At 41.3% G+C, this 122,792-nt stretch overlaps 2 protein-coding genes and 1 pseudogene across 3 annotated transcripts; 1 reads left to right on the top strand and 2 right to left on the bottom strand.

Annotated features, from left to right (window-relative positions):
* Positions 1–5,114: 5,114 nt before the first annotated feature.
* Positions 5,115–38,013, bottom strand: Glud1 (glutamate dehydrogenase 1). Its single transcript, XM_052190176.1, has 13 exons — positions 37,487–38,013; positions 27,989–28,069; positions 26,341–26,396; positions 23,904–23,967; positions 19,998–20,092; positions 14,873–15,052; positions 13,533–13,670; positions 12,774–12,911; positions 12,444–12,524; positions 10,274–10,397; positions 9,442–9,533; positions 7,771–7,833; positions 5,115–6,415 (listed from the first exon to the last, which is right to left on the bottom strand). Exons 1-13 carry the CDS (start codon positions 37,929–37,931, stop codon positions 6,296–6,298), a joined length of 1,677 nt encoding a protein of 558 aa, XP_052046136.1. The 5' UTR covers positions 37,932–38,013; the 3' UTR covers positions 5,115–6,295.
* A 472-nt stretch (positions 38,014–38,485) lies between these two features.
* On the top strand, positions 38,486–118,517 carry Shld2 (shieldin complex subunit 2). 2 transcript variants are annotated; one of them, XM_052190175.1, is made up of 11 exons: positions 38,486–38,631; positions 39,701–39,755; positions 47,380–47,505; positions 80,816–82,318; positions 90,497–90,604; positions 102,994–103,188; positions 103,346–103,480; positions 107,621–107,827; positions 110,053–110,281; positions 116,603–116,718; positions 117,969–118,517. In XM_052190175.1, exons 4-11 carry the CDS (start codon positions 80,821–80,823, stop codon positions 118,205–118,207), a joined length of 2,727 nt encoding a protein of 908 aa, XP_052046135.1. In that variant the 5' UTR covers positions 38,486–38,631; positions 39,701–39,755; positions 47,380–47,505; positions 80,816–80,820; the 3' UTR covers positions 118,208–118,517. The 2 variants fall into 2 exon arrangements, with proteins under 2 accessions (XP_052046135.1, XP_052046134.1); XM_052190174.1 differs by lacking the exon at positions 47,380–47,505.
* On the bottom strand, positions 67,699–68,153 carry LOC127690633 (40S ribosomal protein S10-like; annotated as a pseudogene).
* Positions 118,518–122,792: the final 4,275 nt, after the last annotated feature.

The raw sequence follows: 122,792 nt of genomic DNA, 5'->3' as shown, positions 1-122,792 counted from the left end.
TCAAGCTGGAAGGAATGGTGAACCGCAGGTGCAACGAGAGACGGTGGCACAGCTATCAAGGTGAAGTGTGCCGTGGGGGAAGACACCACGACACCAGCCTCTGGTCTCCTCAGGGCATGGGCTAGTGCACCTGCACACGCTCATGCAACACGCGTGACACACACGGGTGATTGCACAGTTTTGGGGGGGGAGCATAGATTAAGAGAAATTGTGTGTAAAACTATGATTTTGATTTATCGTGCTGGAAGCTATTTGCTTTTAGCAGAAATGATGGGAATGAGGAGAAAAGATGTTTTGGTTAAAGACCAGTGGCTGTTTTTTCAAGATGGGGTCTCTCTGTGTAGCCTTGGCTGTCCTGGAACTCACTCTGTAGACCAGGCTGGCCTCATGGACATCTGCCAGCCTCTGCCTCCCCAGTGCTGGGATTAAAGGTGTGTACTCCGTTTCCTCATCCCTGCCCCGCCTGGGGGGATGGCTAAATAGGTTTCTTAGTTCTAAACCTGTCTCACAGATTTCTACAAAGCTCAGGAATATCTAAAGGATCAACTCTGGAAATTGTACACTGTCTAGCTCGTGTCGTACTTATCTTGGTTTGGCTCGTGAAGACTTCTGAATTTCCCCAGTCCAAACCCAAGCTTGGAGGGCTAAGGGCGGTCTGAGGGGAGACACAAATCAGAAAGGTACCAAAGGGGCAAGCACGCACTATAGCGTGCGCATGGCAGCCAGAGGAAAACATCTGGGAACCAGACACCTATCCAGGCTACTGAACTGCAAGCTCCTCAGCCTGGAAAACGGGGTCTGTGCCTGGAAGGCTACCAACCATCCTTAGCTAAAAATAACGCCTGTACAGGAAATGGAACATTCCACGTGGCTATAGAGGAGGCAGGGCTGGGGATGTAGCCCACTGGTACAGTGCTTGCCTAAGACAGGCAAGGCTCGCCCCAGGCTTGAAAGGACAACGAGGGGAATGTAAATATATTATGTCAACGAAGCAAGTCCCTAAATACATATGCAGAGCAAGTTCAGTTTTCATAAGACAAATGACATATAAGAAAAGCATAAAAACTTGAGAGCTCATACTCAGCAATATTAGCAATAGTCCTGTCTGTGGGAACATGAGCGATTCTTTAGCAATGTATGTTTCTCTGATGTTTGATTTTAACAGGGAACCAATGCAGCTGTTTTAAAATGCAGCTGTGGAGGGCAATACTAGCTTATTCCAGATTGTTCCCCAGTGCAGCACCGCTGAGCGGTCACCACCTGGGAAGAGTGACTGAGCAGCATTTGGGAGCACAGCACTGCTTCCATCCTGGACACCCAGCGTGGACGCCATGCAGGACATCTGCCTGACAGGCTCCAGGGGCCAGCTTGCGCGTGTGAACTTGCACGGCAAATCTCACGTGAACCAGACCACATGCCGCCAGTTAGATAAACAGTGAGATTGTTCTATCTTAGGCTGGTGAGATGGCTCAGTGGATAAAATGCTCGCCAAGCAAGCCTGATGACCTGAATTCAATCCCTGGAACCCACGTAAAAGCACGGGGACAGAACCAACTCCGCAAAGGTGTCCTCTGACCTCTGCAAGCACACCAGGGCGTCATTGTGTTCCCTTACCCCACAGGAACAACCAATTATTACAAAAAATGGTTTCATCTTCAAAAGCAGTCCAAGTGCTGCCTACACCTTAATTTGCCCCCACACCGCCATTTCCTAGATAAGCACCTTTCCTGTCTTTCATTGTCTCCTATGTGTAGTTGGCAATGTGGGGGCGTGAAGTCAGTGTTGTCAAAATAATGGTGGTGTCAGCAAAACCAGTGTGGCACCGTGTGTCCAGCTTGTCTCATTCTGGCTCACCCCCTGTTTCCGTGGTTCCACCGCAGCCTGGAAACCGGTGGAGGGCTATTACAGTGAACACCAACAGTCCCGAACTTCCTACACTAGAAAAGTTGCAAGTACAATTCCCAGAATTTCAAGGCTAGACTGGGCCGTAAGAGTCAAGACCCTGACTCAGAAAGGCTAAACAGCCTACCAGCCCCTGAAAAGACAGAATGTAGTTGGGAGTTCTTTGAAGACCTCATTTAGCTAGGCATGGGGACATACATCTTAAATTCCTACCCTCAGGATAGAGGCCAGAGGATCATGAGTTTGTGGCTAGCCTGAGCTACGCAGTGGTAGAGTACCTGTTAGCATGTGCTAGGCCCTGGGTTCCATTTAGAGCACCACAGAACACAAGCAGATCCCTCCACTAGAGACTTGCCATTTTCTGGCCGGGTCACATGCAATACGAAGGAACACCACTGTCAGGTTGTCTACATTTCTCTAGATGAGCAGCTCATTTTACACTAAACGTCTTCATTGGGGGCAGCTGTCACAAATACTCAGCTGTCATCCTCTAAGCTGGTGGCTGCTAACTGTTTGGAGAAGCAAGAAGAGGAGCTTTAGTGGGAAAACTGGGAAATGATAGGTATGCAGGGTTGGCACGCTGCAGCTTATTTCTGGGATCGAGAGATCCCCTGTGCGGAACTGTGCACAGACTAGGGACAGACCCGAGAAAACCCAGGTCTTACCTCTGACAGGCCTAATGGCTGAATGAAGATGATCTTCAGCCTATTCACAGCACTCCTTGGCAATGAATCCTTACCAGCCCTAGACTGAAGAAATCTCTCTAACGGCTGACCACCAAGCTGAGTAAGTAGAAACCTCAGTGACAACGTACAACAGGCTTCAGGATCAGTCAGGAAGGTCATTAAACAAGGGTATGGAAGGGGACAGTCTTACTGAACTGGCTGCTGGTCCCCAACTGCATGTTATCAGTACTAATTATCCCAGGTGGGGTGCAGTTCAGAACCAGGGTCCTCACAAGCACACTGCCAGCCACTGTTCTGAGAACTTACTGCTGTTTTTGCCTGTATGTGTGTACATCATGAGTGTGCCTGGTATCCCTGGAGGCCAGAGACGTGGGAGTTAAAGCAGTTGTAAGTCACCACACAGGTGCTGGAATTGAACCTGGGTCCTCTGAAGAACAGCCAGTGCTCTTAACCACGGAGCCATGTCTGTAGCCTGTTCTTTTAATTCCCAGCTCCACAATATTTGCCTCCTTCACCTCACAGGAGTAAGTTACTATAGCATTTAGGGTTCTTTAAACCTGTTGGCCACTCAGCAAGCCGTGAGGCCACTGGAACACACGATCCTAATCTTTAGAGGAAAAGGTCTCCGTGGCCTGATGTAGCAGCAGGTCACGTTCTTCTGCTGGCCACAGGATTGGATGGCAGCTGTGAGCCTGGGGATTCCCTGGGTTTTCTGAGCCTTGGTTGGTGACCTAGACAGTGCTTATTTGACAGCTGTTTCACTCTGGATCCAGTGCTTGGAGCATGCTACTCTGTGGGTTTCTGGCATCACCTCAACCATGTTTTGTGAATCACTGAACTAGAAAGCTGAGAATTTAAGTTTTTCCAAAGACACAACAGGAGACATTCAGGGTCAGCTAGACTCAAGTTCGATTCCTTCCCCATTCTCTATGCCCTGAACCTTCATGAGCATCGTTCTTTAATCCTTAGTCACTCCTGACCACGCCCAGGAGTATGATCAACATGACCTAGGAAGGGAGAACTGAAAGACCTCTGCAGTCACCTGCCTGGTGTGGGTTTGAGGCAATCATTCTATAGTCTGTTCTCTGGCCTCCTAATTCATACACCCACAGTGATGAACAAAGGTGTTTAATTACCTTTGTTCATTACCTCCGGATCCTCGGTGGCACTGTTACTATCACTGGCATGCGCCTGGAAACACCTAGCTTCTCTGGCTATTGAGCTGTCTCTCTCCTTCCTAACTTAGTGCGTAGACTAAACCTATTTATTTGGTCACATAAAAGCCTCTGAGAGTAATGTGTAAACACAAACGTCCATGAAGAAGTAGTTAGGCGGCTGGAGAGGTGGCTCAGGGGTTAAGAACACTGTCTGCTCTTCCAGAGGTTATGAGTTCAGTTCCCAGCAACCACATGGTGGCTCACAACCATCTGTAATTGGATCTGATGACCTCTTCTGGTGCATCAGCAACAGTGTACTCACATACATAAAGTAAACATAAGTAGTAGTTAGGTAAGTAGCTGTGGCACAACTGAGGATGGCTGTGAACTCCTGATTCTCCTGCCCCACCCCCTATGCTAAGATTAAGGTGTGTGCGGCACTGAGCCCTACCATCCCCTCATGGAATACATTCTTTTCTGTACCATCTCCTCTTTCTCTGACAAGGTGTCACATTAGGCTATGGTGGCTGTGTAGCTGAGGGTGACCTTGACTTCCTACTTCCACAGCCCAAGTGCTAGAATTAGAACACTGCTGTTCTTAGTGTGTAAGTAATGGGCTTCGCTCTAACCTCCCTCATCCCATCCTCGGCCCGTCCGCCTGGTTCCACCCTGCTCTCACTTCGTGTCCAACACACCAGCTTAGAAAACGCTACTCACCTTCTTCTCATCCTACATGTTCCCCCTTCTTTCATGTCATTTACACATGCATGTGCATGCATATATATATATAATATAGAACTATAAATCAGTACAGAAGTGTTTTTAAATAAAAAAATACAACTACTGTATGATCCACTCTAGGAACATACTCAAGGAGGTCTAAGTGGACACCACAGAGACACTTGCACGTCCACAGCCATCCCACATAGTAGTTCTACTTGTAATCTGAGAAACTTCTATTTTTTTTAAAAACATATTATCTAAGTAGCTGTTAAATTCTGTATCTAAACTGTATCAAACAAAACTTTATTTCTAAGATACCAGAAAAAGGCACTCTGGAGCAAGAAGCAGGAGGATCAGGAGGAGTTCAAGGGTAGCCCAGCTAATAGCAACTTTGAAGGCAGCCTGGGCTATGTTTCAAACCTGTTTCAAACAAAAAGTACCAGAAATCACACTAGTATATTAGCTTTAGACACTACAGCCTCTTCCCCAAGAAGATAAAAAGTAAAATAAAAATAATCCAGGAATAAAATTTGAGGAGCTCATAACAGAAGACAGTAACATACAATTATGAAAATTTCTGAATCTCAATTACTGTTTTATATTTACTGAGAGATTATCAAATATAAAAACACGGAAAAGAAACAAATTTTGGAAAAGGTAGACTTTTAATAACTGCTTTTATCACCAAGTTAATCATGCAGTTACAAAGTAGTTAGAAATTTCTGAAAGGGTACTGTTAAAAAAAAGCGCTCATTCTTATATAAATAATGTCTGGTACTTCTGTGGACCATTCCTGCTCAAAAGCCCTGGCTGATAACTCCCCAAACAAAAGCCCAGCCCAGGCAGTGCCCAGCCGCGGCTAGTGAAGTGGTGTGCGGAATGCAAAGTCCTGGAGGGGACACACAGGTTGAGCCTGGCCACTGGCTGAGCTCGAAGCCTGCCAGACTCCAAACAGGGAGCCCAAGTCTTTTTTTCTGGGACACTCTATTTGAATTATGGTTCAATTACTCAACATAATAGATCTGCAAATGGGAAGAACAAGTAGTTTTCATGGTAAAGTGGTTACTGCACTCTCTGGATTGTGTTACAAGTTCCAAGAGTCCCCTGTCACTTGCAGGTCTGAGGAGAATGCCCCATAGTGCTACTTCATTTCTGCTGGTCAATGATGCAGGGCCAATAAGCTACAAATGATACTGTTTTATGTTACAAAAAACTAGCTTCTTCCATTTCTTACATTTTAGGCGTTAACTGCTTGAGTAAAAGTTAGGCTTAAATGGTTGAAGGCAATTTTATTACAGCAGCATGTACTGGTTTATTCTGAAAGAATAAAATACATGAGAAATAGCTTTTATTTTTGTTTGCAACTTAGAAAACTGAGTTATTTTGTTGATGTAAAACAGCAATAACTCATTTGAGGACCATGCCACCTTTGAAAAATGCCACACACCTACTTCTTATATGTGTCAGAGTCCTGGACTTGTCATGAAGTGACTGACTGCTCTTGATCCTTCCCTGGCAACAGCACTGACCCTGTGGGAAGAGCCCAGAGCGAGGCAGCACAGCCAGGAGCAGAGACTTTACCTAAAAGCAAAACACCTAACCGGTTGGCCTGGATACGCGTGATTCCTACTTTTACACCATCAGCTTGAACATGATCCTCTGACATAATCTCTTTCTCTTACGGGGCTGATTCCAGCTGACTTGTTGAGAGCAGTGTCCACTAACTAAGGAGTCACAAGAACAGATTTCTATGGTTACATGTAAACTTGTGACAGGTCTGCAGAAATGATAGGTAAAGAGGTGGTAAAGAAGTCAGCTGTGAGCCGTCTATGTGAAGGTCACGCCTGCTTCGTTGTACACCTTGAAGACTTTCTCGATCGCATTGACATAGGCAGCGGTTCTCAGGTCCAATCCCAGGTTATACTTCATGGCCGTGCGCATAATTTGCTGGAACAAAGGGGAAAAGGCAGTGAGACCACCTGACTGAGTAGCAGGATATGAACACAACGGCACATGTGAGGCTTGGTACCAGACACCTGCCCATGACCAGGTATAGATAAGGTGCAGACATCCAAAGACAAAAGACCACAACAGCAGCAATGTTTCTAGCAGGAAGAACTAGTTCTCTGGAATTAATGCAAGTTGCTACTGTCCATGGAACAGAAGAAACTTCCTCCTCAGAACTACAGATGTGAATGGTTTCTCTGCCGTTAACTATTCTGGAATAGTTTAGATCACATACTTATGGCTGTTTAAAATAACCAGGAATAGGGAGATGGGAACATTCTACAACTTCCATGATGACATCTACACAGCCTTATGAATGTGCTACTGGCTGATAAACTTGATACCAATGTGCTTGTGGATGAGACAGTTGGTTCTTTCCTTCCTCTATGTGAGTCCCTAGGGCTGAACTTAGTCAGACTTGGTGGCAAGTGTCTTTATCCACAGAGCCATCTTGCCAGCTCATTATAGTATTGTATTATATCAACTAAACAAACAAACAAAAACCCCCAAACTAAAACCCAAACCCCTCAGAAAAAATAAAAAAATCAAGCATACTGGCACACACTGCTAATGCTAGCAGCAGGTAGGTGGAGGAGCCAGGATAAGGAGCCCAATCACATCCTCAGATACTTAGTGAGTTCAAAACCAGCCTTGGACACATGAGATCCTGTTTTAAAATAAACCAAACAAACATCCACTAACAAGTGTCACCTTCTTCAGTAGAATCTGTCTATGCTGCTTCAACCTGGAAATCCAAGTGCACAGAATTTGATCAAGAAGAAACCAGTCTTTAATTCTAGCCCTTGGGAAGGCAAAGAGATCTCTTTGTGTTCAGACCAGCCTGGTCTACATTCGGAGCTCTAGAACAGCCAAGGCTACATAGAGAGACTCTGTCTCATATAAAGAAAGAAAGAAACAAACAAACAAACAAAACTGTATTCAAACTGTTACAGTTAAGGCCCTGATGTAAGAAAGTTCAAATGGTAAAAAACCAGATTCTATATTAAGGCCAGATTTTGGGCTGAAACACTGATAGACTGAGCAGCATTTTAGGTTGGCTAACTACCTTTTTGGTAACAGTAAACTGCCTCACTCAGCATGATTTCTTCCTAAAGCTTGGTAAATGCTTAAGATGGAGTGACAATAATCATCACCTTGGCTGAAAAGGAACAGCTCTCCTGTACACATGGGACCAGGTAACACAGTACCACAACATGCAATCTGCCTGCCAACATAACACAGTGATCTGTGCTTCCTGTTATTAACACAAAGGCAGCTACCATCTGTACACATACCCTGGCAGATCTCTCCATTGTGTAGGCCAAGCCAGAGTGCACGATGTCTTTCTCAGATGCACCCTGTAGGAAAAAGAACATTAACTTAAAAACACATTTAAGATATGCTTGTGTCTCTAGAATAGAATAGTCTCTAGGATCAGGCTGATAAGCATCAATCCAGAAAAGCCATAATTTCTGTACTATACCAATGCATACTAGCAAGCTAAACAAAACGCATTCTTCAAAAACAATTTAGTTTTAATGATACTGGACAATCGCAAAACCAGTCAGAGCACAATGAAAACAACCACAGAGAAGAAGCCAGAGGGCAGAAGTAGTCAAGATTAGCACGCTCCACTCCAGATGCTATCCAAGTGTGCTCACCACTTCTGCAGTGAGCAGGGCCAGGCACAGCAAGGGGTATGGTAAAGCTGATAGCAGCTCTGGGAAGACGTTGCCTGTGGACGCACTAGCAGCTTTAAAGCTGGAGGAGCTAAGATCTTTTTGCTGTTACAAATGCTATCCAATTGGTTTCTTGGGGAAGAATTACTTAGAAAATTAAGTTACTATCGCTATACAGTGTGTGTGTGTGTATATATGTGTGTGTGTGTGTGTGTGTATCCCAAGGTGCCAGATGAAAACTTGAAGTAGGTTACCAAAAGAGTGGACTGCTCTGGCTTGGTGTGTAGTACATGCCTGTGAGTCCAGAACTTGGGACGTGGGGGAGGAAGAACAGGAGCCTTGGCCACCTGCTGCAAATAACCAGTTGTTTACACTGAACATCTTACAATTCATATTTCTACAACACTTGCGTCATACTTTGTTTTGATTCATAAAATTAGGGAGATGAAACAAACTTGGTAACAACATAACAGTGCTGTTGCTCTTACTCATTCATCAAACACTTGAGCGGAAAATACCGTGTTCTGGATATGTTTAGACATTAGGGACACAGCAATGAAAAAGAAGAATCCTGTGTTGTTAAAAAGTGTGTACTGGATGTATGTGTGCACATACATGCAACATATATATACAGACTTGGAACTAGGATGCTAAACAGATGTGCAACTTGTGGCCTTTTTTTTTTTTTGAGAGGGGGGTCTCAGTAGCCCAGGCTGGCCTCAAATTCATATCAACCCTCTTATTTGTGCCTCCAGAGTTCTAGGATTACAGATAAGTTTTCTTTGTAATGTGTACACACTATTGATTCACACTTTGAAGAATTGGTTATCTTTTATAATCCTTTAAAACTGTGTGTCCATATAATTACCTTGTATTTTCACAGAATTTTGTCTCAGGCCTACTTTTCAATCCTTCCTGATAGTGTTAAGCCACCTGCTGTACTGCAGAAGGCACCAGAGACAGAATTACTTATTGACATCTCCTTTAGAATGGAATGAATGGTAAGCCGGGCGGTGGTGGCGCAGGCCTTTAATCTCAGCACTTGGGGCAGAGGCAGGCAGATTTCTGAGTTCGAGGCAAGCCTGGTCTACAGAGTGAGTTCCAGGACAGCCGGGGCTACAAAGAGAAACCCTGTCTGGGAGGAGGGGGAGGGGAAGAATGGTGAGGTGTCATCACATGATACCATTATGGCTAACATCCTGATAATACTCCATTTAATCCACCCAGCCTGCCTGAAAGACAGGGCTGGAGCATGGGTAAAGGGCACTCTAGGGTTCCCACACTCACCGATATCCTGTCCTGGAACTCTGCTGTGGGGACCACAGGAATAGTTCCGCCATGCTTTCCAAACTTTCTCTCTAGACTCTCTTGAACAGACACTGTAAAAACCCAGGAAATCAAGGTAAGATACTGTTAATAGAAGAGGGAAGAAATAAAGGTATATATGTGTGACCCCCAAACCGGTGTACCCCTAATGGCATACAATCATTAAATACCCAGCAAGGAAAACCTTGCCAAATTCCTATAGAAATGTGAATTAGGTCACTGCCCTGTTTCCATAACACCCGTCACTAGGGTTTTCTTCCTCTGGCTTTTTAAAAAAGAAATGTTGAGGGAAGAGAAAGAACAGAGAGGAACATTCTCAGAATGGCAGAGTACTGGGACACAGTTGGAGGTCTTGGCTTTATCTCAGCTGGATGACAAATTCTAACAGCCGAGTTTAATGTGGTCAAATAAAAAGTATTACCAGAGGACTCAAAAAAGGGTTTCTACACACGGTAGATCTTCTGTAATTAGTGTAGAAAGAACTGGTCTCATTAGCATTTGTGGGGGAGTTCATGTCTGATAAGACTTTTTACAGTACCACTAATTTATAGATGTGGGGAAAACATTATAAAAGTTTGACTATAAACATTTGAGACCTAATAATATGTGGACCATGTATTAGAAAATGTGTATTTCTGCTCTATGACCCAGGAGACAGAACAACTGTTTCTGTTCTTAGGTAACGTCTGTAGGATTATCAGGAACAGATTTGCTAAGTGTGTATGTTTTCCCAGTTCTTTCTTTGGCCCAAAGGACAATGCTTGGAGACATAGGCAGGATTTTACAAACTCACTGAGCAGGTGGTAGTTAGAGTCCCTTTCATATTTGAAGGTCAATCGGCCGTAGCTGACATGATTTAGATTCTTCAACCACTCAAAGTAAGACACTGTCACTCCTCCAGCATTTAAGTAGAGATCCTATACACAAAATGTGACACAGGAAAGAAAATATATATAAAAGGATGACTAATAAAGAGTTCTTAGAAATCAATGAATTCACATACACAAGTGTGTGAGTGTGTATGTGTCAGGTGCACACATGGAGGTTGGAAGACAGCTTCTGAGATTCAGTTATCTCTTTCCACCATGTGGATCTCAGGGACAGAATGCTGGACAGACTCAGTGCTTAGTACCTTTAGCTTCTTAGCCATCTTGTCAGGCTTAGGAACTCAATTTCAATACCAAGGTGGACTAAACAGCTGCACCATGCCAACGTGACCCAAGCAAACGCCATCTGAGAGGAGGCAAGCTCAATTAAGACACTGCCTTCATAAAATGCAACCACGGCCAGTCTGTAGAGCAGTGTCTCAGCCTGCCCAACACTGCGACCCGTTAATGCAGCTGCTCAGGTTGTGGTGACTCCCAACCCCCCAAAATTATTTTTGTTGCTACTTCATAACTGTAATTTTGCTACTGTTATGATTTGTAATGTAAATACTTTTGGAGACAGATATTTGTCAAAGAGACCCACAGGTTGGGAAACACTGCTATGGAAGGGACCAGTCCATTGAACGTGGTGCCACCCTGGGTTGGTGGTCCTGGGTTCCATAGGAAAGTAGGCTGAGCAAGCCATGGGCCAGTACACAGCATCTTCCCAGGCTCTGCTCCTGCCCTTCTTTTGAGGATGAACAGCCTCTGGAAATGCTGCTTTGGTTACTGTGTTTCACCACAGCAGTAGTAATTTTAAGTAAGATCAAACAGCACAAATGTATCTTAGAGAGCACTGGATGATGGTGGTGAGAGCTGGCTTATTTTTACCATGATCTCACACTAAACTATTGTTCACCAGCCAGTGGGTTCATGGGGCCTCACCAGAAGACAGCATTACCTTTGCCACTCCCTGAGGTAGCCTATTTCAGTTAAGTGAGATTTCTTTCTTTTTTCAGTTGCTAACTGCAAAGAGCACTCTTCAGGGTCTACATTCAGTCCCAATAACCTCTGTTTCAGCCCAAACTCTGAACACATCTTACTTGCAGTAGCAAATTAAGAAAGAAAAAAGAAATGCTTATGTGTGGGTATGTGAGTGCGGGTGCCATAGATCTAGGCCAGAAGAGGGGTCGGGCTGGAGGGACAGGCAGGTCGTGATCTACCCATTGTTGGAGCTCTGAACTTGCAAGAGCACTACAGGTTTTAACTGCTGTGCCATCCTATCTCTCTAATCTTAAGTTTTCCTTTCTTCTTTTCTCCCCCAGCAAAACAGGAAGAGACATTTAAAATACATAGTTAGAAACTGAGTGACAAAACTTAAGAATATAATGTAGGGGGGGCTGGAGAGATGGCTCAGCGGTTCAGAGACTGATCTTCCAGAGGTCCTGAGTTCAACTCCCAGCGACCACATGGTGGCTCACAACCATCTGTAATGGGAGTCTGATGCCCTCTTCTGGTGTGTCTGAAGACATTTATAGTGTACTCATATAAATAAATAAAAAATTCTAAAAAAAAAAGAATGTAACAGAATTGTATTTTAGCACAGTATACATTTGACATAACTAGATTTTCAGAGGTTTTCATCCTCAGGTTACTGCCGGAAGCTAGAGAAAGTGTTCAAGACTCCAAGAGAAGTGGCTGGCATCTTAGACTAACCATGCTTCTAATCCTCCCTCTCTCTTTTCTGGAGGTGCTGGGCACGGAGCCTTGGACTTCATGTATGCTTAGGCAAGAACCCTACCACTGAGACCTGGCCTTGGTCCTGTTACCATTTCATTTTTTAAAAATATATGAAGAAAGTAGGCGGATCTTGGTCAGTTCCAGTGAGCATGGTTTACACAGAGCCTAACCCTGGAACCCTAACCCTGAGATCCAGGACGGCCAGAGCTATACAGAGAAACCCTTTCTCGAAAGACAAAACAAAAACAACACAAAAAAGAATTTACCATAACTTGTGACTCATTTTCCTGTCAGCTTCTAGCAAAATAAATTATGAATCCCAGAACATATGAAACCTGAAGAACATAGGTGACTTACTGGAATAACCATGATGTTTCTTTCCAGGAAAATCTTATCAGCCTCTGGAGTGGTTGGCCCATTGGCACCTTCAGCGATGATCTGCGGGGGAATTGGGGACATGCACAGATGTAGGAGAAGACTCATAGGAAAGACACGGGCAAACAACTAAAAGACCATCATTTCGGTTAAAATTAAATCGCTCTACCAAGTGTATGTCAATACCTTGTATTTGTCTGCTTCTCTAATGTTCTTACCCATGGTTTAAACCGATGATGGTGGTAGAGAGCACTGCTAAGACTGTCACAGTCCCCCTGAGGCCTCCCACAGATACTGCCCACTGGTTTTCACCTTGGCTTTGACTCTGGGCGCATTGGATTTGGTCAACTGCTTCTCGCTGGCTGCAGGAATCAGAATGTCACAGTCAGCCTCCAAGATGCTTCCTTCATAGACCTTGGCTTTGGGGAAGCCCAGAATTGATCCATGTTGCTGTAATTAATTAGGAATCAGAATTAATGGCTGCTGACAGAGTTTAAATGTTAACTTTAGTGTCTACTATTCACACCTGCTCTTTGAGAACTGGTTGTCACCACTGTCATGTCCCTGTATTAGTACGGAGTGCGCTCTGAGTTTGAAACCAGGCTGGGCTGCCCAGGGAGTACGAGGCTAACAAAGCGTACATGGCAAGAGCACATCTCAGAAATTCCTACTAATGCATGGAAGATAGAGGCTAACTGACCAACCTAAGCTTGAATTCAAACAAAACAGAACACCCATCCCCACCACCCAAAGATAAAACCAAAAGGGAGAAGAAATAAGATGTGAGGTCTCTGCCACCAAGCCTGAGGATGGAGTTCAGCCACCCAGGAGCCCCGCAGCAGGAGGACAACTCCTGCAGGCTGTCCTATGACCCTCACATGTATATGGTGGCACTATATATATATTTTTTAGGGTGAGATGGCTCGGGGCTTGGCATCAGGCAGCTGCCTGAATTGAAGCCCTGGGACCCATATGGTGGAAGGAGGGAACAGACTCCTGCAGGTCTGACCTGCAGCTGGGTCTAACCTCGAACTGTAAGCCACGGCACACGACTATATCAGAATAACATACCAACTTGAAATCTTCCAGTTCTTTTGGGTCAATACCATCTGGATTCCATATACTCCCATCAGATTCTCCAACACCAACACATTTAGCACCAAAACGATGTAAATATCTCATAGAGTGCAGGCCCACGTTACCAAATCCCTGTGAAGAACAATTAAAGCACAACACTGACTTAGTACAGACAGTGTGAGTCATTCTGACCAACATAAATCTATACTCTGCTAGTTTAGAAGCAGTCTCAAATCCTTTTGCTAAGAAGCAATGTTCTAGGACAGTAGATGGCTTAGATGGTACAGATACTTGCCACCAAGTATATTCTATTCCAAGGACCCATACAGTGAGAGGAGAGAAACAACGATCATAAGCTGTCCTCTGGGGCAGTGGTGGTGCACGTCTTTAATCCCAGCACTTGGAACGCAGAGGCAGGAGGATTTCTGAGTTCGAGGCCAGCCTGGTCTACAGAGTGAGTTCCAGGACAGCCAGGGCTACACAGAGAAATCCTGACTCAAAAAAAAAACCACCAACAACAACAACATCAAAAAAAGCTGTCCTCTGGCCTCTGTGTGCTATGGCACACAACTTTTTAAAAGTTTGTTTGTTTCAAAGTAATACACCGAGCAGCTTTTTCAATAACAAATTTCTATGGTCAAAAATCTGAAACCCAACTTTCTGCTACCTATGAGACTAAGTTCTGGAGTAGTTTAGTGTGGATCTTTCTTGCTTATAAAAAAATGGCATTAGGACAACCCGTAAACACACAGCCCAGTGGTCTTATGACTGTATGCATAAAGGTATAGTACTATTTTAAGGTAATGCTAAACCTAAACTTCTAAGTGAAATACATGCTAACAAGAGACAGATTTAGGTCAATGTAAGAATATGTCTGTATGCTTACTTGAAGCCTTTTCCCCTTCTGAATGCAATTTTATGCTTAAATGAGGATCAAAAGAAGTTGGTGACAGTCATGTATTTAATAACTCCTATTAAGACACATTAAATTGGGTCTAATTCTATGAATCATATCAAAGTTAACAAAAAAAGTTTTGCTTTGAAAACAACCATTCTAAAAATGTAACAAATTCTCAAAGAGTCCAATGTTAGTACTGTAAACTGAAAACTCTTTAAAACTGCAATGCGTATCAGTTATTGTGACAACAACCTGGGGCCGGTGCGAGGATGAGTAGATACGAGCATATGTGCTCAAGCCCAGGCCCTGAACTGAGCCCTGGGATTCACATGGTGGAGACCTGAGCTGTTCTGACCCCCAATGCCCCTGCAGCATGTGTCTTCCCACATAAACTAATGTACACAGCAGAACAAAACAAAGCCCCACACTGTTTTACCTGAACAACAAATGTCTTATCGCCAAATCCTGGTGTCATTCCTAAAATGCTCATGTAAGAAGCTTCATTGATGAAGTTTTCAATTCCATGGAAAACACCCCGGCCAGTAGCGGAGATGCGCCCGTGGATGCCTCCTTGACTGATGGGTTTACCAGTAACACAGGCATGTGCATTGATATCCTGTAAGAGAGGGCTAGAGATGTAGCTCACAAGTACAGTGCTTGTTTTTCTGAGTAAGGCTTGAGGTTCAACCCTGGTGCTAGGTTAAAAACAAAACAAAACAAATAAACAAACAAAAAAAACCCCAAACCAAAACAAACCCAAATCCTGTGAGAGTAAAGAATCATCATTTAAAGGAAGACCTTCGATCTCTTCTGGGACAGATCACTGATCTTGAGCTTGTGATCTTGTCTCAGCCTCCTGAGTGCTGGGATTATAGGCAAGTGCCACCAGAGCCAAGGCTAAGCACTGTTTCTATGATCAGGCCAATACAACAACGCATAATTCTTGTTAACTAAGCACAGTTTCAATACGAGCTGGTGTTGTGCACTGCCTGGAACCCCAGCACCGAGGCAGGAGGAGTTGGAGTTCCAGGGTGCCCTGCTTATATAGGAAGACTCTTTCTTTCTTTTCTTTTCTTTTCTTTCTTTCTTTCTTTCTTTCTTTCTTTCTTTCTTTCTTTCTTTCTTTCTTTCTCTTTCTTCCTTCCTTCCTTCCTTCCTTCCTTCCTTCCTTCCTTCCTTCCTTCCTTCCTTCCTCTCTCTCTCTCTCTCTCCAGTCTCTCTCTCTCTCTCTCTCTCTCTCTCTCTCTCTCTCTCTCTCTCTCTCTCTCTCTCTCTCTCTCATATGTATATAAGTACACTGTAGCTGTCTTCATGCACACCAGAAGAGGGTATCAGATCTCATTACGGATGGTTGTGAGACACCATGTGGTTGCTGGGATTTGAACTCAGGACCTCTGGAAGAGCAGTGAGTGCTCTTAACCACTGAGCCATCTCTCCAGCCCAGGAAGACTATTTCAAAACACAGAATCTATAAGGGTGCACACATCTCTGAGTACGTGTGAGTTATGTTTAAAGTTCATATTCACCAACAGGGAGGAGGAGGTACCTTTTCCAACTCTCTGTTCTCAGGAATCTAATAAGGTAGGCTGTTTTTTCACATTGAGATAAAGTTTAGGAATTTAGTGTTAAGCATAAATAACAATACCATAAGCATGGGTGTAACTCAGCTTGAAGCTATTACTATTTTACCGAGAACCTAGGCCATACAACGTTAGGGTACACATTCCACGTGTAAGCACCTTATGATTATCAATACAAAAAACAAAACTCGAAAAATGCAGACCCAAAAGAGGAGTTGTAATTTTCTCAGATGGAAAGATATGGTGTTATATTCTGCCAAACTCATTTTGAATTTTAACATGTCATTAAAAAAAGAAAAGACTAGGATTGGTAATACATATCTATAATCTTAGCACTTGGGTTAAAAGGCAGAGGCAGGAGAACCTTTCAGTTCAGGAAAAGCCTGCTCTACATAGTGAGCTCCAGTACAGTCAGGACTACACAGTCAAATCTTGCCTCACTCAAATAAAGAAAGAACCTCAGGCTGCAGAGATGGCTCAGCAGTTAAAAGCACTGACTGCTCTTCCAGAGGTCCTGAGTTCAATTCCCAGCAACTACATGGTGGCTCACAACCATCTGTAACAGGATATGATACCCTCTTCTGGGGTGTCTGAAGAAAGCAACAGTGTACTCACATACGTAAGATAAATAAATCTTTAAAAAAAACAAGAACCTCAAAAGATAACATTCAAAAAAACTTTTAAAATGGTGTTCATGGGCAAGATGCAGAAGCCTGTACCTTTGGTAGCACTAATAGTTTTGCAAAGTGGATGGAGGGGTGATTTCTATTTTACCACCTGCCTTTTTACCTTCTTTCAATTAAGGCTACATATGTCTTTTTGCTTACAAAGACATATGGTTAGAAAAACAGGGTCTCTGGACCCCTGGCAAAGAGCTCCCTTGGTAAAGCCCTTGCTGTGCAAGCGTGAGTGCCTTGGGGCCTGCTGGTGGCCAGTGCAGCCAGATCACGGAGCTCCAGACTTAGCAAGCTCCTGCCTTAAAGGTGAGGAGAATGGTAGCTGCAGAGGACAGCACTGACCTTGGGTCACACATATATACACACAAAAGAGGAGGAAAAAAGGGTTTGGGAGTGTTTCCTTTCCGAAGTACTGCACACTATAAATACAGCAAGCAGACCACTGTGGAACAGACACATCCATTGATCACTGAACAGAAGAAATGAGAGGAAGTATGATCATACCTAGAAAACCAACAGAAGATGAATGATGAATTTTAAACCAGTGGCAAAACATGCCTGCTAAGTGAATTAAGTTGTCCACTGTATATCAACTTCATATTACATTCCTACCCAGAAGTCACCTGATTTTTATTCCTATTATTTAACAGGAATTTATATTTTTTACAGCGAGAACTTGGAATTGTATTAGTAATACAGTTACCAACAAAAACAATGAAAGCACGTTTGAAAATCTGGCAGTCTAGTAAAAGCCCTTAGTAGTTTTCCCACAGTTCTCTTTCATGAATAATTAACAACATGAACACAGAATTGCGAAGCTGGTGCCAAATGGTTCTAAATTGTGGAGATGCAAATGCTGGGGCTAAAGGAAATACTGTGTGAGGTCAGGCCCGGTGCCAACTGACTCGCTAGCATCCCTAATGGAGGTATGGGATCATGCCCCCAACACCAAACTGCCAGGTCAGTTAGGTCACCAGTTATGCTAGCTTTTTTTTAAACCTTGGCTTGGGTGTTTGGATTTCCTATCAGTTAAAGACAGCAGAGCTTTCACCAGATCCATCCAAGGTTTCTTTGGTAGAGCCTCATAACACTTCATGCTGCCACAACTGTGTAGGAGATATGAGTAACAATGCACTGCCTACTAGCTTGCAGTGGTCAGCACAGAGCCCAGCTCAAGAGCAAAAGAACTCAACTACAGCTTTCTCAACATTAAAAGGTGGTATACAAGTCAGGTGCGACAGTGAAGGCTCTAACCTAGTGAAGCAGGATAGCTCTAAGTTCTGTCTAAACTGGGCTATATAGCAAAATTTTGTTTCTTTAAAAAAATTAAGATATGAAAGTGGAGTGGTAGTCCAAACCTATCACGTTTCACAGCCAGAGACTTTTTTTGGTCCTTAATAAGGACTGTGGATTGTTCTCAGTATATTACTCTATTTAATCCTTCCTTTGCTTTATCCTAACTCGGGAAGATACCGCGTTTCCTTACATATAAGCAAGCTAAGGCAGACTCAGCTCATAAAGGTGGTGGGCGTGGGAGGCAGAACTGCCAGTGGTCCAAGGCAGTGTGTAACACCGCTCAGGAAATGTGCCCCTCCAGCAAAGGCTAGCTTCTTAGTAGGGCCCTGGAAGGTCCCCCTGACTACCCAGCCTCTTGCTCCCTAGGAGGACTGTATCTCTTACATGGTCTGCCTTGCACACCAATGACTCTGTGGCGCATATCCAGCCAACTAACAGCCAAACAAAACTTTCCCAGGCAGCAGACACCTTTCAGACCGTCTCCCTTTGCTTCTCTTCAATGGTCCTCTTCTTAGCTGGAGGCTTTCCTTGACGTCCCACTTCTCTCTTTCGTGCCCGCTTGCTGTCTGGGATCCTCTATCTGGCCCTCAACAATTCCATCTCCTGCTATACACAGCGAGACACTGATTGTAAGTTCCTCATGGCTTCTCTCTTTTTCAGGACAAAGCCTGATGTCCTGGCTGTCCTTAACAGGCAGTGACCTGGCAGGAGCTCTTTAGTCTTTAGTCCCATGCCCCTCTCCCACTGACTGTATCCCCTCCCTCCCTTTTGAAGTTCACTGTCTTCTGTACTTCAGGACTTTCTAATACTTCTTTTTGCCTCCCTCTTCTCCCCCACTCGAGTCTTGTCTTTCAGAGCTCAGACCATACTTCTAATGGTTCTGGTTAGGCACCACCACCCTTTTTTGTAGTTTTGAAACAGCTTCCACATCTATGCCATTTGTAGTGTGCACCTGATTTCTACTTAGTGTAAATGAAGAAAGTTCCCTGAGACAGGCTCTCTCTGTATGTCCTGGCTGTCCTAGAACTCTGTGGATTGGGCTGCCTTGTACTTGAGTCCATCTCCCTGTCTCCAGAGTGCTGGGATTAAAGGTGACCGCCACCATGGGCCCCCAAATCCCTTTCTAACCCACTCACCCAACTTTATGTTCTTGTGTTCTATCTCTCTCTTCTCAAAAATAAATAAGCTGGGCATGCCTTTAATCCCAGAACTCAAAAAGCAGAGGCAGGCAGATCTCAGTGAGTTTGAGGCCAGTCTGGTCTACAGAGATAGTTCCAGGACAGCCAGGGTTACAGAGAAACTTTGTCTGGAGGACGGAAGGGAGAAAAAAAAATCCCTTCCCTTCTTAGTTCATGGATATCGTTTCCCAGGGTTCCACAGCTTCCTGGGAAGCTGCTCTCTACGCCCTGGGTTCCTGAGCTGTGAAGATGTGTCATATGACAGCCACTCTTCCTGCAGGATTTGTCACAGCAGTCTCTTCACTGTTAAGTAAGCCCACACTAGGACTTGACATCTGTGTGGTTCACTTACCTCTTCCGTCACTTTGACACATGCACGTCTTACCTGCAGTCTCAGCTGTTCTCTTCCTCTAAGCCCCCAAAGCTCCAGATGTTGACATTCAACCAGATTTTCAAAGTCCAGCCCAACTATCCCTTCACAAAGGCCTTCTTTAAGAACCCAGAACTCTACCTTTATAGTATACCATTTCCATACCTTAGCTCATGTGCCTTAGTTTCTCTGTAAGTGAATGTCCTTCTGAGGGGAAGGCAGAACTGAATGTACAATCTGTTGCCTTAACAAGTGAGCTGATTGGTAAGGGTCTGAGCAAACACCCAGTTCATGCTCACTATGCTTACAGTTTCAGAATAGAGGGGGCAAAGTAATATGCATACCAAGTGTACAATTAAAGGGAGATGGACCAGCGATTACCAACTTCTCCTTAAATCAGATGACTCATTACTTCTGTGGCCAGCAATGCAGGAAGCCTTGGGTTTCAGTGGATACTCACATAGTGCCCTATGGTGCTGGCATAGGTGTCAGCGATCCAGGACATCTCTCGCTCACCCGTGCTCATGTCTGGGGCAGGCACATCAATGCCAGGACCTGGGAGCACAGGGAAAGGGCAGTGTGCCAGTTTTAAAGATAAACTTATCCCAAACATAAAGATGCTTGCAATTCTCTAAGAGAACAATGTCACTGTGGCTAGAAAACTTTATATATTTCATTTTAATAATAAACTGAAGTTATAAAAATATTCACTAAATGTCTCTTCTCTATGAAACTTGTACACACAATGTTATGTTGCTATTTCTTCTGTTAGAATTTACTCTGCTATATCTGGAAGTTACCTACAGACAATAGATTCAAGTTACTCCTGGGCCTTCTGGGTATTGTGCTGGCAAATGTTTGGTCTCTCAACCTCTATTTCCTGAACTGTAATTAGAGATAATGTATCATTTGAGCACTATAACAGGATCATCCTGGCTACTGAGTAGACAGGCAGGAAGAGTTAGCTCCCTATTGGCTAAGGTCTTCTCACTAAGTAGGAAGGGAGTGGGAGGTGACACCGCTGGAGCAAGTGTGCTCACGCAGGTCTTCTGACTATCAGCCAGTGTCTGTCAGGCTCAGCGCTTACTTCTCCAGAGCACAGCAAACTACAAAGCAAGGCTGAGAACGACAGTGGCTCCTGGGTAATAACAGCACCCGTGCTGCTTCTACCACCGCTGGGTTTGGTGAGCAAACTGAGCGGTGAAGCTCACTCCAACTGTAAAGGGAGAACTATGCAGAATGCTCTCAAAGCCCAAAGAGCCAAGACAATCGTTTAACATGCTAGTAAGAAAGATTTGGCATAGCTACACAAAGAAGTACTAAATAGCCATTAAAAATACTGATTTATTGACTTGGAATTATCAAATTCACTATGTGGAACAAGGCAGGTTCCATACAGTCATGTGTTTTCATTTAAACAAAACTCTATATGCTTCTTCCTTCTCTACCCTTCTGCACATACATGTCTCTGTCCCTCTCTCTCTATTTACATACATGTATACAGGTAGAGTAAGATAGGTATCAATAACTTGTTTACTACGTTCTTGCATTTTTAAGTCAAGGTTCAAGTCTTATGACCCACTAAGTCTGTCTCTCCACACCCTTGTCTCTGTATTTTAGACATCTTTCAGTCTCTGGATGGTTTGCCTCCATAACCCTGATTTCCATATAGGACTCTGATCTGAGGGAAAGACTTCCCAGACCCACTGACCAAAGGGCCACCTTGTCTGGTTTGCTTACTTTCTATTTCTCAAGAGTGATATACTTGGATTAGCACAATTTTGCCAATTTACAATACATATTTATTTCCTAAGCTAAGGACAAACTGTTAGCCGCTTGTCAATCAAAAAGACATGCTGAAAAACACAAAGACATGGCTGTTGACTGATAAGCTTGCATTTCACAAGTTTTATGTGGAGGTGGGGGTGGGGAGGAAAAAAATTCACTAAAAATCAGCCTAGATAGGCTAAGGGTAAGACTGAATTCCTACTATGTCCATGAGTCTCCAGCTTCATGCAGGATCAATTTATAGGAAGGACAGATTACAAGTAGTTTCTGCACTGCAGATAAATCCTTAAATCCATTTTCTTTAGAAAAAAAAATCAAATTCTAACAGAACATGCACATAAGGGAGGGGTTGAAATCAGGGTAGTTCTGGTGGATGGAGACACAGGGAACATGAGGAACCTGCAGGGCAAAGTTGCAGTTGATAGGAACCATCTATACACACACACACACACATCAACATTTCTAGGCTTTTCCAAGAATCTGAAGAGGGAGGAATATTTTTCAATTTGTTCTGGGAGGCTGGTATTATTTTATTTCCAAGTCTGGACAAAGAATAATCGTAAAGGGAAAAAAAACAATATCCAGGTTTAAGTTGATATTGTACAGAAACAAACAGCCATACTGGTCTACAGATGTTATACTTCATTTATTTCGTGTGGGGACATCACGCTGTATTAAATATGCAACATCTTGGGACTGGTGAGATGGCTCAATCGGTAAGAACAGTGACTACTCTTTTCCAAAGGTCCTGAGTTCAAATCCCAGCAACCACATGGTGGCTTACAGCCATCTGTAATGAGATCTGACTTCCTCTTCTGGAGTGTCTGAAGACAGCTATAGTGTACTTACATATAATAAATGAATAAATCTTTAAAAAAAAAAAAGAGCACTTGCTGCTTTAAAAAAAAAAAAGCAACATCTTGCCCATATGGGTTTGATTATTGAAATGACTATGCTAACAAAACAACTCAAAAACAAGCAACTCAACCCCCCAATAAATCATTCTCCCTTATGATAGCATTAAAGAGACTATGCAGTTGTATGTAGTATTTAGACATAGAGAGCAGAAGGAAGATGCCCATGCTCATGGATTAGAAGACTTAGTTTGGTAAATACTGAAACCTTCCCCTCAAAGATGGCCTCTATATCCAACACAATTCCTATCAAAATCTTACTTTTTTCCTCTTCTACCCCACTCCACTCATATCTAACCCTAAACTCCCTGTGTTAACAGGGTCAGAATCCAGATTCCAGTCTGATGGTAAACCCTGTAGAAAGGGAAGTGAGAAGATAACAGATTGCCCTCCACAAGCAAAGGGGCCAACTGACTCAGACTTAATGTCTGCCTCCCTCAGAGTTCCGGTGAGTCATTTCTGGAACTATCAAGACTTACAACTATGCTGGAAAAAACTTATGAAAATATGGCGATAAATATGACTGAATGAATCTAAAAAGCCCAAGGATGTTAAACTATCACTAAGATTTTAGGCTAAGAGCACACATGCAATTCAAATAACCACAAAGGCATCCCTAGGCTGGAATGTGAATTCACCATCTTGAAGTCAGAAAGCATCCCTTAGGCACAAGTGACGTGCTCAGTAACTTCTGTGGGCAGAATGTTCCCAGGCAGGGAGGCGCAGGTAAAACCCAGTGGTGATCATATGGAGCACGTCAGGAACCCTAAGGATTTCAGACAGAATCTTCTAACATTCTAGCTTTCCCTATATTCTCTCCTGTATCAATCCATTTATTTCATACCTTACTTCCTAACAACAGAGCAAGTTTCAATATGCAGCTGAATCTCATAGGAGCTTGTCACTTGTGGAGGGAACATGGAGAGAAAACACAGGGTAGGAAAGCAGGGTCAAGAGGACGGATGGTGTGCCCAACCCCATTTCCCATTTCAGCCAGTTTCGCTTTGACAGTCTACTGAGTAAGCTTACTTACTTAAGTTAACTAGAAACCTATAGACCAAGAACTAGAAGACAAAGTACTAAGAAACTGAAGGATAAATAACATGTACACATCAAAAGAATATTCATCTCTCACAAAGAACCTATCAAGACAAATATGAGGCAATAAGATGATCAAGCAGGTGGAATAGCCTTAGAAATGGAGCATGTTCACAAAAGCTCCCGGAACTGACGTAAGCACTCCTCAGAGAGGCTGAAGGAGAACGGAGCAGTGAGTTCATCATTAGCCTCACCGCCGCTGCCTCCAGTGGGGTAAAGGAACAGCTAATACACATCAGAAAACACTGCCTTCAAATGACATCAGATTTTTTTCACATGTTAAAATACTGCTAGTAATCCAGTACTTAGTAGTCACATCCTTTTTCATGCTTCAGAAAAGGGTGTGAACAAGGCAGGAATGATCTCTCCTTAGTGCCCTTGTTCCACACTGCAGCGAGAACCTGAACTTGTTAAAAATAGGCCAAGATGTGTCTATGAGATCTATAATGAAACCTGGCTTCTAGAAGGGAAAGGACGACTATACATACAAGTTTATAAAAGCAGTTTAGTCAAGACCATGACTTTGTGGGTGGTTCACTTTAACAGAAACATAGGGCAATACATACCAATAAAACCCTTCTTTGCCAGCTCCATGGTGAACCTCCGTGTAATCTTTTCCAATTCATTATCCTACAGAGACAAACAAACACGCACACAAAGAAACACATTTTTGATATAAAGATCAAATGGAAAGAGGATTTTTATCATGTTTTCTATGAAAAGAACCATCCCCCCTCACCCCCCCCCCCACACACACACACACACTCCCAGTGCGAGCTGCAGAGCAGGCGCGTCTATTTACTCCTTTGGGCCATGGCTTTACTATGCAGCAGTGTAGGCAGACCTTGAACTCACTATGTATCTCTACTAGTAAAGAAAACTAGTGGTCGATAACCCTAATATAAAGAAAAAATGATTTCTTTCCTTTTTTGTGTGTGTGGGGTTGGTTTTTTTTTTTTTTTTTTTTTTTTTTTTTTTTTGAGACAGGCTTTCTCTGTGTAGTCCTGGCTGTCCTGGAACTCAGAAATCCGCCTGCCACTGCCTCCAAAGTGGCGAGATTAAAGGCGAGTGCTACCACCGCCTGGGGGTTTGTGTTTTGAGATAGAGTTTCTCTTTGTAGTCCAGACTGTCCTGGAACTCAGAGATCCATCTACCTCCATTTCCTAAGTCCTAGGATTAAAGGCATGTACCTCCACTGCCTGGTAAAAAAAGATTTTAAAAGGCCTGCCTGGACTATAGAGAATTCAAGGCAAGCCTGTGAAACCCTGTCTCAGAATAAAATGTACAGAGAGGGTTGGGGAGATACAGCTCAGCTGGAGAGCGTGTGCCTAGCATGTGAGGACTAGAGCCTTGGTTCAGTGAGGGCATGACTGAGAGTCTTACTGGCTGGCCTTGAACTTGCTATGTAGTCTAGGCTGCCTATGAACTCAAGAGATCCATCCACACCTACCAGGTGTGGTGTATGTAACTCCATCACTGGGAACACAGAGGCAAAATAATGTAGAAACAAATAAGGCTATATAGGTATGTTATATAGGGAAACTTTGTCTAAAGTGTGTGTGTATGCATAATGTATAACATGACAGCGCACCCTGCAATCCCACTACCTAGGCAGTAAAAGAAGTCGTCCTAGGGTATATATAAAGTACCAGGTCAGCCAGGGCTTCAAAGTAACAACACCCCAAATCACTCCTCTTTTTGGTTCTGTCGCTCTCTCTCTCTCATACATTCACACAAAACAGATCCTGAGGTGGTTTGAAAAGAGACGGCCCCCACAGACTCATTCATCTGAATGCTTGGCCCATAGGGAGTGGAACTATTATGAGGTGTGGCCTTGTCGGAGGAAGGGTGTCATTGTGGAGGCGGGTTTTGAAGCCTCTCTGTTCAGGCTGGGCCTAGTGTGGCGGTCTCCTTCTGCTCTCTGTGCATCAGGATGTAGAACTCTCAGCTTCTTCTGCAGCCCCATGCCTGCTTGATTGCTGCCGTGCTTCCTGCCATGATGAAAGTGGACTAAACCTCTGAAACTGTGAGTCAGCACCAACTGTCTTCCTTTATAAACGCTGTTGGGGTCATGGTGTCTCTTTCTGGTAATAAAACCCTAAGACAGACTCCATGGGTCATGCCTATATTTTCATTTAAATGTTAAGTTTTAATATGGGTGTGATGGCTTATGCCTGTAACTCCCACACCTCATGAGATCAATCTGGGCTATGTAGTGAATCCCTGTCTCAAAAACAAAAGAAATCACAGCAAAAAGTGAGACAGAGTTGGGGTTTAATATAAGATGCTTAACATAGTCGTGAGGGTTAAGAGAATGGCAGTTAAGAGACAAGACACATCCATGTGCGTAGGCCTGGGCTTCTCGAAACGGTTATAGAGATAAACAAGACACCCAAGTACGGGTGAGAGTGTGTTCAAGGAAACATTCAAATGGTGAACTTCAGAGAGAATAAAACCACACAGTTAACCACTGTAGCAATCAGTTTTAACTAACTTGGAACTAACAGAATAAACATGACTTTTACTAGATTAGTTATTTGTTGCTAGACTAAAACATCAATATTAAAACTTCAGATCAAAATAGTATTCATTTTTTAATTTTTAGTTTTCTAAGACAGGGCTTCTCTGGTAACCTTGGCTATTCTGGAACTTACTATGTAGATCAAGCTATCCTTGAACTCAGAGACCTGCCTGCCTGCCTCTGCCACCCAAGTGCTTGGATTAGAAGTATGTGCCATCATGCTGGTCATAAAACTTCAGATCAAAATTTAAACAAAAAAAGGATGTAAATGTTTATCAACAAGAGAAGTACTAATTACTAGTTAAGCAAGTAAGAAAGACATTGACAACAAGCAAGTATGGCAAAATACGTTAGGTAAGCTATAACTGACTCAATCATTATTTGTTTTCCAATTCCTCCAGGAAATCAATGGAAACCATTACTCACTGGCATGAGGAACACAATTTTGGGCCCTAGGTGGACAGTACCAGTTGGATACTTACTGTATAGTTCTTGGGGTTGATCTTAACACCTGCTTTAGCACCTCCAAATGGCACATCTGAAAGAGAAAAGTGGAAGACATTGTTCCATATAAAGCTTAAAAAATATAAAACCAGAAAGTACTGCCAACGCAGGGGGAGCAAACATCAAGCGTTTGTTTCTGAAGTACTCTTGCACTTCAGACTTTCTTACCTATACACAGTTATCCTGAGGCTGGGATCCAACCCCAGACAAGAAGTTTATGTCTCATATATACATAACCTACTAGGAACGATGTAGGACATTTTACTGTTGCCTGTATTTTGTTTTTTGTTTGCTTTTTGAGACAGGGTTTTTCTGTGTAGCCCCGACTCTCTGTAGACCAGGCTGGCCTCGAACTCAGAGATCTACCTGCTTCTGTCTCCAGAGTGCTGGAATTAAAGGCACGACCACTGCACAGTCAGTCTGACAACAGCTCACTTCCTCAGATCAGGTGTGGGGCTCTCTACTTAGGGCCCTATCTTGGTGCTCACACAGTTTCAGACTCTGAATCATTTTAAGGCAGGGTTCTTTGTGTAGTCCTGGCTGTCCCGGAACTCACAGATCCACATGCTTATACCCGAGTGCTAGGACTAAAGGCGCGAGCCACCACAGCCCAGTTACATGACTGTTTTAATTCTAGAAAATTCCCAGGCTAACTCCAGTGCTGCAGCTGAAGCTTAGCTGATAGAGTGCCTGCCTAGGATGAAAACTACCCTGGGCTTAATTCTCAGCATCACAACAAAGCACAGATGTTAAACTTGAAATGAAATCTTACTGAACAGGCATTAGAATGCCAGCCAGGTGTTGATTCTATTTAATCAGTAGACTACTACTTCTAAGAGAATAGTGTATTCATTTTCTTTCCACTATGATTTATTTATAGGCCATAGATGAGCATTTAAAACAAGGAGCTATGCTTCAAGAAAATCCAGTTAGCTTCTATAAATGTCACTGTTTTAAGTCTGGAAATGATGACAAGGTTCTTATTTCTTTAATTACTATATTCTCCTTGGTAATATATATTCCATTACCTATATGTTACAATCTGTACTGATGTACAACTGTAATGCAAACACACAAATATGGGAAACAGTCTATACTTCCCACAGCCCTTAGAGAGATCCTAAGCAACAAAATACGTGTGTTATAATTCAGAAATGAAGACGACTATGAAAGAAAGCAAGGAAAAAACAGGTCAGGTTTGGTGACATACACCTTTAATCCCAGCATTTGGGGGGCAGAGGCAGGAAGATCTCTGAGTTCAATGCCAGACTGGTCATAGAATTTCAGGCCAGCCAGGGCTGTATCATTGAGACATTATCAATAAACAAACAAACACAGCCCTTCTAAAAACCAAAACAGTTCTGTTAAATATTTTTATAGCATACTAAAAGCAACCATGGGTCCAATGAATTGGCTCACCAGGTAATAGTCTTGGAAGCTTGACAACCTAAGTTTAATTCTAGGAAGCTGAGAAAAGGAAGGAAGCGAGAACTACTCTAGAATGTTGCCTCTGACTGCCACACACATCATTATAAAAACAGTAATAAAAAGGAAACATTTTAAAGTAGCTGTGTATGTCCACTTTTCCCCAGCTGTGAGGCAGGCTCAGCAGAGAGGGCCACTCACCGACCACTGCGCACTTGTACGTCATTAAGGAGGCCAGCGCCTTCACTTCATCCACACTCACGTCAGTGCTGTAACGGATACCTGGGAGATGCATGTAAAAACGGAGGGAAGGCACGGTTACATTTACAACTTCAGCTTAAGTTAACAGTAATAGCTATAAATCGAAAACACCATGCCTCTTATATTTTACAGACAAGCTATTTCTATAAACAATGAAATACCTTTTTTTCTTTTTAAAGTTTTTGAGACTTTGTGTCTCAAAGTTTGTGTAGTCTTGGCTGTCCTAGGACTTGCTCTGTACACCAGGTTGGCCTCCAACTCAGATCCACCTGCCTCTGCCTCTGTGCTGAGCAATAATACTTGAAGCATTTCATGTATAAGGACACCATAAAAGGTAAAAAGCAGGGCTGGAGAGATGACTTGACGGTTGGGAACACTGATTGTTCTTCTAGAGGTCCTGAGTTCAATTCCCAGCAACCACATGGTGGCTCACAACCCTCTGTAAAGTGATCAGATGCCCTCTTTTGGTGTGTCTGAATACAGCTACAATGTACTTATATATATATAGAATAAATAATTCTTTAAAAAAAAAAAAGTAAAAAGGAAAAGCTGCTAATTAGACACCCAAAAGGAGTTATAGAATGGGCACTGAATAAATTAATTTATGAAGACTAGTTTTTGCTTAGAGGGCTGGAGAGATGGCTCAGCGGTTAAGAACACTCACTGACTGCTCTTCCAGAGGACCTGAGATCAATTCCCAGCAACCACATGGTGTCTCACAACCATCTGTAATGGGATCCCATGCTCTCTTCTGGTGTGCCTGAAGACAGCTGCAATGTACTCACACATATAAAATAAACAAATCTTAAAAATATATATATTAGTGGGGTGGTCAGTGGTGGCACAAACCTTAAATTCAGTACTCAGGAAGCAGAGGCAGGAGGATCTTTGAGTTCAAGGGCAGCCTGGTCTACAGAGTTAGTTCTAGGACAGCCAGGGTTATACAGTAAAATTGTCTTGAAAACAAACAAATCAAACTAAAACCAAAACACATGTTTCCAATAGATGAACTTTTTTGTTTGTGGAGAAAATTTCCCCAGCCACACCCATGTGGAAATATTAGTCACACCACAGGCATTTTTCTGCAGACTGTGAACTAATGAAAATCTTCTACTGGAGTGAGATATGGGAGGGCTGTCAGGAAAGAAGAGTACATCCCAGAGCAGACAAAACCAGGGCAAGAAGGGAGCAGAAGCTAATGAAGGCTGTGCTACCGGGGTTAAGTTTTCTCTGCAAACTTTCTAAGTAATCAATAGTATACAGGTGTTCTTACTACTACTGGATTACTAGGCACAGTAGTAATAACACAAGATCTCAAAGTTAACCCCAGTAAGACAAAAAGACAACCCCACTCCTGGAAAGCTAGTTGTCCTATCTCTGGGATCCAAACCCAAAGATGGCCAATCGCTAACCTTCACCACATTTGAATAGACATTTAAGATATTTATATAAGAACAGGAATATACATGTATATATATATTCACATACATTTATATGTATATATATACATATATGTATGTATGTATATATATATATATATGTAAATTAACTAATTCAGTACACTGAGAAATTAGCACAATTAGAGTACATGAAGAACAAACTATAATTCTAGAAACAGAAGAAGGTATATTATGATTTTTTTTTTTTTTTTTTTTGCTTTATCCTAAACTATCAGAGGCCTATTAGCCTCCATTGCCACCGGCATTACTGTGTTGGGGCAGCAATGTTAGTGGGTTTAGTAGAGCAGCACTAAGGTATGGGTGGATATAGAGGGTTTTAACCCAGAAGCAGGAGCCCCCACAGCCACCTGACCTAGAATGGCCAACGGGTCTGATTGGATGTCATCAGGAGGGGCCTCAAATCTAGGGTCATATTCTGCCCTGCTGACAAAATAAATAATCTATGCTCTAGTCCAGCAGAGAAAACTACAAATACTACTATAATGATGCTCATTATTTATCAACTAGGGAAAACCTGGAAGGGCAGAGCCTTAGTGAAGGCTCTGCCGCTGTGATACATAAACTACCACCACAAGGAACCTAGGGAGGAAAGGTTGTATTTCAGATTGCACTTCCCCACTGCTGCTTATCATGGAAGGAAATGAGGCAGGAACTCAAACAGGGAAGGGACCTGGGGGTAGGAGCTGATGCAGAGGCCATGGCGAAGAGCTGCTCAAAGGCTTACTCAGCCCACTTTCTTACGGCCACCAGCCCAGGAGTGGCACTGCCCACGGTGAGCTGTGTCCTCCAACATCAACTGCTAATCAAGAAAATGCACCACAGGCCTGTCTGCAGGCTAACCAGGTGGAGGCATTTTCTCAACTGAGGCTCCCTTTTCCAAAATTACCCTAGCTGACGTCAAGTTAACCTAAAACTTGCGGAATAGGCAAAGATATACTCTCAAACACTGAGCCCTCTAGCTTCCATTTTAATTACCACACGATTCTCAGCATGCTTAGGAATCTAGTGACTGATAGACTCTATTTAGTTCATGCTGGCCTCTGTTGCCTGTGTGTTGAGATTATAGGCATGCACCACCACACACCTAGCTGTCACCCAACTTTATACTCAGTAGTTTAGCATCCATCAAACCTGTTGCAGATAAAAATGTAAGTCATTGTTAGAAGAATGTAAAAGTACAAATCAGCTGGAGTAGATAGATGGGCAAGTCAATACCCAGGAAACTGAGGCAGCTCCCATGCCCATGTCCCGACCCCAACCCCACATAAGTAAATGTAAAACAAATTATGTCTCACAAAAATGAAGACAAAACCAAAGCAAACCAAATCATCTACCTCCTCAAAACTAGCTGGGATTGCCATGGTGATAGAGAAAAACAAACCCACCAGCTCATTACTTAGGAAAAAAAGAAAGACTAAGTGAAAACCACAACTGACAGCTTGACATTTTCCTTCTGTTTCTAGTTGAATCGAAACCAAACACACACTCACATAAACTCCTTAGCTAAAATCCTTTTGTATGATGAATCAGTAACTTAACATTTTTGGAAATCTAAATGTTTTAAAAAATTACTTGAACTGGGATCTCCTTAATGGGGCATGTCTTATCCACCCAGAATTCAAATTCCAGTGGTATTCTAAACTATCTACTTAATACAGGAGTCCTAGGCTGTGACTGTCGCTCAGGCGTAGAGGGCTGGCACAAGGCCCTGGGCTTCATCTTTAGCAGAGAAAGCAAAAGAAAAGGAGGGAGGGAGAACGGAAAGGAGGAAGAAAACCAATTAACTTACTCTGGGCTGCGGAGGAACTGCTGTTTGAGAAGGCAAGAAAACATAGGTCTTAACATTGGTTTTAAGAACTGCTAACCCACTTGAAAGAGACAATCTTAAGCTTGTTGGGAAACAAAGTTTAGCTTCTTCATTAAAAATTTTAAAAAAGGTTTTAACATACGACTTTTTTTTAAAAAAAAAAAATTACAACTTAAGTCACCGGATTAGCATTTATGACTAGCTTTTTCCTTTGGGAGTGGGCATTCTCAGTCACTTAAATCTGTAGCCTAGGAATTTATTTCAATCTTTCCAAATAATCTCTATACATTATAACTAGCAACAATATAGCAGTCTTATATTAAGTCTTGTGTATAAAATTTGCCTTGCTACCCCAAAAGATGGGAGATTACACATTTAAAAAAAAAAGAGGATCTTGTTAAGTTTTAAATAAAAATTGCCTACATATTCTTTTCTGATAGTCACTTTCATCCCCAACAGGTTGGATGCTAAACTACTGAGTATAAAGTTGGGTAACAGCTAGGTATGGCTATGTATAACTGTAATGCTAGCACACAGGCAACTGAGGCCAGCCTGGGCTACATAGTTAAAATGAAAAAAAAAGGTACCCCCTCCATCCACAAGAAGTTGGGCAACATTTAACAAGACAAAAGGCAACAGTAACTATCCTAACTTGTTATGAAAGGTTCAAAGGACTGAGGCTAACCAGCTTGAATGGGCCTTCAGAGAATAAGGGCTATTACTAAAGAGGAAAGGGAGGCAACTGACCAGGGAAGCAACAATTAAGCACTTGGGAGGCAGAGGCAGGTGGATTTCTGAGTTCCAGGCCAGCCTGGTCTACAGAGTGAGCTCCAGGACACCCAGGGCTACACAGAGAAACCCTGTGGGGGGCGGGGAATGTGTGTGGAAGTCAGAGGGCAATTGAATCTAGTTCTCTCCTACTGGGTGGATCCCAGAGATGGACATCAGGTCATCAGGCTTGACAGCAAACACATGTACATATCAACCAGATGAATTTTGGAAACCCCTATTCTCTTTGCTGAGGTATGTCCTAAAACATCTAGTGGATGATCTAAAGCATTCACGATAAGACATGACATACATTACATGATAATACTCTGCATCTTCTGCCCATACATAAATATCTGCATAAACTATTACTTTTCAAATAAAAAAAAGCATTGTGTGCTGAGAACTGAAGTGGGGCCCTCTGAAAGAACAGGTGCCCGTAATGGTGGAGGCATCTCCTGAACTATTTTATTCTTATTCTTTTTTTGACACTGTGATCCTGCAGCCTTGGCCTTCCTCCTGCCTAAGTCTCCAAATTGGTGGGATTTTAGGTATAAGCCATCACACTTGACAAAGAAATCACTTTATGGTTGCTCTTTGACGTATCTAAATTGCCAGCACCATCATAAAGCATAGGGAATATGGATATGTTAAGACAAAGGTCTGGCCACGCAGGGGTAGGGTATCGTGAGATTTTATACCACTCCCAGTTAAGATCATTAACGACCGACTCCTAGAATTTTCTATTTCGACTGTGGTTGAATGGCTTTCAGGTGGGGGCTTCTGTGGCCCTACAGTCCCTAGTAACATTATTTTTTTTTCTTCCACTAGAGACTGAAAACTTTGTTATCTTTGATTCTTCCCATCTTCATCCCGTATCCTTGAAGGATACCATCGTTTCTTCAAATACTTTAGCTTGCCTCATTTCCTTTCCATTCCTATCACCTCCACTTTTAGTTCTGATGCTATTTTCTATAATCCATTAGGTTTATCATTACATACATTTTCTTTCTTTCTTTCTTTCTTTTTTTTTTTATGGTTTTTTGGATTTGATTTTTTTTTTGAGACAGGGTTTCTCTGTGTAGCCCTGGCTGTCCTGGAACTCACTCTGTAGACCAGGCTGGCCTTGAAACTCAGAAATCCACCTGTCTCTGCCTCCCAAAGTGCTGGGATTATAGGCATGTGCCACCACTGCCCAGCTATCATTACATACTTAACAAAGCTAAAACAAGAAAACTCTCTGTCCATCGCCTTTTTTAGTTCTCTGCCTAGACTGGGCATTCCATTTAATTCACATTAACATCAAAAGCTTAGGCCTCACAGGTTAAATGCAAGCCCCAAAATTTCACAAGATTGCCCCTTTTCAGAAATTAGTTACAAGGACTGTGTTTGACTTGGATATAAACCTGGGGTTTCTACAGACCCTCCTCAGGTTCAGAAATATGCTATCATGCCTTATAGAGCTATCTCATTATCACATCACCTTTTGTCTTTTTGAGGACCTGGGATCACTATGTAGCCCTGACTGGCCTGAAAATCTCTAAAGACCAGTGGAGCATTAAACTAAGAGTTCTTTCTGTTTCTGTTCTCAACATCTGCAACATCAGTAGATAAAGTCTGATTTTCTCAGAATTTAAATGATTACAGTGGTAAATCCAATTTCTTCTGGTTTTAAGCCAAAAAGCTCACCTGTTCAATTCTTTTATGGGACCATTAATCATTACCCATATTTCTGGAGTTATGTGCACTGGTGCTTAGTTTCCGATTATGATTTGCAGATTTTACACAGTGTGCTCTGAGAGACCTGTAACTAACTAGTTAAGTGGATGTCAATGCTTAAAGAATGGGGGCAGGGAAATCTGTAGCATGTACTACCTCAGCTCTTCATTTATTTGCACATAAGAACTAGGGACACATGGCTTTATGAAATGACATGTCTGTATAAAGGCAAACAATTCTGCATTTAACTAAAATGTATTACAAGCACAACTTCACAACTAAGTGCTAAAGAATGTCTGAATTATATGGCTTATAAAACAATTTAAACTTTGTATTATATTTCATAGCAGCAAGACAGAGTAATAATGGCCACACTTTTACGCTTTCAAAGTATTAGTTTACACAAGATACCCATCTTCTGTTCACCACCTATATTTAAATAATGATCTGAGGAAGTTCTATCATAGGAGAAAGAACCTTTAATGAGATGAAGACACTGAGGGGCAAGTTAGAAGACAAAGAAAGTAGCTCCTTTAGTCAGTTGATTGCTAGCCCTTCTCCTAAACGGTTTTAACATTTCATTTTATGTGTCTGAATGTTTTGCCTGTGGTATAAACGTGCACACGATGCCTGATACCCGGGGAGGTCAGAGTAGGCATTAGATCCACCAGAACTGGAGTTATGGATGGTTCTGAGTCACCACTGAATGTTAAGAATCAAGCCAGGTATTTTGCAAGAGCAGCTAATGCTCTAAACCATTGAGAGGTTAGGGGCTCTTTAGCCCCTAAACTGATTTTTAAAAACTTTATGCTAAAACTGCTAATAGAACAATCTGTTTGTTGAGAAAGTTGTTCTCTTCACAACAGATGCTTCAGGAGAGATACAGATGGAGTGGTGAGGGAAGGCACCCACCTCCAAGACAGATTTACTCTTGCAAACAACTGGATAGCAAATGATGTACTGAGAACATCACACCCAATGGGAACAATCTCTACTATGTTTTAAAACATATCAGAACCAAGGAACAAGTCTTGCCAAATCAGTTGTTTATTAAATATCATCTTTGCTACAAAAATAATTTTTTTTGGTTTTTTTGAGACAGGATCTATGTAGTCCAGGCCGGCACTGAATTTCATATCTTCCTGTGTTATCTCCTTAGTGCTGAGGATTACAGAATGAGTGCATATTGATATACCTGGCTACTGATAGAATCCAGGCCTTGAGTGTGCTAGGCAAGTGCTCCAGTTCTTCGTGAAGTCTCTGGTCCTCTGTAAATCCTTACCAGAGGCAAATCTAGTAGTAGCCTCAGTTAAATATGACTTAGAAAAACCAAACCAAACCCAAACCAAGTTTTATTAAATATTTACTTGAAATAAAGTACTCATTAGTACTCCCAGGTCTTTATTTTAAACTATCTCTTTTCGTTATTAGATCAGACTATTGCTTCAATACAGGATTTGTTTCTGTTTTTTGAGATGGGGTCTAACTGAACAGCTCAGGCAATTCACAATCCTCCTGGCTCAGCTCTCAGAGCTAGGATTGCAGCAAGTCACAGGCCTGGTTCAACCTTGAGGACTTTATTTTAGGAAACTCAGGTATCAGGTCGCTGTGGAGGAAAGGTTAGATACAGAAGGCTGAAGGCTGGGAAAAGGATGTCAAGGAACAGGTGAGGTCTCTCTTAATAAACACTGGGAGATCTTAAGAGGCAGGAGGAGCAAAACAAAATTCCCAAAACACTATGAGAGAGAAGACAGTTTACTTTGGCGTGGGGCAGGGGGCTGGGGTGGTGAAGGTGCAGTGTGCTGTTAAATAAATTTAACGTTTTTACTTCATAAAGGCCAATTTTGTTTATCTTGCTGTATCATCATGCAGTGCTGTTACTGTTAACTACCTACAGGCCAGTTTCTCTACTTCTGTTCCGTTCAATCCGTAGCACTCACTTTGAGCAAGTGCTATGGTTACTGTGATCTGGTAAGGCTGGTGATATTTGTTGCTAGGTTCAATATTTTGGTATTTAAACTTCTGTGACAAGAACATTAAAAACATCAAACTATGGCAAACTCAAATTGCTTTAATGACTATGGACCTAGAGACAAGAAGACAGAAAATAAAACCCACCAAATCACAGGATGCTGAAGAACAATCCTAGATACTGGAAAAAATGTTGCATGCCCTCGGAAAGGACAAGGACAATTTAGCATTTGCAATACAATGCCTCTTGCACTACAGACAACCTTGTTTGTTCTGGAGGGGGTTAGAATTTGAGTTCCTGGCTTGCAGCGGGGAGGGAGTGGTAGGAAGGAGGAAGGTGAGGTGTAGGAGAATGACTACCCCTTTTATGTAATTTTGAGCTGCATGGGAAATCAGAGGTCGAAGTGGTTCCAATGGCTTCTAGCAGAGGGAACCAGTGAGCTAAGGGTCAATTAGGCGCCAAAGGGAGATCCTAGAAGTGGGTGGACTCAATGAGAATTTGGTAAATCATTAAACCTTTAGCTACAATCTTTGTTCCACCACTGGGAACACCATCTCAGTCTCAGTTTTTCCAGTGTAGAGACATTTCTGTAATTTTCAGTCAGCTGGTAGTAAAAAGACTACTGGACTAAATGGAGGCAAAGGTCTAGCCCTGCAATTCCCAACCGGTGGGTCCCGCCATACCCCTTGCAGGGGTTGCATAGCAAATACCCTGCATATTAGATATTTATATAACTATTCACAACAGTAGCAAAATTACAGGTTTGAAGTAGCAATGAAACGAACCGCTGTTCTGGTCCAACCTCCTCTTCGCTCATTTGCAATTCGACCTCCATCAAGACTCCTACTCAATATATTAAGTTTAAGCTACAGAAAAAAGGTGGTTTTTCTTTCAATAGGTGCTCTTTTAAAAAGCACCTGTAAAGCTGTATTGTGAACTGTAGTGGGGAGAAAATGGAAAACGGGTTTCCTTCCCTAAAAAAGTCTGTAAGGCAATCTACACACATCCAAACAATTTAAACCACAGGATACCTTAGTGACTACCAAATTTAACTGACTCAACTCTCCAAGGACTCTTACCTTTTGCCTAGGCTCAATTCTGGTACTAGCCAGGACAAGAACACACCCCCACGGCTATTTCATTCTATTGGCTGGCAGGCAGTTCTGTAGTCTACACCCTTTAGATTTAAAGTCAGGTCGCCCTGTTTGTCAGAGACATTACTCTGCTCGACATTTTTTTTTTTTTTTTTTTGAGGGGAGGAAAGAGGCACAACACAAAAAGTCATCAGTGTAAAATTATATTAATTTAGAAGATCAGTAAGCTGCCTTGGTTAATCAAACTTTCAAGTTTCCAACTCCGGAAAGAAAATTATTTTCTCTGTTCTTGTATGTTCGGCGGCTGGTGTTATGGGTTTACGGTCTATGACATGACAGGCACGGAGGCTAAAGAAAAGCTCTACAGTGTCCTTAGTGAAGTCAGCGTCAACACATGCAGAGGCTCAGGGTGAAGGCTTGCCCAGTAAAAAGGCTGGCATATTACGTGGTAGTTTTAGGGCGGAAAAAAAAAATCAGTATCCTCTAAGTCTGCCACACCCGAGGCAGGGGAACCCGAAGCGGGGCACGGCCTGCAGAACTGGGCTGGGCCGAGTAGCGGCCCGGGCTATGGGAGTCTGGAGGGGAGGGAGGGCGGAAAGGGGCCGGGAGGGCGCTCACCTCCCTTGCAGGGCGTGCGGTGCTGGCTGTGCTGGGCCCGGTAGCCTTCGATGACCTCCCAGGAGCCGTCGTCGCGCCGGATGGGGAAGGAGAGGCTCAACACATGGTTGCAGGGCTTGATGATCCGCAGGATGCCGCGCACCCGGTTCCGCTTCTGCTCCTCGCTCTCCCGCGTCTTCAGGTCTTCCACCAGCTTGTCCTCCACGATGCTGGCGCCGCGGTCGAAGAAGCCCTCCACCATCTTGAAGAAGTTGGGGTCGTCTTCGCGGTCGGCGGCCGCTTCGCTGTAGTGGCGCCGGGCGACTGGCGTGAGCCCAGGCTGCGGGGCAGCGGAGGGCTGTCCGCGGGCCCAGCCCAGCAGCGCGGCTGAGTCTGCAGCCGCAGAGCCCAGGGCAGCGGGCCCGGCGCGGGACAGCAGCAGCGCTTCTCCTAGACGGCGGTACATGGCGGCGGGCTGAGGCGAGAGCGGCGGGAGCAGTGAAGACCCGAGCTCGCAGGCCTGGACTGCGGGAGGAAGGGCTGGGCGCGAGCTGCCCTTTTAAGCCGCAGCTTCCTGCTCGTCTGGCTGTCCCCTCCCCTGCGCCGCTTGTCGCCCCACCGGGAGGACGGACTTCGGCGGCCGCGCGCCGCCCAGGGCGCAGGGCCTTGCCTCCGCCGCGGCCTCGCCCGGCCTCCAGGCGGCGGCGCGTGCAACTGCGGCGTCGGGGCCGCGCACTCGCAGACGGGCTCGGTGCGCATGCTCGCGGGGGCGGGGGCCATCGGGGGCGCGCGCGGGCCGGCGGGCCGGAGGCGCCCGCGTCCCGGAAGGTCGGTCCCGCTGTGCACGCGCGGAGACTTAGTAGGTGGAAGCGGACTGCAGGGAGGCCTGGCGGGCTGGCCGGCAGCCCGAGCCGCGTTGAGTGAGTCACCAGGCCCCTCCTTTCCGCCTTGGGCCGGAACGGTGTGCGGACCCGCTGTGCCGCGCTGACGACCGGAGAGTGACGCCAAGCGGGAGCGGCGGAGGCGCTGGGGGAATCCAGACTCGTCCCGAATCGGGCTGTTAAGGAACCGGAAAGCAAGAAGCCTCGGGACTGGAGAAAGTCCCTGACCCCGCTGGCCTTTACTTTTTAAAATTTGTTCTAGTCAACCATTCAGCGATTTTTGAGGTAAAACAGTTATACAAAACATTGTTGACGCTTTCGCGTACCACTTTTTTCTTTTTTTTCTTTTCTTTTTTTTAAAGTCAGGGTCTCACTCTGTAGCCCAGGCTTGCCCGGAACTCATGGGAACATGCCTGCTTCAGCTTCCCAGCCCACTCCCCAGAGTGCAAGGATTACAGGCTTGAGTCACCACACCCGCACATAGTTGTAACTCTACCATTACTGAGTGTGTGCCCCTCTTTGGGAGTCATGTCCTAAAGTAAACTAGAAATATAATAACGCCCCCAGTATATATATTTAATTTCTGATACTCACTTTATGTATCAGGCTGGCCTTGAACAACCCAGAGATCGTGCTGCCCTTGCCTGAGTGCTTAGATTAAAGGAATGTGAAATGGTTCCTGTGTGTGTACATATAATATATACATTATTTAAATGGTCTAGGATCTGATTACTAAGTTAAAATTTTCACAGTGGTAGCCGGGCTTGGGTGCTGCATTCCAGGAACCCCAGAACCTGTGAGGTGGGGGGCAGGAGGATAGAGTTTGATTCCAGCCTGGGCTACATGAGATACTCATTTTTCTCAAACAAAGCTACAAGAAAAATCAGTTGGACACACACACACACACACCTTTGACAGTACCCAATAACATTCTTTAAGGCAAGCTACCAAATGCCACATTACTAGTAAAATCACCCCAGAGTGCCTGGGCCATTTTGCAAACCCTTGTACTTCCTGGATCATTCATCTATTACATGACTTTATTCATCTATTAAACAGGGAAGAGAAATTCTTAGTTCTCAGAATGTTTTGTAAATGTGAAGTGACAGCGTAGACCAGTTAAATTGCATTCATTTACCTCAGTGTACTTTAAAGCAATATTGATCTTTCCTTATCCATGTAGCTTATATCTTACCTTACTTGTTGAATGATAACTGTTAACTATATTTATTATATATTAATATTAATTACATTAATACCAACAATGATCGATATAATAAAATATATTAATTTATGTAATTAGTAATAAACAATAAATGATAACCATTAAGTATATTTGTATTTTGTTTTTTAGCAAAAAAGATTCTCTGGCCTGCAGCGTGATTTTGGCTTGATGTGAAAAGATTAAGGTACCAAATTTCCTTTTCACTTGATAATATTATCACTTTATGATTTTATACTACACAAAACAAAACATTCTGTCCAGAACCTAAAGTTTCAAAAGAACAAGACTCCGAAATCCTGAGGTTTAAGTGTTAGCCTGACTAGTGTCTGTGAGTACATGGAAGCATATCTTTTGATATGTTGTTGTTTTGAAACAGGAGTCTCACATTATAGCTCAGGCACGTCTGTGGCTCGCTGTGTAGCTCAGTGGGATTGCCTGTTGAACTACCATATCAGTTAGTTTTCTTTATTGATAGTCATAGCCTTACAAAATGTTTAGCATTGCTTTTTTTCTATGGTTTAGTTACCTGAATTGAAGACATTTTTGGAAGGAATAAGAAATACAACTGTAGGAATGATTTTTTTTTTTAAAAATTCATATCTCTTGTGTGTTAGCATGTTAAAAATCGGTAAGATCTGTGGGTACGTGGTGCTGTCTATAATCTCAGCACAGGAGGATTGCCGTGAATTTTAGGCCACAACATTCATGTCACATAATGAACTCGGTAGCTGGAAAGACACTGTCTTTAAGTGGGGGGAGGGGGGAGGGGAAAGCAAACAAAATTAGAACTCTGAGAACCTGAGGATACAGCTTTTTATTAAAAAAATTTTGGTAATGTTTTGACATTACATGCAAGTTACACAAAATCTAAAGAGTGTTATCTTGGTAGGTTTTAAAAATAAGGGTGAGCAGGTATGTTAGCACATGCCCCTGCTCTCTGGCAGAGTTAGAGCGCTCTCTGATTTGGAGAGGAGCCTGGGTTATATAGTGAGGAACTCTACCCCCAACTCTCTCACATCCACTGAGAGAAAGAATGAACTTCTCTAGGTCTGCTTCTTTAACCCCTGTTTAGAACACAGATGGAGTTTTCCTTTCACAGGAGGCTTAGAGGTACACTGTTGATGTTCGCCTATCTAATAAATGGGCCAAGAGTCAAACTTACATATCTGACTCCAAAAGTCAGCTGTCTTTTTTTCCAAAAAGCATGTATTTGCTCCACTTAGTTTTCCATCTGACTGCTTTGTAAAATAGACAAATAATATCCAAATTATACCTTAATTATTCATAGTAATTTCCATTTCAAAAGGAGACTAAAATTTAACTTGAAAGGAATTTTAGTCTTTGATGGCATTCAACAAAGACCAATTGGTTTTCTGCCTTTGAGGTTGATACAACTTTTCCTTGCTATTTTACAATCTTGCTCTGTTCTTGATTCATAGTGTTCTTTTGTACTTTCAATTACTTGAAAAAGACTTTAGAAGAGAGCTGGAATTTATACATAGAATATAACTATATAAGCAAAAATCATTGGATGAATTATTTAGGCTGAAAAGGCTTATACATTTTCAATTCTGTACATTTTATTTAAATGCAATGATCTTTAGAGGTTATCTTCTTTCATGGAACATGTTTTAAAAGTATATTGATAGCTGAGTGGTGGTGGTGCATGCCTGTAACCCCAGCACTCTGGGAGGCAGAGGCAGGCAGATTTCTGAGTTCGAGGCCAGCCTGGTCTACAGAGTGAGCTCCAGGACAGCCAGAGCTATATAGAGAAACCCTGTCTCCAAAAAACCAAATCCAAAAAAAAACCAAAACCAAAACAAAACAAAACAAAAAAATTTATATTGATTGATGTAGCACATGTCACTACTTTATTGCCTGATTGTTTCCTTCTCTCTTTTATGATCTGTCACTAAGCTATACTCACAATGTCACATTCCCCCAACCCCCGACTCAAGACAAGGTTTCTGCTGTCCTGGAATTAGCTCTGTATACCAGGCTGGTTTTGAACTCACAGAGATTCACCTGCCTCCAACTCCTGAGTCCTGGGGTTAAAGGTGTGTGCCACCACTGACTGGCAACTGTCAACATTTTATAATTCTTTGGTCACTGATAGACTTTAGGCTTATTATGAGCAATGCATTAGGAATAGTGTTATGAACATTCTTGTACAAGTTTTTGTGTAGAAATACTTCTCCATTCTCTTAGGTGTTTAGGTGGGAAGGGAATTGGTAGGTATGTGGTAGGTTTGTGTTTGCTGTTTTGAGAAACTGTCAAATGGTTTCCTATGGTGACTGAATTATTTTAATGCCTGTTGTCCTTGTAAATGAGTTCCAGTTTCTCTCCTCAGCAGTATGTCTGTCTTTTTGATTATAGCATCTAGCGGGTACTAAGTGGAGTCCTACCCTCGTGGTCTCATAGTCTAGTAATGGTGAGCTCCAGCATCTTGCTGTCTTCTCCTTGTACATTGCTTTATGGATGTGGATTTAGATCCTTTACTCATTTTTAAAGTTTACTTATTTGTCTTTTAAACTTCTCATGTTGTGTAGCCCTGGCTGTCCTGTAATTTGCTTTGTAGACCAGTCTGGCCTTGAACCTAAGGAGGTCTACCTGCCTCTACCTCCTGAGGGCTGGAATCAAAGTTACACACCTTCGCACCTGGCTCCTCACCCTTTCTTTTCTTTTTCTTTTTCATCTTGTTTTATGCGTTAGGTTTAGCCACTACCTTACTATGTAGCCCAGTCATAAGCAGTCTTGCCTCTTAAATACTGAGCTTACAGGAATAAGCCTGATGCCTGGATTGTCCTTTCACTTACTTTTTTGAGGCAGGGTCCTGTAGCATAGTGTAGCTGAGGATGACCTTGCACTCCTGATCTCTTGGACTTTTGGTATCACAGGCATGTGCCACCTCACTCAGTTCCCTTTCATTGGTACTCTGATTGTAAGTCCTTTGTTTACAAGTGTTTTCCTCCTTTCTAAGTGTTATCTTGCCTTCATGTGTATACGTAATATGATATGTATACCTATATATCTTATTGTCTGGAAAGTAAAACTAACTTAACATGTTTTTATATCATTTTATTTATCCATGTGCTCATTCTTTTAATTAGAAATTTACTCAGTGTGTAGCAGGGTGTGCTGTTGCAGCACATATGCAGAGGTCAGAGGACAGGTTTCATGAGTAGGTTCTCTTTCTGGAACTGGGGATCTGTTCAGACCACCAGACTTGGCCACAAGTGTCTTTACCCACTGAGTCACCTCTCTGACCCTCATTCATTTTTATATCAGCACCACACTTCTTGGTTATTCTAGCTTTTTTGATTGTTTACAGATAAGGTCTCATGTAGCCCAGGTTGATCTCAAACTTGCTGTGAGACTGAGACGGTCCTTCTGTCCTCCCTCTCTCCCCGTCCCTTCCTCTTTCCCTCCCTCCCTCTCTGTCCTTTCCTCCCCTTTCTGACTTTTCCTTTCTTCTTTCACTGTAGTTATGTTTTATATTCCAACCTTGTTCTTTTTTGTGATTGATTCTATGCCTCTTGAATTTCCATATAAATTTTAAGATCTTGCTGATCTTTGTAAAGAATCCAGAATTTTGATGATTATGTTGAATCTATAAATCAATTTGGGACAGTTCTCAAAAGTTGTATGAGAATGGAACCCAGAAATTCTGTAGAATTATAGAACTGATTCATCAGTGGTGAGCATATTTCAAACTGTGAGCTCTTTAATATGAAAAGAACTGAAAATCAAAATTATGAAGATTGTGGTAATATGTTTTAAATTTATAGATTTGTACACATCTGACTTAAGTGTTTTTGTAGAATTACCTTTTGACTAAAAAAAATCTGCACTTGGAGTTTCTGTGTGTGTATGTGTGTGTGTGTGTGTGGTCAGGATGAACCAGAACATGATGTCTTTGTCTTAGCTTCCTAAGTGCTAAGACTGCAGTCTGCACCACCATTCCTAGTTCGCACTTCTTTAGGCAAATTTATTGCTAAGTAGTTTATTTTACTATGTTGTGAGATATGGTCTCATTGTGTAGTGCAGGCTGACCTTGAGTTTTATCTGTAGCATACTCTAACCTCAAACCTGAGATCCATTTGTTTCTGTCTCCCAAGTATTGGGATTACAGGCATATGCCACCATGCTTAGCTTCTTTTATTCTTTTAAATATTTTTGAGACAGGGTCTCAAGTGGTTTATGCTGGCCATAAATTCATGCACAGCATAGGCTGGCCTGAATTTCTGACTTGCTGTCTCTTCTACTTTAGTGCTGGGGTTATAGACATGTACTACCAATCATCCCTAGGGTTTTTGCTTTTTTTTTTTTTTTTTTTAATGGAATTTAGAAAATTAAACTTCTATTTGCCCTGGTGCAAATGTGGAGGTCAGAGGACAACTTGCTGGTATTGGTTCTCTCCGTCCACCATGTGGGTTCTGGGAATTGACCTCATAGGTCAGGTGTCAAGCACCTTCACCTGCTGAGTCATTTGGCAGATGGTTTTTAACTTCATTCCTAGCTGGGCAGTGGTGGTGCACACCTTTAATCCCAGCACTTGAGAGGCAGAGGCAGAGGCAGAGGCAGAGGCAGAGGCAGAGGCAGAGGCAGAGGCAGAGGTGGATGTCTGAGTTTGAGGCTAGCCTGGTCTACAGAGTGAGTTCCAGGACAGCCAGGGCTACACAGAGAAACCCTGTCTCAAAAATCAAAACAAACAAACAAACAAACAAAAACTTCATTCGCATTGTCAATGTAAGCAAACTCAGTTTTGTATTGTATGCTAATTATCTTACATAGGTCAGCCTCACTGAAGTGACTTCCTGTTTGGATAGTTACTTTAGTAAGGTTCTTAGAGTTTTCTCTATATAAGATCCTATCATCTTTAAAAAGAGTTTTACTGGGGCAGGAGAGATGGCTCAGTTGTTAAGAGCATTGACTGCCCTTCCAGAGGACCTTGGTTCAATTCCCAGCACCCACATGGTGGCTCGCAACCTTCTATAACTGCAGTCCCAGGGATTCCACTGCCCTCTTATGGCCACCACTGGCACTGCATGCATTGGGTACACTCACATCCTTGCAGGCAGAACGGCCACATAAAGTAAAATGTTAAAAAATCAGCAGTTAATTAAAAAAGAATTATACTTCTTTCTTTCCTCCCTCCCTTCGTCCTCCCTTTCTCTCTCTCTCTTTCTTTCTTCCTTTCTTTCTTTCAAGATTTATTTATTTATTATATGTAAGCACACCGTAGCTGTCTTCAGACACCCCAGAAGAGGGCATCAGATCTCATTAAGGATGGTTGTGAGTCACCATGTGGTTGCTGGGAATTGAACTCAGGACCTTCTGAAGATCAGGCTTAACCACTCCTTAAAAGAGCTCTTAACCACTGAGCCATCTCTCCAGCCCTACTTGTTTCTTTCTAATCTGATGTCTTCCCCTTAGTTCATAATTCTATTTTGTATAGACACAAGTTTTAGATTTAAGGAATTCTGTTCTTCCACATAAGTACAGTAAACATTTTGTTTCCTAGCTACTAAAATGATAATAGTATACACATCTATCAGAAAAGGCAGAAATTTACATCTTCACTTGATATATGATGAGAAATCTTAAGGCTGATTATACTCCTGCCCCTGAAAATATTAATCATAATAGTAATAATTATAGCTAGAAATTTTAAGCTTTATTATAGTTCAGTAATCTGATGCATATTCCTCTTTTCCCCCAAGTGCTCTTTTGCCTTCCCTCCTGAATGAGAAAGTGAAAGGAAAGGCAGACACGACTACTAAAGCGCAGAGAGTTATAGATGTGAGGGGGAAGGAGCAGAGGGGAGAGTCCTGAACATGTTGGTGCACTAAACTGGATCACGAGGGGAGAGAGCAAGAGAGATGCCACGAGGCGGCTTGGCTGGATGGTACAGGGACCATGCTGGGAGAAGGGAAGCAGAAGCCAGCCCCTTGGAGGGAGAGGTTAGGGTAGGGGCGGGTGAGGAGTACTGGGAGGAGCCACTGGGACTGAGTGAGAGTGCTGGCCAGTACCTGCTTTGGTGTTATAGCTACCTCAGCCTCTCACCCCGTTTCTGAGACAATATCTGTAATCTCCTTCCTTTCTTTTTTGTTTTCTTCCTGGTGTATCAGTGAAAACCTATGAAAAGGAGGAATATGGGGACTTGATATAAACATCAATGATGTTAGTTGGCCTTTTAGAAAGTCATTTTGAAAAAGGGTTGTGCTTATCGTTTGGCACATAAAAATCCTAATAATGTCAAATGCTAGGGTTTTGCCTTCTATAGTCCAGGCTCGCCGTAATCTCCTGTAATCTCCAACTAGCCTTGACTTGAGATTCTCCTGCTTCAGTCTCCAAATGCTGGATTTTATAGGCATGTCCTACCACACCCAGCCAGGTTTGCTTTTATAGAGGACCAGTTAGTAAATAGAACTGAGACAAACATGTTGGCATATGCCTGTCATTTTATCACTTGGGAGGATGAGGCAGGAGACGTGTCAGTTTTGAGTTAGTCTGTAAGCTGGGGAGTACTATGCCTTTAGCATTGTGTGTGGGGCTGGAGAGAAGACTTAGAGGTTAAGAGTATGTGCTGCTGGGGCTGGAGAGATGGCTCAGCAGTTAAGAGCACTGACTGCTCTTCCGAAGGTCCTGAGTTCAAATCTCAGCAACCACATGGTGGCTCACAACCATCCGTAATGAGATCTGATGCCTTCTTCTCGGTGTCTGAAGACAGCTACGGTGTACTTACATATAATAAATAAATAAATCTTAAAAAAAAAAGTGTATGTGCTGCTCTTGCACATGACCTGGGGTTGGTTCCCAGCACCCACATGGTAGCCCACAAACATCTGTAATATAGTTCCTAGGGATCCAGTGACATTTTTGGCCTCTACTGGTAGTCTTCACGTGCTGTAGAGTAACTCATATGGATACACATACAAACATACACATTTAAAAAGATGTAAGTCAGGTGGTGGTGGTAGGGCACATGCCTTTGCCCCCAACACTCTGGAGGCAGAGCAGGCAGATCTCTGAGTTTGAGGCCAGCCTGGTCTACAGAAAGTTCCAGGACAGCCAGGGCTACACAGAGGAACTCTATCTTGAAAAAAAAAATCTTTGAAAATGCGAGGTCACACTAAATAAACATAATAAAAATAGTTTAAGGCTGCTTCTCTCCCCAGCAGGGGCAGCTACCCTCCTGTGTTTTTCCAATAAATCTGTTGTGTGAGATTTGTGGTGTGACTTTGTGATATTCCTTGGCTCCTGACTGCCTGGATGCCTTTCCCCTCAGAGCTATAACACTTAAACCTGGGTCTCTCATCACTGAGATCTGAGTGAGCAGGCGGGGAGCAGATTAATTTAAAATACAAGGTAGCACAGCTTGCTAGGCATGGCTGGTGCTGCTGGCTCACACCCATTGGAAGTGTAGAAAAGGGAGAACTTGGACACCTTCAGTAAGAACAGTTCATCATGTCCTGGGATCAGGAGACCAACTGACTGCTGAGAGCCCAAGCCTCAGGGCAGTGACATCAGGGCACGAACAGGGATGGGACCATCCAGAACCTAGCTCTGGGCCCTAGGAGAGATAGCTGCAGCACCTAAGGAGGAGTTTGCATTATTTAAGTTGGGATGTGGGTTGGGGGAGATGGCAGGAGAGCATGGGTGGGGAAGGAAACAGCTGCTAGCAGGGGAGATAAACGGCATGCTGTGGAAGCTGAGAAAACAGGAAAAAATTTAATAAAAATTAATATTGTGTTGGCATTTGAATAGTAATAAAGCTAAGGGTAGGGTCTATATACTGCTTACAGGGACCACCCGAGTGGAACAACTCGAACTGGGGATCAATGCAAATGTAAGAGGAATTTATTGTTCCAACGCATTGGGGTCATCTTCGCCTGAAGGGAGAGAGGTGGTGACCCTGGGCAGCCTGCCTGGTGAGTTTTTATACAGTTTTCAGAGCATCAGCAACTAGGCACAATATGATTGGTGGAACAGTGTGCCCTTTAAACCTATTGGTCTTTAGGGAATGAAGTGGCAAGGACTTCCCTTGTCTGTAGATGGCCATTGGTTGGTTCTCCCGGGAATGTAATTAGCCTCTTACTTCTGGAGGGGAGGGGTGCTCCCTAACCTTTCTCTTCCAGGAGGGAAGGGGCCTGGTAGAAATTTCCAAGTGTCCTGAGCTGACCTCTTCAGTAGAATGGGAAAAAGTGAAAGACTTATGGTAAACAGAATTTTACTTGGAGTCATAGAGTGTAATTGCACTCGCTCCCTAGGAGCAGTTAGAGTTTTCGAAAGGCAGGAAAGATCCAGCTCAGTGATGCTGATGTGCTGAGTCTGTGGGTAAGCAGGGCTCTGACTTTTAGAACTGGATTGAACAGAGGGAAGAGAGACTCATACTCGCTAATGGATTAGTTAGGCTGCTTTTGCATATCCAAATAAAAATGGCTTAAGATCAAGCCATAAACTAAGATAACTGTTGCTTATCGAGCCTAGAGATGAGCTTTCTCACTTTAAGTACAAAAGGTCAGTGATAAGATCAGATACCAAAGTACTCTGTTTCTTGTTTTATATTTATATAGCTAGTGATATTTTTCCTAATGGCTATCTTAGTTCCAGGGGTCATATGCAGGCACAGCTGAGTACTAAGACAGAACAGCAATTCCTACCCCTTTATAGATGATCCTTTCCAAAGGCTACCATCCCTCTTCAGTTCTCTTAGCTAGGTCTAAGTTACATGTCTATGCCTTGGCTGCAGGGAAGGCCAAGAGACGGTCACTCCCCAAGTAACTGCTTTCAATCAACTTGTCTAGTCTGCTGTATATTTCTGTGATAAAAATCATGATAAAGGACAACTTGGGGAGGAAAGGCATTATTTGGCTTACATATCCTGGTCACCATCCACCTGAGAGGGAAACCAAGGCGGGAACTTCAGCAGAACCCGTGCATGAATGTTACTTACTGTCTTGCTTTTTGTGGTTTGCTCAGTTTTCTTTCTTTTCTTTTTTGTTTTGGAATTTTGAGACAGGGTCTCTCTGTGGCCCTGTCCAGGCTGTCCTGGAACTTGCTATGTACACCAGGCTAGCCTGAAACTCACAGAGGTTTACTTACCACTTCCTCCAGAGTGCTGGGATTAAAGGCAAGTACCACTCTGCCTGGCCAGCTTGCCTTCTTATACAGGTTCAGGAGTGGCACTGGCCATGTGGGCTGGGCCCTCCAAGGTCAGTCATTAATCAAGAAATGCCCCAGGCCAGCTTAATGGAAGAGCTTCTCCTTAGAGGTTCCCTCTTCCCACATAACATTGGCTTGTGTCAGCTTGGCCAAAAACTAGTCAGCATAACAACCAACTGCACTTACCGTGTTTGTCACAGAAAAGAACTACTTTCCTGTTTGTTTTTTCATTGTGTTAATGTAGTTCCCTAGGCGACTTTGAGTGAAGGAATACTTCTGGAGTATGATATGAGAATTGTGATGGTTGTGTTTTGATGTTTTCAACACTAAAATCTGAAAATTCTAGTTTTCTTTGAGATCTTATGTAATGGTGACCATTTTAAGATCATGCTTCCAGTTTTTGAATAACAGCTTATAAACAACTTTGTGATCTGGTGTTTACTGTGTTATTAGATAGGAAGACAGAACAGAAACACATCCCCAGCTTGTGGGGGTTATAATCAAAATCAAGTGCTGAAATGATCTTGACAGATTTTCTGATAAAGTTGTTATCAGTGATTTGTTGCTACCAGTGCAGGACATAGACAAGTATAAAACATCAGCAGCACTAATCTATCCTTTATGTTGTTAGAAGTTCTTGCCTTTGTGCAAGGCAGAAATGACAGACTTTAGAGTCTCTGTTTCAGTGATACTTTAGCATAAGCATAGTTTAGGATAATACTGCTTTAAAGATACATAAAGAAGCCCAGTAGTGGCAAACATATTTAATCTCAGCACGTGGGAGAAAGAGGCAGGCAGATCTCTGAGTTCAAGGCCAGCCTGGTCTAGAGAGTGAGTTCCAGGACAGCCAGGGCTACATAGAGAAACCTTGTCTCAAAACAAAACAAAGCAAAGCAAAACAAAACAAAACAAAAGATACAAGGAGGAGGGTAGAAATATCCTTTAAAATAGTTACCCACCATAATTTCCTTATTAAATGTAGAATATTTATGAATGTCTCCTTGGAGAGCCCTTGAAAATAAAACACAAAGAGATTATATGCATACATACAGACATATACATAAATTAAATATAATAAAAATTCAAAACATGTATAAATGACCAAAACATACATGAAAATGGAAATGCAAATAAAAATCACTGATACTACTTCATATTCTCTAGGAGTGACTGTAACAATAATAAAACCAAGGAAATGACCAGTGTCAGTGGGATGTAGAGAAATGAGAACCTTGACAGAAACATAAAATTGTACAACAGTGGTGGAAACTAGCTAAGCAGTTTGTAGAAATGTCCCATACAGTTACCCTATGATTTAGCACTATTCTAAGAGTTTTGATGCCATGTGTGCACATAGTATCTTGTGTAGTAGTGTTGATGCCAACTGTATTAATAATAGTAGAAACCTGAAAACAATCTACATGTCCATTAGCTCCTAAAGGTATAAACATGGTGTGGACTTTCCACACAGTGGAGTGTTACCCACAGGAAGAGTGGACTAGCTTAGGTGGTACAGTGCCTGTCTAACATGTGAAGCCCTGGGGTCATGCTCTAGCACCACATACCTGTGTCTGTGTGTCTGTGTGTCTGTCTGTGTGTGTGTGTGTGTGTGTGTGTGTGTGTGTGAGAGAGAGAGAGAGAGAGAGAGAGAGAGAGAGAGAGAGAGAGAGAGAGAGAGGATGCTCACTTGTAATTCCAGCACTTTGAGGTGGAGGCAGGAGAATCAGATGTTCAAGGTCATTTTTGATTATATAAGGAATTCAAGAACAGCCTAAGACTCAAGAGAGTCTCAAAAACAAAACAAAACACCCAAAGAAATGAAATATTGATTCATGCAACGCTACCAGTGAGCCTTAAAAACATTACTAAGTCAAAGAAGGCAGACAGAAAAGAATTATATTACATGATTCCATGTCCGTGAAATGTCAGAGCAGGCAGTTCCATGGTAACAGGCCAATAGGCGAGTGCTTTCAGGAGAGGAGAAGCAGAGGCTTGGGGCTGACCTTCCTTTTGAGGGGAAGGACACTCTGGAATTAGGTGGTAGAGACAGTTATACAGTGCTGGGAGTACATTACAAACTGTTGAACCGTAAATGTCATGGTAAATTGCATCAATTTTCTCCCAAATTTTTTTTTCCCATTATTTATTTTTTGTGTGTTTTTGTCTGTGTGGCCAGTATGTCAGAGCATGAGTGTGGTGGTCAGAGGACAGCTTGTGGGAGTCCACTCTTTTCTTTCACTTCGTGGGTCCCAGGCTGCTAGGCTTGGCGGTAAGTGCCTTTCCCCATTTTACCGATCTCGAACCTTATTTTCACTTAAGAATTGACACAGTTAATTCTTTCAGCAACCCAGCTAACTTTGCTACTTTAGATTAATTTGGCCTTATACCGGTAGTTGAATGTCACTGATCCACAATATCAGTGTGCAGAGATTTTGCAATGAGCACATTGTCAGGAGGAGGAATTGTTTTCCTAGCCTGAGTGTGTCCACAGTGCTAACATGCTTGTCTAGCCTCGATTAGACCTGGGTTTGATTTCCAGCACCTCAGAATGAATAAATTCTTTCCCTTTAAGTGTTAAACATGCCGGGCAGTGGTGGCGGACGCCTTTAATTCTAGCACTTGGGAGGTAGAAGCAGGCAGATTTCTGAGTTCGAGGCCAACCTGGTCTACAGAGTGAGTTCCAGGACATCCAGGGCTACACAGAGAAACCCTGTCTCAAAAAAACAAAAAAAAAAAAAAAAACAAAAAACAAAACAAAACAAAACAAAACAAGAAAAATGAAGGAAAGTTAGTTAGTATGTGTAAGTCTTTTTTTTTTTAAAGATTTATTTATTATATGTAAGTAGCTGTCTTCAGACACACCAGAAGAGGGTGTCAGATCTCATTACCGATGGTTGTGAACCACCATGTGGTTGCTGGAATTTGAACTCAGGACCTTCAGAAGACCAGTCAGTGCTCTTAACCACTGAGCCATCTCTCCAGCCCGTAAGTGTAAGTCTTAAGTTCTGGCTTTCATAATACTACCACTTTGAAGATAACAGTAACATAGGACTTTTTGAAGTTGAGATATTTGTTAAGGTAACCAAATGAAGTTGCTAAATAGAAGTAGTATCAATGAAATGAGTTTGTGACAGATCTGGATCACAGCTATAAATGTAAATGATATTTAAAAGAGTGACAAGAAAACTTGGGGGTCGAGTATAGAAACAGGGTAGTTCCCAGTCTAGTTATGAAAGATCCCACACACGCAAGTTTGGATGGTGAATTATGTCAGTTCTGTCAGGATGCACTGGGGACTATAGACTAAGGGGGAATGCCTCTGTGCCAGATACAAAAGAAAAACCTGTACGGGCTGGGACGAAGCTCTGTGATAAGGTACTCAGTTCTTGTGCAGGGTCCTGGCTTAGAGTCCAGCTTCACCACAACATTGCAAATGAGGATGTGAGCATGTAACTTCAGGATCAGCAGTGGTGACAGTGGTGACAGTGTTTTTAGTGCAGTGACACGAACTGAAGTCAAGTTTAAACAGTGAATTAAAGGGCTTGGGGATTTAGCTCAGTGGCAGAGTGCTTGCCTAGCAAGCACAAGGCCCTGGGTTTGGTCCTCAGCTCTGGGGGGTGGGGGTAGCGAATTCAAAGTCTCTATAAAGCTTCCAAACCTCTGCCAGGAACTGGTGATGCATGCCTTTAATCCCAGCACTTTGGAGGCAGAGGCAGGCAGATATCTTAGTTTGAGGCCAGCCTGAGTCTACAGAGTGAGTTCCAGGACAGCTACAGGTAGGGCTACAGAGAAACCCTGTCTCGAAAAACCAAAAAAAAGAAAAAAAAAAAAAAGGAAAGAGTGAATTAAATATGCAAAAGTAGACAATTACCAAACCAGCTTTTAACAAATTTGATTTAAAAGAAAACTAAAACTTGAGGGTAGGCAGTTTACTGAGCACCTTAAGGGGGTCAAAAGGGAGGTTTGCTTTGAAAATGGTAGACATTAGTAATGTGTGCTTCTAAAAGTGACTAATGGAGAGGGAGATATGATTGTAATAGAGATGCTGTACAGGAGGTATATACATACAGAGTAGGACAGGGAACTTGGTACCCAAGGAGTCTTGGAAGAGCCATTTTGGAGAGCATGAGGCCACAATAGGAGCTAAAGAAGCAAGTCAGACTTAGGAAAATGAAACAGCAGGGAGATTCCTATCCATCAAGGTCCTTTCTCAGATTCAAGAAGCCTAAATTTAGAGATGTAAATTTTGTTATTGCCAGGACTAGGTAATAGGTTTGAGCAAACAAAAGGTCCTGGGAATATCCGAACCCATAGGTTGACTAGAAAGAAATGATCTGAGATGGTGATGAAAGAGAGGAAATTATTATTGAAGAACATTCCAGTATTAGTTCTAAGTGGCTGGCTGTGTGTGTGTGTGTGGTGGTGGTGGTGGTGGTGGTGGTGGGGACTAAACCTAGGGCCTTGGGCATGTTAGGAAATACTCTACTGCTGAGCTACATCCTCAGCCTTTTTAATAAGTCTTTTATCAGTCAAGTTTGGGATGACAGTAGCTGAGATTATAGAAAGGACAGGCTGAGAGTATATAAGACATTGAGAAGAAAGGGAGAGTTTTGAGAAGGCGTTGGCAACGACATGCAGGCAAGTGGAATGAATATCTAGGAGAATTGGGACAGTGCATTTCCCGAAGTTCTGGTATGTTTAGTTATGTGAGTAACTTTTATCTGAGAAGGTAAGTGAAACAATTCAGCTGGTCTTTGTATAAATATCTAGTGTGACACAAGGATAAAGTGGCAAGAAGAGTATAGCAGTAAATTTTTAAGGTGATGGGCTTTGAAATTAGGCTGATAGAGAATAAATAAAACCTGAAGATTCTGGGTGACATAATTCAAGAGTTGGAAGTACAGTTGCTGTTATGACAGGTCTGGCAGGATTTCTGAAAGAGAAGCTAAGTGAAGGTTCTTAGAATCAAGATAAGCAGATTGTAAAGCTAGGTTGTTAGAGGAGTCTGTGGCAGAGCCAGGGAGGGAGGAGCCACTGAACCAGATTGCAAAGGCTTTTGCAAATAGAGTGAGCAGGTCAGAAGGTAATAGAAACACTTTTCAAGGTAAAAACTGAGACAAAAGCCTTGGGAAAGTGTCTTTTGTTTGAGGGTAACAAATGGTGAACATTGAATGCTTTCTGCATATTTGAATGGGAGAGTGGTTTGTGCTTAGACTTAGTTCAGACAGAATTTGCCTTGTTAGTGAATAAAGTTGGTTCAGAAGTCAGAATACATGTTTTCAGTTGGACAGCATAAAGGACTGTCAGGAGGTATAGCTTGGGAGGTTGTGTGTAGGGGAGAGGAGAGAGGGAATGTATAGAGCAGGAACTACACAGGACCACAACAGGAAAGGGAATTAATTGTTGGGAGTTGTTTTTGGAAGATTGCAAATATGATGAAAAACACAATCATTTTAGATATCAACATGTCAGTTAATTTAGTGGAAAATGTGTTAAAGCTGACAGACTGGGTGCTGGGTTTTGTAAAACTATATAAATGTCACTGTTCCCAGCTCTGCTTACTAATGCCTAGCATTCTTTGCCTTTTGCTTAGTGTGCCATAAGCTCCCTACTCTAAAGCAGCTTGGCCAAGCTCCGCTCTGAGTGGGGAGAAAGCTTGCATGGAAGCAGTTCGTGCTCATTTGGTTTTTGGCTTCAGAGATCTCTGAGGTGTGTGAATAAAGATAACCTTCAGGCCTAGTAAGAGTGAAAAATCAGTGAGTCTTCTGGTCCTAGCAAAGCCTGACACCCCATTAAGAAGGGATATGAAGAAACTGAGTCACCCTAGGAATAGCTGGGATTATCACATTTCATGATCTGTTTTTTTATTTTTGTCGGTGCATATATTTGTGTAGTAATGTGCATGCTAAGGTGTGCCTTTGGAGGTTAGAAGGTGATAGTTGGGAGTCCTTCTTTCCTTCCTTTGTAGGATCCGGGGATTGAAGTCCGGCTGTGCCATTTGCATTCCAAATGCTGTTATCTTCTGAGCTCTCTGCCACTCCTCTTCCTGCCTTCCAGCTTCCTTTTTTGAGACTTGGTCTCCTGTAACTCCTTCCTCCGTTTGCAGTGACCTTGGATTTCTGAACTTCCTGCCTCTACTTCCCCAGTGCTGGGGTACAGGTACTATTTCTTACACGTCTCTTACTGTGGTGTTGAGGATGGACCACAGCCAGAGCTCTACCACAGAGTCACCTCACCAACCCTGATTCACTAACTTTTTCCAGAAATGTAGTTTTTACGCTAATGTAGTAGTATTTAAGTCAGTTAAACTCTAGTGTAGCCTGAAGTGCAACATATTAAGTACCTATTTTTTGCTTGATACATGTATTAATCATCTTTATCAAGTCTTTTTATAATGTATACACAGATCAAAACATCACATTGGACCCTGTAAATATGCAATAACATAATTATTTATTGGTAAAATAATTGACTTCTAAAAATGGCTCAGGGACTTGCTTGTTTGCTGTTGTTGTCTCCTTTAAACAACCTTTTATCTCCCTGTAGGGACACAAAGTCTGACTTTCCAGTCAACCCCCAAGCACGCTACTTTTTCAGTGATGCTGTGACTGCAGTGTAACTACTATCTCCCTTCTGTGTTGAGAGTCTGGATGCTCTTTGTCCCTGCTTATTTCTTTTCTCATTATAACATTTTCTTACACAAGGTCTGTATAATGTATTTTGATCATATTCCCCTTCCGATACACATTGTGGCTCTCTTCCGATTCCTGCTGATCCCTTCCCCATCCCAAATTCCCTTGTCTTTTGTCTGTTTGTATCTGTCTGTCTGTCTGTCTGTCTGTCTGTCTCTCTCTCTCTCAGTTTAATTGTGTTTGCTTTCATGAGCATAAGTTAGCTATCTACTGGAGCGTGGGTAACTTATCATTGACCCCAGCACTGAAGGAACTGTTTTTCTCTCCCTTAGCAACCATAATTGCCTTTCTAACCTCAGGAAGGGATGGAGCCTTGTGAGCACCCGTCCTCTCCAGGATGGGATGTTGCTATGGCTATTCTTGTGCAGGCAACCACAGCTGCTGGGAATGTAAGAGTACAGCATGCTGTGCGCAGCACTTCATCCTTCCTCTGTGTCTTTGGAAAGGGTTTGGTTTTTTAAAAACTTTAATTTTGTGTGTATAGGTGTTTTGTATGCATGTATGCACAACATGCATGCAGTATATGGTAGAAGCCAGAATAGCATGTCAGATCCCTCGAGGATGGCGTTATACATGGTTGTAAGCCGCCATGTAGATGCTGGAAATTGAATATAGGTCTTTTGGAAGAGCAATTGGTACTCTTAACTCTGAGCCATCTCTCCAGCTGTTCTGTGTCTTATATTCTTCTTCTTCTTTTTTTTTTTTGTCTGCTCTTTTATGATGTCTCTGAGCCTTGGAGAGGGTGATAAAGATGTCTCAGTTAGGGCCGAGCATCTAACACTCACTTATTCTAAGCAGTTTGACTAATTAGTCTTTATAGTTAGTAACTGTTGCCCACTGCAAAAAAGAATCTGCTCTGATGAAAGCAGATAACAACACTAGTCTATGGCCATAAACAATAATTTGGAAGATGATATGGCACATATTTTGTTCATGTAGAAATATAACAGTTAAGAATTCTTTTTTACCAGTTCATAAAGTTGTTAAACAGTCTGAAGGTTGTGTGTCTCCTGAGATCCCTTACTACACTAACTTGTATATTAAAGTGTGTTTTGAAAGAATAGAAAATACAGCCTAACTCCAGCCCTCTAAGGAGCCCCAAACACTTCATATTCCAGAGCCCGCTCTTTGTGCTCTTTGTTAGAAAAGGTCACATTCCAGAGTCTGCCCTTTAAGATCGAGGCAAAAAGGCCTAGAATAGGTGATCCTGGCCCCACAAGGTTACTGGAAACGAGCTAAGCTTATCTTGCTTCTGTAAACTGCTTATGCCATTACCCCATCCAGGAATTCACGCAGCTATAGACTCCAAGAAAATAAGAAACTAATTGGTCCACTGAGGGCTCCGATAATTTAAACTGATTGGCCTAAAAACTATGGCTAAGGAATGATTGGTTGATGCTAAGGAATAATTGGTTTGTGATTCGCGGGTTTCATTGTGAACTTATAAAAGCTGTTCCAATTCTGCACTCGGGGTCCACAGGCCTCTAACCCTGTGTGGTGTACGGCTGTAGAACCCAGAATTCTGGAATAAAGAAATCCTCATGCCATTGTATTGAGACCGTTTCTCGAGAGTGATTTGGGTGTCGTCTTCCAGGGCGTGAGGTGCTCGAGCACCTTTGGTTTTTGGGAGCCTTATATTTTCAGTTCATCAGGTTATGAATTAAAATAAGAAGCATAGGGTCTTTTTTTAGGGTACTAGGAGATATGAACATGTACGATTGATTCTGCTCTACAAACCAGGAATAATTCTGCTAGCAGGAAATATGACTTCATAACATGTTTAACCATCTCTGCCTCTTTCAAAATAATAGACGATACTGGAAAGAATTCACATCTCACATTTTTTGTCTTTGTAACTACTAGTCTCATTTGCCTCATATTGGTTTTGCCATTTGTTAAAAGTTTAGACCAGTCAGGCAGCGGTGGCCCTCGCCTTTAATCCCAGCACTTGGGAGGCAGAGGCAGGCGGATTTCTGAGTTTGAGGCCATCCTGGTCTACAGAGTGAGTTCCAGGAGAGCCAGGGCTACACAGAGAAACCCTGTCTCGAAAGACATATATATATATATATATATATATATATATATATATATATATATATATATATATATATATATATATATATATTCTGATCATATTCTTTCCCATTCTCATTCTTTTATTTTTCTTTTTAGCTATCTTAATGATGGCATTTTGTTTCTTTAGAGTTCTTTTTGTTGTGCTTTTTTCTTTCTTTCTTTTCTTTTCTTTTTTTTTTTTTTTTAAGAGAGACAGTCTCACTCTGTAACTGTTCTAGAACTTTTCCTGGGGAGAAATGAATAAATGTCCACTTATTTGGATAGTGTGCCAACAACATATGGGAGAAATAATACCACCAGAGTCCAACTCGATGAGCTGGAGTTCATTGGAAATACTTAACAGGACTGCAGATGACTCAGGCAGCTGCATCACTGAAGAGCCCTCGCCCAGCTTAGCATAGGGGTGACTCCTGAAAGGGGCAGTCCTGGAGCCCCTGGGGGCTTCTCAGGCCAGACTCTTCCCCAGCAACAGCTGTTGCGTGTGTTATCTTGGGGAGAAATCTAATGAATATTGTACATTCTAGGTATTTCCTCAGTGTGTGAATTGTCTACTTCCTGATCCTGAATCTTAGAAGTTTCTTTACTTCCTGAATCTTTTTTTTTTTTTTTTAAATCTTGAGACAGGGTTTTATTATATAGCTCTAGCTGACCTGGAAGTAGGTATGTAGACCAGACTGGCCTCAAGTTTTTGCTTTGGTTTTTTTTTTTTGTTGTTGTTGTTGTTGTTTCTACCTTCCAAGTGCTAGGATTAAAGGCATGCACCTCTACTTCCTGATTTTTAAGAGCTCTTTCTAGTGATGAGGTATTTCAGTTCGAAGTAAATTGCTGCATAATAGCACCCAGGGGTGCCTGTAGTCCCTAGCTCTGCTGTTAGCCTTCTATGTGCTTGTTTATTTATTTATTTTAAAAGACATTAACTAGTTTTCTTGAGGGTTGTCCTATGAAAAAGATTCTATTATCGAATTAGTTTGGGAAATCATATGCATATCCAGCACCCCTCCTCCACCCCATCAGCAATTAACAGTGGATATTGGTTTTCTTCCTGGTTGGTAAAGATGATGGAAAATGGTATTACAAATAATCTTATCAAGTCCTTTGTAAGAGTCTGTCCTTAGACTTACAAATGTGTTCTTCCTAATTCTACTGCAACCTAGTTCTTACACTCACAAGGTTAAGCTGAACTGGAACTGAAACCCGGGGTAACTGGACGATCAGTTCCAGAGGCTTCTCAAGCTCAGTTTCCTGTTCACAGTGAGTGAGCAGCTTTAATATTAAATCCAGTTTCTCAAACTTGTTTGGATATAGACACCATTATTTTTCAAAACTTACTCAAAAGTCAGTCGTCCCTGAATGGATCCCAGGAATGCTGCCTGAGTCAATCTACTGTAGTGATTGCAGTCTTTTCTTTTTTCTTTTTTCTTTCTTTCTTTTTTTTTTTTTTTTTTTTTTTTTTTTTTTTTTTTTCTGTGTAGCCCTGGCTGTCCTGGAACTCACTCTGTAGACCAGGCTGGCCTCGAACTCAGAAATCCGCCTGCCTCTGCCTCCCAGAGTGCTGGGATTTCAGGCTTGAGCCACCACCACCCTGCGATTGCAGTCTTTTAAATAACAATGTTTTGGGGTAGAACTTGGTTTTTAAGTTAGCATCCAAAGTAGTGAGTTTCATCTTGGCATCTTCTTACATAGTGTCATTAGTTGTTAGAATTGGTTTTCTCCCTGGGTTTTCTATTTGTGATGTTAAGTGCTGTATTTACTTGTTGATTTTTCTAATTGTACCTATTTTGTATTCTTATTCACAATGACTTTCCTCCTAAATTGTGTTGGGTCTTTGTATTTCAGGCTGTCCTGGAATGCTCTGAGAATGGTGGATGACCTTGACCTCTGACCTTCCTGTAGTTAGTTGTGGGCCAAATGTCATGCCTACCTTATGTGGTCTTCCGGACTGAGTTTAGAGACCTGTGCAGCTACGCAAGTGGCCTCTGCTACATCCTTAGTGCCTGCTTTTGGAGGATTTTTTTTTTTTTTCCCAGACAGGGTTTCTCTGTGTAGTCCTGGCTGTCCTGGAACTCTGTAGATCAGGCTGGCCTCGAACTCAGAAATCCACCTGCCTCTGCCTCCCAGAGTTCTGGGATTACAGGCGTGCGCCACCACCTTGTCTTTTTGAGACAAGATCTTGCTATATAGGCTAGGCTAGCCTCAAACTTACATTTTACCATAACCTTTCAGATGTTTCCATCATGGGTGTGGACCACATTAACACTTTTCAAGATTTTTTAATACTAAAACAAAGATTTATTTATTTTTATTTTATCTGTATGAGTGCATGCATGTATGCATATATATGTACTATTGTGAACTGGAGTTATACTATGTGGTTGCTGGGAAGGTACTGGGAAGCAAACCTGGGTCCTGAACAAGATCAGTAAGTACTTTATCTGCTGATCCATCTTTCCAGTCCCTAAAAGAATTTTTATCCAAATTGGTGTTTCACTTTGCCCTCTCTGTTGTAAGATTATATCAATCATAAACTTTTCGTGTTTAGGGATCCTTGAGATGATCCAGTTCATCTTCTTTGCTTTTTTTTTTTTTTTTTAATTTTATGGCAGGTTAAGAAAATAATACCCATTTAGTAATTTTCATCTGAGCTTGAAGCTTTTTTTTATTATTATTATTATCTTTGTAATCTTAAAAGAGTTACTTCATTCTCAAAACTTACTTCTTTGTCTAAAATACTATCTTGAAGAGTAGCTCTGTGGATCAAGTGAGAGGCCAGCAGGACGGCTCAGCAAGTAAGGTCTGTGCCTCTAACCTGGAGACCGGGTATTATCCCAGGACCTCCTTTGTGGAGGGAGACGTGACTCCCAAAGTTGTCCTCTCATGTCCACATGGTATGTAGGGCACATACACACCTGTGTGCACATACACAAAATGTAATGAAAACAGACCAGAAAGATGGCTCAGTGTTAAAGGTGCTGACTTACCCCAGAGCATAGCAACACCCTGGCTTGGCTCCATGGGACCCACATGATGAACGTGGGAGCTGCCTCCTGCAGACTGTCCTATTGCACCCACTCCTCCCATTCCCCTCCAAGAATAAGGAAGAGAAAAGGTTGAACAGGAAGCAACTGAGCGGCTGCTGGAATTCAGGGGTTGTTTTTAACAATTTTCTTAGGCCAATTATGTTAGCACAAGCCTTTAATCCCAGTACTCAGGAGAAAGGCCTTTGTGAATTCAAGGCTAACCTAGTTTTACATACTGAGTTCTGGGCTAGCAAGATTATACAGAGAGACCCTGTCTCAAAGAGAAAAATGTTTTTAATGGAAAAAAAGAAGACTTAATTAGGAAATGAATGTAGTGTCACGCTTGTTAAAGGTTCTCAGTCCTTATCATCCTTCCCCTTGCCCCCAGAAATGTTCTTCATTCTATTACATGAATGAATCATGAAACAGCTACATGGTGCTAAGTAGTTTTAGATGTGAACTTTCTCAGTTTTATGCTGGCATCAGCTACACTTCTCACAAAGTGGTGTTGTCATGGTAACTGCAGGTTGTATGGGAGCAGAAGCCAGTTTCCTTCCAGCTTTCCAGCTGACATAATAAGCAGAACTAACTGGGTAAGCTCAGACCTACTTACTAGCTCACCTATTAGTGATGCTCAGCTAGCTCTGCTGCTCTTTTTGAAATGTCACCATTGCCGTTCATAACCTGATATGTCTTCAGAAGCTTTGCAGAAGCTTAAATCATCCTCTAGAACATGTGAAGTATCTTTCCTAAAATGGTCTTACCTGTTAGTATGTTCGAAGTCACACATCTAAGATGATGCACCTTGGGTTCTTGTTTGCTGTTTGTGTGTTTATGGGTAGTAGCACTTTGTTAATGTAACCTGAGCGTGGACAGTCGTTTAAAACAAAGGGAGTATAAAGAAAATCTACAGGAAGCTTAAGTTGTAAAAAAAAAAAAAAAGTTCCCCCTCTCAAAGAAGCTCAGGCAAGAGTATTGCTGAATCTTATTTCTAATTCTAGCTAGCTCTGTCTCTTGTAATTTCTATGATCTTGACAGTTTGACAGGTTTCTGCTTTTAGGTTTCCTTATACATAAGAAAAGTACTACCAAATTTACCTACCTTGTTCCAGTAATTACTGTGTATATAATCAGTAGAGAACAGACACACATAGGAGGCACACAGTACTTTGCATGTCTCGCACAAATACCTGTTGCATTCATCAGGAATGTTCCTTTCAATCTCATTTTCTATTCATTTCATAAACATTTAGAAGCTATATATTCAAGGTAGAATATAAATGTTTGACAATTAGAATGAAAATTAAAGTGTATGTAAAATTAATAATAATAAGTAATTTATTTTGGTACAGTCAAAGTATTTTGGCCAAAATGGTTTTATGTCTGACAGATATTGGTTTGAAACTTCCATTTACAATATTGGTGTCATGGTTGTAGACAAATTATTTAAGCTATCTGTAAACTATTTGGATTAATGGGTAAGAATGCTTATGCAAGCATAAGGACCAGAGTTTGGATCCCAACACCTATAAAGCTAGGCATAGCTGTGTTGGATATGCTTGCAATTCCAGTATGGGGTTTGTTTTTTAGCCAAGGCTGGCCATGCTGAACTTTCTGACATTTTGATGTGAAGTCCATTTATCAATTTTGGCCATATAATCTTCACGTTAATGAATGCATATATATTCTATGAATTTATATAAAACAAATCATAAATAAAATTATAAATAGGATTCAATAAAAGTATAGAATTTTGGGGGCTGGTGAGATGGTTCAGCAGTTAAGAACACTGATAGCTCTCTTGGAGGTCCTGAGTTCAAATCCCAGCAACCACATGGTGGCTCACAACCATCCGTAATGAGATTTGATGCTCTCTTTTGGTGTGTCTAAAGACAGCTACAGTGTACTTACATATAATGATAAATAAATCTTTAAAAAAAAGTATAGAATTTTAAAGCAGAAAGGGTAATCAAAACAAATAATACTTATGAAAGTTGAGTATGATGGCACATGCTTGTAATTTTGCATTTGGGAGGCTGGGCGGGAGCATTACCAGGACTTAACTGCCACCCTGGGCTACAAATGGACACTAGGCTAGTCAGCAAGCACTACACAGAAAGATCCTGTCAAATAACTCTTTACCCCACTCTGCCAGAAAAAAAGTACAAACAAAACAAAAAGAAGGTTTTAGAGTTAACCCAGGCTAGCCTAGACTTCATAAGATCCTGTTTCAAAAAAAAAAGAAAGAAAGAAAAAAAAATTACAGGCATTCAGTTGTTTCCTTAGAGCAGTGGTTCTCAACTTGTGGGTCATGACCCCTTTAGGGATTGAATGACCCCTTCACAGGAATCACGCAGCAGATGTCCTGTATATCATGTATTTACAGTGTGATTCATAACTCACAAGTTATAGTTATGAAGTAGCAGTGAAAGCAGTTTTATTGTGGGGGTCACCACAGCATGAGGAACTGTATTAAAGAGTCACAGCATTAGGAAAGTGAGAACCACTGCCTTGGAGTGATATAAATTAATAAAAACCTAAAGGTCTGAGTATTGAGTTCAGGCCAGCCTCAGATGTGTGGTTCTCGTTGCTGGGGTTATTGGTACATGTGACCACACCTGGCTAAGGGGCCTCCTTCTCCTCCTCCTCCTCTCCTTCTCCTCCTCTTCCTCCTCCTCCTCCTCCTCTCCTTCTCCTCTTCCTCCTCCTCTTCCTCCTCCTCCTCTTGTTCTTCTCCTTCTTGTTCTTCTTCTTGTTCTTCTTCTTGTTCTTCTTCTTGTTCTTCTCCTTCTTGTTCTTGTTCTTCTTTCTTGTTCTTGTTCTTGTTTTTGTTTTTTTTTCCAGACAGGGTTTCTCTGTGTAGCCCTGACTGACCTAGAACTCACTCTGTAGACCAGGCTGGCCTTGAACTCAGAAATCTGCCTGCCTCTGCCTCCCAGAGTGCTGGGATTACAGGCATGCACTACCACCACCTGGCTAGGTGAGTTTTTCTAAGATTTTATTTCTTTTTCTTTATTACCACAGCTTGGAATTGAATGCAGTGTACATTCTAGATAAGCTCTCTACCAGTTTCTTTTTTTTTTTTAAGATTTATTTATTTATTAATTATATGTGAGTACACTGTAGTTGTCTCCAGACACTCCAGAAGAGGACATCAGATCCCATTACAGATGTAAGCCACCATATGATTGCTGGGATTTGAACTCACGACCTCCAGAAAAGCAATCAGCGCACTTAACCGCTGAGCCATCTCTCCAGCCCTCCCTACCAGTTTCTTAAAGTTTTTAAATATGAAGGTATAGCAGGATTTTCTCTGTCCAATTAATTTAATTATTAATATAAGAAGCCAGTCATTGGACAGAAAAAAGGGAGGCGGAGCAAAGATTTGCAGAGAGGGAGCCAGAGGAGATAGGAAGGGGAAGGAAGAAAGATGGACAAAAGGAAGATGGCCAGATTCTGTGTGGCTTTAAATAGTACAGGTAGCTATAGCTATCATAAAGGATAGAGTAATTGGGATAACTCGTCTAATCTAGGTGAGCAGCTTGTATCATTATCAATTGGCTCTGAAATTACTGTGTGAGAGTCTTGTGAGTTGAGTATTGATATATGAATCTGACTGATTAATAAGCTTGTAGAGTTTTGATTTGACTGGGTTACTGGGAATTGTCACAGTTAACCTGGAAGTGGGCTTCTTTGCTTGGGGCTGGTGTGGTAGCAGCCTGCCAAGGGAAATCCAGAGAACCAGTAGGAGCCATGTGGCCTGCTGGTATCTGGCACAGTGCGGAAACTTGCCATTCTTTTTAATATTCCTGCAACATGAAGGTCAGTTTCAATGTGAACAACCAACAGATTATTTGCTAAATTGTGTAATTTAAATAATATTATTTAGTAATTTTTGGAGTTACTTTTATCTCTAAATATTTTTTTTGTCATTGAATGACTTTATAGCACTGTCTACTTAGACAGGGTTTCTCTCTGTAGCCCTGGTGGTCCTGGAACTCACTCTGTAGACCAGGCTGGCCTTGAACTCAGAACCATCTACTTCTGTTTCTGGGATTAAGGCATGTGCCACCACCTCCTGGCCTTTAAAAATGTTTTTAAAAAACATTTCTTTTTTCTTTTTGGTTTTTTGAGGCAGGGATTCTCTGTGTAGCCCTGGTTGTCCTGGAACTCACTCTGTAGATCAGGCTGGCCTCGAACTCAGAAATCTGCCTGCCTCTGCCTCCCAAGCACTGGGATTAATGGCGTGGGTCATCATTGCCCAGCTTTTAAAAACCGTTTTAGTGAGTGTGTGAGACAGTACATATGTGGGAATCAGAGGACAACTTTGAGAAGTGGGTTCTCTCTACCATGTGAGTTTTAGGGATTGAGTGCAGATCACCAGGCTTACCAGCCAGCCCCTTTACATACCGAGTCTCTTTGCCAGCTTTTGTGGGGTAGGGGCATCACTTTTGGCTATAGTGTACTTTGCAAGTGGTGATCTTCTGTACTAATTGGAATTGTGCATAAATGCAATAAGGAATTGACTCAAGTAAAATATTGGTCGTTGCTGTTTTTAATTCAACATATTGATAAAGGAAAAGAAGTCAAGGAAAATTCGGAGGTTAAGTTTTATTTTATGGAATCTCAACATATGCATACTTTTTGCATACTTTATGCATACTTGGATATAGCAAGTGATCTGACTAAAACATGATTCCTGTGGGATTCCCTAGATACACTCTGAAGTTCTTGGTGTTCCAGCTCTGGTCTTGCTACTGAGATCAAGGACAATGTTCATTCACATGAAAATGGTCATGCATTTCCCCAAGAAGCAGCTTGGTTCTAGTAGAACTATGATTTCTCATTCATTATTCATTAAACAACCACTTTAAGCTCCACATAGAGGGCAAGTACTATGCAGAACATTGTGTTTAAAACAATCCAAAGATAAAACGACAATTATGGTACAATTTGTAATCAGGCGTGCGCCACCACGCCTGGCTACAATTTGTAATCTTAAATTTGTGAACTTTTTTCCTTCTGTCTATAGAGAACACAAAATATATGGTTGAGAGTTATCTAAATGGTTATGTCCTTTAATTTCCAGTGGTTCTTAGTAGGTACTTTATAGGCTTAATTGGTCTTTGTTTATTGCCACAGCTTTAGCTTTATTTCATCATTTCAAAAAATATTTCTCAAGTTTTGTAGTGAACTGTAAGTCTCCTTGGAGAATACAGTCTCTATATAAGTTGGAGACTATTCATGGTAGAATGGAGCAGTGCTTGCTTCAGCATTACTGAGTTAATGTATAGTTGGTACAAAGTTTTCCCTTTCAATGACTAACTTGTTTAGTGAGAGTGAATGATTGATTATGGCAACTGAGAGTAGAGAACATGAGTGTTCTTTAGAAACACCGTTCTGAAGTATGGTACATAGCTTTATAAATAACTTTAAGTTTTCTTTTTAAATCTTAGATATGAAACTTAGACGGTCACCCTTCTCTTTTGTTGTTATCTATCTTTGCTTTTTTGAGACAGGGTCTCGTACAGCCCAGCCTGGCCTCAAACTTGGCATATAGCCAAGGATAACCTTGCATTTCTCATCCTCCTGCTTCCTAAGTGTTGGTGTTACAGACATGTGACACCATGCCTTGTATTTGATACTTCAATTTTAAATAAATCAATCTCTTTCCTTTTTCAAGACAGAGTTTCTCTCTGTAGCTTTGGCTGTCCAGGAACTTGCTCTGTAGACTCGACTGTCCCTGAACTCAGACATGTGTTTGCCTCTGCCTCCTGAGTGCTAGGATCAAAGGCGTGCGCCACTACCAGCTTCATGCTTTTTAAAAAGAAGGGATACATGGCAGGGTTTTGAATCTTTGCATACACTAGATAAATGTTACTATGATAATTGAATATTTTGATATGGAAACAATGGTAGTTGTTTAAAAACACAATAAGTTACTAACTTTATTAATGATATTTATATTCAACATTGTAGTAAGTGCTATAGGTACATTAGCTTTTAAAAATGATCCATAGATTTTACTTTAAATATTTATTTTTATTTTATGTGCGTGAGTGTTTTGCCTGCAGGTATGTAATTATGCCATGTGTGTTCAATACCCATAGGGACCAGAAGTGGGTAGTGGATCCTGTGGAACTTGGAACTGGAGTCACTGACTGTTGTGAGTCACCATGTGGGTGCTGGGAACTGGACCCAGGTCCAATGCAAGAGCCAGTGGTCTAGCCCCCATTATCTTATCCATGCTTTGTAAACATTTCACAAAAGGGATGCTATTATTATACCCACCTTACAGATTAGAGGGATAAAGGGACTGAAACCCAAGGTTTCTGCTCTTGGTGGCATTTTCTTAACAGGAGTTTTGACATCCTGAAAATACTGTTTCCTCTTTTTCTCCTTTCTCCTCAAACTCAGGTGTTTTATTACTTTATATCTTGCAGGGCAGTTTTGTTAGATATGGTTTCCAGAGGTGAGGTTTAGTTCCCCGTTGGGTTTTATGTCTTTATGACTCTGGGGAAGACTTGGTTGGGTACTGTATTCCACCCTTTATCTTCGCCTTCTTTCAAAGCTGCATAGTTTAATGAGTCAGGTAACGGTCAGGTCAGGGTAATTCTTAACGTCCTGTCACCTTTCCACTCAACCCAAGAAACTTTATATCAGTTGTTTACATTATCTATTTTTCGTTTTGGTTTTTAGACATGTTTTGAAGACATGGTCTTGCTGTATATAGCTCAGGCTAGCCGGAATTCTCTATGTAGCTAACCTAGGCCCCAGACTTAGTATATCACTTAAACTGGCCTTGAACTGATCTTCTGCCATAGCTTCTGCTTGCTGGAGTTACAGGTTTAAGTCTCCGTTGTTATGTTTCGTTTTTTTTTCTCTTCGAGACAGGGTTTCTCTGTGTAGCCCTGGCTGTTCTGGAACTCACTCTCTAGACCAGGCTGGCCTCGAACTCAGAAATCTGCCTGCCTCTGCCTCCCAAGTGTTGGGATTAAAGGCACACTACTGCCCGGCGTTATGTTTCTTTTAAAAGTCTAATTAACTTGTATTTCTTATTAGTTAGAGAGAAATATTTTAAGATTATATCTTTAAAATCTTAAGGTATTATTGTATCGTTTTCTTTCTTTTTTTTGACATTTTTTTTAAAGTTTAATATAACATAATCTCCAACTTCACTGAGGTGGCTGACCATGTCCACGACCAAAGCCACCTCTAAACTGGAATTCAGTTGCTGAGCCAGCCCCAGCCTCAGTTCTTGTCACCTCCCGCTGGCATAGCACTCCTTCTGTAGGTGCCTCTGTCTGCCTCCCTCCTGGGAATCTTGCAGGCCGCTCACCCTCTGGACCTTTGTGCCTCGGCCTGCCAGTCCTGGGACGATTGTGGCGCAGGGTGGTGGGACGACCTCCACAGGTAGGTGCGGGTCATCTGGGAGATACTGGATGCCTTCTTTGTAAGGTATCAGTAGCAGCGTCTCCTTCACGTAGCCCCTAGACTTGACCTTCAAGGTTGGGCACATTCTTGTCCGCCAGCTCGGGGTGTTTGGGCACGTGGACTTTTTTTTGGTGACCATCATGCCTTCCTTAAGGAGTTCATAGACAGCAGTCTGATTCTTCTTAGGCATCAACATCGTGGCAGCTGCCTGTATCTTTTTCTTAACATTGCAATTCTTAATTTTGTTTAGTTTCTTAGTTCCTTCTTCAGTCCTCTTCATTAAAGCTAAATATCAAAAATATCAGTTTTTGCTACATGATTGTTAACAGCATTTTGTTTTGTTCCTAGAAACCACTAGGATCATTTTAAAAATGATGAATGCTAATTCTGAGTATTATCCTCCTTCATTTTCACTGAGAACAATTACTGATTTATCATTATGAAGAGTGTATGCAGTTTCTGCTCAGGATGGGAGTTGTTAGCAAGACATGAGGAAGTAGTGAAAGTAGATGTGATAATCTATCCTGCTGCTCAGAGAAAGGGGCAAGCCTTGTGTTCTCTTTTGGTTTAGTTTTCTAAACTCCTGGTCGCCCATAAAAATATCTCTTTTATAGAATTGCCTCCAAAACAAACCAGAGCAATCTGTAAGTAATCATATTTACTCAAAACCATTTTCTTTTTTTTGGTCTTTTTGGATTTGGTTTTTTCAAGACAGGATTTCTCTGTATAGCCCTGGCTGTCCTGGAATTCTGTAGACCAGGCTGGGTTCGAACTCAGAAATCTGCCTGCCTCTGCCTCCTAAGTGCTGGCATTATAGGTGTGCACCACCATGCCTGGCCCTATTTTATTTTTCATTTTATTTATTTATATGTGTGAAGAGATCAGAGGATAACTTTCATATGCTAATTCTCTCCTTTTACCATATGTTCCTGGGATCAAACTCAAGTCATTATACTTGGTGACAAATGCCATTACTTATTGAGCCATCCTACTGGCCCAAATTTTCATTTGTTTTGAAACAGTGTCTTATACTGTATCCTACCTAGGGTGACCTAGAACTTATTATGAAGCACAGATAGCTTTTGAACTTGTGGAAGTCCTCTTGCCTCAGGCCCTTAATTGCTGGCATTATAGATGTGAGCTATGAAGTTCTCTTGTCTCAGAGGTTCTGTTAGGCTGTCTCATTTTCAGTTCATTCTAGCAATGTAATTTTTTTCTCTGATTTCTTTTTTTTTTTTTTTGTAATTCTTTGGCTACTGCTTTCTTTTTTATTTTTTAATTTTATTTATTTATTTATTATATGTAAGTACACTGTAGCTGTCTTCAGACACCAGAATAGGGTGTCAGATCTCTTTACAGATGGTTGTGAGCCATCATGTGGATGCTGGGATTTGAACTCATGACCTTCGGAAGAGCAGTCGGTGCTCTTACCCGCTGAGCCATCTCTGCAGCCCTTCTCTGATTTCTTTAATGATCTACTATTTAATTAATTTATTTGGTTTTATTATGTGGCCTTGGCTAGTTTAGAAGTCACAAAAATCTTTGTGCCTCTGCCTTCTCTAGGTACTGGAACTAAAGGCATGCGTCACCACACCCAACCTGTACTGTTCCTTGAAAAGCATACTATTCAGTCTTCAAGTATTTATGTGTTTTCTGAGGTTTGTTTTGCTGTTGATCTCTAATTTTATTTTATCATGATCTGAAAGAATGCAGGGAACTATTTCAGTTGTTATGTATTTGTTAAAGGTTGCTTTGTAGCCCACAGTGTGGTCAGTTCTTGAGATGGGTTCTATGCACCACTGGGAAGACTATGTATTCCCTGTCAGCTGAGTGGAACGTTCTGTAGCTCTGTTAAATCTAATTACCTGGGTGTAATTCAGCTCTGGTATTGCTTTGCTGATTTTATGGAAGATGGATCTAGCTGTGGCTCGAGTCCTGAAGTCTCCCACGCTTATTGTGTAATGACCTTCATGGCCTTTCAGTATTTATGAAATCAGGGCCTCCAAGATTTGATGTATAAGTATTTATAATAGTTATATCCTCCTAATGAATTTTTCCATTTATCAGTATGTCATGGCACTCTTTATCTCTTTTGACTAGTTATGGATTGAAGTCTTTCATCAGATCTGACATTTCCTATACCAGTTTGTCTATGGCTTCCATTTTCTTGGTAGTGTGATTTCTAACTGTTGACTCTCATAGTCAAGTGAGTTTCTTAGAGATGACAAATCTCTGGGTCTTGTTTTTTAATCCAATTGCTTTAGTCTGCCTTTTAATTGGTGCCTTGAGGCTTTTATATTAGAGGTTATAAATGAGAAGGTTTGCTATTACTTAAGATTTGTTTACTGTCTGGTTGGCTGGTTCATTAGCAGTTCTTTTCCTCTTCTTCTGACAGCAAGATGTTTGCTCTGATGGTCAGGATTGACACATTCCTAGTTTCCTTTGAGTTGTGTTCATCTGTTGTTTTCATGAATAGACTCTTTCTTGTGGTCTTGTGTGTGGAACTTTTTTATTTTTGTGTATGGTATTCCTTTAAGAAGCTTCTAGAGCCATGTGAGGTGGCACACACCTTTAATCCCAGAACTGGGGAAGCAGAGGGGGTAGATCTCTGAGAGTTTAAGACCAGCCTGGTCTACATAGTGAATTCTAGGCCAGCCAGAGCTACATAGCTGAAAAAAATATCTTTTGCAGTTTTGGTAAATTGTCATGAATTGACTTAACTTGTGTTGGTATTAGAATGTCTGTATATAATCCATAAAACCTTTTCTAGTTATGGCCATCTTGGTTGACAATTACTTTGGGGGCTTGTATCATTCTGTGCTTTGCTGGCTTTTAGAGTTGCTGCTGACAGAGCTAGATCTTCTGATATTTGTCTCTATGTGTTACTTGATATTGTCCTTTGTGACCTTTAGCATTGTTTCCTTGTTTTATATTTTTTATATCTGAGCTCTGGGGTAGCATGGAGAGTCTTTTCTAGTCAGGTCTGTTTGGGGTTCTAATTGTTTCCTATGTTTGATTGTTTCATCTCTAGGTGTGGGACATTCTCTGCTGTAATTATATTGATATGCCATTTGATTTGTGTCTCAGTTCCTTCTATACCATGAATTCCTTGGGATAGTCTTCCTAATATGTAGATTTCTTGGAAGTTTTGGTCATATTTGTTTTTTCTATTCCTATGTCTATGTGTTATTGTCTTGTGGATTGTCTCTATTCCTGAGATCTGGTTTTCTACTTGGTCTCATGTCTTAATGATACTGTCTGCTGTGCTTTTCATCTGATTGGTTGATTCTTTCATCACTTCATTTTCTGTTTGGGTCTTTGTCAGCATCTCAGTATCTTTGCTAAACGTTTCCTCCATGTTTTACATTTTTCTTCCAAGTTAGTGATTCTTTTATTTACTTTAGCAACTTTCTAGTTTATGTCTTCAACTGATTATGCTCTTGTCCAAGTCTTGAATTACATTTTTATCTGTTTGAGTCCTGATTTGGTGATTGGCTTCCTATAAAAGTTGGAGTCTGAAATCTTTTTCTTGCAGCAGAGTGCTGGGATTACAGGCGTGCATCACCACCGCCTGGCTGCTGCTTTTTTTTTTTTTAAAACAATGCAAAGATAATGGAATCAGCCTCAATGTCCCAATATTCTTTTGTATGTGTGTTGCTGGGAATTAAGCTGATCTACCTCTGTGCTATAGTCGAGGTTAGGTTAGATTTATGCCAGTAGTTGGATAGGTGATGAAAATTTGTTATATACATGCTGTAGAATTTTATTCAGCTATAAACAAAAGTGAAAATATGAAATTTGTAGGGAAATGGGTAGCCCTGGAAAATAGTCTGTTAAAGTAGGTGACCCAGCCTCAGATAAATACCTCTATCCTCTCTCATATGCAGACCCTAGTTTCCAGTAGTTATATGTAGGTATCGGTGTGCAGGCATGGGGAGTGCCATGAACACTAGAGAGCGAGGGACCTGTGAGAAGGGGAAAAGAGGGTTAAAGGAGAGGAATGGTCAGGGTAACAGAACACATGGGACATGAAGGTGGAAGGGAGGCCTCTTGGGCAGACGAGCCTGTGGGAGATGGATGGTAAGGGGTATGCGTGGGTCAGAGTAAAGCCCAAACATCGTAAAGAAGCACCTTACCCTGTGTGCTAAGTAAAAAATGAGCACAAGTTATGAAGGACAATGTAAAATAGATTTGGTTTTCTGGTTCTCACTGTTGTGAATTTGTCCTTTTTTGGTAGTTAAGTGCATAAGAATATATTTGATGATGGAAATATAAACTTCAGTGTGAAGCTCCACAGCTCCTATTCCAAATGGCTACTCTATCTATATAGACGTTCATTGACCGGTATAGTCTTTGAGCCTGTATAATTTCTAAGTATGATTTTTTATTTGTAGTGTTTTTTAATAATGAAGTTTAAAATTAAAAAAAAACATTATTTTGTGTGACAATTGAAAACATATATTTAGAGTAGCATTAAGAATGTCTCAGGAGATAATGAATTGGCATCAGAGGTAGCATATAAATAAAAGCAGTAAAAAGTTTTAATTTTATCATTGCTACTGTGTAAAAATATGGTAGGAACAAAAAAACGTGAAGGAAATACTTGTTCAGTATGTCAGCAAGTCTGTGTGAGCGTGATTTCCTAGATTTAAGACCATAAAAGGCTAATATTAATAATCATTGTGTGTTATCTTACAACACTGTGAGGTAGGAAATAATATTCTCAACTAACAAAGAAACAATTCTCATTTGACAGATAAAGTAGCTTAATATTATTATGAATATAAGAAATATATAGAAGTCTAATAACAGAATGAACCCCATGTAGCTGTCCCTTGGCTTTAGCACTGGTTAGTTCCAGAGTAGGCGGGTTTGAACTTAGACCTCCTGTCTTATTCCACAACGGACGCTTTCAGCAATGGTCCCCTCCTACACTGTTGCCCATTGATGTTATTGGGCAATCTTATAATTGCTTGATATTTGGAGGGAGTAGGCATGAAAACCTTTATAATGATACTTGAAATTGTGAGGTTTTCTGGTTATTTATAGGGTAGAGAAAGTAGTTTCTTTTAATCACATGGAGTTTGTAAGAAACACTTTTTTTTTTAAGTAGTAGTGTGGGCAAAGACAAAACCTGCTGATACGGTTCATCCTGTTTCATAAATCTTTGACCCATTCATCAGACTCTGACCACTCTAAAGATAAAGACTGTGATGTATTAGTCTTCCTGACTGGTGGCCTTCTGCAGATTGAGAAACTGTGTAATGATTAACTGTGGTAATGGCTCTGTTCTTGCTGGTTTCACCTGGTATCTTAGTGAGCTTTAACCCCCTGAGTACAACCAGAACATAGCCTAGAACCATTGAGACGCATCATTTATCCATGACTATATGTAAGTTTTCCATGATAAATATCTTATTACTACCTCCCAGTCCTCACCACTATCCATACCACTCACACACTCATCATTCCCATAACAGCACCCTTTGGTATACTTCTAAAAAGTGTATTATTTGGAGTGTATGTGTGTAGATAAAATGCATGCCTCGGCATGTAGAGGTCAAAGATATCTTTCCTGTTCTTTGGTAGGTTCTTTCCTTCCATTGTGAGGTCGAGATTGAATTCAGGCCTTTGACAGGCTTGCTCAGTATGTAACTGTATCTCCCGAGCCATCTAACTGGCCCTGTTATAATTAATCAGTTTTACATAGTCAAGGCCATTTTCTAACTAATTCCTAAAGAGTGGAAGTCCCACACGTAAGCTATTTGTTGAGATAAATGAAGGCATAGTGTAATGGCTGTCATAGGTAAGTAACCATGTGCTATACATTAGTTGGGTTCATTTCTGGATCTGGGGGCTGTGTCAAGACTGATTGTGTTACTCAGTGTGTGCCAACATCTACCCCTGCATAGAAGGGAAGGGGACCTTTGAATTTTCATCTTCTATTCTTCTGTGATACTATCAAGTGTAGTAATGCTACATATATGAATAGGTCTAAAGTTGAAGAAGGGTCACAAACTTGTAAAGCATAATTGAATATTTAATTGGGTATGTGGGAATGAAATGAATAGGCTTGGATTCAGTTCTGTATAGTTGTGTGAAATAACAAGACAGCCCAACAAACAGCAGAATAGAAAAATAAAAATCAGATTAGTGGAGGAGCTCGTTGAGAAAGAGCAGTGTTCTAAAACAGGAACAGAGAGTCTCAGAGTAAGAGTACTGTGAGTACCCATTTGGCAATTTGGACTTTGTTATTGTCTTAATAGAGATAGAAGTGTCAGATTTCAAGATACCGAGAAAATGCTAAGTGAGGACACAGAGCAGGGGAATGTTTTACATTCTTTCTGTATATCTTGGAGATTTGCGTGTACATCTTACAGCCAGCATGGTCCTTAGGTAAGCCAACTAGGACAGCTTTCTGGGTCCTGTGTTGGTTTGGGGAATGGGGATGTTTCTGGGCTGGGCTTTACTTTCCCCCTAAGCATTATTCAGCGTCGTGACTGCTCATGCTCCTAAGAGCTTATGAAAGATGCAGGTGTTAGGCACTTCCATGCTTAGTGTGCTGACTGACAAACATGTCTCCTTTCTGTTGACACCCTGCTTTTAATTCTGCGGGATTTCTTATCTCTCTTTGATGTTCATCACTTTATCTTTCCTGTTATACTATAAATGCCTTAATTTCCCTTATTATTGTTGATTTTCCATTGTTAGCATAATGCCTGACAAGTTATTTTGATTATTAAATAAATTAATGCATATCTGTCTTTTAAAACCCAAAGTAATTTTATTTTGGTGATCTCACAGAATTAAAAATGTAGATGTTTGAGGAAAGGATTGATAAACAGTTACAAACAGCAATAAGGTGAGGATAGAAAACTGACGTTGGATCTGCCTGTTGGAAGGGTCTCATATTGAAGGCATTGTAGCAAGATCGTTGTAATAGGAGACAAATTTAAGTGGGCTGAAGAAAAGAGGAGGGAGAAGCAACAGGGAACTTTGTTTTTTCCTTTAACAGATTCTAGGCTAACGGGAGGAAACCATTAGAGAAGAATACCCCAAGGTCCACAAGGGGAGAGTGTGCTATCAGTGGTTACTTTTATGCCTTGACTTGCTTCGTAAGTATTCTCTTTCCCTCTTGATAGCATTGTGAAGGTTTTTGCAGTGCTATTTGGAGCCTCCTTGTGGTGAATCTAATAATGATGTATAAAATAGAAAAACTTGGTACACTGGTCATCGTATGTGTAGATTATTTTTAGGAGGGTTAAATGAAGGTGGGCTTTGTTGTTGTGATGAGAACACTTAGTTCTTTGCTTTCTAATGAGTTATAATGTGACACCTAAAATTGCTATAACTTTGTTTATATAATACTTTACTGCTATACATTTTAGCTATTTGAAAATCATATTATCTTTATTTTAAGCCCTAATACTTTTCTTAAACACATTTTTAAAAAGACTCATTTTTATTTTTATTTGTATGTGTATGTGTGTGCATACATGTGCATGCGAGTTTGTGCGTATGTGTTTATGCACAAGAAGGAATGGGATTCCCAGGAAGATCCTATGAAGGCATGTGGTGAGCCTGCTGATATCGGTTCTAGAAACCAAGCTTGGTCCCCTGAGAGAGAGAGAGAGCACTGTGCACTACTGACTACCGAGCGTCTCCCCAGGCCCTTAACTGAGACATTTTAGTAGCTGCTATCACTGTTCTCACTGTTCATATACCAGCGATAGAACAATTGTTCTGTATTCTGTCTGAAGACTGTGAAAGAAATGCCTGAATGACCAAGTATAAAAGAACTGGCTTTATGAAAATAGTGCATATTAATTAGATATCATAAAAATTGAACATAGAAGTATTTAAAACAATCATGTATAATCTAGGTCTTTCATGATCCTTTTGAGACAGAGTCTAGCTTTGTAGCCCCAGGCTGGCCTCAAACTTGTAAGCCCTGCTGCTTTTGCTTCTAAAATACCGGAATTATAAGTGTGCTCTAGTATACCTAGGCAATCCTGATCCTTGATGCTTTTCTGTATTTTTAAAATATAAATACTTTTGAACATTTTAACAGATATCCCTGTAACTATATCCAGTTCTTAAAAATGAAACTTCACCAATGCAGTTGTTGCCTTATGAGGACCCTTACCACAGTCCCATTACTGCCTGCCAAGGTCAGCTGCAGCCTTTGTTGTTTAATTTTGTGTGTTTATGTGTATGTGCATGAATGTACACATGTGCCTTTGTTTGTTTGTGTGTGTAAGTCAGAGGTCACTCGTCAGATGTTGTTCTTAGGTAGCCATCCACCTTATTTTTTAAAAAAACATTTCTTGCATGCATGTGTGGCTGGCATGTGTGGAGGCCAGAGGACGACTTTGCAGTCATTTCTCTCCTTTCACCTCCATATGCTGTATTAGTAACCTGTCTGTTGCTGTGGATAAAACTCTGTGACCAAGGCAGCTTATAAAAGCAAGAGTTTATTTGGTCTTATGGTCTGGGGGAGGTGTGGTCTCAGGAAGCTGAGGGATCAGGTCGTAAACTATAAATACAAAGCAGTTTTTGAACGGGAAATGGCTATAAACTCTTATAGCACTTCTTTCAGCAAGGTTTCATTTCCCCAAACAACACCTCGGACTGGGGATCAGGAGCTCAAAAGCACTCATTCACACTACCACTCATGGGTTCAAGGGATCAAACTCAGGATGCAGACTGCTGAGGCGTCTCTCCAGCCCTGGCCTGGCTTCCATGGGTGCTGGGGACTCAGCTCAGGTCCTCATCCTTGCATGGCAGGAACTCTAGTGACGGAGCAGTTCCCTAGCCACGTGCTTTTCATTTTGTGGCACATTTTAAAACTTCATACATTCATGCCATAAATAAAAGTCTCTTTTTTTTAATGGGTTGCTTTGTTTTTTGTTTCAGTGTTTTTGAGACAGAGTGTCTCTCTCTATAGCCCTGGAACTCACTATATAGACTATGCTAGTCTCTAACTCACAGAAATCCACCTGGCTCTGCCTCCTAGGTACTGGGATAAAGGTTTGTGGATTCTTTGTTTTTGTTTTTGTTTTTTTTTTTTTTTGTTTTTTTTTGGATTTGGTTTTTTTGAGACAGGGTTTCTCTGTATAGTCCTGGCTGGAACTCACTCTGTAGACCAAGCTGGCCTTGAACTCAGAAAGTGGATTCTTATTCTTAAAATTTCCACTAAGAGTTAGTGCTTAGAAGATGCATCTATATTAGCATCTGGATCTCTTCTTTATATTTTTTGTTGCAAATCCACTGTTCTCTTCATGGGCTGCTACTGTATTTCTAGTGTATGCTTGGAAAGTCTGCTGTCATCTCTCCTGAGATTCTCTGCTTTAGTAGTATTCTGACAGGTATTCCTCAAAGTGGACACTACATGAATGCTGGGACTCCAGGGATGAACCAGAAATGGTGGAGGCTAGGCCAACTTAGACAGTGACTTCCGGAACAGCTTGGGCTGCAAGCTAAGACCCTGTCTTAAGATCAGTCAGTCTTTGAGACACCCAAACTCAGGATTTTTTATTCCTCCCTTCCTCATTCATTCATTCATTCATTCATTCATTCACTCACTTATTCACTCATTCATACATTTATTTCCTCTCTCTTCCCTTTCCCACCTTCCCTCCCTCTCTTCTTCCTTCCCTCCTTCCTTCCCTCCCTCCCTCCCAACCTCTCTCCCTCCCAACCTCCCTCCCTCCCTTCCTTCCTCCCTTCCTCCCTTCCTCCCTTCCTCCCTTCCTCCCTTCCTCCCTTCCTCCCTTCCTCCCTTCCTCCCTTCCTCCCTTCCTTCCTTCCTTCCTTCCTTCCTTCCTTCCTTCCTTCCTTCCTTCCTTCCTTCCTCCCTCCTGTGGCACTTGAGATCAAACTCTACTAAAGAGTTGTTCATAGTAGGCAAGTGTTCCTTCACTAATTTATATCTCTAGTTCTTTGCAATTTCCAACATACACAAAGTAAGTTAATGGAATTGTCATGTGTGTCATTGTCTTGCCCACCTGTTATTAGCACACAACCTTACTGAGATCTGATACCAGAGTGAAGAAGAGACAGTCTTGCATGAACATATCAGATTTTACCTGGCTGGAGTCAGCACCTTTTTCTTGTAAGCGAGAGGACATGAATTCGGATCTGCAGCCACTCACGTAAAAGTTGTGCATGGCCTGTGGGTAACCCTAGTGTTGGGAGAGCAGAGATAGATACATCCTGGGAACTGATTGGCCAGCCAGCAGAAAACCTGAGATCAAGTGAGAGACACTGTCTCAAAAGAGAACAGTAGAGGATACTCAGTGTCTTTCTCTGGCTTTTTCATGTGTTTTTACACACACACACACACACACACACACACACACACACACACACACACAGAGTGTGTGGAAGTTCAGCTGTTACAGGAAGCTAGGAGAGAATCTAGATCTCATGCAGTTGTATTGATAAATGTGAAAGAAATCAGTAATATGGTCATTTGTTGTATGTGAGGACCAGGCGCAGATGCTGGAGATTTAGAGGGAAGAGATATAAAAGTTATTTCCAAAGGAATTATGTATGTAGGATCAAGATTGCTAGGACCCACTTTGGAATTAATGGTAATGAATTTAAAACAAGTCCACCTTTCCGATAGTCATGCCCCCCACCCCAGCCCAGTTTGTAGTCAAAGTAAGTAAGGATTCACTCTGTTTGATTCTTTACAATCAATAGGATTGATCTATTTACATCAGGTGCTATAGTTTGCCACACCAACGCCAGTAGATTCTGTGTGACAAAAAAGTTCCACAGACTGAGGCGTTTGACTCTGAAGGCGAGGAAGTCTCCTGGGAAGGCTGTGGAGGATAATTCTGAGCTTTCCTCTTTTCCTCTTTCACAAGGTGATCCTTAGAGCCCTGGCGATAATCAGTTCTTTGAAGCGGACTCACTGACTGCAAACTCTTTTTTAAGAATTGCAACTTTGCCTCATAATCATTTACGTAATTACGACCTTCCAACTACATGCAGGTTTATATGGCTATGTGTATGTAGATGAGGGTGGCTCTGGCACTGTGGTATGGAAAGCATCGATTAAGTCAGGAAGTTTTTACAAGGTAAAAGCTAAATGTTAGATAAAGATCACTCACAAAAACTCATTAAGACCCGGGGGGGGGGGGGGTATAAGAAACTTCAAACTCTTTTTAAAGGTTTGCTGTTAACTACAAGTTACTCTGTATTATAATCAGGAAGATTGATGCTATCTATAAATTTATCCTCTAAATCTGTTACATGGGAAACATTGTACCTGATTGATTTTGCATTTCCTTGTGCAAAATGGTTATGATAATTGTGCCTGCCTCACTGGCTACATCTTTTGCATTGGTAATACCAACTCTTCATGTTTAAAAATGAACATGAAGAGTTGGTATTACCAATGAACTCCTTACTTTAGAGCTCCTAAATACATTCAGATTCAAGCCGCCTCTGTGTGTGGTTGCTGTTTGTCACCTCCGAACCTGTTTCTCTCCCGAAATCCAAAGTCCCTCCTCCGATCTAAATCTCCCCCCTCCACCCCCCACCATCCTCGGCAATAGTTAATGGATAGAAAGTTTAAATGATGAGTTTCTTTTTATATGTTTATATATTCCATGAACAACTCTTTGAGTTTGATCTCAAGTGCCTCAGGAAAAGAAAGAAAGAAGGAAGGAAGGAAAAAGAAAGGAGAGAAGAAGAGAGGGAGGAAATGAATGAATGGATGAGGCAGGGAGGAATAAGAAAAAGAAAAAAATTGTATTATAGAGAAGATAAAGCTGGGCATAGTAGTATATACCTGTAAACCCAGCATTTGGGAGGTAGAGGGAAGGGTAGGAGTTCTAGGACATCTTGGATGTGTAGTAAACTCAGGGCCAGCCTTGATTACATAGGCCCTGTCTCATAATATACCCCCCAATAAAGAAAAAAATGAAAAATATAGAAACAGTGATTTTTCAATTACTACACTAATTGTTTGTATATTTTACAGAAAGCCTCACTCAAACAAACAAAACCCATGTTCTTTCCTTTTAGTTTGAGCTTTTTATGTTAGTTTTGATATTGAGTTCAGAGGAAGACAGAGAATCTATGGATATTTAAAGGTAATATAATACAATAATAAATAATGTCTACCCTTTAAAACTAAGTTATTAGCCAGGCGTGGTGGCGCACGCCTGTAATCCCAGCACTTGGGAGGCAGAGGCAGGCGGATTTCTGAGTTCGAGGCTAGCCTGGTCTACAGAGTGAGTTCCAGGACAGCCAGGACTACACAGAGAAACCCTGTCTCAAAAAAAAAAAAACAAAAACAAACAAACAAACAAAAAAACAAAAAAAAAACCCCACCAAACTAAAACTAAGTTATTTGATTAGGGCAGGATTTAACAGCATAGGAAATGAACATTCTAAAAACGTACTTGTTTGATACTTACTTTGTTTCTCTGAATATTTTAAAATTAAAATTTATTATCATTACTATTTGTGTGTGTGTGTGTGTGTGTGTGTGTGTGATGTATGTGTTAGTAGGTATGTTTGTGGTGTGTGTGTAGAGGTCAGAGGATAACTTTGAGAGTCACTTCCCTCTTTCTATCCTGGTTTCAAGGGACTGAACTCAGGTTGCCAGGCTAGCGTTGTAAGTGCTGCTGCCCACTGAGCCACCTTGCTGTCCTTTTTCTCAGCCTTTAACTGAAGACTTTCTTATGACTAATTTGATTTTCTTATAGTTTCTTATTTATTAATTTTATAGTTGAATAGCATACCAAAATAACCAACCCATGTGTTTGTGATCAATAGTTCGTTTTTTAACAGATATAAGAATATACTAATACATTAATTTTGAAATTTTATTTTTATCAGAAATTATGAGTCGAGGATCTCAACTTCACATTTTTTGGGGTGCTCCAGTTGCTCCACTGAAAACAACAGTATCACAGGGAACTGCCGCTGCCAACACATGGGAAAAAGTCCGACTCTTTCACAAACAGCATTCTTGGTATCTGAAGACTGGAAATCAGGAGTATAAAAATCTGGGAGATTGTCAAGTCCCTGAAGGTCCTGGCCCTCCAGGCTTTCTTAGTGGTCATCTTTTAACAACTAATGTGAGTGGATCTGTTCAGGCGGAAGAAGACTTTAAACATTCTACTTCTGAAGCACAGAGTGAAAAGTCCCAGTTCAACCTGAGTGATAGGACTAGTGTACAAATATGTGGACTTATGGACAGAGTTCAGCATTTACCTGAAGAAGAAAAATATCAAAAGCTTCGATGTGAAAATAAGAAAATTATAGATGAACAGTCTAAAAATCAGTCAGATCCTTGTGTTCGGAACTTCCAAAGAGATTTGTTTGAGTTAGACCGTAAGTGTGCAGCTGAACTGGATCTGAGCTGTCGTACTGGACAGATGAGTCCAGGGCCAAAGCCTGTGACAACAAAGCCAGAGTCGACAGGAAATCATGAACGACTGAGTCAGGAGAGCTTTTCCTCTGACACAAAGTGTGGACCACAGTATGAGAGAGCAGTCGAAAAGGCCTCAGACCAGAGACTATCTACTGACACTGAATTTCTCAGTGTGATGACCTCCAGCCAGCGTGCTTTTTTTCTAGCTGAAGGGAATGATAAAGGTCAAGACTGTATAAATAAGAGGACTGTAAACATGGAGACAGAACCCACAGGAAGCCAGAGAGTCAGACTAACTGAAGGGGATTTTAGTAAGTCTGGTGGAGATTTGGAAGAAGGATCTGAAAATGAACAAAGCCAAGTATATTCCCTGGAACTTTTTAGTCCCGTTTGTCCTGAATCAGAAAGCAGTCACATTCACATAAACCCTGGAAAAAGTCTTGGAAATACAAGCTCTCAAGGACTGTTCAGTAATGAAGAAAACCTGCCACCAAATGAGGTACGCACTGAGTTGTGTAGCTCAGGAATGTTGTGTCCCCACCTAAGCCGCTCCCATCAGAGTACCACTGAAAGGAGCCGGTGCTCTAAAGACAATTCCCACCATTCTGAAGCTCTTTCTGAAGTCCGTCAGGTGTCCAAGAAGCCAAGGACAGACTCTAATATAAGAGAGGCCGCCAAAAGAGTGCCCCAGAGGATCATGTCTGAATTTAAGGACAGTAAAAAAATATCATTAATAAAAAATTGTGATTCTAAAAATCAGAAGTATAACTGCTTAGTTATGGTGCTAACCCCATGTCATGTGAAGGAAATAAATGTCAAATCTGGACCAAATTCTGGTTCTAAAGTGCCATTAGCAACGATTGTAGTAATTGATCAGTCAGAAATTAAGAAGAGAGTTGTTCTGTGGAGGACTGCAGCGTTTTGGGCACTTACAGTGTTTCTTGGTGATATAATTTTACTTACAGGTAAGGTCATCGGGGTATAGTGTTAAAATAAAGCTGTGTCTTCTGTTTATTGTTTCCTTTGCCACTTGTCTTCCCCGGGTGTGACTGACCTCTTGTCACGTGTGTTGTGCTTCCTTGGGCTTTGCTCTGTGCTTCCTTCCCATTCATTTTCTCCTCTGGGAAGCCTGCCCTGCTTGGTTGTTGGAATCATCCATCGTGTGTCAGTTGGAGTCTATCACTGGGCTCCTTTCTGCTGTGTCTTGTGTCTGATGAACTAACTCTCTTACGTTACCAGCAGTGTTACTATGATAGGGCAACATCTCTGCTACTTCACTCTAGTTGTGAGTTGTGCTGTGTACGTTAAGCTTCAGGAACAGACACAGATGTTGACTTTTTTGTGTGTGTGTTTTTGAGACAAGGTTTCTCTGTGTAGCCCTGGCTGTCCTGGAACTCAGTCCGTACCAGGCTGGCCTCGAACTCAGAAATCTGTCTCTGCCTCCCAAGTGCTGGAATTAAAGGCATGTGCTACCACTGCCCGGATGATGTTTAGTTTGTTGTTTTGTGACAATCTCATGGAGCCCAGGCTGGCCTTGACTATGCTATTTTACTCAGCTGAGGATAGCCTTGACTATTTGCCAAATGTTGGTACTACAGGTGTGTACTACCACACACTGCTTGATAGTGTTATTTTTTGTGGGTGTGGTGTGCTTGTATGTTTGCAGGTATATGGGTACATGTGTGTGCAGCACACACACACACACATGTTGATGTCAGGGAGTTTTATTGATGGCCTATATTGAGGCAGGGTCACTTGACCTCAGAGATCACCAATTCTGTCTGTCTAAATGACTCAATTTAGGGATCCCGTGCCTCTGCCTCTTTCATTCTGGGATTGTGGGCGCTGCCACGCAGCCTGGCATTTACGTGGGTGCTGGGGATCCAAACTCCATCCTCATGGTTTTGTAGAAAGTGCTTCTATTCCCTGAGCTGTCTCCTCAGCCCTTGTCTGCACTTTTAATACTAAAATTATATTAGTGTTTGAAATAAAAGCCTCATAGAATTAAGCTAATTTCATAGGAATACTTACAGACTGCTCCCTCAAGTTACTGTCTATACATATATCAATACATACATAAGCATCGACCTGCTTATGTATTGAAACTTTTTACCAGGCCCAGAAAATTTAGATCTACATGTGTATCCCATTATTGTAATTAGATGAGGAAGATATTTATTAGCTCTAATTTTCAGTTGAGGACCCCAAGATGCAGAAACAAAGAAACTGCACAATGACACAAATCTAGGAAGAGACAAAACATGATATCATTTAGCCTTAAGAGTCTATGATCTTTTTAAAAGTTTTTTTTTGTTGTTGTTGTTGTTTTGTTTTTTTGAGACCGGGTTTCTCTGTGTAGCTTTGGCCATCCTGGAACTCACTCTGTTGACTAGGCTGTTCCTCGAACTCACCGAGATTCATCCACCTCTGTCTTTTGAGTGCAGGGAATAAAGGTGTGTGCCACCATCGCCTGGCTCTATATCCCTATTATTTAGTTATGATCATAAAGAAGCTAAAATTCTTATCCCCCTCCTTTTCACCTAACACAAGAAATTTAACTTTTTTTTATTTATACGTATTTTGAGACTGGATCCAAGTATGTGGCCTAGCTTGGGGGAATCAGTTCTGCCTCAGCCTCTCTTTGCTGTGGTTTATATGAATGTCCCACCACACTGGACTAAAATCTTTTTACTTGTTCTTAGTTAATTTAAAATCAATACAGTGGCATGGAATGGTGACTCAGGCCCGTAATCCCAGCACTTAAGAGGCAGGGTCAAGAGGTTCCAGAGTTCAATGTGAGCATCAGCTATAAAGAAGTTTGAGGCTAGCTTAGCTACATGAGACCGTGTCTCAAACAAACAAAATAGAAACTAAAACCAATACAGCCTTAGTAAAGCTAGAAGTTAGCTAATCTGACTAACATAGCTAAGAAAGGATGTGATGGAGCTAGGCTTTGTTAGCGTCAGTGAGAAAATGAAATTTGCAATATGTTCATACAATACCAAATTGTTGCACGGAGATGAGACCTTTAATCAGTGTGTCCTGGCGTGTTCTCTTTGGATTGTTAGGGACAATCTTTAATGGAATATAAATGCAAGATTATAACAAACAGGCTTAACATAGCACTTTTGATATGCTGTTCTATCATTGTTAGAACTCATGCTCTGACTCAGGACTTACAGAATTCCTCTTTGCTTGTGATATAGCTGCCCAGCTATAGATCTATTTGCAAGGTGAGAACATACTGTAAGTACTGTTTCTTTGGCAAGTAATACCTCACTGTAAATAAAAACAAAAGTTCTGGTTTTCTTGTCATATTAACCCATTTAATGTGAATTTATTCCCCAGAATTAAGACTCATTTTTGGAGTATCAAAGAAGTTAGGTTTTCCCAACAGTAAAGAGGTGAATCAACCTGTACTGTGATCACTTTTAGTTAAGGCCATTTTATCTCAAGATCATTCAGCATGATTGAAACAAAACAACCCTTTTCTAACAACAAAAACCCCTAACCAACCAACCAACCAACCAACCAACCGACCAACTAAACCAACAAACAAAAACAAGAAAAGAAAACGTCTAGTTTGTTTGTGATCTTCTGGGAGGCCTTTTCTAGGCACATAGAAACAGTCCTGCTACCTCTCTGTTTTTTTCTAACATCCCTACAGTTGTTTACAACTAGGTAACATCAAGTGACTGCTGGAATTTATTTACCCATTTTTCTATTATAAGACAGATTGCTTTTATGAATGCCTTTTAAAAGGTGTCTTTGTTGTTGTTGTATTATTTCTTAAAAAAAAAAAAAATTAAGGCACATGCCTTTAATCCCAGCACTCAGGAGATAGAAGCAGGTGGATCTCTGTGAGTTCAAGGCCATCTTGGTCTAGAGAGTGAGTTCCAAGACAGCCAAAGTTACATAGTGACACCTTGTCTCAAAAGGAAAACAAAACAAATACTGTCCCCCCAAACAACAAAACCCCCAAAACAGACAAAAGAAAACAAAATGTTTAGTTTATTGTTTTCTTTTTGCGGAACAAATGGGAAATTTGTGAGAAAAGAAAGCTATACTTTTATATTGTCTTATCTTTAGTAGTGAATTGTATTCACATAGAAATTTATGAGTGATATCCATTTTTAATCTATATCATTCAACTGTGCATTATTATATTTCTACCTTTAGTAGCTCATTCTACCTATTGATAGAGATCTCAGAATTGAAAATTTCTCTGTAAAAGATAAGTTCTAGAACTTGTTCTGTGCAGAGAGCGTGGTAGACTTTTAATAGCAGAAGGTGCTAGAAGTTTGAATTGTCTCTGAGTGTCTACTATTAGAGTTAGAAAGAAGATGGCCTAGGACTTACCCTTGAAGAGTCCTAGTGTTTAGAATGGAAGGACAGGAGCTAAAAGTTGGGTCATAGGAGTGAATGGATAAAAGAACCAGGGTTACCTTACCCATCACCTACTGTCTCATGAATCCAACATAGAATTTGCAATTTTCTTAAAATTTCTCAGATATTCTTGTCTTCTGAACAGCAGGTATTCTAAGCATCACATTGTGAAAAGTCTTTTTTTTTTTTTTTTTTTTTTAATGTTGTTGGGAACTGAACCCAGGGCCTCACACATAGGAGTCATGTGCTCTTTTAATGACAGGTTTTGAAAGCTATGCTAGCTCTTTCTGGTTAGGTAGTAGGGCGCCACTGAATATTAGTGTTAATATACTACTCATAATATTTTTATACAACAATTATATCTTACCCATGAGTTATTTGAAAAGTTTATATATGTATATAGTATATTTCTATCATATCCGCCTTCATAACTTCTTTCCAACCCCTCTCAGAACTTCCACCCAGTTATTTTTACCTGTTGGGTGTGTTAATTCCTACTAAATGTTTTTTCTCTATAGCTTTTTCTTTTCCTTTTTTCCCATTTTTATTTATTTTATGTGTGTGAGTACACTGTAGGTATCTTTAGACACACCAGAGGAGGGCATCAGATCCCATTACAGATGGTTGTGAACTCAGGACCTCTGGGAGAGCACTCTTAACTGCTGAGCCATCTCTCCAGCCCCCAGCTTTTTCTTTTCCATTTGATGTTTCTTAACTCTAAAGTATTTCACTTTCAACATCTACAAAATCTGATTGTCATGCTGCTTATGGAAAAATAATAGAAAAAAATTTAAATGCTGCCATGTATGCATGTATATTCATAGTATAACGGACTGACACTCTCTGATTACTGTTTGAGACAATGCTGCTTTGGAATCCATAATCTTTCCCCCACTATTTTTTTTTCTCAAGAAACAAAATTGCCTTTATTACAAATTTCTGCAAACTAGAAAATCCAAAGATGTATTCCAGTTACCTTCTAAACCAAACCACTGCAAATTCTATTTACATTATTTCTCAGCCCTGGCCTTGAGGCTTTTAAAGTTCTAAGAATACTTTGACTCATTCTTGCTTCTTTGGGTAAATTTAAGTCATTCACATGAATCCAAATGTCACACATCCTATATAATTTAAAGGTTAACAAGTTAGAAGATTCTCCAGCACCAGGAAGTTTAATCTTAGAAAAAAAAACAAAAAAAAAACCAGGTTTCACATCTGCTGTGTGGCGTCATTAACAGCAAGGACAGTGTACAATTGAAACTGACTGTCCTAATTCTTTCCAGTTTTAGCATTCTCAGAACGATCCCATCTTTGATAATGGCAGAAGGTGCAGAGACATCTGAATGGCTCACTGTCCCCTTTAGACTTATGGCCTTCAAGCCTTTTTTGTCTCTATTCAATCCGGATAAATCTTTTCATCCTTGCTATAGGCTCTTCAGCACCGACAACAATGTGCAGACCCTTCTTTTGGGAAAGGTGCTTTGAACTTCCCTCCAGATTCTTTCACTTCTGTTCTCCACAGGTCTGCTCTCAATCTGGTGACCTGGGGTTCAAGGTTAGCTTTTTCATGACCTTTATTAGTGTTTCTGGTTGTAGGACTTCTGAATCATCAGATGAGTCCTCTTCGTCTTTTGTCTGAGGAGTTTCTGGGTCCTCAACTGGGTGGACTTTCTCTGATGGCTCTTTCGTGGCAATGGGCAAACACCCCAAAAACTGGCTCTGAACAAAATTTCTTAGTCTTTGAAAGACCTAAACCCAAGCCCCAACTGGCAGAGGCGAAGTGAGGTTCCCCTCCTCCCCCAATCTTAAAACTGCTTAGTAGTAGTGCACTTGTCTAGCATGGCTATAACCCTAAGTTATATCTATTAAAAGCCTGTGCTGTGAGCATCCATCCATCCATTTATTTTCCCCCTTTTATTTTTTGAGGCAGTCTTACTCTATAGCCTAAGTTGGCCTCAGACTCGTGGCAGCTGACCTGCTTCTACTTCCTAAGTAATAGGATTACAGGAATACACCATGCCTGGTGAAACCATTTTGTTTCATTGTCACCCTAAGAACTTAGGATCACACCATGATAGGGAAATAGCTACCATTAAGTTACATCTCTAGCCCATCATTCTTTGATTTGTAGAAATACCTGAACATGGTATTATATCTGACAGTTACACCCACCAACCTGAAATGAAAAGCTGTTTGGAAATACAGCTGCTCATTGTAGTGTATGCGCTTGATCCCAGTACCCGGGAGGCAGAGGCAGAGGCAGAGGCAGAGGCAGAGGCAGAGGCAGGGAGGCAGGGAGGCAGGGAGGCAGGGAGGCAGGGAGGCAGGGAGGCAGGGAGGCAGGGAGGCAGGGAGAGAGGCAGAGAGAGAGGCAGAGAGAGAGGCAGAGAGAGAGGCAGAGAGAGAGGCAGAGAGAGAGGCAGAGAGAGAGGCAGAGAGAGAGGCAGAGAGAGAGGCAGAGAGAGAGGCAGAGAGGCAGGCAAATCTCTTGAGTTCAAGGCCAGCCTGGTCTTTATAGTAAATTACAGGAAAGTCAGAGCAACATAGTGAGACCATATCTCAAATATATATATATTCTCCAAGGTGAACATGTAATAAAGTGATAATTTGAATCTTATATATCTAAAATCTATCCATGATGTAACTTGTTTGACAGTGAAGTCCTTGTTGATTAATATTTTTTATCAACTTAATTCAAGGTAGAGTCATTAGAGAAGAGGGAAACTCAGTTGAGAAAATGCCCCCATCTGTAGATAAGCCTATGGGGAATTTTTCTTGATTGATGAATTATGTGGTAGAGCCCAGGCCATTGGGGGTGCCATTCCTGAGCAGGTGGTCCTGGGTTGTATAAGAAAGACTGAACAAGCAGTGGAGAATAACCTCTGGAGAGTAAGCTATTACACAGCATTCCTCCATGGTTTCTGCTTCAGTTCCTGCTCCCAGGTTTCTGCACTGAGTTTCTGCCCTGACTTCCCTCAGTGAAAAACTGAACTGTAAGATGAAATAAACCCTTCCCTATAGGTTACTTTCAGTCAGGTCTTCATCACAGCAATGGGAAGCAAGACATTCAACTGTAAGTCATGTAGCAGATCATTACAAGCAGGAGTAAAGTATCTGTAGTTGCCTGCACCTCCACAGTTACCCACCACAAGCAGTGAGCATCAGGCATTGGATGTACCATACTGTAACTCATTGGTGTCTGAGTCAGACAGGCACTGCAGAATATCTGGAATCCAAGCATCTTGCCTCTGTAGTTCAGCTATTGTTTTTTTTTTTTTTTTCTTGTGTCCATCTTTAGCTTTAATAGTCCCTGGATCTGATTCTCAAAATTTTCCAGAATTGTAGAATAGTATACCACTATTGGCAAGGACTAGAAGATGAATAAAAAGTTGATATTCTCTAAACAGAACAACATGTCACACTTAGAAATTGGTTGCCAAGTATATTCCAAGGGACAATACATTGAAAGATCAAAAAAAAAAAAAACCAAACAAAACAAACAAACAAACAAAAACCTGAAAAAAGTTGTAACTCAAACTCACCATGCTGTAGCTCTTCAGTGAGTGAGACAAGAATCAGTATTTAGGTCTGCTGTAAGTCCAACCACATAATAACTAGGAAAGAGGAGCCTAGCTTTATTTTTCTGACAAAATTCCTTACTAACTTTGAGCTTTCTAAGGAAAACTGTGTTGTATACTTTTGCTTGTATTACTTGTGAATGAGCAATCATCTACATGCTTTTTCCTCATAGACAAAGCAAATGCTGACCCACTCTTGATATTCTGGGCATCAGTATTAGTTTCAGCTTCCAGAACACTAATGACTGATATTTGGTAGTACTCCTCAGCGTTGGCATACTTGTCATCATATAACTAAAACATTAAAAGCAATGTAGTTGAATGTATAATATATATAAGTTCCTATATCAAGGGGATTACTTCAGTCTGATCCATGGTATTGACATTTGGTCTTTTTGCTGAGATAAGCCACAATGATGTATGCCCAAACTAAGTGGCCAAATAAACACATCCATTATAGATTCTCAAATCTATTAATGAAGAATCTGTAGCATATTTCAGTACTGGTACAGCCATGGAGAAATGACCTTATCTTGTGGCCCAATGAGATAGTGCTGAATACAGGTCCTCTCCAAGTTTAGCACCTTTTGAAACTGCATGATGATAGCCCAATGGAAGAATGTAGCTTTTTCTTTGGTTGCCATGTGTATAATAGTGTTCATACATTCTATATTATCTAGGCTTCACTATGTTCATGTGCTGTAGTTCCACCCAAGAAGTTCTTCATATTCATGATTTTAATGGTGTTGGGGTTTGATTTCCTCTGGATAGAAAAGGGGAATGCTTCAGTATTTCACTACTGCTGGTGCTCTGCCATTTTGGTGTGATATCATTCCTACTGCTGCATGCTGGGAAAAAGTAGTGGGGTTTGGGATGGGAAGGGAAGCTCAGCTGAAAGCAATGTGAATGTCGCTTCCTCCTCTTCCCTTAGACTAGGTGACTCCTGGCTTGTTCATGCCTCAGAAGGCAAGGGTCTAGGGTCAGAAATTAAATTTGCTGTTTTATTGTTTTGAGCCTTTGGGTAGGTCTTTCAGCCTAACAGAACTTTAGTTGCTTGGTGTGTGAGATGTATGCATCGTGTTTTGCTATGATTGGTTACTGTTACTACTCTGTTTAATAAGTTAACCACTGTCTAAAGGAGTTTATAGCGTGACCAGATTTCATTTGTTTTGTTTTTAGATGTTGTTGTTTATGAGGATCAGTGGATTGGTGAGACAGTACTCCAATCAACAGTCACCAGTCAGTTACTGAATCTTGGAAGTTATTCACATATCCAGCCTGAAAAATGTAAGACATATTTTGAATATGCTGAACTTAGGATGTGTTAATTAGGATCTTTTGGCTTTAGGATAGTAGAAAACCAGTATGAGCATACTTTGGGTTTGGGTCTTTTCTGCATTAGTGATGCTCCCAGTGGCAGAGAGCCGTAGCTCGCATCAGCATTGGTTGTAAGGTGAGCCACTGAGACGGCACACTTTGCTGTGCTGCTAAGTGGGGACAGGTGGTAGCTTAGGGATACTTAACACAGTTTTGTTATGTCTTTGGTTTCTTGTGGGGTTACTGGAATGTTACTTCATTGTAAACCCATTGTAAGTCTACAAACAGATACGTTAGGAAAGATTTGAATAAGATGTTTGTTTTTTCTAAACATCTATTTTCATTTGTAAGCTGAAATTAGAACTCATTTATTTTATTTTATGTTTTGCAATATTAGTATTGAACATAGGGCCCCACCCAGTGCTAAGCCTGTGCTTTATCTTCATCCTTTTCAAAAAAATTGAAACTAGAACTTAAAAAGATGGGTAAATGGGGGGAGGTGAGGGGTGGTGGTGGGGAGGATAGGGGGAGGGGGAGGGGGGCAGCCCCAGGTGACTGCTGTGTGCCTAGAAGTGAAGAGAGAGAAGATGAACTTGTGTATCATAAATCATATGAAGTGTTGTGGTTCATGCTTCATTTTCTTCTTAGGGTATCTGCAAGGTGCTAGTTCTTAACATTTAATGAGTTTTCTTTTTGAGATACTGTAGAAAAATGTAGACGGGCAAAAATAAGAAAAGGAAAAAAATTGTCAAAGTCCTTCTACTGACTTCTGAAGCTTACCTGTGTCATTTCTCTGGACCTCTGAATCTTTGACATAATTAAAAGTCCGATTGGATGCATACTCAGACTAATGTAGTTTGAACCCTTTTTCTATCATTGCCAAGAAAAAAACTACATTTTTGGTGACCATTGCATATATCACAAGCACTTCTCTTAGAGTTAGTGAGTATTCTGTTATAATGGGTATACTATTGTTTGTTCAATTATTCACTCACTGAAGGACATTTAAGTAATTTCTCATTTGAGGTTTTTAAGAGTATAGATTTTTTGGGGGCTGGAGAGATGGCTCAGAGGTTAAGAGCACTCACTGCTCTTCTGAAGGTCCTGAGTTCAACTCCCAGCAACCACATGGTGGCTCACAACCATCCGTAATGAGATCTGACTGAAGACAGATCTGAAGACAGTGTACTCATGTAAATAATAAATCTTTAAAAAAAAAAAAGAGTAGAGATTTTTGTGTGAGCATAAATGTTTATATCTTTTTTTAAAGATTGATTTATTTATTATATGTGAGTACACTGTAGCTGTCTTCAGACACACCAGAAAAGGGCATCAGATCTCATTATGGATGGTTGTGAGCCACCATGTGCTTGCTGAGATTTGAACTCAGGAACTTTGGAAGAGTAGTAGTCAGTACTTTTTTTTTTTTTTTTTTTTTTTTTTTTTTTTTTTTGGTTTTTTGGATTTGGTTTTTCGAGACAGGGTTTCTCTGTGTAGCCCTGGCTGTCCTGGAACTCACTCCATAGACCAGGCTAGCCTTGAACTCAGAAATCCACCTGCCTCTGCCTCCTAAGTGCTTGGATTACAGGTGTGCGCCACCACCGCCCGGCGTGTCAGTGCTTTTAACTGCTGAGCCATCTCTCTATCCCCCAAATGCTCAAATCTTTGGCACAGATTTCTAAGGTGCATTCCAAATACATAAATAGTTTCATAAGAAATTACCAGCTGGGGCATGGTGGTTGCACACCTTTAATCCCAGCACTTGGGAGGTAGAGGAGGATGGATCTCTGAGTTCGAAACGAGCCTGGTCTACAGAGCAAGTTCCAGGATAGCAGGGGCTACACAGAGCAACCCTATCTCAAAACCAACCAACCAACCACACCTATAGCAACTGATAGAGGGCTCTTTGTGTTTGATCTTTAGCACCTCAAAATACACAAATAAATAACTGAATAAATAAATAAGCCATGTGGAGTATCACATGCTTGAAATCATAGCTACTTGGGAAGCTGATATAGAATATTTTAGAGGCCAGCTTAGGCACTGATACTTAACAAAAATTGGAGACTCTGGGTTGGTCCCCAACACTTCAAAATAAGTATAAGAAATACACCTACTTAGTAGGAATAATTACAACTTTAATGGCACATTTTATAATATTTGTAAGAAAAATTATGTGAGGTATCTGTTCCACAGTAGGGTGACTATAATAAAGCTAGAATTAAGTATTTGAAATGTTTTCACCATAAAGAAACAAGAAATTTACATGGAGAGGGATGTAAACATTGATTTAAATATTTTATGATATGTTTATTTATTGAAGCATTACATGGCATCACATTAATTCACATCTTTATGTGTTTATCAAAAATAGATTTCAGTAAATGAATCCAATCAAGCTCGCTGTGGCAGAGCCCTGACCGACAGATGTGCATCACCAGGGATTTGACCCGACACCACAAACATAAGGAGGATAGGATTCATACCAACAGGACCTTTCAAAGTTCTTCTCCATGTTAGCTTTTACCGTCATCCTGTTTTTAAAAATCTTAATTCATTCTAAGAGATGTTCTGAGTAATAAATTCTAAGGAACTCCTTGAGAAGTCATTTCCCTAATGGCACAAAACATCTCTAATATACAAAGCATAATTAAAGAGGCAGAAGTTGTCACTACTGTACTTAGTACATCAGGTCTGTGTGTGAACAAGGTCACATAGAACTTCAGATACATTAATTCTACAGTATATTGTCAAAAACCCAGGGATTTTCATCAAGGAGGAGTGTAAATCTATGCTTACAAAAGTGCTATAAAACTAGAGATCATTAGCAGCAACAAAAACCAGATTTTTCTTTTTTAAAGTCTTGAAACTTTTAAGACAAATTTTGGATTTAAAGAGTGATATAAAATTTTCAGAAGTAATGGCTTTGATATTTATTGGAACAGAGAAGATATGCTTAAGGCAGCTAATAGACTAATATTTCTTAAGCAAACACTTGTCCCATTAAAAATGAAAGAATAAAAATAAAGTTGGAAGCTCAGAAAATTTGAGAAACAATTTAGTAGGCCATAGAAACCAAAAAGTATAAAATATAACATAAATCAATAATCAATAAGAACAAAATTATGAAACAATTTAAGAAATTATAGTTCTCTCCCCCCCTTCACCCCTTAAGACAGAGTATCTTTGTATGACCCTGGATGTCCTGCAGTATATTAATACCATGCTTGAATACTTATTTATAAGGGTCCACTTATATTTAATATATGTCCCTTTATTGTATTACTATTAATAGAATAATAAAGTCCGAAAGTTTATTGTAGGATATCAGAACTGTTCATATTAGCGGATGTAGAGTGAGGAATATAAAGGAACTTTATATATTTGTAACTGTTTTTATAAATTTAACATTAATTCAGAACATAAAAGCCCAGAGTGGCAGCACACACTTTTAATCCCAGTCTTGGGTGGGAGACGCAGAGGTTGAGGCCGTCCTGATTTATACAGTGAGTAGAAGAGTAGCCAGGGCTGTCCTTGAAAATGCATATCTGTGTTTATGTGTTCGTGTGGAGGGGTGAGGTGCTGTGTGTCTATCGCCCTGCATGTGGAGGCCAGAAGACAACCCTGCGTGATGTCCTCAGAAATGCTATGTACCTCCATTGAACATGGTTTCTCTTGTCCTCCATCTCACCAGTTAGGCTAGCCTGGCTGACTAGCAGGCCTTAGAGTCCTTCTGTGTCTTCTCTCCCCAGCCCTGGAATCACAAGCATATGCTACAAGCCTGGGGCTTTTATGTATTTACTGAACACTGGACTCAGGTCTTTATGCTTGTGAGGAAAACACTTAGCCAATTGAGATAGCTCCCTAGCCTACAAACAGGACATTTAAAAAGTCTTATATAATCATGTCAATAGGTGTAAAGAAATCTATTGATGAAATTCAATATCTATTATTAGAAACAGGCAGAAATTTCTCTTTATGTCATAAAGAGTCTTTATAAAGCCTGTCTTATCCAGTGTTCTATTGGTGTGATGAGACACTACAATCACTTCATCTCTTACAAACGAAAGTATTTAGTTGGGGCTGGCTTACAGTTTTAGAGGCTTAGTCCATTGTCATCATGGAGGGAACATGGCATGCAGGCAGACATGGTGCTGGAGAAGGAGCTGAGAGTTCTACAGCAAGGTCCAAAGGAAGAGAGAGACTCTTTGTCTTGGGCTAGGAAGCCCCACTCCATCCTCAGTGATACACTTCCTTTAATACAGTCACACCTACCCAGCAAGGCCACACCTCCTAATTCTTCTAAGTAGTGTCACTCCCTGATGACTAGGCATTCAACTACATGAGCTTATGGGGCATTCATATTCAAACCACCATAAAACCCAAGGGGGAAAATCATCAAAACTGAAAAATAATGGAAATTTGTTTTTTAAGATTTGGTCGTTAGACTAGGATGCTGCTATTATCACTCTTACTCAACATTATCTTAGAGTTATTAATCAGTGGGCTAAAATACAGAAAAGATACGTAAAATTTGAAAGAATGAAATAAAACATATAAATGATATGGTGGCTTATATTAAGACTTTCTTCAAAAATTATGAGAAGTGATGAGAGAGTTTGGCATGGTATCTAGATATGAGATAAAGACGAAAATCACTTGGATTTCTGGAATTCAACAATAATAACAGAATTAGCTGTTTACAAAATTGCACCAACATATAGTAATAATTCTAACAAAGTATCCAGTATTCAGTAGTATATTGTTTAAACTTCATGAATTTGTGTGTATTCTAAGATTTTTCCTGATATTGATCTTAACTTTATTCTGTTTTGATCATATATACAACAAGGAATAATTGAAATTGTCTTATATCTCTTAATACTTGGTTTGTGTCTTAATATGTGGTCTCTTTTAGAGAAAGTTCCGTGGGCTCAGAAGAATGTATATTCTGTAGTGTTTAGATGGAATACTTTATGGATATTGGTAAATCCATTTGATCTGTGATGCCATTTAATTCAGATATTTTTCTCTCTGTCTCTCTCTGTCGCTGTCTGTCTCTGTCCCTCTGTTCAAGTGACCTGTCAGCTGGAGAGAGTGAGATATTGAGTCACCTACTAGTATGCTGGAGTTAACTGTGGCTTCATAGTTAATATTATTTGTTCTATGAAATTTGGTGTACTTGTCTTTGCATCTATGTTTAGAATTATAATGTCCTTCTGATGGATTGTTCTCTTAATCAGTTGGAGGTAACCTTCATTGCTTTTGGCTAGTTTTGAAGTCTACTTTGTCAGGTGTTTGAATAGTGACACCTGCTTGTTTCCTAGCTCTGTTTGCTTAGAAGACCTTTTCCTTCCTGTCACCCTATGGCAGTGGTTCTCAAATATTCACATTACAATTCATAACAGTAGCAAACTTACAGTTATGAATTTGCAATAATAATTTTATCATTGGAGTCACCACAACATGAGGAGCTGTATTAAAGGGTCATAGCACTGAGAGGGTTGAGAACCACTGCTCAAGGATATTGCCTGTCTTTTTGTGGTGAGGTCCATTTTTTGGAGACAACAAATAGATGTATCCTGCTGGCCTAGTTTCATTTCTTTTGCTGTGATAAAATATCCTGACGAGCAGCTTTGGGGAAAAAGGTTTATTTTAGCTCATAATTCAAGTTTACAGTCCATTGTAGTAGGGAGGTTAAGGTGGCAGAAACTTAAAACGTAATTAAATCTTACCATGGTCAGAAGCAGAGAGAAAAGAATGCGTGGGTGCTTGCTACTCGGGCTCAGTTCCTCCACTGTCCTGAAGTGTAGGACCCAAGCCTCAGGAGTGCCCACAGTGAGTCCGCTTCCCACATCAACACAGTCAAGGCAGTCTCCAGTCAGCCTTCCACTGAGGCTTCCTAGGTGATTCTAGGTTATGTCAGGCTGACAGTAGAACTATCACACCTGTCCTTTGATCCGTTCTGCTAGTCAGTGTCTTGCCTGGGGATTGAAACCACTTCCATTCCGAGTCATTATTGGGAAGTGTCAGTGCTGCGGTGCTTATTGATCGGGCAGTGGCTGGTATTTTCCTGTTTTTCTCTGCTTATTCTTAAGTCAAGCGTAGTTTGTTCTTTGCTGTGGTTTTATTGGCACATGTTTCTTCACTCTAAACAATTCCTTCAAGTATCTTCTGTAGAGCAGGCTTAGTGTTCATTAATTCCTTTTAGCCTGGCTTTATTATAGGAAATTTTTCTTCCTTCTTCCATTACAATATATATCTGTGCAAATAGAAATACATCATTTCAAGTTTTTTTTTAAAGTTTCTGTTGAGAAATCTGCAATTATTTCAATGGGCTCATCTTTATATGTGTTCACTCTCACTGGAGGCTATTACTTGAGGATTGGTGGTTTTTGGAGGAGTTATGCTGCATTGTTATATATATATAATTCTATTGTTGCATTGGGATTTATGCATCTGGGTTTATTTCATTTCTTTTCTTGAATTTGTTGTTTTTATTTGTTGTGTTTGCTTTCAGTGTTCAAGTGTTCATGGTGTGGCGGAGGTGTCAGTGGGTAGGCCACTTACCTGCTTACCCCTCCTTGTGGTCCTTCTGGGGTTAGGATGTGCATGCTGTTCTTGACTAGACAGATTTTTGCTAGGTTGAGGCTCCTTCTCAGATCCTGGTTCTGCAGTAGGTGGTCCTTCACAGGTAAGACTGTAAATGCTAGTCATACCTCTGGGTAGTCATTTGGGAGTCCTGTTGAGAAGGTGATACCATTACTGGGCTGTCATTTCTGTTGTTTGGATGTTTTTTGAAACCTCTGTCTATGTTACCCTGTAGATTCTGTCTGTGGCTGGATTTCTTTTATTGAGTTACACAATTTTTCTTTTTCTTTTTTAAAAAGACGTATTTTCTATGTATGAATGTTTTGTCTGCTTGTATGTTTTCACATCACATATGTGAAGTGTCTGTAGAGGCCAGAAAAGAGCATAGGAGTCCCTGAAACTGGAGTTAGACTGCTGTGAGCTGCCATGAGTGTGCTAGAATTGAACATGACCCTCTGGAAGAGCACCCAGTTCTCTTAACCACTGAGCCCTCTCTCCAGCCTGAGCTGGGAAGTTTTAAGACCACGCTTCTTCCCCTAATTGGACATATTCTCCTGGCCAGGATTCAGAATCTAGTCCCAGGACATTTGCTCTGAGTGTCCCGGGATTGTGATTCACTGAGGGTCTCAAGCCCAGGCTATTGAAACTTCAAAGATCTCTTAAAACAAGTCCCTTGCCGATGCTCCAGTTAAACGCTAAGAGCAGCCGCTTTTCTGGGGACATTTGTTCTTCTTCTGCTGCTGCCATGTGTATCTTCTGTTCCTGTCCTCCTTTTTTCCTCTTTAAAATATGTTACTGGGAGCACAGGAACTATTTTCTGAGGACTTTTGTCATATGAATGACTCCAGTGTGAGGAGGGAGCCCCCAGACCACAGTAACCCCTCTGGGATGGACTGTGAGGAGGGAGCCCCCAGACCACAGTAACCCCTCTGGGACGGACTGTGAAGAGGGAGCCCCCAGACCACAGTAACCCCTCTGGGACGGACTATGAGGAGGGAGCCCCCAGACCACAGTAACCCCTCTGGGACGGACTATAAGGAGGGAGCCCCCAGACCACAGTAACCCCTCTGGGTCGGACTATGAGGAGGGAGCCCCCAGACCACAGTAACCCCTCTGGGGCGGACTATGAGGAGGGAGCCCCCAGACCACAGTAACCCCTCTGGGACGGACTGTGACGAGGGAGCCCCCAGACCACAGTAACCCCTCTGGGACGGACTATGAGGAGGGAGCCCCCAGACCACAGTAACCCCTCTGGGGCGGACTGTGACGAGGGAGCCCCCAGACCACAGTAACCCCTCTGGGACGGACTGTGACGAGGGAGCCCCCAGACCACAGTAACCCCTCTGGGATGGACTGTGACGAGGGAGTCCCCAGACCACAGTAACCCCTCTGGGACGGACTGTGAAGAGGGAGCCCCCAGACCACAGTAACCCCTCTGGGGCGGACTGTGAGGAGGGAGCCCCCAGACCACAGTAACCCCTCTGGGACGGACTGTGAAGAGGGAGCCCCCAGACCACAGTAACCTCTCTGGGGCGGACTGTGAGGAGGGAGCCCCCAGACCACAGTAACCCCTCTGGGGCGGACTGTGAGGAGGGAGCCCCCAGACCACAGTAACCCCTCTGGGACGGACTGTGAAGAGGGAGCCCCCAGACCACAGTAACCCCTCTGGGGTGGACTGTGAGGAGGGAGCCCCCAGACCACAGTAACCCCTCTGGGGCGGACTGTGAGGAGGGAGCCCCCAGACCACAGTAACCCCTCTGGGACGGACTGTGAAGAGGGAGCCCCCAGACCACAGTAACCCCTCTGGAGTGGACTGTGAGGAGGGAGCCCCCAGACCACAGTAACCCCTCTGGGACGGACTGTGAAGAGGGAGCCCCCAGACCACAGTAACCCCTCTGGGACGGACTGTGACGAGGGAGTCCCCAGACCACAGTAACCCCTCTGGGACGGACTGTGAAGAGGGAGCCCCCAGACCACAGTAACCCCTCTGGGACGGACTATAAGGAGGGAGCCCCCAGACCACAGTAACCCCTCTGGGACGGACTGTGAAGAGGGAGCCCCCAGACCACAGTAACCCCTCTGGGATGGACTGTGAGGAGGGAGCCCCCAGACCACAGTAACCCCTCTGGGGCGGACTGTGAGGAGGGAGCCCCCAGACCACAGTAACCCCTCTGGGATGGACTGTGAAGAGGGAGCCCCCAGACCACAGTAACCCCTCTGGGATGGACTGTGAGGAGGGAGCCCCCAGACCACAGTAACTTCTCTGGGATGAACTGTGAAGAGGGAGCCCCCAGACCACAGTAACCCCTCTGGGACGGACTGTGAGGAGGGAGCCCCCAGACCACAGTAACCCCTCTGGGACGGACTGTGAGGAGGGAGCCCCCAGACCACAGTAACCCCTCTGGGACAGACTGTATTTTTTTGCTTGCTTTTGTGCTATAGGTTTTCAGCCACCCTGCATCTTTTCTCATAGTTGCTATCCAACTTTCTCCAGTTTATTCCCTGGAGATTCTAGCCAACTGTTTTCTGGGTAGTTCCTTTTCTGTCTCTATTTTCAGGAGTGTTTCTCTCTTTTCATGACTGTCCCTTCCACACTTCTATCCCTTCTGACACATTTATGGTTCTAGGGGTAGAGCCCAGTGCCACCAAGTGCTGGGTAAACAATTTACTGAGAGTCAACTCTGTCCTCAGCTTACATTCTACGCTGAGTGTTTGCTACCGTGTGTCTCTAGGTCAATCAGTAACTCTTTCTGTGTTGAGATTGTGATGATGTGATTTTTCTCTGTCTTCTTAGTGCCCAGTATAGCACCTGTCACGTAGCAGATGATCCTCTGATGAGTAAGTAAATACTTAGGTGTTAGTGTAGCAGATGGAGTGGATGCAGATGATCACAATAATGAGGGAAGAACGAATGAAGAATGAGACAGTCTATAAACTCCTGATTTCTAAAATAAACAACCAACTTGGCTGTAAGTCTGTTATATATATGAACATATCTTCCCATCCTTCAGAAGAATTTGATCAGCAAATCTCATCAATCCATTCCTATAAACATATTTATTTATTTATTTATTTATTTTGAATTTGGTTTTTTTGAGACAGGGTTTCTCTGTATAGCCCTGGCTGTCCTGGAGCTTACTCTGTAGACCAGGCTGGCCTCGAACTCAGAAATCTGCCTGCCTCTGCCTCCCAGAGTGCTGGGATTATAGGCGTGAGCCGCCATTGCCCAGCAAACATACATTTATTTATTTATTTATTTATTTATTTATTTATTTATTTATTTATTTGGGGCAGGGTGCCTATGTGGGATTCAGAAGACAGCTTGTAGGAGTTGGCTCTCTCCTATGAGTTAGAACTCAGCTCATCAGGTTTTCTAGCAAATTCCTTTAACTGCTGAGCATCTTATGGGTTCAGTCAGTACTTCTAAATATGTTTATTTTATTGTATGTAAAGTTGTAAAGTTTATCTCAACAATTTAAGACAGGGTCTGGAGAATTGACTCAGTGGCTAAGAGTATAGTTTGCACAGAGGTTCTGGATGTGAGTCCCAGCACCCGTATGGTAACTCATAACCATCTATAAATCCAGCATCTGACACACTCTGTGAGTACCAAGAACATATGTGGTACACAGTAAAACAGTCATACACATAAAATAGTCCAAAAATATTTAAAAAAACATTCAAATGGGAAGATACAATCATTTAAATAGTATTATAACTGAATAATTGAATGGCTGTCCTTACAATTAAAAGAAACATTACAATGTAACATGTGCTTAAATGAGAATTAGGAGAGGAAGAATCTTGTGTATATGGCTGCTGTGCTGTATGGAATTTGTTTGAGAAGAGGACTGTGTCATGACTTTATAGCACCTTGAAAGTGATAAGGACAGCATCCTAAATTTGTGGTGCGTGTGGGCAGGCTCAGGGGCGTCTGTTAAGTGGCTGGTAGGGCACTGCAGAAGCGATGTGCTAAGGGGCTTGTTTTTGAGGAGCTGTTGTCAGCTCAGCTGGGAGAGATGGGTCAGGTTAGACTCGAGATTGGGGAGCCCACTTGATAGTTTCAAGAGCATGGGAGAGTAAAAAATAATAGAACATCTGGGTCCAGATTGGAAACAGAGTTAATTTCTTGGAGATAAGTTTCTATTGTATAACAGTATCAACCTTTATTTTTTGGTTTAAACTAGGTCAAGAATAAGCTACTTATTGCATAGAAATTAAGTAGTGTTTTATATGTATTTATATGTTACAACATAAAACATAGTTCAAAGAAAACATTATGCAGGCTGGAGAGATGGCTCATTGGTTAAGAGCACTGACTGCTCTTCTAGAGGTCCTGAGTTCAATTCCCAGCAACCACATGGTGGCTCACAACCATCTGTAGTGAGATTTGACACCGTCTTCTGGTATGTTTGAAGACAGCTACAATGTATTCACATAAATACAATAAATAACTCTTTTTAAAAAAAGAAAGAAAACATTATGCATAGTGTGACAAAACTATATATAGTGTGAAAAGAGGCGGTTGTCTGCAGAGACTGACTGACAGACTGACTGGAATTTCAAAACTGATGCTGGAGAGATGGCTCACCTGTTATAGGCTAGGCTCACAACAAAAATATATGAATTTCAGTACTATGAAGACATTGGAACATTGTGAGTCCAGAGGCTAATTACTTATTTGGGGCTAGTTTTAGCCCTCTGGATAGCCATTCCTTGACCATTTCTGTTTCAAAACTAATATTTTAATGGGTCAATAAAAAGCCCTTTGGAATCTAATAATTCAACAGACGACTGACTATCTTTTCTCAATTCTAAAGCTGAGCATGCATCAGATAGCATCCTGGCCTATAGAAAAGCTTTCCCCTGCTTTTCCAATGTACCCAGCAATGTATTCCATTTTATTTTTTAAAATTTATTTATGCGTATGAGTGTTTTGTATATATATATGCACCATGTGCCTGAAGGAGGTCACAATAGGGCATTGAACCCTTTAGAATTGAGTGAAGTTATGGATAGTTGTGAGCCACCATGTGGGTTCTGAGAACCTACACAAGCCCTCTACAGAGCAACTAGTGCTCTTAACCACTGAGCTGTCTCTCCTGCCCTACAACCAATGTATTTTAAAACTGTCTTAATTTATGCCTTTCTTTTGTGAAATTATAAAACTTCATGACACTGCTTCTATGTTGGAACATGGAATTTGGGATCTTAAATCTGTGTTCCTGGACTATCACTCAAAGATGGCTTCATAACTAACTATCTCTTACTCTTTTAAGATGAGAGTTGTTGTCCTAGTCAGTGTTCTGTTGCTGTGAAGAGACATCTGACTGTGGCAACTCTTATAAAATGAATCATTCAGTTGGGGCTAGCCTAAAGTCCAGAGTCCATTATCCTTATGGTGGGGGTCATGGTGGCACACAGGCAGTCAAGGTGCTGGAGAAGGAGCAGAGAGGAGAGTTCTACATCCAGATCTGCAGTAGCAGGAAGAGAGTGCTGCTGGGCCTGCTATGGGCTTTTGAAGCCTCAAAGCCCCCTGCAGTGACACACTCCCTCCACCTAGCCCACACCTTCTAATCCTTTACAAGTAGTGCCACTCCTGATGACTAAGAATTCATATATGTGACTATATGAGCCTATGGGGCATTCTTATTCAAACCACCACAGCTGTGGCTTTTGCATTTATGATTACCAGCAAAATACGATTGTCATCTTTTGTCTGTGTTTTTTTTTTTTTTTTTTTTTTTTTTTTGCTTCTGCTTCCTTAGATGCCAATGTAATTGCCAATGTTATACTTCAGGACTTACTGGCATATGTATCTTCAAAACATTCCTACCTCAAAGATCTGCCTCAGAGGCAGCCTCAGAATATAAACACTGTCGAGTTTGTGGAATTGGAGCATTTGCAGCCTGATACATTAGTCCATGCAATACTCAGAATAGTGGATGTCACTGTATTGACAGGTAAGTATTTTGAGTGCCTCTTTAATTTTAGCTTATAAATACTCATATATAAGACCCTCTAGTGTATCAGTTGGTTACCACAATGCATTACCGTGAGATACTGTGGTCTCACCCAAGCAGAGTAATACCAAGTAGAATGTTCCTTTTCCTTTTCTAGAGGCATTATATAGTTATAGAGGACAGAAGCAAAGAAAAGTTGTGTTAACAGTGGAACAGGCTCAAGATCAACATTATGTGCTTGTTTTATGGGGTCCTGGAGCAGCCTGGTATACTCAGCTTCAAAGGAAAAAAGGTAAATACACTGAAAAAAAAACCCATTTAACCTATTTATATCTTGGTAAATGATTAATGTTTATTTGTCTGAGGTGCAGAGACTCTGAAGAGATTACAGCATTTGCAAAAATAATGACTGAATACTCCTCTGAAAGTTGCTCTTGTCATAATCTTATACTTAAAGCAATTTAGTTATCTAGAAGTCCTTTGTAATTAATGATGACAAAAGAAAGACTTGAATGTTTTCATGCTTACTACATGAAGACATTAGCAAAACCGTTCTTTCAGATAATGTTTGTTTTAAAAAATGATTTATTTTTATTATTTTTAATAATAAAGTGTGTGTGTGTGTGTGTGTGTGTGTGTGTGTGTGTGTGTGTGTGTGTGTAGGGTGCCTCAGGAGTCCAGAAAGGGCATCAGATTCCCTGGAGCTGGAGTTATAACTTCCTGATGTGGGTGTTGAAACATTTGGTCTTTTGTAAGAGCAGTACATGCTTTTAACTGCTGAGCCATCTTTGTAGCCCCTCAGAGATGTTCTTTAAAACTTTTATTCTGGAAAGATATCTCTAGTTTAATTTTTTTCACTTGGAGTGCTCTTATTAATAAATTTCTTTCTGTTAGAAGGCAGATGTTATAGGATAGATTAAGTCTTTCAAGTCATACTTCCTTTTGAATTAATTACTATGTTCTGGATTTTTATTCCAGTTCAAAATATGAGCTCTTAGCCATTACAGAATGGTTGCTTTAAAACTATGACCCAGTAGTATGCATGCTTTTTAAAAGCATAAGTTAACAATTTATGGTACATTAAATTAAAAGGAATATTTTGATATATTAGTATAGTATCTTCCTTCACTAGTGTGAAATTCTGATTTTAACAATGAAAGATAATTTATTTAGTGTTTTTTGAGTTACTCTACTCTGCAAAATAATTTATCAATGATTTTTAATTTATAATGATCAACTGATTCATTATTTCAGACTTGGCTGAGTTAATGTTGTATTCTAAACTTCTGCCTAAGTGCTTATCTGCAGGTAGGATCTGTCACATTGTCTCTTAATCATTAATAGCTGGTAACTAGGATTTGAGATAAGTCTGACTTTTATGTTACGATTAAATAGTGACAGATGTTTGTCCAGTTGTGAAATTTGGCAAACATGTATTGATGACAGACATGATCACTGACCATTCCTTTAGCTGTGAACACGAGTACAGTGCATGCTGAACAAAATGTAGGTCAGAGGTAGACTGGTGTGGTAGCAGAACACATTCATCTTTTCTTAATATGACTATTTCTTCAGAGTTAAAAATTATGTGCTAATAGAAGAGAATTTATTAATATCTCTAGATAAACCTGACTTTTTAGTTAATATTGAAAACATGAACACAGGAATTTTGATATAAATTCTTTTTGCTGAATTTACTAATTAAGCCTAAATTGATTTATACCTTCATCATTTTAAAGTTTCAACATGTGCTTTACTACCTCAAGACAATTTCTTTTAATAGAAAAATTACAGTTTTGAAGGCTCATTTAAGTGATCTAGCTTCCAGAAACTATTGGTCTTCTTTTTTATTTATTTAACAGTTCTTGAGGCTATCTCCATATCAGCTTCTGTAGTAGGCACTGGCTTTCTCATACTCTTAAAGATAACAAACCTAGCTTCTATAATCAGAAATGATTACCAAGTAGTTATTATTCAATACTAAAGATAATGGAATTGATACTTTGGGGAGGAATCTTAAGAAATCCCAAAATTTCATTCTTTTAAAATATGCCTTGCTAGCAGGTGTGCAGCAGGCATTGGTCATGGCTTAGATTCTAATGAAGGTATACTAACAGCATAAATCATAGTTCTTGGAGCTGGAGAGATGGCTCAGTGGTTAAGGCACTGACTGCGCTGTGCGGTGGTGGCTCACGCCTGTAATCCCTGCACTCTGGGAGGCAGAGGCAGGCAGATCTCTGAGTTCAAGGCCAGCCTGGTCTACAGAGTGAGTTCCAGGACAGCCAGGGCTGCACAGAGAAACCCTGTCTTGAAAAAAAAAAAAACAAATCTAAAAAAGCCGAAAAAAAGAAAAAAAAAAAAAGAGCACTGACTGCTCTTCCTGAGGTTCTGAGTTCAATTCCCAGCAGCTACATGGTGGCTCACAACTATCTGTAATGGGATTCGATGCCCTCTTCTAGTGTGTCTGAAGACAGCAACAGTGTACTCATATAAATAAAATAAGTAATTCTTTAAATCAATCAATCCATCAATCAATCAATCATATTTATTGAGAGTAATTGTTTGTAATTAAACCACTGGGAGCTAAAGGCACAAGGATCATGAGTTCAAAGCTATCTTTGGCTACATGGATATTTTGAGGCCAGCCTGAGCTACATGAGACCCTGTTACAAACAAACACAAGAGTAATTAGGTGACCATAAAATAATTCATACAGACTCAAATGCCATTTTAATGCAGTTATTTTAAAATGCAGTATACCATTTCAAATGCATAACAAGTTAGATAAAGTACTCTCATAACATAGGTAATTAAGCAGAGTAATGCAGATAGTCACAATTTATATTTATATTTATATTTGGATATAATTTGGATAATCATATATTATCCAAAGTCATTTATGTCTACATTTGTAATCTGATTATATCCTAAATCCACAATTCAAATATGGATTTAAATTGATCAAAAACTTTTCTAATATAACTTCCTCAAGTTTGCTATGAGCAGTAGTTTACTGATAAAACAAGCTGTCATACTTACCTAACTTCCCTAGAACCACAATAACAAACCAGTGTTTAGAGACAGTTGCACCTATTCTAACAACCTCAGTAAGGACTGCTTTTTAAGTTATGGAGACAGACTTAGCCTAGGCTGGCCTCCGCTCACCAAGTAGTTAGAATGATCTTGACTTTCTGATCCTCTGCTTTTACTCTCAAGAGGTTGCTTTACAGATGTGCACAACCATGCTCAGGCTATGCAGTACTGGGGACAAAACCCAGGGTCTCATGCACGCTGGGCACTCTGCCAACAGCTCTGACCTTTAAGTGATAGCAGTATAGACTTTCTTATCAGACAGTTATGGGTTTTTTTTTTTTTTTTGTATATTCAACTTTAAAATTACAGTAAAGCAAAAGGAAGATTTCTCAGTACAACTTTTTTCCAATAATCAGCTGTAGACTGTTGGTAGAGGACCTGGTTCAGTCCTACCCAGCACCCACCTAATATTTAGGATTTTTTTTCCCCCCGAGACAGGGTCTCTCTGTATAGCCCTGGCTGTCCTGGAACTCACTCTGTAGACCAGGCTGGCCTCGAACTCAGAAATCCGCCTACCTCTGCCTCCCAGAGTGCTGGGATTACAGGCGTGCGCCACCACTGCCCGGCTCCACCTAATATTTAATGATGCTGTCTGCATAGACTAGTTGACTTACTTGTCAATTCTGGTGGGTTTTTTTGTTTGTTTGTTTAGTTTTTTTTTTTTTTTTTTTTGATTTTGTTTTTTTCGAGACAGGGTTTCTCTGTGTAGCTCTGGCTGTCCTTAGAACTTACTTTGTAGACCAGGCGGGCCTCGAACTCAGAAATCCGAGGGCCTAGAACTCAGAAATCTGCCTGCCTCTGCCTCCCAGAGTGCTGGGATTATAGGCGTGCGCCACCACCGCCCAGCTACTTGTCAATTCTGAACAAAAACAAAATAACAAAGGTTAGTTCTTAATGAGGGAATCAGAAAATGTCCATTTCAGCCTTCCTTTAAAAATCTCAACTAGCTAAAAAAATTAATAAAAACATTTTAGCTGTCAAAATTAGAATGTGCTGTTCTAAAAAGGCAGTTGTTTGGGGGCCAAAGAAATCATTGGAAAAGATCACAAAGATGGTATCTAGGTAGGTGTGGTGGGGCACAGCTGCAGTTCCAGTACTTGGAGGCAGAGGCAGGGGAATGAGGGTTCAGAGTAGCCTGGACGCTAGAGAGACTCTCAGAAACCTTAAAGTCTGTCGCTTGTAAATTCATTTGCTTTAACACATGGTTATATTTTGTCTTTCTTTCCCAAATTCTTTAGTGAAAAGTTAGGTTTAGTTGATTTAATTAGGTTAGTCTACTTAATCTGATTCTGAGTGTAGACCCTTTATTTTGGTGACTTTTTATTTGTTTTTGTTTAAGATTGTATTTGGGAATTTAAGTACCTTTTTGTTCAGCGGAACTACATACTAGAAAACTTAGAATTACATACAACACTGTGGTCCTCCTGTGAATGCCTTTTTGATGATGATACAAGAGCAATTTCATTTAAAGCAAAATTTCAAAAAAGTACATCCTCCTTTGTCAAGATATCAAACTTAGCAGCTCACCTAAAGGAGAAGTATTCAGGTAAGATCTTTTTACATAAAATGTTGCTAGTTTCAGTATAAGCAAATAGGCTACCACTTGTGAGAATATATATAATTAAATATGAAAGTAAAATGTAGATCTCTATAAGTAGCTGAACCAGATATTGATTTCTCAGTCTTTTGATCACCTAATATTTTTAATGTATAATTATGTTTTGTCTTTATGTATCATTATATAGCATATCCTGATTTCCAGCTCATGATTCTCTTGTTTGCAGCCACTCCTTGGCTAGGATTACAGCTGTATACCACCATCTCAGGCTTCCAAGTTTTCATTGTTGAAAGGTTTTAACTATGAATTCAATGTATTTATTAATAAATATAGAGCTATTAAGATTATCTACTTCTTGAGTGAATTTTGGTTTGTAGTTTTCAGAAAATTTGGCTGGAGAGACAGCTCAGTGGTTAAGAGCATTGACTGCTCTTCCAGAGGTCCTGAGTTCAGTTCCCAGCAACCACATGGTGGCTCATGGTCATCTGTAATGAGATCTGATGCCCTCTTCTGGTGTGTCTGAAGACAGGGACAATGTACTCACATACATAAAATAATAAATCTTTAAAAAAATTGACATAGCAAAAATTATTGATATGAAGTCATTTTTACTATCCTTTTAAATATTTATAGAATATGATAATGCTATTGATTTTTATCTGATACTAGTAATTTGTGTCTCTTTTTTATTTTTATTTATTTTATGGATTGCAATCACCTTTTGGTGTTTTTATTTTCTGTTTTCTCCTTTATTCACTTCTGTTGTAATTTGCATTATTTCCTTTTTTCCCTTCTTTGGCTTTTAGCTTTTCTTATTTAAGATAGAAATTGAGACAATACCCCCCCCCCCCGCCACGATCCCCCTCCTCACCACCAATGTGCCATGAATTTCTTGTGAAGTAAATAAAATATCTGGGTTTGCCAGTGCTTTGTGAGATGTGAAATTACTCTGGCTTGTGATAAAGACACTATCCCATCCCTATTGGGCTCTAGGGGTTGTTCTGACTCTGCTTCTACTGGCCATATATACTTAATCAAGCTATCCAAGGGGCGCAGCTATCAGTGCCGTTACCCAAGTCTTCTGGCATGCAAAGAATACTCTTACCATTCTGAGGTAGTGTCAGGAGCTATGTGCCAGGAGTGTGTGTGTATGGGGGTGTTATATAACAAGGTGGTACTGATTCTAGACATTGCTCCCCTTTGGCCAAATGATAGATCAAATCTCACTAATCATGTTAATTCATATACGTATGGTGTTGATTAATCTTCATCGTTAGCTTGACTGGATTTAGACTCACCTAGGTGACTTAACCTCTGGATGTCCCAGTGAGGGCTAACATGATGTATCCTGGTCTATACTTTGTAAGTGGACCCTGATGGCTACCATTAGTTGCTGACTTATTTGGATTAAAAAGGACTAGGAAATTAGTGAAGTGTAACTGAGTGAGTCTGCCCGTATTTCCAAAGACTAAGCTAAGGGGGACTTAGTTATTCTGACTGTAGGTGGCAGCATCACATAGGCTGGGGGCCCAGAGGTTAGAAAAGGGAAGGGAAAACTCCAGCTAGCACCAGCCATCTTGCTCTGCCTCCTGCTGCTGTGGTGAGAGCTGCCTCTCTGTGCTGTCCTCTCCGTCATGACTTTCCTGACACCTCTGAAACCAGGATCCCAGTATATCTCTGCTTTACACTATGTCAGAATCTTTGTTTTAGTGACAAAAAGCTCATTAGCAAAAGAGCAAAGAAATCTGAAGGCTTAAAGAAACCCTAAAATGAGTATAGAGAGGAGAGTCATGTTCACATAGACTCATGGGCTGTGTTAGTATGCAGAAAGGCAAACATAAGTTAGGATCAAAAGATCATAGTAGATGTAGTAGATACTCAGTCTGTATTTAGTAGATAAATACATTGTCAGTTAACATGCTTGAGGTTATAATTAATGACAAAAGAAACCACACCTGCCACCCTGCTCAGAATTCCTTTTTGAATGGGAACCCAGAACTCATTCAGCACCAGGCAAGTCCTCCATTATGTTCTAGGTTCTTTATGGAAGCCATAAGTAAGTTGAGATTCTGTAGACAGGGATGAATTCTAAGAACAAGACCTTGGTGTAGCTTATACTGTAAGTGACTGTAAATGAACCATATTGCTAGCTGTTTTTGTCAATTAAAGTTATTGTTGAAACTAATAATTATATTATCTCTCTTTTTGCGTAGGAGTGGTTCTGATTAAAGCCAAGGTTTCAGAGCTGGTGTTTTCTACTGCAGCAGCTCAGAAGATAGCTCTGAATGCTCGCAGTACTCTGAAGAGCATCTTCTCATCTCTTCCCAATATTATATACGCTGGCTGTGCACACTGTGGGTCAGAACTAGAGACCGATGAAAACAGGATCTACAGACAGTGTCTGAGCTGCTTGCCATTTGTTGGGAAAAAAATGTTCTATAGGTAAGGTAGTAAAGTATGATATTTCGTGGGTTTGATAGAAAATATTTGTTGCATAGGACTGGAAGTGACTAAGAACAGCAGATACCAATCCTTTACAATATAACTAACCAAGAGCTTAAGAGGAGAATAAAATTTCCCTGAGTGACAAATAACTATTTCTGAAACCAAGAATTTCCCAGTAATGAGTCAGATTATTTTAAAGATTTAACTGGATCTTAATTTCTTTAAACAGCCTTACTGAGGACTGTTCACTTATAACCATTATCTAATATTCCATCTAGAGCGTATTTCCTCATCTTGGCATAGAATGACAATGTAAAGGTTAAAGTGTTCTGTGGCCTATTCCTGGGTTGTTTGCAGAGGCTGGCAAATGTTTGTTTAGCCTTCAGTGCTTCCGATTCCATCTTTACTTTAGAAGTGAAAGATAAGCTGGTCAATGTATGTTCTCTGGTGAAACTGTTAACCAGCATGTGCAGTAAAAAGCACGCCGGGCGCTATGAGATCAGTGTTCAGAGTCTTGGATAATTGTTTTTTAGAATCATAAAATTGCAGTCCTTTACAAAGGACTGGAAGTGACTCATGTCTTATGTCATTTCCTATTATTTATAAATATTGAAATATCTCAAAAGGAAACACATATGCAATCAGTATTTTTGTTCTACTTATTTATTTTTGTGTTGTTTTAGACAAGGTCTTGTTAGGCAGCCTAGGCTGGTCTCAAACTCATAATCCTATGTGAGCTTCCTAGGTATATGCACGGGCCTTCCTGTCCGTCTGCATTCAGCAGTTCATTTGTTGTGGCACATGTACAGGTGATGTAGAGAAGCGAGGTCAGGAGACTTTACGTCTCTGTGCAGGTGCTGTGTTAGAAACAGTGAGGATGCTGGGCATGGTGCTGCCCATGGGCAGCCCCAGTAACCAGAGACTATGAAGTGAATACATTAAACAAATAAAAACAAATAAGTAAATAAAGTTTACTTTTATTTTCTTATTTTTCAATCCAGATGACTGAGTTTAAGGCCTTATTCTAGGCAAATGCTGTATGTAACTCTCTTTACCTCCTCTGTAGAGACAGGGTCTCACTAAATTGCCCAGGTTGACCTCCTTGCACTTACACTTTGTAGCTCAGGCCAGCCTTAAAATTCCATCTTCCTATGCCAGCCTCTCAGTTAACCAAAGGCCTGTGCTACCAGGCCTGACTAGAAGTTCACTATCACTTTGTAGATTGCTAAGGAGATTGAATTAAGGTTCATGGTATACAACAAACATAATTAAATGGACTTATTAATAGTTAAAGGCCTTCAAAACGAAATATAGTTGATTCATTTTATACAGCATATTTAGGGTGCAACAGGGTCTTGCTATATAGTGCAGATACACATGCCTTACAATTTGTAGTTAATTGTGCATTGTCTTTTAAAAATATTTTTTAAAAGATTTATTTATTTCTATACCCATGTTATGGATTATATCAATACTTTCAATTTTTAAAAATGTATTATCATTATTATTGTATGTGATGTTTATATGCCCATGCCATGGTGCATATGCGGAGATCAGAGCACAGCTTTGTGGAGTTGACTTTGTCTTTCTGTGGTGTCCCAGTTCACTTTCTTTTGCTATGATAATCAACACTATGACCAAAAGCAACTTGGAGAAACAAAGGTCTAATGCAGTGGTTCTCAACCTTAATGCTGTGAACCTTTAATTCTTCATGTTGTGGTGACCGCCCCCAGCCATAAAATTATTTCATTGCTACTTGATAACTTTAATTTTGCTAGTGTTATGAATCATAATATAAATATCTGATATGTAGAATGTCTAATATGCATTACCCAAAGGGGTCACCACCCACAGGTTGCAGATTACCGGTCTATTGAATTATATACTTCCAGGTAAGAAATCATCATTAAGGGAAGTCAGGTCAGGAACTCAAACCAGAGCAGAGGCAGAAACTATAGAGGGAAACTGTTTACTGTCTTGCTTCCTAGTCTCTGCCCAGGTAGCTAACTTATTTCCTTCCTTCCTTCCTTCCTTCCTTCCTTCCTTCCTTCCTTCCTTCCTTCCTTCCTTCCTTCCTTCCTTCCTCCCTCCCTCCCTCCCTCCCTCCCTCCCCTCCCTCCCTCCCTCCCCTCCCCCTCTCCTCCCCTCCCCTCCCCTCTCTCCTCTCCTCCCCCCTCCTCCCCTCCCTTCCCCTTCTCTCCCCTCCCCCTCCTCCCCTCCCCTCCCCTCCCTCCCTCCCTCCTTCCCTCCCTCCCTCCCTCCCTTTCTTCTGTTCTTCCTTTCTTCCATTCTTTCATTCTCTCTTTCTCTTTTTTTCTTTTTTAGTTTTTTTGAGACAGGGTTTCTCTCTGTAACTCTTTTAGGCCTAGAACTCTCTTTGTAGACCAGGCTGACCTTGGTCTCACAAAGGTCTACCTGCCTCTGCCTTTTATGTGCTAGGATTAAAGGCATGTACTACTATGCCCAGCTAACCAGGTAACTTTCATACAGCACAGGACCCCCTGCCTAGAGACAGACTTCCATAGACATGTCTGTAGCCCATAGAGCAATCTGATTAAAACTCAGGTAACTCTGGGCTGTGTCAAGTTGACAGCTAAAACTAAGTAGGAGACATGGATTCTAAGCTTACACAGCAAGGAACGTTATCCTTGCCAACCTTAACATTTTCCATGAGTGTTTTATTATTTGCTAATTATTAAAGAAATATTTGAGTTTAGTGTCATACCAGATACTTTCTTTTGAGATATTTTACTTTGAAAACTAATGTAAATAAGTATCAAATTATGAGAAAATAAATAAAACTTTATTACTCATTTATTAAAAATAACTTAATTATATGTCTTTTGTCAGTTTTACTGTGTTTTAAAAGTATTTCAGAATAGAGAACTGTATATTTACATGCCTACAGTTACCTGTGTGTCTATATATTTATATGTCTATTATTAGTCTGTATATCTGCATCTATCTTAATATCCTTGTGGAAAACCACTTTGTTCCAGTCATCTTGGTAGCTTACATTATATAACCATAATATGAAGCAAGCTCCCTGTCTTCCTTGAAGGCAGAGTTGCTGCTTCCCCAGAGTATATTTGGCAGCGTCCTTGCATGTTCGATGTGCCTTCCTCTTTATAATTTCATGTTTTGGCTTTTTTTGTTGTTGTTGTTTTAATTTAATTCTGTGTGTATTTTATGAGTATTTTCCCTACTTGCACTAGGTGTGTGCCTGGTTCCTGCAGAGGATGATAGATGTCCCGGAGCTAGAGTTATGGATGGTTGGAAACCAAGCAATAAGTACTCTTAACTGCTGAGCTATGTCTCCACCCCAGCCTCTGCTCTGTTGTGATGGGGTCTCATGATTGTCCCTGGAATGTCATCTTTCTCTAATGGAATTGGTTGGTGGCTGAAGTCTTGCAGTTGATATTAGATTTAAGGCCTGGGAGGTTATGGGGCCTTGGTCACAAGCGGTGGAACAGGCTCTTTCTGAAGAGAAGTGTAAGACAATGTTTTATAGGGTCTAAGCCTAGTAACAGCCAGCTAAGAGATGCTAGACCTGGTGGGGTTGGTTACACCCTGTCGTGTCAGGAGGCAGTGGTTGGAACTGGCATAGATGGTTTGGCAGGACCGTTGAGATTTGTGCTGGCTGGAGTTCACTGAGATGGACTGACTGTGCTAAGCTGAGCTGGGTTGGAATGTGGCCAAGCCAAATAAGCTGCTGCGGGTCTCCATGAAACCAGGGGCAGGGGCCTTTGAGATATAGGTATAGGTACATGCTCAAGAGAGGCAAAGGCACTAACTAGATCTTTCCAGATGGGGGCAGCTCATGCTGGAATGGAGGTGGATATTCCTTTTCATCCCTGCTCTCTCTGTCTGGGCTTCCATGGGGTTTCTTAGGACCTTACCCATCAGGTGGGATTCCCCACTGTGATTTGATAGCTGGGTTGGATAGAGTTATTTTGTTTCTCTGAGGAGGAGAGATTGCAGTTTTCTTCTCACTCTTCATTTTCAGTGTGTGAAAGACTTGCAGTGGTTCCAGCATGTGCCTATGTCAGTGACTTCAAGGTTGAGGTGGATTCCTTTCAACTTTGTCTTGGGAATGGTCTACTTTTCATCTGCCTTGACTTTGGTCCTTGACGGATTAAACTCTTGGTCCTTAGAATTGTTTTCTCTGGTTCTTTTGGTCTTTTCTTGTTCACAGCCAAAGAGCCAAGGAAAGGCAGCTTGGCAAACTTGGCTGTCTGAGCCCTTGGCCATGTTTAGCACTGCCCATAGCTACTTCTCCATCACACATTCTGGGTCCTGGTACTAGGTTTTGGTCTGAACAGTTACATCAAGAGGCTCAGAGGCCAAAGACCTTATCCTTGTTCTTTCTAAGTTGATCAGAGAGGCCCTTTATAACACTTGACTTTTCCTGCACCCAGTTTACCTCAGAGGCTGTTGTGGGATCTTCCTTTTGGGGGTGGGGTACAGTTTCATGTATCCCAAGTTTACCTTGAGCTTGTTGTGTAACTGAGACTCAATGGCTTCAACTTCTGACCCTCTTGCCTGTACTTCCCATGTTCTGGGATGATAGATGTGATCATCATGCCTGGTTTCTCTGTTTCTGAGAATTAATTTAGGGTTTATGTATGCTAGGCATGCATACTAACAGATACATTCCTAGCACAGTACTTAGTTTTTGTTGCAAAGTAGTATTCTACTATACGTGTATCTAATTTTATTCATCCATTATAAGTTGATGAACATTGGAATTGTTTTCTCCTTGGGGCTGCTGTGAACATGTGTGTACATGTTTTTATAGAGACATAGTTTTCAGTAATTGGGTACACTCAGAAATACATTTGTTGTATTGGATGACACACTTGGCCATATATGACATGGCCAAGCTGTTTTCCAAAGCTGTTGTGCAGTTTTACATCTATCTTACTTGGAAGCAAGATGAGGGTCTCACTTTCTTCATATCCTTGCTACTGTATTAGGCCTTTTGTTTTAGTTTCTGTTGCTGGAGTTTTGGGATATAAGTCAGATATAAGAAAGGTTCCTCTCTCAATCCAAGATCATGGAGATTTATACTTATATTTTCTTTCAAAGGTTTTAATAATTTTAGTTGTTATATTTAGGGTTGTAATTTGTCCTGTGTATTGACTTCCTTGGTGGTAAAAGGAAGAAGTCCAATTTCCTTCTTGTGCACATTGATATATACATGTTTTAGCATAATTTTTTAAACAAATATTCAGTTTATTAATTTTTAGGGTAGCATACAAAGCAATGGACACATCATGGCTTCTTCCTGTGTTTGTATCCTTACACTGTGTTCCCCTCTGACTCCCCAGTCCTCCTTCTGCTTTTATAAAGACAATATTTACACTCTTGTCTGTAATTACATATATAGGATACATACAATTTTTAACATCGGTTCTCTATATGAATTAAATATGTGGTATTTGTCATTCTGAATCTGGCTTCTTTTATTTAACATGATTTCTGATTGTATTCTTTTTCCTGCATATGTGTCCAACATGATTTATTGAAAAGGTTATTCTGGCCCACATTGAGTCTTCCTGGCAATAATACACACACACACACACACACACACACACACACGTACATACATACATAAAATCTAATCTTGGAGTTAGATGTAAAGGTCAGTGGTGCAGGGGGCTGGAGAGATGGCTCAGTGGTTAAGAGCACCAACTGCTCTTCCAAAGGTCTTGAGTTCAATTCCCAGCAACCACATGGTGGCTCACAATCATTCATAATGGGATCTGTTGGCCTCTTCTGGAGTGTCTGAGGACAGTTACAGTGTACTTACATATAATAAATAAATAAATCTTTAAAAAAAAAAAAAAGGTCAGTGGTGCAGCATCTGACCAACACGCATGACCTCTTGGATTGGATCCCTAGCACCAAACCAAAAAAATCCCAACCAGCCAGCCAACTAACTGCCAGAACAGTAGCAACAACAAAGTAAAACAACACACACACACACACACACAAACAGACAAAACCCTCTTTCCTATCAGATTCCCAAGTTCCTTGGATGAAGGAACCAGATTTGTCTTGTTACGAGTGTACACCAGCATTAGCATAAAATAGAGACTCAGTTTGTATTTGCTGAAATAAAGAATGGAAGAGAGAAGAAAGCAAGAGAGAATAAGAGCAAACGAGACAGACGCACAGGCAGAGGTGGACAGAGAGAGACTGGGCTCTAGGGATAAGAGGACCTGGGGTTATGTGGGCGAAGGGGTGGTGTCTGCAGTCACATTTTGTCTTCACTGTGTTTGAGTCTGATTCTAAGTTCTGTTGTTTATTTTGTAGGTCAGCTTTAATGACCATAGTTGATGGAAGACATAATACTTGTGTCCATGTTGGGTCAAAGTTGATGGAGCAGATTCTTCTCAACATTTCTCCAGATTGCCTCAACAGAGTGATAGGTAAAACAAACACCATCCAGCAGTTGTTCTGTGCAACCATTCGCAGGAGCAGTCAGAGCACAAAGAGTCCAGGGCTGTACAGAAAAGCTTCCCCTGTCAGTATAAAAGTAGAAAGATAGTTTAGTTTGAGTGAGGCTTAAAAGCCTACATAAGTTGAAAGGTAAAATCTCATTACATCTGTCTCATACATGGAAAAGGAAGCACCTAATCTCTTTGGCCTAAATTCCTGATTGGTCAGCAAAACCACTAGGATCCTAGTCTCATAATAGCTAAAAAGAAAAAAAGAAGTATGTAGCACCATGCATTGAAATTAATCTATGATTGGATTTTTAAGATCTTCAGCTGTGATGCCAGGGACAGTCAGTGACTAAGAAGAAAGCGAACACATCCCACCTGTCAGATGATCACTCTCCATCCTCGCTAGCCTCAGACTCCTTAGGTAGACAAGCTAATCTAGTTCTTTTGTTTGTTTAGTTTTGTAATAGTGGGATGCTTTTGTGTTAATAAAAAGTTGAGCATCTTAATTCAAAAATAGAAAACAATAAATTGATGTTTAGATTTAAGTCTTATCCCTAAGATACCTTATTATTTATATACAAATGTTTGGGGTATTTGGGTTTTTTTGTTTATTTTTTAAATCTAACATCCCAAAACATTCTAGTCCCAAGAACCTCATCTCAGAGATGCTCAGCTTGTACATGCAGTCCTATGATTAAAGCCGTACAACAGTAAGTATGAGGCCTTTTTAATATGGACCATGCCCTTTTGTAAAATTTATTTTTACATTTTTTGTATGTTTGAGTGTTGAGCAAACACTCAAACTCCAGAAGAGGTTAAAAGAGGGCATTAGATTCCCTAGTAGTAGATTAGGAATGGTTGTAAGCGGCCATGTGGTGCAGGGAATCAAACCCAGCTCCTCCAGGAACAAGTGCGCCCGACTGCTCCCAGCCATGGGGTCTTCTTACTTCAGGCAACAGCAGACCTCAGGTGCTCAGGTATTTGGAAGCTGGTGGCTGGAGCTGCTGTCGATCTGGGCGTTGTCTGTGCTTGCTCTCACGCTCAGTAGGAACCACACCGGCTTTCTAGACCACCTTCAACAATTGGAAGTTAGAAAGAGAGGCATAGAGCAGGAGATGTAAGGTGTTAGTCTGTGAAGCTTGAGGAGCCCAGGGAGACAAGGAAACCTTCAGAATGTGTTTCTGTGCAGCTAGTGTGGTCCTGAGTGTCGTGTGTGCTTTGTTCTTCCTCAGTGCCATCCTCCGAGGTCACCTACGGCATGGTCGCTGCAGACCTGCTCCACTCCTTGCTGGCAGTCAGTGCAGAACCTTGTGTGCTGAAGATCCAGAGCCTTTTCGAGTTGGATGAAAACAGCTTCCCACTGCAACAGGATTTCTCCCTACTAGATTTCTGTCCTGACTCCTGTACAAGGTGGAGTCCAGGACTGTCTCTAAGGGCAGAGGACACAGGAGGCACTCCTGGGAAGGAGTGATGAAGCAATCTGTCTTTTGAAGATGTATTCATTTTTATTATATGTATATAAGTGTTTTGCTTGTGTATGTCTGTGTACGATGTATGTACCTGGTGCTCACAGAGGCCAGAGGAGGGTGCTAGATCCCCTGGGACTAGAGTAATAGGTCGTTGTGAGCCGCCATTTAGATTTTGAGAAACTGCTCTTAACTGCTGAGCCCTCTAACCCTACTTGAAATGAACTGACATGGATTTTGCTTAGAGCTTTTTAAAATAAGTAATTTATTAGCATAATTTAATTGTGCTAAATACATGAATTATTTTTAAAGAAAAATCTGTGAAGCTTTTTATTTGCTTTTCTGTTGGTTGTTGGTCTTTCTTTCTTCTTTCTTTCTTTCTTTCTTTCTTTCTTTCTTTCTTTCTTTCTTTCTTTCTTTCTTTCTTTCTTTCTTTTCTTCCTTCCTTCCTTCCTTCCTTCCTTCCTTCCTTCCTTCCTTCCTTCCTTCCTTCCTTCCTTTCTTTCTTTCTTTCTTTTTTTTTTTTTTTTGGTTTTCTTTGATAGGGTTTCTCTGTGTAGCCCTGGCTGTCCTGGAACTCACTCTGTAGACCAGGCTGGACTCCAACTCAGTAATCTGCCTGCCTCTGCCTCCCAAGTGCTGAAATTAAAGGCGTGCGCCACCACGCCCAGCTGATGGTATTCTTTTTATCCTGGAGAAGTGATGTAGCAATAAAGGCAGTGTATCATGGTTCCTGTGGAATCCCAGCTCCCTTATTTGTGCTTCATGTAACCCTGATGCATCAAGGCACTAAATATTGGAGATGGGTGTGTAAGACATCTCCTCAGCACTTTCTACTATAAACTGAATTGCTTTCCTTCTTTACAACCTTCTCTGCTGGGCTAGGGATGCAGGGCTGGTGGTACGGTCTCAGGCATGGCCAGATCCATCGTTACCCACCATTGACACTTTACTGTTTGGCTCCTGGCCCCTGGTCTGTCCTGTAAGTTGTCAGCACTGTGTGAAGTCTCTTTCTGGGAGACAAGCTTCCTCTCTGGCTAAGACTAGAGTAATAACCTTTTCATCTTTAGCATGATAATTCAGGAAAAACCCAGTTCCTTGGCACCGATTGTCTCAGTATAGCCAAAAGGAGGGGCACAAATGTTTCTATTTAGAGTACTGGGACTCCTGCCATGATATTTAAGTTAATTGTCTGGATAAGTATTGTGAAAATGGCTGTAGCCCCGAAAGCAAGCTACAGTATTCAATGTAGTCCTTAGCAAAATCCCAGTGAGTTTCTTCATAGACATAGAAACAACAGTCCTCAAATTCATATGGAACAAAAGCACCCTGGAGCAGAGCCGCCCCTAAGGACAGAGCAGTGATGAAGGAAGCACAGTGTCTGACTTCAGATTTTATCACAGGGCCACAATGACAATAGCAGACGTGTAGATGAATGGAATTAGATAGAGGATGCAGAAGTCATCCCTGGCAGGTAAGATGGGACAGTGCAAGGACTCATACCACAGCGTGTATGACATTCTCGTCAACAAAGGGTCCTGGGAAGACCACATGAGAATTCTCTTATCCATCACAGAAGGGATTCAAAATGGATCAATACCTCTAAGATTTGAAACTTCGACATTGCTACCAGAAAATGCAAGGAAAATACTTCCAAGATCGAGACACAAGTAAAGGACTTCCTGGCGCCTTCAGATTGGTGTGGCTGTTGAAGGCAGAGCCTCATGGAAGGGACTCCAGTAGCTCAGGAAATAAGATCAAGAACTGGCAAATGGAACTGCAGATAATTTTAAAACTTCTGCGAAGCACAGAGTAAAGAGACAGTATACAGGACAGGAGAGAAATCGTCAGCTGTGTTTTTGACTAGGGATTACTATCTAGAACAAAGAACAACAAACAAAATCAACAAATGACCAGCAGTTCTTAAAAGGAGTACAAGTGAGCTGGTGGGGTGGCACTTGCCTTTAATCCTAGTACTCAGAAGGTGGAGGCAGGTGGATCTCTGTGAGTTGGAGGCCAGCCTTGTCCAGAGTTCCAGGACATCCAAGTGGTTTATAATTAAGTGGTGTATATTATCCTTACACACCAGGTAACTGCTCCAAACTGCAGAGTCCATAAGCAGTAAATAGACACAGCATCATGCTGTCCACAGGAGGGTGTGTATCCCTGACACACAAGAAGAGTCATGCTCACAGCATAGTGTGAAGGGGGCAAGCAGAATAGCATACATTTTTCTCATTCCTTAGATAATGTGTATTACTGTACATTATACATTCCGTATATTTAGATGGTATGTGCCTATATATTATATAGTGCTTGATCAGGTGATAAACGCCAAGGATAACTGCTGTAGAAATCAGAGAGGAAGAACAAGTGCTTAGGAAGGGCCACCCTGGACACTTGGCTTTTGTGGCCTGCTGACTCTAGATCTAACCTGCACCACTTGCTCTGAGGTAACAGCCATTCTAGTGAGTGGCCATGGTTGTGGCCACCATGATGCTAAACACTAGAGGGCGGTGGAGATGCACCACAGAGGGCAGCGCTGCTATCCTAGGTGGAGCTGGAAGCCATACTAAAGTGCCCAGTCTTCTGGCACCACTAGTGGGGCTCAGACAGACTCTCAGTCACGTGGCTACTCCCTCCTACCCTAGACACTCCAGTGCTCCAGGCTGGGTCCCTTTGCTCATTCACTCCTGTCTGAAAGTTTGTCAATCAGCAAACTAAGGCAAGCCCAAACCAAGAGATCCAAGAGAGCCAATGACTAATTTCATTCTTCATAATTACTGACAGTCGCTTAATTTACACAGAAGCTTGGAAAGGGTGGAGAAGTTTGAGGAGGAAGACAGGAAGAAGATTTTACATTCCACCCACCCAGACGGCGGAGTACCACAGTTCTGAGCTCTGGTGAGGGAATACTGACAGCATCTCGGACACCTGGGATCTGATTCCAGCTCCAGTGCTGCTGTCTTGCTGCAGGGTACTGGGAGATGGCACGCCCTCCTTTCTGCTCTGCTTATAGGAGGGAGAGCTCTCCTGGGCTCGGGTGCAGCTTTATCCTGCCAATGTACAAAACCTTACTCAATTCCCAAGGCATAGTCCCTTCCTCCTTTCCACAGTGAAACACAATTCCTTAAAGCAAACAGTGATTTGGGCAAATCATTCCTTCCATAGTAAGTATTAGAGGACTATAACGGGCAAGTATTACAGTCTGTTTTTAAAATTGTATGCTAAATTCAATTAAGAAATTTTGTCAATTATGTTGAAGGAGCTGAACTTATGAAATCTAATCAGTGAGTTATTTCATTATATTTTTCTAGTTAACTATTCAGACCTTCTTAGCAGATTGCTTCTCCCTGCTCCTTGGATTAAAAACTTAGAACAAGTCCCATGACTTTTCTTTTCTTTTCTTTTCTTTTTTTTTCTTTTCTTTTCTTTCCTTTCCTTTCCTTTCCTTTCCTTTCCTCTTTCCTTTCCTCTTTCCTTTCCTTTCCTCCTTCCTTTCCTTTCCTCTCTCTTTTCAGTATTCTGACTGCTTTGATCACCATGAGTAGTAAGTAAATAAAATAAGACTCCTCTAGTAGCTTCTAGTCCCACAGGTAGACTCTGTCCACACTTCCAGCATTCAGCTACAGCTAACTCACTGCCTGGGTCCTATTGCTTGGTCTTGTGCTTCCGTTCATCATCCCCCCCCCCCCGCCCCTCCTCCACCCTTTTCTCAGGTGCTCTGTCACCCCAGCAGGAGCCTGACTTTGGTAAGGAGGGGCAGGAAGCTGTACCTGACTGGAGCTGCAGTCCTTCCACTCACACCCTCCCTTTAGTGAGGTCTCCTCACCATTCCATGACTGTGTTTAGCTACAGTGTTTGTTAACAGCAACACCATCTCATCCCTGACATTTTTTTTTTAAAAGCAGGGGATTACCTTTGAAATCAGTTTTGAAATTATATTTGTCCAACTCTCTTATGAACAGAATTCTAGGTAAATTCTAATTATGAGGTGCTCAAGGGAGACCAGAAAGTAGCAAGAAAGTAAAAACAATCTCCCTCTGATAATTATCCTCTGACAGTTCCGAGCACAGGACGCTCATGGATCTTGAAGTAATTTGGGCAGACATTCCACATAGAGAAGTAAGAAAGCATAATTGGCAAATGACTGCACAAATTACAGCACATCATTATGGGACGCCAAATTGGCAGCCATGACACTGAGGCCAGGAGGCGGTTGCAGGGAATGCTCCCCCCCAGGGATGCACCTTTAGGAGAGCACAGGCCGGGAGCTGCCTCACATCACCCCGCAGACTTCACCCCTCCCGGGAGCTGTGCCCATGGTTCTGTGGCTTTGCAAAAACAGGCATGTCTACTTCTCTGACCCTGGATTTTCAGCTTGGCCAGATGGTTTGCTTTGGCCCAGGGATAGCTAGGGGCCCCATACAAACAGAAGACAAAAGTATGCCCTCCTATGCTTCTGCCTGCACTGTGACAAGCGACAAGCGCTGTCTCTAGTAGCTGGTGGTCAGCATGAGCTCTCACGACACTGATCAGTAAGGGCCCAGCCCACCCAGACCACAGCTTGAGAACAAGTTCCCTCACCTG

Source organism: Apodemus sylvaticus, chromosome 8 (genome assembly GCF_947179515.1).
Source record: "Apodemus sylvaticus chromosome 8, mApoSyl1.1, whole genome shotgun sequence".
Lineage (NCBI taxonomy): Eukaryota > Metazoa > Chordata > Mammalia > Rodentia > Muridae > Apodemus > Apodemus sylvaticus.
Note: the sequence above shows the minus strand (reverse complement) of the source record. Positions and strands in the feature narration are given on the sequence as shown.

Bases quoted from the DNA above. Each gene is read 5' to 3' on its own strand.
- Glud1 (XM_052190176.1), bottom strand. From the start codon at position 37,931: ATGTACCGCCGTCTAGGAGAAGCGCTGCTGCTGTCCCGCGCCGGGCCC. The intron at 12,525-12,773 runs GTGAAAACCAGT...ATTCCCCCGCAG, and splicing joins CGCCCAGAGTCAAAGCCAAG to ATCATCGCTGAAGGTGCCAA. The intron at 9,534-10,273 runs GTGAGTTTGTAA...GGGTTTTTACAG, and splicing joins CTCTAACTACCACCTGCTCA to TGTCTGTTCAAGAGAGTCTA.
- Shld2 (XM_052190174.1), top strand. From the start codon at position 80,821: ATGAGTCGAGGATCTCAACTTCACATTTTTTGGGGTGCTCCAGTTGCT. The intron at 90,605-102,993 runs GTAAGACATATT...CTGCTTCCTTAG, and splicing joins ACATATCCAGCCTGAAAAAT to ATGCCAATGTAATTGCCAAT. The intron at 103,189-103,345 runs GTAAGTATTTTG...TTCCTTTTCTAG, and splicing joins GGATGTCACTGTATTGACAG to AGGCATTATATAGTTATAGA.